General features: G+C 42.1%; 1 protein-coding gene and 1 non-coding gene across 2 annotated transcripts; both read right to left on the reverse strand.

Annotated features, from left to right (window-relative positions):
• Positions 1-18167: 18167 nt before the first annotated feature.
• TRNAG-UCC (transfer RNA glycine (anticodon UCC)) lies at positions 18168-18239 on the reverse strand. Its single transcript has one exon. It is a non-coding gene; the product is annotated as a tRNA-Gly (tRNA).
• A 29992-nt stretch (positions 18240-48231) lies between these two features.
• Zip99C (Zinc transporter Zip99C) lies at positions 48232-99943 on the reverse strand. The gene is made up of 8 exons (XM_070083825.1): positions 99875-99943; positions 95488-95647; positions 93339-93490; positions 70892-71063; positions 70078-70083; positions 67383-67400; positions 60944-61021; positions 48232-51327 (listed from the first exon to the last, which is right to left on the reverse strand). Exons 1-8 carry the CDS (start codon positions 99941-99943, stop codon positions 51155-51157), a joined length of 828 nt encoding a protein of 275 aa, XP_069939926.1. The 3' UTR covers positions 48232-51154.
• Between the last annotated feature and the right edge of the window lie 27557 nt (positions 99944-127500).

Genomic DNA, 127500 nt, shown 5'->3' on the forward strand with positions numbered 1-127500 from the left:
ATACATACACAAACATATATATTTTATTTAAACAGTACATGAAACAATAAATAACACATAAAACGATACGATAACTGATATCTATATAATACATAGACAGGTCGGGGAAAACTTATCTAACTTTGACAATACGAATAAGAACAAACTAATACTCAAGAGCCCAGTAAATTTAAAACTAAACTCACCTGCAATAATGACATTATACAGTGAACAACAACCATAATATAGGAAACACAGGAATTGCTGGGATGTTGCATCCGGAGGCTTGTAGACTACCACAATGACTAGGTTTTGGTTCTCGACCTTTACTGCTAAAACTTCCACTACATCATTTGAGGCATTAAGCAGTTCTGTGCAAACAAGTGACTCTGCACTGTACAGGGGATTACCAACAGACCCCTGGCAGTCTTCAAGCTGGCACTGGACAAGCACCTAAAGTCGGTTCCTGACCAGCCGGGCTGTGGCTCGTACGTTGGTTTACGTGCAGCCAGCAGCAACAGCCTGGTTGATCAGGCTCTGATCCACCAGGAGGCCTGGTCACAGACCGGGCCGCGGGGGCGTTGACCCCCGGAACTCTCTCCAGGTAAACTCTCCAGGTAAGCACAACGCTGTTCATGTGTGAATGTATGATAGGTGGCACCACCACACGTTTCAGTGGCTCATTACTTTGTAATTTGTTCATGATTGTAACCATGTATAGGAATGAGGCTGATTCATTACCTTTGTAACTTGCCATGATTGTGACCAGATCTACCTGGAGTTCATTACCTTTGTAACTAGTTCAGCTATCATAACTATGGGGTCTATTCCCTGGACCCATTATGTACCTCTGTAATCTTTTGACTACCGCCCACAGGATGGGTATGGGGTGCATAATAAACATTAAACAACACCACTCACAATCCCTCCTCCACTAGCATTACAAGCATCACTATAACTGTCATCACCAACACCACTACCAACAAAGTGTTCATTACACTTATCAACAGTATTGTATTCAACATTAATGTCAATGTGGTTAACCTCATCACACTCGGTACCACCACACTCATCACTATTACTAACAACATAGACACCACTGCCTTCAGTAATCAACACAACTACTGGATTCGTCATTACCGTAATTGAGGATACCACCACTACCGGGACTACATTTGCTGTCTTCCATATTTCCGGTAGTCGCCCTGTGTCGATAGATGTGTTGAAGATAGTTGTTAGTAGTACGTAAAGCGCCTCTGTTCCCTTTCTCAGGACCCATGCTGAGACGTTATCCGGCTTCATCGCCTTTGTGTGTGTGTACTCACCTAATTGTGGTTGCAGGGGTCGAGACTCAGCTCCTGGCCCCGCATTCAGCTCCTGTGTGTGTGTGTGTACTCACCTATTTGTGGTTGCAGGGGTCGAGTCCTAGCTCCTGGCCCTGTGTGTGTGCGTGTGTGTGTGTGTGTGTGTGTGTGTGTGTGTGTGTGTGTGTGTGTGTGTACTGTTGCGTATGGAGGGGCAAGAATGTTCCACTGTTTAAATCTTGCGGAACCAGTTCGTGTAAGGGCTTTGTCTAGGGGACAACTCCAATGGCAACAAAGGTTTAGTGCGGCAAATATAGCCTTCTTAACCTAAGAGGCTTTTCTTTGTTAACCTTCTTACTTTCTTTAGGATGACAAAAACTCAAGTAAAATCCTTGTCTTTAATAATAATAAAACTTAGATTGAATCTTCATATCTCTATGAACCATAATCTTAATAAGGAACATGAAATTACTTATCTTCCCTTTTACACATAAAGGGTAAAATTGTATATACAGACAAAGAGTTTTACTGGGAAGACATAATTCCCAATAGCAGAGTTAGGCAATCAATATAAGACATGAAATAACTGATACGTTGCTAACATAACTCATATTAATTGTGGAAAATTGCATTTATCTGAATGTATCATTATATACATAACAGTAAATGAACATAGATAATTATTATTTATCAGTTAGACAAGTAGGAATTTGGGACACAGTGTCTTCCATTGCAGACACTGCAAGGCTCCAGGCGGACATCAACCAAATCTTTCAGTGGGCTGCAGAAAACAATATGAAGTTCAACGATGAGAAATTTCAATTACTCAGCTATGGTAAACATGAGGAAATTAAATCTTCATCAGAGTACAAAACAAATTCTGGCCACAAAATAGAGCGAAACACCAACGTCAAAGACCTGGGAGTGATTATGTCGGAGGATCTCACCTTCAAGGACTATAACATTGTATCAATCGCATCTGCTAGAAAAATGACAGGATGGATAATGAGAACCTTCAAAACTAGGGAGGCCAAGCCCATGATGACACTCTTCAGGTCACTTGTTCTATCTAGGCTGGAATATTGCTGCACACTAACAGCACCTTTCAAGGCAGGTGAAATTGCCGACCTAGAAAATGTACAGAGAACCTTCACGGCGCGCATAACGGAGATAAAACACCTCAATTACTGGGAGCGCTTGAGGTTCCTAAACCTGTATTCCCTGGAACGCAGGAGGGAGAGATACATGATTATATACACCTGGAAAGTCCTAGAGGGACTAGTACCGAACTTTCACACGAAAATCACTCACTACGAAAGCAAAAGACTTGGCAGACGCTGCACCATCCCCCCAATGAAAAGCAGGGGTGTCACTAGCACGTTAAGAGACCATACAGTAAGTGTCAGGGGCCCGAGACTGTTCAACTGCCTCCCAGCATACATAAGGGGGATTACCAACAGACCCCTGGCAGTCTTCAAGCTGGCACTGGACAAGCACCTAAAGTCAGTTCCTGATCAGCCGGGCTGTGGCTCGTACGTTGGTTTGCGTGCAGACAGCAGCAACAGCCTGGTTGATCAGGCTCTGATCCACCAGGAGGCCTGGTCACAGACCGGGCCGCGGGGGCGTTGACCCCCGGAACTCTCTCCAGGTAAACTCCAGGTAGATATAATGATGGGGCTAGCTAGGCAGAGCATTAAGTAAGGCATTAATTACAATACCAAACACAACCTTACTTATTACTCTCACACCAAACACAACCTTACTTATTACTCTCACACCAAACACAACCTTACTTATTACTCTCACACCAAACACAACCTTACTTATTACTCTCACACCAAACACAACCTTACTTATTACTCTCACTTATTACTCTCACAAACACAACCTTACTTATTACTCTCACACCAAACACAACCTTACTTATTACTCTCACACCAAACACAACCTTACTTATTACTCTCACACCAAACACAACCTTACTTATTACTCTCACACCAAACACAACCTTACTTATTACTCTCACACCAAACACAACCTTACTTATTACTCTCACACCAAACACAACCTTACTTATTACTCTCACACCAAACACAACCTTACTTATTACTCTCACACCAAACACAACCTTACTTATTACTCTCACACCAAACACAACCTTACTTATTACTCTCACACCAAACACAACCTTACTTATTACTCTCACACCAAACACAACCTTACTTATTACTCTCACACCAAACACAACCTTACTTATTACTCTCACACCAAACACAACCTTACTTATTACTCTCACACCAAACACAACCTTACTTATTACTCTCACACCAAACACAACCTTACTTATTACTCTCACACCAAACACAACCTTACTTATTACTCTCACACCAAACACAACCTTACTTATTACTCTCACACCAAACACAACCTTACTTATTACTCTCACACCAAACACAACCTTACTTATTACTCTCACACCAAACACAACCTTACTTATTACTCTCACACCAAACACAACCTTACTTATTACTCTCACACCAAACACAACCTTACTTATTACTCTCACACCAAACACAACCTTACTTATTACTCTCACACCAAACACAACCTTACTTATTACTCTCACACCAAACACAACCTTACTTATTACTCTCACACCAAACACAACCTTACTTATTACTCTCACACCAAACACAACCTTACTTATTACTCTTCACACCAAACACAACCTTACTTATTACTCTCACACCAAACACAACCTTACTTATTACTCTCACACCAAACACAACCTTACTTATTACTCTCACACCAAACACAACCTTACTTATTACTCTCACACCAAACACAACCTTACTTATTACTCTCACACCAAACACAACCTTACTTATTACTCTCACACCAAACACAACCTTACTTATTACTCTCACACCAAACACAACCTTACTTATTACTCTACCTTTACTCTCACACCAAACACAACCTTACTTATTACTCTCACACCAAACACAACCCTACTTATACTTATTACTCTCACACCAAACACAACCTTACTTATTACTCTCACACCAAACACAACCTTACTTATTACTCTCACACCAAACACAACCTTACTTATTACTCTCACACCAAACACAACCTTACTTATTACTCTCACACCAAACACAACCTTACTTATTACTCTCACACCAAACACAACCTTACTTATTACTCTCACACCAAACACAACCTTACTTATTACTCTCACACCAAACACAACCTTACTTATTACTCTCACACCAAACACAACCTTACTTATTACTCTCACACCAAACACAACCTTACTTATTACTCTCACACCAAACACAACCTTACTTATTACTCTCACACCAAACACAACCTTACTTATTACTCTCACACCAAACACAACCTTACTTATTACTCTCACACCAAACACAACCTTACTTATTACTCTCACACCAAACACAACCTTACTTATTACTCTCACACCAAACACAACCTTACTTATTACTCTCACACCAAACACAACCTTACTTATTACTCTCACACCAAACACAACCTTACTTATTACTCTCACACCAAACACAACCTTACTTATTACTCTCACACCAAACACAACCTTACTTATTACTCTCACACCAAACACAACCTTACTTATTACTCTCACACATAACACAACCTTACTTATTACTCTCACACCAAACACAACCTTACTTATTACTCTCACACCAAACACAACCTTACTTATTACTCTCACACCAAACACAACCTCACACACCAAACACAACCTTACTTATTACTCTCACACCAAACACAACCTTACTTATTACTCTCACACCAAACACAACCTTACTTATTACTCTCACACCAAACACAACCTTACTTATTACTCTCACACCAAACACAACCTTACTTATTAATCTCACACCAAACACAACCTTACTTATTACTCTCACACCAAACAGAACTCTACTTATTACTCTCACACCAAACACAACCTTACTTATTACTCTCACACCAAACACAACCTTACTTATTACTCTCACACCAAACACAACCTTACTTATTACTCTCACACCAAACACAACCTTACTTATTACTCTCACACCAAACACAACCTTACTTATTACTCTCACACCAAACAAAACCTTACTTATTACTCTCACACCAAACACAACCTTACTTATTACTCTCACACCAAACACAACCTTACTTATTACTCTCACACCAAACACAACCTTACTTATTACTCTCACACCAAACACAACCTTACTTATTACTCTCACACCAAACACAACCTTACTTATTACTCTCACACCAAACACAACCTTACTTATTACTCTCACACCAAACACAACCTTACTTATTACTCTCACACCAAACACAACCTTACTTATTACTCTCACACCAAACACAACCTTACTTATTACTCTCACACCAAACACAACCTTACTTATTACTCTCACACCAAACACAACCTTACTTATTACTCTCACACCAAACACAACCTTACTTATTACTCTCACACCAAACACAACCTTACTTATTACTCTCACACCAAACACAACCTTACTTATTACTCTCACACCAAACACAACCTTACTTATTACTCTCACACCAAACACAACCTTACTTATTACTCTCACACCAAACACAACCTTACTTATTACTCTCACACCAAACACAACCTTACTTATTACTCTCACACCAAACACAACCTTACTTATTACTCTCACACCAAACACGGTATTATGGCTAAGTGACTAAATACTAGTTTGTGAGTTTAGCAATGTGAATGCTTTTGTTTTGGCACAGTACATAGTTTTAGTATCGGAGTATCATAGGATTCATTATTTTAAGATTGAGATTAATATTTCTGTTTATGGTCAAATGGGTGAGTGAGTGTAAGTGTGAACCACCAGGTGGTATTCGTGTAGTTAGTTGATGGGGTGTATCAGGGAGATAAGATGTTTTCTAATGGTAGTTTTGAAGGTGATGAATGTGTCTGCAGTTCTAGAGTTCTCAGGTAGGGTGTTCCAGATTTTAGGGCCTTTGACATAGTCGGACACGGGGAATGTCGTAGAGATGTTTGTGTCTGGTGTTATGCCTGTGGGTTCTGTCACAACTATCAAGAAAGTGTTTTAGGTCAAGGTTGATATTGGAGTTTAAGGTCCTGTAGATGTAGATTGCACAGTAGTACATGTGGATGTACTGAACTGGGAGTAAGTTTAGATCTATGAAGAGTGGGGAGGTGTGTTGCCAGGGATGGGATTTAGTGATTATTCTTACTGCAGCTTTTTGTTGGGTTATTATTGGCTTTAGGTGTGTTGCTGCAGTTGATCCCCAAGCACAAATAGCATAGGTGAGGTATGAATAAATAAGTGAGTGGTATAGTGTGAGAAGGGCATTTTGTGGCACGTAGTATCGTATCTTGGAGAGGATCCCAACCGTTTTGGATACTTTTTTGGTTATGTGTTGGATATGGGTGCTTAAATTCAGGTTGTTGTCAAGGTATAGGCCTAGGAATTTGCCCTCATTATGTCTGGTAATTAGAGTGTTGTTGATCTTAATGTTAATTTGTGCATCTCCTGCTCTGCTACCAAACATAATATAGTAGGTTTTGTCAGTGTTAAGCGTAAGTTTATTGGCTGTCATCCAAGTCGATATTTTGATCAGCTCCTCGTTAACAATGGTGTTGAGGGTGGCAAGATTAGGGTGAGAGATGACGTAAGTCGTGTAATCAGCAAAGAGAATGGGTTTCAGGTGTTGGGATTGAGTACACGTCCTTCAGTACTACTAGCCGCATGAATTAACCCGCATATTTTCAAAGATTCACGCACCACCCACGGACTCTCCACGGAGATTGGACCTCGTTGCCACGGCCCTAAAAGTAATAGTCCAGACTTATCCTTATTACATATCATACCCGTTGCCTCGCTAAAAGTGGTCACAATACGATCTACGGCAGACAAACTACCGGCATCTGTAAGCATGAGCGTTGTATCATCAACATAGCCAACAATATGGATGGGCTTACTGCACTGCTCATTACATGGATGCTGCTCACACCCAGCTGCCAGTGCCCTATAAAATGGTTCCTGATAAATAGCAAATAAAATCTGCGATAACGGGCACCCCTGGCGAATCCTATGATGTAAGGATACAGTCGTACCTAATTTCCCATTCACCTGGACGAGTAAACTCGCGTCAGTATACAATGACGTAACCCACTTAATAATCATTCGTGCAAAACCCAGCTGCTCCATTATGATTTTCAACACTAGATGATCAACGTTATCAAATGCAGCCTTCCAATCTAACGCCAAAATTCCTCCCCCCCTACCCATTTCACTTTGGTGGCCGCGAACAAAATCACCAAGTACCTTTTGGCTTAAAATGACATAAACACTGCTCAAAATCATCTTTCCTGTGAGTCACCCGTAAACCATTGACATTTATAGTTAAGCACTGAAATGTTGCTGGCTTTCGTCACACACATTCACTCGTAATACATTTAGACATTGAGCGACATCACTGTCTGTGCCACAAACATCGCCAAGCGGGAGGCTCGCCACCCTGGCATTGTCGTCAAAGCCATTAGCCGCAATCGCGGCCCATGACTTTTTCCCAGGTCGTTGTCCTGGTGTCAGTTCATCATCACTACTTGAATTCCCTGCCGCCCGCTTACGGGAGCTCCCGTCGACAACGGTGCGGGCGGCCACAGTCATGTGTGCATGGACGTCCATGCTAGTAATTATCACAGTGGGTCCGTCTGGAGTAGCAATCGTTGACGGTGGGCTACCAATGCTATTATCGGACGCCACTGGGGTGGATGGTGGCGCTGGACACTCCTCCACCACACCATACAATTCCGGAAATGATACAGGGAGGTCTAGCTCTACCTCACGAGGTGGAACAACATCAGTTGATGTCGCTGCGACACCGTCATCAGTAACGCTCGTCTCCATACAGGGCAATGTTACACACGGTGAATCAGGTGTAGTGACAGGTACATCGAGGGAAGGCTGTTGAGGCATTGGTGTCGGACGGACGCCCTCGCCTACCATGGACTTGGGGGCTTGTGTAGGAGCGTCTGATGACACACGCTGCTCACCCTGTTGACGGGAACGCCGACGATCACATTGATACGCCATGTGTCCATACACGTCACATAACCGACACGTCTTCCTTTGCCCCGGGTAATACATATATACCTGAGTACGGTAGACATCGAGGAGAACAAAAGACAGGATGGCAATTTTGATGGACATTTTTACTGAAAACGACCCGTCAGGTTTACCTTCAAATGGGCCATGGCTCCATACACCTGCATAAGTCTGGTGAATCATCCCAAATTTGGTGAAAACCTTACAGATTGCATGCTCATCAGCTTCGAAAGGGACGTTTCGAATCTTGACCCATGTGTAAGTGCGGGACACATCCCGAAGACACACTGCCACAGTTGAGTTCACCTGACAACGTAGATCTTGATAACGTTGAACAACATCCTCATACACTGTAGTAGTCGTAAACTTGACGAAAACCCGGGAAGCACCATTTACTGAAACACCATAGATGTCATCGTTGGAGATCTTATATGTGTCTTGCAGGATTTGGAGTAGGAGGACGTCAACATTATGATCCAACAAAGATCCCTGCAAAATCTCCACATATACAGTGTTAACTCGTCGGAGGCTTCCCTCCATCTTGTGGGGTAATGTTGATTTTCGCCACCAGAGGGCGAGTGTGGCATGCAAAGAGTACGTAACCTTTATTCGGCGAAGATACACACCCTCGTTGATAGGCTATCTCCCCAACCAGCGAACCAGGTACTAAGGGTCGAACGATGGGGCCCGATCGTCCGATCAGTACCCAGGTTCAGCCAATGAGAAGGTGGGTCTGGCAATCGTAGAGGTGTTGTGGTCACCACCCACCTGTCTACCCTTGTCATTTCCATACTAGAGCTGGTTGAGCACGGTTGTCCATTCTGTCTCCAGGCTGTGTCTTGGCCTTGACTAAACCGTGTTGTACACATACATTTCCAAATGTATATAGTGTACATATGTGTAAATATCCACATTGCTCTTGGTGAAGGAAAATATATTTCATAGTCATTCAGTTGTGTTTGTTCTGCTTCCCTTTACACCCAGGATAACAGGCCGTATTGTCCCTGAGTTGTAATATGGGTAGCCTGTCTGGGAGCTGGAGCTGGACTTAGAGCACAAGTTGCGCCTAGGGTGAAGCTGAAGCAGGAACATTGTATAGCTTGCTGTCTGGCATTGTGTTAACTTTGCCAATGCTTTACGAAGCTTTGTGTGTCAGCATTGCATTTTATCGTCAGCCATCTATTGTATGATCGTTGACAGCTTGCTATTAGCTTGTTCATGTTGTTCGCTTCGTCACGGTCATTCTTGCTGTTGTGTGAATAATTTGCAGTCGGCTTTGCTATTGTGTATCAGCCTTGCTATTGTATGTGCGTATTCTGCAGTCGTACTTGCTGAGCGTGTATTTAACGTGCCTTATGGGATACGAGTATTCTGCAGTTGTACTGTGCATAGTTAAGCGTGTATTGCAATTAGCGTGTTACGTTGGGGTATGCCGCCTAGATGAGTCAGACGTCTAGTGTCTGAATACACTTGTTCAAACTTGTCTAAAATGTCTCTACAGCGTTGTTGGCAAATTGCTCGTTCCATTGGCACTGATTACGAATGCACTCTCATAGCTGCACAGCTTCATACTCTTATAAGTATCAAACTTCGAGAAGAGGAGATGGCACATCAAACTCCTCCCTCAACGGGAGCCAGGAATAAAAACCCGATGTTCTCGCACGACGAAAATGATACATCAACTGAGCAAAATCGTCAGTCTCATGCGACAGGGTTGTCTGAAGGTGAATCTGCTGCGTTGGCACTTGAGTTGGCGAAAATCAATCTTGAGCAGACTAGGGAACAAAGGGCATATGCCAAGGAAGAATTTGATAGGGAAAAAGAAAGAAGGCAGTTTTCTCAAGTTGTAAATGACTTTCTTTTACAAAAAGCAGTAGAGCTTGTTCCCCGTTTCAATGAGGTAGAACCTGAAAAAATTTTCAAGACTTTCGAAAATCAGGCTCAGGCCTTGAGGTGGCCGGAACAGCATTCGGTATCTTTGGTGCATACAGCTTTTCTTGGTAAGGCACAGGAATTTACGTCAGTGTTAAATGGCACTGATTTTTGTAATTACCAAGTGGTGAAGACCACAGTTCTTGGAGCGTATCAATGTATTCCTGTTAAGTATAGGAAGTCATTTAAGTTAGGCAGATGACAGCTTGGTCAATCCCTGGTGGATTTTTTGAGACAGCAGACCAAAGCTTTTACCAGCTGGTATAAAGCAAGTGGTGTCGCCACCTTCGATGAGCTAGTGCAGCTCATCTTAGTAGATAACCTGCTGGAGTCTGTGGGACCAGAGGTTAGAATCTTCTTGCAGGATCATGTCTTAACCACTGCAGTGGAGGCAACCAGGTTGGTTGATACCTTCGAAACCAACCCCTCCCTGTCCGAGCGGTCCCATCTCTCTTTTCATCAGCCTGGCATGAGCACAGATCGTCAACATTGGAGGATGAAGTGCAAGCCGGAAGGAGAACATCTACGTCAGCCAACTAAGTCACCTGGTGAGCCACGCTGTTCAACTTATGGTCAACCTGGTGAGCGACAAACCACTCAACATGGTGAATCTCGGCAACAGTATCCAGAGCGACACCAGTTACAACGTCAGCAGGGAGCTAAGGTCAAGCCTGTCGTCTGTTTTTTTTTTTTTTTTTTTTTGCAATAAGGTAGGTCACATCCGCCCCAACTGTCCAAATAAACCCCAAACATTAGGGAAAAGCTATAATGTCCCTAGTAACATGACCCTGAAAGAAATAGAGAAAGGGATGGCCCTTAGTATTGTAGGAATTGTATTTCCTTTTAGGAAGTCTCAAAGAAAACTGAGGTCAGAACCTTTAGGGATACTGAAGCATACTGCTTGCTTATAAGAAAGGGAGTACTTCCCCTTTCTGAACACACTTCATTACAATCCTCTGTTCTGTTAGAAGCATTTAGAGGAACAATATGTTCTGTCCCCTTGCACAGAATTTATATACAATGCAGATATTACACTGGATATTTGACTATAGGTGTATCCAGAGGATTTCCTATGAAAGATGTCATGTTATTACTGGGTAATAACATTATCACTTCAAGTGTATGTCCTGAACCCATAATGATTAATTCTTCTCCGGTGTTGGCCATGACTTGGGCAACATCCCAAAGGTTGTCTGGCGAGAATGCTGACCTATTCTTGGACGACTCTGATCTCGGAAAAACCAATTTGTTTTACAAGGAAAACAGGCCAGGGCCTCTTAAATTTAGTGAACAGACCCAGATCAAGCCTTCCTGTTCCAGGGTTGCAGGATTGCCAAATGTCTCTGTTTCCATGCTTGAGGGACTCTCCTTTCGAGAGGAACAAGGAAAGGACCATTGAATTTTGCTTTTCAGGCAGCAATTGGTAAATCCTTTTCAGATCACCGGGTCAAATATAAACTTAAAAACTATTTGATCTGCACTGAGACTGGTAAGGAGATAAAGGGTTGGCAACAGTCAGACAGGTTAGTGGTTCCAACAAAGTTTAGACCTCAAATATTGAATATAGCTCCTAATACTTCATTAGGAGGTCACCTAGGAATTACTAAAACATTGCATAGAATCACTAAAGAATTCTATTGGCCAAAATTATGGCAGGATGTGAAGAATCATATCCAGTATTGCCGAGAATGTCAGCAAGTAGGGAAACCTGGACATTCCATTAAACCTGCACCTCTCCAGCCTATACCTGCTGATGGAGAACCTTTTGCAGAATTAATTATAGATTGTGTAGGTCCACTACCTAAGTCCAAGTCTGGGAATCAGTACTTATATACCATTATGGATAGAGTAACTAGATACCCAGAAGCAATTCATATGCGCAGAATTAATACTAATTCTCAAAGCCTTAACAAAATTCATCTCTTGTTTTGGCATTCCTAAATCTATTCAAAGTGATCAAGATACTAACTTCACTGCCAAAGCATTTAGGGAAGTATTAACTAGGTTACAGATAATCCACAACTTATCCACTGCCTATCATCCTCAGTCCCAAGGCGCCTTGGAAAGATTCCATCAGACGTTAAAAACTATTATGAGAACTTTTTATATGCATTTTCCTACAGACTGAGATGAATCACTACCTTTGTTGCTGTTTTCAATAAGGAAAACTGTGCAGGAGTCTACCGGGTATAGCCCTTTTGAACTGATCTTTGGGCACAATGTCGCCTGCATTCCAGGGAATACAGGTTTAGGAACCTCAAGCACTCCCAGTAATTGAGGTGTTTTATCTCCGTTATGCGTGCCGTGAAGGTTCTCTGTACATTTTCTAGGTCAGCAATTTCACCTGCCTTGAAAGGTGCTGTTAGTGTGCAGCAATATTCCAGCCTAGATAGAACAAGTGACTTGAAGAGTGTCATCATGGGCTTGGCCTCCCTAGTTTTGAAGGTTCTCATTATCCATCCTGCCATTTTTCTAGCAGATGCGATTGATACAATGTTATGGTCCTTGAAGGTGAGATCCTCCGACATGATCACTCCCAGGTCTTTGACGTTGGTGTTTCGCTCTATTTTGTGGCCAGAATTTGTTTTGTACTCTGATGAAGATTTAATTTCCTCGTGTTTACCATATCTGAGTAACTGAAATTTCTCATCGTTGAACTTCATATTGTTTTCTGCATCCCACTGAAAGATTTGGTTGATGTCCGCCTGGAGCCTTGCAGTGTCTGCAATGGAAGACACTGTCATGCAAATTCGGGTGTCATCTGCAAAGGAAGACACGGTGCTGTGGCTGACATCCTTGTCTATGTCGGATATGAGGATGAGGAACAAGATGGGAGCGAGTACTGTGCCTTGTGGAACAGAGCTTTTCACCGTAGCTGCCTCGGACTTTACTCTGTTGACGACTACTCTCTGTGTTCTGTTAGTGAGGAAATTATAGATCCATCGACCTACTTTTCCTGTTATTCCTTTAGCACGCATTTTGTGTGCTATTACGCCATGGTCACACTTGTCGAAGGCTTTTGCAAAGTCTGTATATATTACATCTGCATTTTTTTTGTCTTCTAGTGCATTTAGGACCTTGTCGTAGTGATCCAATAGTTGAGACAGACAGGAGCGACCTGTTCTAAACCCATGTTGCCCTGGGTTGTGTAACTGATGGGTTTGTAGATGGGTGATGATCTTGCTTCTTAGGACCCTTTCAAAGATTTTTATGATATGGGATGTTAGTGCTATCGGTCTGTAGTTCTTTACTGTTGCTTTACTGCCCCATTTGTGGAGTGGGGCTATGTCTGTTGTTTTTAGTAACTGTGGGACGACCCCCGTGTCCATGCTCCCTCTCCATAGGATGGAAAAGGCTCGTGATAGGGGCTTCTTGCAGTTCTTGATGAACACGGAGTTCCATGAGTCTGGCCCTGGGGCAGAGTGCATGGGCATGTCATTTATCGCCTGTTCGAAGTCATTTGGCGTCAGGATAACATCGGATAGGCTTGTGTTAATCAAATTTTGTGGCTCTCTCATAAAAAATTCATTTTGATCTTCGACTCTCAGTCTGGTTAGCGGCTTGCTAAAAACTGAGTCATACTGGGACTTGAGTAGCTCACTCATTTCCTTGCTGTCATCTGTGTAGGACCCATCTTGTTTAAGTAGGGGCCCAATACTGGACGTTGTTCTCGATTTTGATTTGGCATAGGAGAAGAAATACTTTGGGTTTCTTTCGATTTCATTTATGGCTTTTAGTTCTTCCCGCGATTCCTGACTCCTAAAGGATTCTTTTAGCTTAAGTTCGATGCTTGCTATTTCTCTGACCAGTGTCTCCCTACGCATTTCAGATATATTGACCTCTTTTAGCCGCTCTGTTATTCTTTTCCGTCGCCTGTAAAGGGAGCGCCTGTCTCTTTTTATTTTACATCTACTCCTCCTTTTTCTTAGAGGAATAAGCCTTGTGCAAACATCGAGTGCCACCGAGTTAATCTGTTCTAGGCATAAGTTGGGGTCTGTGTTGCTTAGTATATCTTCCCAGCTTATATCGGTTAGGACTTGGTTTACTTGGTCCCACTTTATGTTTTTGTTATTGAAGTTGAATTTGGTGAATGCTCCCTCGTGACTAGTCTCATTATGTCGGTCTGGGGCTCCACGCATACATGTCTGAACCTCAATTATGTTGTGATCTGAGTATATTGTTTTTGATATGGTGACATTTCTTATCAGATCATCATTGTTAGTGAAGATGAGGTCTAGTGTATTCTCCAGTCTAGTAGGCTCTATTATTTGCTGGTTTAAATTGAATTTTGTGCAGAGATTTAAAAGCTCGTGTGAGTGTGAGTTTTCATCAGAGCTGCCTCCTGGTGTTATTACTGCAACAATATTATTTGCTATATTCCTCCATTTTAGGTGCCTTAAGTTGAAATCCCCCAGGAGCAAGATGTTGGGTGCAGGAGCTGGAAGATTTTCCAGACAGTGGTCAATTTTTAACAGCTGTTCCTGGAATTGCTGGGATGTTGCATCCGGAGGCTTGTAGACTACCACAATGACTAGGTTTTGGTTCTCGACCTTTACTGCTAAAACTTCCACTACATCATTTGAGGCATTAAGCAGTTCTGTGCAAACAAGTGACTCTGCACTGTACAGGGGATTACCAACAGACCCCTGGCAGTCTTCAAGCTGGCACTGGACAAGCACCTAAAGTCGGTTCCTGACCAGCCGGGCTGTGGCTCGTACGTTGGTTTACGTGCAGCCAGCAGCAACAGCCTGGTTGATCAGGCTCTGATCCACCAGGAGGCCTGGTCACAGACCGGGCCGCGGGGGCGTTGACCCCCGGAACTCTCTCCAGGTAAACTCTCCAGGTAAGCACAACGCTGTTCATGTGTGAATGTATGATAGGTGGCACCACCACACGTTTCAGTGGCTCATTACTTTGTAATTTGTTCATGATTGTAACCATGTATAGGAGTGAGGCTGATTCATTACCTTTGTAACTTGCCATGATTGTGACCAGATCTACCTGGAGTTCATTACCTTTGTAACTAGTTCAGCTATCATAACTATGGGGTCTATTCCCTGGACCCATTATGTACCTCTGTAATCTTTTGACTACCGCCCACAGGATGGGTATGGGGTGCATAATAAACATTAAACAACACCACTCACAATCCCTCCTCCACTAGCATTACAAGCATCACTATAACTGTCATCACCAACACCACTACCAACAAAGTGTTCATTACACTTATCAACAGTATTGTATTCAACATTAATGTCAATGTGGTTAACCTCATCACACTCGGTACCACCACACTCATCACTATTACTAACATCATAGACACCACTGCCTTCAGTAATCAACACAACTACTGGATTCGTCATTACCGTAATTGAGGATACCACCACTACCGGGACTACATTTGCTGTCTTCCATATTTCCGGTAGTCGCCCTGTGTCGATAGATGTGTTGAAGATAGTTGTTAGTAGTACGTAAAGCGCCTCTGTTCCCTTTCTCAGGACCCATGCTGAGACGTTATCCGGCTTCATCGCCTTTGTGTGTGTGTACTCACCTAATTGTGGTTGCAGGGGTCGAGACTCAGCTCCTGGCCCCGCATTCAGCTCCTGTGTGTGTGTGTGTACTCACCTATTTGTGGTTGCAGGGGTCGAGTCCTAGCTCCTGGCCCTGTGTGTGTGTGTGTGTGTGTGTGTGTGTGTGTGTGTGTGTGTGTGTGTGTGTGTGTGTGTGTGTGTGTGCGTGTGTGTGTGTGTGTGTACTGTTGCGTATGGAGGGGCAAGAATGTTCCACTGTTTAAATCTTGCGGAACCAGTTCGTGTAAGGGCTTTGTCTAGGGGACAACTCCAATGGCAACAAAGGTTTAGTGCGGCAAATATAGCCTTCTTAACCTAAGAGGCTTTTCTTTGTTAACCTTCTTACTTTCTTTAGGATGACAAAAACTCAAGTAAAATCCTTGTCTTTAATAATAATAAAACTTAGATTGAATCTTCATATCTCTATGAACCATAATCTTAATAAGGAACATGAAATTACTTATCTTCCCTTTTACACATAAAGGGTAAAATTGTATATACAGACAAAGAGTTTTACTGGGAAGACATAATTCCCAATAGCAGAGTTAGGCAATCAATATAAGACATGAAATAACTGATACGTTGCTAACATAACTCATATTAATTGTGGAAAATTGCATTTATCTGAATGTATCATTATATACATAACAGTAAATGAACATAGATAATTATTATTTATCAGTTAGACAAGTAGGAATTTGGGACACCTAGGTCGCAAAAAATGTCTCCCTTCGATACCTACTACTGTCATATCCACAAGTTGCTCTGGACCTATTAATTAAATGAAATATACATCACTAGGAATGCTGGTAAATATATAAATTTGTGGACTGTATATTAAAATTAAAAAAGGATTATAGTATATACACACATTTATATAACAGAAAGAGAATATCTTAATCATAACACTCACCAATTTGACTGGAGATTAATGTGTCATGTACAGGACCCCCCCCCCTTTTTCCTACATTTATGAAAATTTTACTGGCCAGAAATTAAACATAAATTAGACAGCTTATCTGCGGTTCCTGGAGTTGTCCTGTCCTGTCGCCTGATATCTCAAGTTATGCAGGAATGCACATCCAACAATTTTGCCTCCTATTTGAGAGGTGTCAGCCCAATTTTATCCTCTAGAGCACGAAAATTCCTTCCCATTACACTAACGTTGTATCCAATTCAAATTAAAAATGGCGACTCTCCTTCTGCGCAGGTGCAGAAAATTCCCATTTTCTATGACAAATTTTATTAAATACAGTATGGCCATCTATTTACATATAACTACTGTATTTCTGGAAAATATATACAGTATTTTCCACATTAATGTCTTCGCAGACACATTAAATTCAGATTATCCATACAGGAAGTTTAATTGATATTAACGTGCAAAGGATCTGAATATGAAACAGAGAACTCTAGAAAACAGAGATCATTCTAAGTGTGAGAGTACAAGGCAGAGTACTACTCAGGAGTGAGTGGGTGAGCCTGTGTTAGCAACCAGAAACTCACATCAGGTTGGTCACGTGACAAATTATTATTATTATAATAAAAAGAAGCGCTAGACCACAAGGGCTATACAGCGTCACGTGACAAAAGCTTTGAATCCAGCCGGAAGCATAACTAGCGGCCGGTCTTTTAACTAGTGATTCCATCCTCTTTCATTATGAACTAGTTTTCTACTTTTCCTGGGCCTGGGTTCGATTCCCAGCCAGAGTAGAAGCATTGGACGTGTTTCTTTCCACCTGTTGTCTATGTTCCCCATCAGTAAAATGGGTACCTGGGTGTTAGTCGACTGGTGTGGGTCGCATCCTGGGACACTGACCTAATTTGCCCGACATGCGGAGCATAACAAGCGGCTTTCTATATAGTATTATGTCATTGTTGTCAGCTAGGACTGTATACCTTGTACATCTACTTATAGTAAATAAAGATATTATTATTATATTATTATATATTAATGCTAATATTTATAATAAAAATAAAGAGCAATATCCTAGTATCATGATACATGTGGCGTCAGATAATAATATAAAGCCGGAAATCTTGACTGTAGCTTCCAGTGAAGACGTCAGCTACATAATATTAAGTGAAATCTGATAACTGGAATATACTCAAATATAAACTGTCGTGCATGGGCATAAATCACAACAGTGCTCGCCTATATGTGGTTGCCGGCGTCGAGTCATAGCTCCTGGCCCTGCCCCTTCACTGGAAAACTAACGTGCGATGGCCGGGAATCGAACCCGGGTCAACTGCTTGGAAGGCAGCTATGCTCACCACTATACCACCATCGCTCTGGACATATCTACAACTTTTATGTTTTCAAATCACACCTCAATGTAAATCTAGATTCAAATTCAATTCAAAGTTTATTCTCTATAAGGATTACAATGTTGAATTTGCAGAATTTGGTTATTGTGTGGTTTACATGTAGTTAAATAATAATTACAGAGTGTACCACTAGAACGCCTAGCATGGCTAGGCATTTCGGGCAGACTTAGTTTAATTCTTTATTGTAAAATATTACAAATTATGAGGTAAGTTGGTATTATGGCTAAGTGACTAAATACTAGTTTGTGAGTTTAGCAATGTGAATGCTTTTGTTTTGGCACAGTACATAGTTTCAGTATTGGAGTATCATAAGATTCATTATTTTAAGATTGAGATTAATATTTCTGTTTATGGTCAAATGGGTGAGTGAGTGTAAGTGTGAACCACCAGGTGGTATTCGTGTAGTTAGTTGACGGGGTGTATCAGGGAGATAAGATGTTTTCTAATGGTAGTTTTGAAGGTGATGAATGTGTCTGCAGTTCTAGAGTTCTCAGGTAGGGTGTTTCAGATTTTAGGGCCTTTGACATACATTAAATTTTTGTAAAGGTTTAGTCGGACACGGGGAATGTCGTAGAGATGTTTGTGTCTGGTGTTATGCCTGTGGGTTCTGTCACAACTATAAAGAAAGCGTTTTAGGTCAAGGTTGATATTGGAATTTAAGGTCCTGTAGATGTAGATTGCACAGTAGTAAGTGTGGATGTACTGAACAGGGAGTAAGTTTAGATCTATGAAGAGTGGGGGGGGGGTGTTGCCAGGGATGGGATTTAGTGATTATTCTTACTGCAGCTTTTTGCTGGGTTATTATTGGCTTTAGGTGTGTTGCTGCAGTTGATCCCCAAGCACAAATAGCATAGGTGAGGTATGGATAAATAAGTGAGTGGTATAGTGTGAGTAGGGCATTTTGCGGCACGTAATATCGTATCTTGGAGAGGATCCCAACCGTTTTGGATACTTTTTTGGTTATGTGTTGGATATGGGTGCTGAAATTCAGGTTGTTGTCAAGGTATAGGCCTAGGAATTTGCCCTCGTTATGTCTGGTAATTAGAGTGTTGTCGATCTTAATATTAATTTGTGCATCTCCTGCTCTGCTACCAAACATAATATAGTAGGTTTTGTCAGTGTTAAGCGTAAGTTTATTGGCTGTCATCCAAGTCGATATTTTCATCAGCTCCTCATTAACAACGGTGTTGAGGGTGGCAAGATTAGGGTGAGAGATGACATAAGTCGTGTCGTCAGCAAAGAGAATGGGTTTCAGGTGTTGGGATACGTTTGGAAGGTCATTGATGTATAGGAGGAAGAGCAGGGGACCAAGGACACTTCCCTGCGGAACTCCAGTATCAAGTGGCCGTGTTGTTGATGCTGTGTCTTTAATGGTGACATACTGATACCTATTAGTAAGGTAAGATTTGAAATAAGCAAGCGCATGGCCTCTTATACCGTAATGGTCAAGTTTGTGGAGTAGGATGTCGTGGTCTACTGTGTCAAAAGCTTTTCTTAGGTCAATAAAAATTCCTAGTGGATATTCCTTATTTTCCAATGCTGTGTAAAGCAGATCTAGCATTTTTATGATTGCATCATTAGTGCTTTTATTTTTCCTGAATCCAAATTGGCAGGGGTTGAGTATGTTTTGTGCTGTTATAAATGAATATAGTCTCCTGTGCAGGAGTTTCTCAAAGATTTTGGATAGCAATGGTAAATTTGATATTGGCCTATAGTTGTTTAAGTCTGTAGGGTCACCACCTTTATGTATTGGTGTAACCCTTGCCATCTTGAGTAGTTTCGGGAAGGTGCTAGTTTCTAGTGACTTGTTAAAAAGTAATGAAATAGTATGTGAAAGGAAAGGATATGGGCCTCTCGCTTGTACAGTAATGGTGGGACATGAGACAGATTCCCTGAGTTATTTTTAAGTGATTTTATAATCTCGGTGACTTCCATGGGCTCGGTTGGTGCAAGATAGAAGGAATTTGGGAAATTCCCATCTAGGTAATCCCCGGCATGGGCATTGGTATGTGGGATTTTATTGGCGAGATTAGATCCTATGGTTGAGAAGTCGTTTATCTTGTTAGCTGTGTCAGTGGGATTTAGTGGTGTTTCATTAGGTTTAGTTAGGACAATATTCTTGTTTTTTTTTCAGTTTGTGGGTCCCTAGAATCTGAGAGAGTGTTTTCCAGGTCTTTTTTATATCTCCTCTAGTGTCTGTGAATCTACTGGAGTAGTATAGTTGTTTGGCTTTCTTTATTACTTTGGTGAGAACTGATGAATAGTGTTTAAGAATATCTTTGTGTATTAAGCCCTGTCTATATTGCTTTTCATATTGGTGTTTCTTGTCAATGGATTTCAGAATGGTGCTGGTTAGCCATGGGCAACCAAGCCGTTTGTTTGTGATCTGTTTCGTTTTTATAGGACAATGGCAAAGGTTGTGAATGGGCACAGGTCCGAAACAACCCGATTATTCTTTGACCCATGAGCACAAGTATCCTTGATAACAAAGAAGTTGGTGGCTAAATTAAAGTTGAAGGCCACAAAGAAAGTTAGTATGATGTTGGGAGGGGCTATAAGTCAGGTCCCACCCAAATCTTATGATGTGGTGGATGTCACAGTCAAATTAGGTGGACATCGCAGAGACATTACAGCCTTGGTGGTAGAGACATTACCCAGGGCAATTACAGCAAGAGGTCTTGCAGCAGCAGCTAAGCGATTGAAAGACCTTGACGTGAAGCTGGCAGACCAGGGAATTACCACTGACACAGTCAGAAATGTAGGTATCCTGGTGGGAGCCAATCATATAGATGACTTCCTGTCTACACGACGGACGTTTAAGGAAGGAATTGGTTTATACAGATCCCCAGTAGGATACATCATAGGCGGCAGGATTCCACCTGAATTCCCTGCCAAGCCAGATAGAGGAGAAGCTGTCCCCATGATAGCTGGGGGAGTAGTGATAATGAATACCAGTATACACTATGAACCGCCAGGGAAGCTGAACCAGGTAGGTAGTGACGAACACTCGGCCACCTTGGGAAAACACTTTTACAGGGTACATAAAGAGGGAGATAGATTGCCATTAAATCTAGGGAACCTCGTAACAGTGGGAGGAAAGGCTACCAAGGCATGTGGGCCACTGGGTGGGAAAGTACGGAGCCACTCAGTCAAGGCTAGACATACGAAAGATGTTAAAGTTAAAGGAAAGGGTGCTAAGACCACCGGAACCAACAAGTTTACACCCCCAGAGGTCCACGCAGGGGAAACTGGACGGTTGAAGTTAGACCGGAGTCTGCTCGACGAGAGTGGTTGGACAGCACTCGTGTCCAGGGTCCGCTGTGGGGGCTCGCAGGTGAACTTGATTTAGACTTAGCGCCTACCTTCGCCGGCGAGAGGATGTGGAAATTTATTTGGTCCCTAAAGTTCCACAGGACAGATATGGCATACGAAGGGATCCCAGCATAGCCGTAATGGAACGGCTGAGCTGGGTGGCCCTTAAACCCACCCAAACAAAAAGCGTTCTCCCCGAGTTGGCATGGTTGGTAAGCACTATTTAAGTTATAGATTTACCCTTCAGGGAAGGAGTAGGTAGTTTTACTGGTAGTACACTAATATTAGGATCATTGAGGCAACTGTAGATAATAATAATGTAGACCTAAGACCTTAACATAGGTAGTAATAGGCCGATAATGTAGGCAAACACTAGGTTAAGTTAGCTAGGGAGAACTGGCAGCCCTAGCTTGAATGACGAGGCGCGGGTCTCAAAGACACAATAGCGTCCTTCTTAAGACAGATACCAACTGGACAAGACATGCTGTGATCAGCAGACGGCGCCCTCCACGTGTCTTCACATTCGAGACCTGGGGAAATCTGGTAGAGGCACCTCGATGTACCGTAGATGACCTCCTCTGTCAGGCCCATATAGTAAGACAAGACCTCCACTTTATCTCATAGATTTCTGGCCAGTGTCTGGGGAAATTGTGAGTGAGTTGATCTGTGGGCCTGTGTTGGAGCTGGGAGTGCATGCCCAGTAAGTACCAGTGTCTCGTCAGTCTGGAAGCTAGTGTCCGTGTCTGCATAGTTATACTAGGGGATGCACACCCTCTTGGATATAGGAATTTCTGAGGTGCAGGCAGGTCACTAATAATGATTGAATATTGCAGGAATTAAGGCTCCCGGTTGCACGTGGTTTCTGAGGGGAAGTCCAAAGGGGCTAAGGCTAAGCTTAGGGAAGTTGAAGATCAGGATATATGCTGCAACACCAAGTAAGTTAGTCCTTTATACGTGCATGCAGGCGAGTTTCTTGCAACATCAATCATTTGTGAAAATCTGTCCTATAAGCCACTTGTGAGGCTGAGGTACCCACCTCAGAGCTCGGTGTCAACAGAGTTTGCCAGGGTAGGCGACTCACTTGGAGGCAGTCCACACAAATTTTCACACAGGGTAAGGTGCTAAATCCATAGGGGTCTTACCTAGAGAGAGTTCCGGGGGTCAATGCCCCTGTGGCCCGGTCTGTGACCAGGCCTCATGGTGGATCAGGGCCTGATCAACCAGGCTGTTACTGCTGGCTGCACGCAATCCAACGTACGAACCACAGCCCGGTTGGTCAGGTACCGACTTCAGGTGCTTCTCCAGTGCCTGCTTGAAGACAGCCAGGGGTCTATTGGTAATCCCCCTTATGTATGCTGGGAGGCAGTTGAACAGTCTTGGGCCCCTGACACTTATTGTATTGTCTCTTAATATGCTAGTGACACCCCTGCTTTTCATAGGGGGGATGTTGCATTGTCTGCAAGTTTGGTACTAGTCCCTCTAGGATTTTCCAGGTGTATATAATCATATCTCTCTCCCGCCTGCGTTCCAAGGAGTACAGGTTCAGGAACTTCAAGGGCTCCCAGTAATTGAGGTGTTTTATCTCAGTTATGCGCGCCGTGAAGGTTCTCTTTACATTTTCTTACAGCGCCTGAGAGGTATCCTGACTCCATCTAAGAGGAGGACAAGTCCAATTCCTTAGATAAAGAGCCCCTCACTAGCATCAAGGCACCTCCATTGAGGAAACAACTCACTCAACTATTGCACCTATTCATTCATGATTATGGGACCTCGCCTGGCACCTCTTAATTAAGACTGTGGCACCATTGTTCACTAGCAATCCTCGCTCTTCCCAACACCTATCCATTCAAAATTGTGGCACCCCAGCCAATACTCATCCAGAGATAAATGCAGGACCCTTACTAAAGCCTGAATACTGTATTGTATATCATTACTACACTTGAAAACAAGCGTTAAGCTCACATGGGTTATATAGCTGTAGTATACTAACATTTTGTGGAGGATTTATTATAATCATGGCGAAGCGCTAGACCCGTAGGATTATACAGAAAGAGGGGGAGAATGGGAGGCATTCAGGCTCAATTCAGGGAACTGGAACACAGATCCAATTCCCTAGATCAAGAGCCCCTCACCAGCATCAAGGAACCTCCCTTGAGGGGTTTTGTGGAGGAAAAAGCTTAAGAGGTTGCTACTGCATCCGTACAGATTATCATGATACACCTTATCTTGTATAGATCAAACACATGGTAATAGTTTTATGATGGAGGTAATTAAAAGCACTTTTAGCAGAGAATATTATATTTTTCATATGAAACATATTTACACAAGTTATAAACATGCTCATCCAGGAGATACAATATGTGGATAGTGAGAATTCTGACATTACAGAACTGGCAGCATAAACTGCTGCACGTTACTTGTACATATTCCCCCTTGATCCAATGAACTGGATGTCCTCCCTTGGACAAAACCCAACTGTCTCAAATTCCCCAGGTACTATATGATCCATATGGGTTGAGCATTCCTGATTACAATAATCGTCCCATATATACTCGAGTATATAATTTTATGCGCTAAACACACAAGGAGCATACAGCATTGTGGGTAGTGAAGTGGTGAGGCGCAAGAGGCAGGGGTTAGTGAATGTGGAGGTTGGTGCAAATGTAAAACTGGTATCATAGTTGGTGCAACAGATTAGTTTAACAAAAATCCATGACAAAGATCAGTGTGTATTGGTGCTGATATCAGATGAGAATTGTGGGTGCCCATCTTACAGACAGGACACCATTATTCATAACTTAATGGCCTTCTCCCATAATAATAATAATATCTTTATTTCTACAAGTACATGTACAAAGTATACAGGCCTAGCTGACATCAATGACACTAGCTTTCCAGCCATACCGGGGATTCAATCCTCGTACCTCAGTGTGAGAGATAAGTGCTCTAGCGTCAGTGTGCGATTGTTTACAAGCTGTTGCGGTTGGTTTCCACGTGTGCCTCCCATACGTTTTGGATTATTCCACTGTTTCAAGTGCTTGTAACCGCTAAATAAGCCACCATGAGCCCCACGAAAGCTTCTAGAGCCAGCCCTTTGGTAAAGGATGTGAGAAACACGATAAAATTCAAGAAAAAGTTTGTAGAAAAATACGAAAGTGGTGGTGGTAGAGGGTGGTAGTGATGGTAGTAGAGGGTGGTAATGATGGTGGTAGAGGGTGGTCCAGTGATTCTCAAGTTGGTCCTAGTGGCACTAAAAAACCAAGAAGGGAGGTAACCCCACCAAAGGATTTGGTACCTGAAGTCTTTATGGAAGGGGATTCTCCTTCCTAGCAGTAGTCAATCCTGAATCTCCCCTGCTGCTGGCACATCACTCATCAGTGCAGGGGTGGAGGGCAGCAGCAAGAAATTGAGGTAGAAAGGGCTGTGAGGAGTGCTAGAGGCATCACCATCAGAGTTTGTGCAGTAAATCAGTTGCTGTCAAAAAGTCGATGAGAGAGTGTGGGTTAAAGGAGGGTCCATCAGCAAGAAGGGAAGGTAAAGTAAGAACAGTAGAGCGGTGACGACGTTGGAGGTAAATTCTGCGTGCTCGTTGATAGAGTGGGCAGTCCAACAGAATATTGTTATCAAAAACTGGAACCTGACAATTCTCACAGAGTGAACAGGGGATGGCTCTCCATGAGATACCCATGAGTAAGACGAGTGTGGCCGATGCGAAGACGGGAAAGTGTAGTCTCCTAACCTCGACATTGATGACAAGAAGACCTATACCTGGTTAACAGAATGCAATTTGTTATGTAGCAGATCAGACCAACGTTGTTGCCAACGGGTGCAAAGGTGTGTAGCAATTACAGCAAAATAGTCTGTGCCTGGAACACCGTTATGTGAAACTTGGAGGTCATGTACTGTTGACCATGCAGCAGTGTCAGCCTGTTCATTGCCTTGTACATCAAAATGACTGGGAACCCAACAAAAAACAATATCTTTGTGCTAACTAGAGATATGGCGTAACTCAAGTTGGATACGAAGAACCAGGCGATGAAGTGTATAAAGTTCTCTTATAGCCTGTAAAGCAATAAGGGAGTCTGAAACAACCACAAATGGTGACACAGGTATAAGTGCCATACAGATAAGTGCTACGAGAATAGCATACAATTAAGCTGTAGAAATGCTAGCTCAGGATAATAAATGCCCTCGCACGACGCTGTCCGGAAACACTGCTGCGAATATGACACCGTCAGAAGACTTGGAACAATCAGTGTACACTGCAATGGCAGGAAAATGAGACTGGAAGTGATTGAGAAAAAGAGAGCAAAACGCCACCATAGTCAGAAGGGTTTTCGTGCATGACAGTGGGAAAGAACTGTCAGAACTTCTCAAAGGGGTAGGGAAAAGTGAGATGCTACATGAACATAGAAAGGTGATAACTGGAGAGAAGACAAGAATGAACGTAGGCAAAGAGAAAAAGGATGGAGTAAACAGGAGTGACGAACAAATAAAGAACTTCTACTAACATCTGTTACTATCCTGTATATGGAAGGATTGCAGAGATCATGAGAGCGATAATAGTGAAGGCAATGAGCATCACAGCGATCAGTCAAGGATGGAATCTTCGCCTCTGCATAGAGGCTCTCAACCGGTGAAGAGCGAAAAGCACAGAGGGATAAACGTAATCTCTGGTGATGTATGGGATTAAGGCTAGAAAGAGTTGCAGGAGGGGCCACTGAATATATCCGGTTGCCATAATCGAGTTTCGATAAAATTAGGGCTGAATGTAGTCCAGAGTTCTACGACCAGCCCCCATGAAAGATGAGCGAGGGTTTTAAGGAGGTTCAGTCGGCTATGACTAGTTGCCTTCAGAGAGGTAATGAGAGGTTTCCAGGATAACCGACGGTCAAACAGAAGGCCGAGAAACCTGACCGTATCACGTTCTGGGATATGTGAGCCATATAGGTACAATGGATGATCAGAGACGATAAAACGTCAAGTGAAAGTAATTTGGCAAGTTTTAGTACTAGAAAATTTAAACCTAGGAGTATTGGCCCAATTGGAAACACCGTTGACCGCATGCTGGAGAGAAACTGCAATGAGGTGAGTCACCACCTGTACTAGCTATAGCAAAGTCATCAACATAGAGTGATGACCAAATATTAGATGGAAGAATAGATGCCAGATTATTTATAGCAAGGAGAAAAATTGTTGTGCTCAGAACACATCCCTGGGGACACCTTCAGCTTGGACAAAGTCTGGGGAAAGCATATTATTAACCCGAATACGGAAATGTCTCTCAGGAAGTTCCTCGGGAAAGATGGTAGATTGCCTTGGAGGCCTAGAATGGACCTGGGTCAGGATGTTATACCTCCAAGTTGTGTCACATGCCTTCTCAAGGTCAAAATTGATGGTGATAACTGATTGGTTATGGGCAAAAGCATTAAGAACATACATATCCAAGCGTAGTAAGGGGTCAATGGTAGAACAGCCCTTATGAAAGCCATGTTGACTAGTGGAGAGACTATTGTCTCTCTCTAAATACCACATCAAACGTCTACTTACTAGATGTTCCATCACCTTGCAAACTGCACTGGTAAGAGCAATGGGATGATAGTGGGAAGCATCATGTCCCGTAGTACCTGGTTTATGGAAAGGGAGAACAATGGCAGATTTCCACAGCTGGGGAAGAACTCCTTGCGACCAAATAAGATTAAAGAGTCATAAGAGTACAGCAAGGGCTGGCTGATACAAATGCTGTAGCATACAAATATTAATGTCGTCAGGCCCAGCTGCAGATGATCAGCAAGCAGAATGTGTTGCCTCCAGTTCCAGAAGTGTAAAAGGCACATTATAAGATTTTTCTATGTTAGAAGAAAAGTTTAAGGGCTCTAACTCTCTGGCAGACTTGGAAGAGATACAGACAAAACGATTACCAATTTCGGTGGCAATGCCAAGAGGGTTTGCTATAGCAACACCTGCAACTTGAAGAACAGGAGACAGGTAGGGAGAGTATTTACCACTCAGTTTCTGTACTTCATTCCAGACTGAACTCATAGAGGAAGCCAAAGTGATGGTAGAAACATAATCCTACCAGCAAGTGTGTTTAACTTCACGGATTACACAGCAAGTGACCACTCTCTTCTGCTTAAAATGAAGGAGTTGCTCTGTGGTTCTATTGTCCGGTCTTTTCTGGGCAGAATGAGAAGAAAGTGTAGGAGTATAGTCGCGTAATGGTTATGGGTGTTTAGGTGTGGGACCAGAGTTGGTCCGAAGTGGGACAGGCGTGCGATCTGAAAATTGTCGCACCATAGAGGGAGAAGCCAGAAGCATGGTCAAAGTAGTGCAGAGGTCAGATGTATCAAAGGAGTCAGGCAGAACCCCGCTACCTGGAGTGGGTGACAAAATGGCACCAGCAGGAGGTACAGGGGCATTAGAATGTCTGAAGAGTGGTCAAATAACGAGGTAGGGACAGAACAAGATGCGGTAGCAGAAAGGGGCCAAGGGGGGAGCTGTTTCATGGGTTTGGGACTCCATAGTTATGTCACTTATTTTTTTTTTTAGAAAAAAAATTATAAAAATAAAGGGGGGGGGGAGAATGTGGAGGGATAGCTCCTAGGAGGAATAAAAGAGCCATAAATCCTCCTCTGCACCCAAGAGGACCCCAGCACTGCCAGTAATGCAGATGCAGCATACCCTACCCTTCATGCCAGTAAACCAGCAATCTGGGATAGCTACCTCACATCTACCGAGCCACCTCGGTGGATAAAAGACGGGGCAGCTGGATACCTGCCACAAAGCATACCTCCTTTGGTCACCCCCACCCCCCCAGAATCCAAAAGGCAGTTTCCAGAGATACACCTGTCACCTGAAAGACATCCAAAGCCATGCACCGGGAGACCGGAGAGGGAGTGGGACATCCCCAGGTGATCCAGATTCCACAGCAAACTACACCACCACCACGGACCTCAACGGAATGGGAGGATGGACCACAGTACCCTTCCCCCTACCTAGGAACTAGTGCCTGTGGGAAAAATCCCAAAGGCTGAAAATAGGAAGGTGAAAGGGGAGGTATGAGGAGAGGAGGAAAGGAAAATGGGAGGATGGGGAGGATAGGATAGAGAAGAGGGATGGGGAGGATGGGATAGGAAAGGGGGGATTGGGTGGTAATTAGGTTCGGTCTGAGGAAGGAGACCAAAAGGTCTAATTCCTCAGACCAAGAGCCTCTTCACTGCACCAAGGAGCCTCCCCCCCTTGAAGAGGCCAGTTTCCCCAAATCCCTTCATAAATGTTACTCTGCTCACACTCCAGCAGCACATCAAGTCATAAAAACCCTTTGTCTCTACTCATTCCTGTCTAACATGCTCATGTGATGAGCAACTGACAAAGCAGCTGAGTTTGCTTGTTCATTGCCCTGAACATTACTATGTCTGGGGACCCAGGAAAAACCAATGTCTGTGTTTACCAGAAATGCAGGAGAGCCAAACTTGTATACAAAGAACAATGGGATGAGGGGAGTCAAATTTCTGGATAGCCTGCAATGCAGTCTGGAAGTTTGAAACTACAGTACAAAGGACTAAGCAGACATCAACAACATGTATGTGACTGCAGACAGGATTGGTTTTAACTCTGCTGTGAAATCACTAGTGATTCTAGTACATGGTCTTGGATTTTCTCAGGAAAAACTGCTATATATCCAACACCACCAATTGTCAACGAGTTAACAATGCTATTGCCAGACACTGTAAGATGGGAGTATGGCCTGGAAAGCACTTGCCATTAACCTTCCACGTCTTTTCCAGACTGCAAACATAATAGTAGTGCAAGTGATAGTGGACATATTAAAAAGTATATGTGATGGTGGTGTAAGCTGATACTATCTACCAAATGTTTGTACAAGTACTGTACAGGGCCACATTAACCCCTCTCCACACACTTGCATATCAACAAGTAACACTAAGCAGAATTCAAGGTAAGAAAAAAATTGTTTTGGCTTTGTTGAAGGTCTCAGGAATATAATTACATTTCCCCCAATGTTCTTCAGGTTGCATAAACCATCTTTCACATAAAACGGTTCTCAGAATGTAACCACTGTGTTATGTGAGTCTACAAAGTCAAAGGTTGATCTACATGTGCCACTGGGTTATACTCAAGTATATACAGTACATATCCAGTCAATTCTGAAGTGCATTATTCATTTCACTTTAAAATACAGCAAAATACATGACAGTATATAGCAGTATACAAAATGCCTCGACAGATTTACAAAGAGGCAATTTTGTGTGTATAACACACAGTTGGATCTTGGAGGTGACAACCTATTGATGTATGCATTTTCCATGAACTAATTCACTCATTTAAATTCTTAATCTCTGCAAAATTTCATTAAATTGTCATCAGAATTGATTACAATTCTGATGACTAAGCTTGTGAAATTGCTAATTACAAAACTGGACTGACACTTTCAACAAATTGTCTAAACTTGTTCAGATACAGAACTATATTACGTCTTGACCTAACAATAAAAAATACCACTGTACAGTGGCCCATGATACTTCAAAGGTGCAAGTGAATAAAGATCATTTTTCACTGAAATATGGAAGTAGAGGCACCATAATAGTAACAGGTCTGGACACCAGGAACAATATGCAGAATCTTTTATTGGGACTAGTTTCACTTGCAGCTAAGCTTTATCATGTTATCATGATTTAACATAGCTCTACCATAAAAAAAATGTCCCAATAACATCTTATACTTCGTACTGTACCTTTACACCCATCAGGTAAATGATTATAATTCAGTTTAGTGTTCATGTTAATCCTTTCAGGGTCCAGAGGCCAAATTTCTAAGTGCGCACCAGGGTTCAAGAATTTAAAAAAAAAATTTTTGTTATTTTTTCTTATGAAATGGTAGAGAATCTTTTTCTGAAGGTAATAAAACAAAAAGTACGAAATTTGATGGAAAACTGACGAAAATATGCTCTTGCGAATTTTGACGTGTCAGCGATATTTACAAATTGGCGATTTTGCCGACTTTGACTCCCATTTTAGGCCAATTACATTTGTACATTATTCCAGTCGGCCAAATTCTTAGCTATTGCACTAGTATTACTTCTATTCTATCGATTGAGCACAAGAAATCACCAAGTCAACTGTTTAAACTACAAAATAAAGTGATCGGAAATTGGTAATTTAGCCAATTTAACACAAAGTTCAAAATATTCAAATTTCAAAACAGGGTCCAGAATAAACAATGTAGGTATTCCTGGCACTAAACTAACATTTCCTCTGTTCATTAGTTACGTTTTGAGGCTTTATAAATGAATTCCATTTTGATTTTTTATTCACATAATGAATTTATTCAAACCAAAAAAATAGAAGATTTACTGTTATGTAATATAGTAATAATTGTATAAATATCATCACCAAATTTGTGAATGTATATTAGACCCAGCAGCTGGCGTGCATTAGATGTGTGAGTTCGTTTGTTTACTCTTGAACATCGGCAAAAATTTAACATTTCCACTACTTTGAGCTCAGTTTCAAGCCATTTCCAGTATTAAAACCAATCAAAATCATCTCTATTTCTGTAATATGTCTTCCATTCTATCAAATGAGACCAAGAAATCGCAAATACAACTATAAAAAACATACGAAAAAACACTGCAAATTCACTGTTTTAATCGAAAATCATGGTCTCAGTTTTTTTCTCTCATTATACACTGTGTGCTGCAGGATTTGTTTTATGTGGTGCACACATACCACACAGATGCATTCTCTCATATCTAGGCCCAAATTTACCACTCACAGCTTATCAGAGTGAGCTGAGCTCATGGCATAGATCTACGGTTTGGACCCTGAACGTACAGCCGTAGATCTATGGCATGGACCCTGAAAGGGTTAAATTATTAAATGTGCCTCACATATTATAAGTGTCAAACACTGATCATCAATGAACAGGTACCGGGTAAATCCCAGACAGGAGGGCAAAATATGTAGATCCTTTCTACTCAGGGTTTTTCTGTCCCTGTGGGATTTACCTGTCCATTTATCACACAGTACACAAAAAGATCAACTGGAAATATTTTTTTTTAGTTTGCTTGTACCTTTGTTCAACGACGTTAGCAAAACCTCTAATGTTTTTCACTATCACATTGTGTATCTTTAACGAAGTTTTGATCATAATATATGCTCTTATAAATACTCCAGAACAATGTAGGTATTAAACATCCTCTAATTAAACTTTTTTAAAATTATCAACAAATATAAAATTACTTATGGATAATGGATTCAATTAAAATTTACTTATGAATATTGGATTCAGTTTTATATTTCACCAATTCATTTTTTTTAGTTTTCATAATTAAAAACCTGCAAAACAGATAATTTTGTTTCTCAGACTGGAAAGTATAAAAACAATCATGTTAATTTTATATACAAGAACACCTACAAAATACAATATACACAGTACTAAAATAAAATAACCAATGAAGATTACAATCAATAAAAATATCTTAAAATTACCTTCACATCATAAAAATGTTTGGAGCTTTACTGTAAGCAAGTTGTTACAATAATTTCATGGACATTAAACCTTACACTAATATCCAGTATACATAGCTAAAGTTATCCAAAAATATAAGTGTTTAATGCCTGTGAAGACTGCAAGCACGAATAAGAGCTAGTGAGTGAAAATGATGCCTTCTAAGCATGCAGATTCTTATCCTCGAGTGTCTTCATCTATAAACATAAATCTGTACAAAATACCGTAAAAAAATACTAAGCTAGACAAGACAGACTTGTACTGTATAGAAAATATAAAAAAAAAATTCACTTCTATATTGTATTGTTATAAACCTATAAGCTGCTACTGATTAGGTAGTTTTATATATTAAATTTGTTCTATAAGAAAAGATTAGTTAAAAAATGATGCACATGTACTAAGTATATATCAAAGTTAATTTATGATAATCGAGACACTTTAGTTCAATTACGTAAATCGTTTTACATCTACATAAAAATAGACCAACTATAGGAATGTTGACAAAGTTACGAGCTTTGGCTTGCATTGCTATGTACTACTTACAAATGAAGTGACCAAATATGAAATACAGGTACTGCACTTCTATCCATTAATGGAGAGCTCACAAAATGTAATATTAATAGCTTTCTAGAAAACCTTTCCACTGATATAATGTGTATTATTATATGACACTGATATATATATTGTGCATTTTTACAAGATTACATTCAGTGGCAGCTTTAAATAATTAATGTAGAATGTACAGTTGTACTTAATATGATCCTTAAGACTTGAAAGGACATTATAATGCCCTTAATGGTCTCGAGACAAAATTTTATACGTATTTGTAAATTATACTGCATATTCCAAGATTATAATGACAAGATCATCTGCTCCTTCTCTGATATATCAACACAAGTGGATTCACATTGAAAAGGTTATAAATATATTCCTCTAGGAAAGAATAAAAAGTCCCTGGAAGCACTTGAGGTTGGACATACCCATATGGTTCAAATAATAACACATCAAATACTGTACATATAAACCTCTTGTTCTTATTTTCACATAACAGAACTTCTTGCTTCTGTACAAACATCAAGTATAATTCTTTGTAATTTTTTAGTCTAAACAACATGCAACTAATTCTGTATTGTCATAGTAATGGTTTTACTAAACTGAATTTTTATTACTACAGAAATAATGCTGCATTGATAAAATGAAAAAAGAAATAATATAGAAAAAATTTAGTATTGGACATACTGTATATAATTATCTCATTTACAGGTTAAAAAAACATATCGAGTATTGTACTGACAAGTACTGTACATATTCACAATTTTGTCATCAACTACCAAGAGGACTGAGCAGGAATAATGTACGATCAGTCATTGCCAACTTTGTCACATCTTCAAATAAATGACAGTTTGTTCAACACTATAATAAATGAGCTTGCATGCTGCACTTAATCTAACAATGGCATGAATATTCTTTAAAGTATAAATCTTTATGTAGTAATGTACAGAATTTTATTTTGTGTGTATGATCAGGTTTATGTTCAACATGTGAATGTAACTTAGTAATCTAAGTAGATTAAGATAATACTTTTCTAATTAAAAACTCATGTTTTTCACTGATAAACCTCCACATCCACGAGTTTTTCTTTATACAAATAACTTAAATGATGGTGAAAGTATTTCTTTCTTTTTTGGATCACTCTGCCTTGGTGGGAGACAGCTGATGTGTTAAAAAAAAAAAATTCTTTCACTAGTAATGGTGATCAGAATGGCCAACGCTACTTTCCAGTTGTTACAGTAAAGAACTGAGGATTACACTGCGCAGAAGCCTACACTCCGTGACAAACATAAAACAGAAGACTCTGGCATGTTTGAAGCTACACTTAGTGTTCAATTACTGATATAATTGCTGAAGATTTTCAGAGAAAAACTAACCTTTGCCCTTGAGATCCTAATCTGACAAATTTTACTAGAAATATTTTAGTACTACTTCTGTGGACAATAGTTCCTGATAGGGCAATATATTTATACTTTGTCAGCCCAAAATGCTGGTCATATTAAGGGCTTTTCAAGAAAGACTGTATAACATATGCTTTTTGTTTATTTTTAAATAAATTACTAAATATTTTTTTAACACAGCTGTTTCCCACCAAGGCAGGGTGACCCAAAAGAAAGACCCCCCCCCAGTTTAGATAGTCACTCCAAACTGCCAATATCCCAAACTTCTCCTTTATTATTATTATTATTATTATTATTTAAACAGCCATTTTAAACCATCAAAAAATTAAAAGTAAACAAGCTGGTGTTTTATACCTTTTTTTTTACCTTAGGAAAATTTGGAAAGTTGTTCACAACACACAGGCTCACTTGTAGTGTTTCAGCTCAATAACCATGTGTTTTCAGTGTTGCAATCAAACAGTAAAGTAACCTTACATTTATAAATACACGCTGTTAGCAAATGTACTAACTACATATAAAGAAGAGTAAAGTATCTTCCTAGTGGAATCTTCAGAAAACAGTCTTGAAGGATGCAGTCTTTGGGAAGAACCAGCTTCAGTAAAGTACTGTTACATTAATACTTTTATTATGTTTAAATGTCAATTCATGTTTACACTGTAATGCATGACGTGAGTCATGTGTAGGAGAGAGGGAGATTACTTCCCGGTAAAAGTAGGTCTTAGACAGGGATGTGTAATGTCACCATGGTTGTTTAATATATTTATAGATGCGGTTGTACAAGAAGTAAATGCTAGGGTGTTGGAGAGAGGGAGATTATTATGGGAGTTGACTGATGATACTGTTCTTTTGGGAGAATTTAAAGAAAAGTTGCAAAGGTTAGTGGACAATGGGTTTATGAAGGATGAGAATAAAGTTAACCATAGAATTGATGAAGGAAAAAAAGTGGTGAGTGGTCAGCAGATGGGTTTTGAGGATATAACCATGTGGAGGAACAAAGGTGAACACGTTATCCATAGAGGCAAAGAAGGGAATGTATGAGAGTAGAGGGGCACCAACACTTTTATGTGGGTGTGAAGCTTGGGTTGCAAATGCTGCAGCAAGAAGGCAGCTGGAGGAAGTGGAGATGTCTTGTCTAAGGGCAATGTGTAGTGTAAATATTATGCAGAGAATTCTGAGTGTGGAAATTAGGTGTGGAGTTACTAAAAATATTAGTCAGAGAGCTGAAGAGGGGTTGTTGAGGTGGTTTGGTCATTTAGAGAGAATGGAACAAAGTAGAATGACTTGGAGTGTATAAATTTGTAGGGGAAGGAAGGCAGGGTAGGGGTCATCCTCAAAAAGGTTGGAGGGAGGTGTAAGGGAGGTTTTGTGGGCGAGGGGCTTGGACTTCCAGCAAGCATGTGTGAATGTATTAGATAGGAGTGAATGGAGAAGAATGGTTTTTGGGACCAGACGAGCTGTTGGAGTGTGAGCAGGGTAATATTTTATGAAGGGATTCAGGGAAACTGGTTAGCCAGATTTGAGTCCTGGAAATGGGAAGTACAATGCCTGCACTTTAAAGGAGGGGTTTAGGATATTGGCAGTTTGGATGGACTTCTAAACTGATCTGACAGCCTTGGTATAAATGATATGGTGTCAAATGTGAGATAACATACCTGACAAAATGAATATGACTGATAAATCATGTGAATGAGTCATGCAATGTTACAGCTGACATGTTACGGCTCAAGTTAAAGTATTTTTTTTTTTTTTGTTGACGAACCAGCCATATCCCACCCAGGCAGAGTGACCTAAAAAGTTTCTCTCTTTAAATTTAGTAATGTATACAGGAGAAGGGGTTACTAGCCTCTTGCTCCCAGCATTTTAGTCGCCTCTAAAAGGGTGTTTAACCTGTGTAAATTACCTTTCCAGAAGTCGTTATGTCATGTCTGGGATGTCTTGTATTAGGTATGTTACCTGTAGCTCCTATTCCTGTCAGTAAGGTGTACAGTATTAGTATTAGTATTACATTTTGTGCTTCTATGTACAAACTCACTTAACCCTTTCACTGTCGACAGCCCTCATCAAAAACTTGCTCTCAGTGTCGAAAAATATTAAAAAAAATATTTTTCTTACCAAAATCTTAAGAATATTTTTCTGATTGTTTTAAAAGAAAAAAAAAATTGCGATCACTAGTTACCAAGATATAGAGTCATGAAGCTGAGAGAAAGTGAACCGCTTACAGCAACACTGGCGACTGCCTCTCACTCGGTAATATAGCAGGGCCCTTCTTTACGGCGCTTCACTTTACAGCGTTCCACTAATGCGGACATTTCAAATTGTGACCAAAACTCGCTATACGGCTCCCCCACACCTGACTTTCTGATATGGTCACCGCACCCCACTCGGTTTGTTTACATTCTCCGTGAGCTCCATAAGCACCACATCTCTCCATTATGTCTGGAAACTCCAAAATTTCAAGTGTTTTTAACCCTTTCAGGGTCTAGAGGCCAAATTTCTCGCAAATTTTGATGTGTCAGCGATATTTACGCATTGGTGATTTTGCCGACTTTGACTCCCATTTTACACCAATTACAGTATTCCAGTCGACCAAATTCTTAGCTATTTCACTAGTATTACTTCTGTTCTATCGATTGAGCACAAGAAATCACCAAGTCAACTGTTTCAACAACAAAATAAAGTGACCGGAAATTGGTAATTTGGCCAATTTAATGCAAAGTTCAAAATATTCTGGACCCTATTTCAAAATAGGGTCCAGAATAAACAATGCAGACATTCCTGGCACTAAACTAACATTTCCTCTGTTCATTAGTTATGTTTTGAGGCTTTACAAATGAATTTCATTTTTATTTTTTGTTCACATAATGAATTTTTATTCAAACCAAAAAATAGAAGATTTACTGTTATGCAATACTGTAATAATTGTATAAATAATATCACCACATTTGTGAATGTATATTAGACCCACCAGCAGGCGTGTATTAGACGTGTGAGGTCATTTGTTTATTCTTGAACATCGGCAAAAATTTAACATTTCTGCTACTTTGAGCTCAGTTTCAAGCCATTTCCAGTACTAAAACCAATCAAAATCATCTCTATTTCTGTATTATATCTTTCATTCTATCAAATGAGACCAAGAAATTGCAAATACAACTATAAAAAACATACAAAAAGAAACCACTGCAGTCATTGTTTTAATCGAAAATTACGTTCTCAGTTTTTTTTCTCTTATTATGCACCATGTGCTGCAGGATTTGTTTTATGTGGTGCACACATACCACACAGATGTATTCTCTCATATCTAGGCCCAAATTTACTGCTCACAGCTTATCAGAGTGAGCTGAGCTCATGGCATAGATCTACAGATTGGACCCTGAACGTAAAGCCGTAGATCTACGGCATGGACCCTGAAAGGGTTAAAAGTTATTTAACATTTTATATATATATATATCCTCTGATAATTATACTTATGTATACCTGTACCTAAATAAACTTACACACTGTGCTGGCATGCAGGTACACATTAAAATCACTTAAGAGTCTGCTATGTCTAGAGATGCCATATTAGTAATGAAAATAATAATACTCAATAATAATCACTAAGTGTCATAAAATGTCGTATATTACGTTAATATACACATTTTCGTTAATCCATCTATGATATTTTTTCAAAATTACACGGTAAACACGATACGTAACATATGAACATGATAAATACACCCCACAGTAGAATAAATAAACATAAATATGAGATGTGGTAGCCAGACAACTTGTACAAGTGATGGCAAGAGTAATGCTTTCTCTAGTCCAACATAAGAGAAAATGTGTTACTGGGGGTAACTGTAGAAAATTAATCCTTTTGTATGCCTTCACTCAGAGCATCATTTCTTCTAAAAATGGTGTTACATGAGAATGAGAGTGTTCCTCTATTTATTCTACCATATCAACATAGAGACAACTTGTACATAATGTAACTTGTATGCAAACCAGACGTGTTTACATAACTCCATGCCTGTCCTTTCTCATGTACTCATTCTCTCTTTCTCTCTCTCATTTATTAGTTTTATCTCGTTTACTCACCTCTGACCTTACATTAAGACTACAAATATTTTAAGGTAAGTAATGAGCGAACTGTACATGCATTTTATCGCTCTGGGACGCTTAAATGTTATAGAATATTATGTGAGAGTGGGGTGGCCTGGTATGGTAGCCTGGCTGGTTACTATACATACCACACCTGATTTCTTACAATAAATACTACTCATCTCACCCTACATTAAGACTACAAATATTTTAAGGTAAGTAATGAGTGTACGTACTATATGTGTATTTTACTTTTTTTTTATTGTTTTTTAATGCCCAGTTCTAGTGCTAACTTATTATATGTTAGTGTAAACCTGTTATCTGGTATTGCTATGCATTTATAAGTGGAAAAAAAGGGTGTTCCACTTTGTGCGATTTCCGCTTTATGGCGGTAGCCTGGAACCTAACCTGCCATATAGGTGGGGCCCTACTGTATTATTTTTACTTTTATTCTATACAGTGGACCCCTGCCGAAATTATCGTAAGGCGAATTAATTTTCCCCATAAGAAATAATGGAAATCAAATTAATCCGTGCAAGACACCCCAAAGTATGAAAAAAAAAAAAATTTTACCACATGAAATATTAATTTTAATAAACACAAACTGAAGAAGACATGCACAATTACTACTCTACTAAGAATAAAATACATGACACTTGCCTTTATTGAAGATCTGGGGATGATTGATGGGATGGGAGGAGGGGAGTGTGTGGAAGTTATTGTTTAGAAGGGGAATCCCCTTCCATTAGGACTTGAGGTATCAAATCCTTTCCCGGAGTTACTTCCCTTCTTTTAATGCCACTAGGACCAGCTTGAGAGTCACTGGACCTCTGTCGCACAATAAATCTGTCCATAGAGGTCTGTACCTCCCATTCCTTCAAGACTTTCCTAAAATGGGCCATAACAGTGTCATTGTAATAGTCACCAGCACGGCTTGCAATAGCCGTTTCAGGGTGATTTTCATCCGCAAAGGTTTGCAGTTCAACCCATCTTCTATCACTTGTAATCTCTGTTTCGAAAATAAACTTGCACCTTTTCCAAGAACAGCTTCCTTGACTGCTGTTTTGTTGGCCACGATAGTAGCGATGGTTGATTGGGGTTTGGTATACAACCTGGCCAGCTCCGAGACATGCACTCCACTTTCGTACTTAGCAATTCTCTCTCTTCATTTTCATAGTAATTTTCACTCTTTTTCCTGCAGGGTTGGCGCTAGAAGCTTTCTTGGGGCCCATGGTGACTTATCTTGCAGCTACAATCACTAAAAACACTGCGATAATATGAAATGTACCGAATGTATGCGTGGATTCCACCGCACTGGCTGGCTTGTAAACACTGGCACGCATGGGGCAGCTGAGGCCACGCGTGGGATGCGTCCTGGACGAATCGCATGAGGCGAGGCAAAATTTTTGCGTTAAAATGTATTGTATGGCGGATTTAACGTAATGCGATTAATTACATTAACTTGGTCAAATGTATACCATTTTGCAAGCTTGATATAAATTGGTTTTCCCACCAAGGAACACAGCTGTTTACACACAAATATCACATAACTTTTTCGCAAGTTACAAGCGTACTTGCATTCATACATTTTAATAACCTAAACTAGAAACTAAAAAATATATTTACAGTATATGTAATTTATCTTCCAAGAAAGAGTTATGTTTGCTTAAATTAAAATTATTATACTTAATCTCTAACAAAAGTGATACAACAATCTGTGGTTCATTACAGCACTTGGAGCTTGTTAAATCATGTAAACACAAAATTCGGCATGTCTTCTGCACAAAAAAATAAAATTGCAAATTATTAATTTAAGGAGTATATTACTGGATATTAAAATTACTGCAGTATTATATTTTGAGTTTTAAGTAGTAATATAGAGTACAAGAGTTACAAGAGTAAAAGGTAGGTACAGTGTACACTGTCTTCTGGCAGAGAATTTTGCTAAGCAGTTCAACAACTCCAGCTGTATGACCCATACAGGTTTAGTGTATGTTTTAAAACATAATGATGATAATCATAAAACTGATACAAAATTTCTAATAAAACTGTGCACTAGGTGAGTTGCTAGTCACAAAGTACATTCTTCAATTGAGTGACACAAAATAATTAATGCTAGTGGCAAGTCATACTGTATTATTACTAAGATAATTTTAACTTCATTTGCACAGCTTCAATCAACTGCATGATGAAAACAATAATTTTCCTCCTAATCTCTATCACATGACATGCTTTAAAAAACTTGTCATTTCTGTTCATACACTGTATCTGTTGAGATTATGACTGAGGTGTAAATAAATGAAGACAGCAGGCCATAGAACACATTATACACTGTAAGTGCTGCCAGGAAAATAATTAGTTTTAGTTTTACAATATACAATAATGTTTTTTTTTAGTTCAAGATTTTCATGACACAGAAGGGTAATGAAGCATGTCCGTTTATCAGTATCATGACATATATATATATATCTATTCATATACTGAACTTAGAAAAGTATACAGTTCTATAATTTAACATGCACAAATATCAGTGCTGATATACAGTGGTCCCTTAACCCTTTCAGAGTTGCCAGGCCCTCTCTGAGACTTGTTCTCAGGGTCGCCAAACTTTCAGAAAAAAAAAAAAAAAATTTCTTATGAAAAGATAGAGAATCTTTTCCAGATCATAATGACACCAAAAGTATGAAATTTGATGGAAAACTTACGGAATTATGCTCTCGCAAAGTTAGCAGTCTCGACGATGTTTACGCATCAGTGATTTTTGCCCGCTTTGAGCCCTATTTTCGGCCAATTCCAATGTACTAGTCGACAAAAATCATAACTATTTCGCTAGAACTCCATTTTTTCTATCGAATGAGTACAAGAAACCACACATTTACCGATTTCAACTATTCAATAAAGTTGTCAGAATTTAGCAATTTTGCAAATTTCACACAAATTTCAAAAGATGCCAATTTCCAAATAGGGTCCAGAATAAACAAGAAAGACATTCCTGGAACTAAAATAACATTTCCTCTGTTCATTAGTCACGTCCCCACGCCCCTCTTACATTCTTTTGCTTTCCACTTTGAATTTTTATTCTCACAAAAAATAGAAGAGTTACTGCATTAGTGTAGAAATGGTATAAATAATATCAGCGCACTTGTGAAAGAATATTAGACTCACCAGTTGACGTGTATTGCATGCGTAGCACAATTTGTTTAGTTTTGAACTTTGGCAAAAATCAAAGATTTCTGCTACTTTGAGCTCAATTTCAAGGTACTTTTCATTGTAAAACCAATCAAAATCATCTCAATTTCTGTAACATGTCTTCCATTCTATAAAATGAGACTAGGTAAACTAGAATACCATCATAAATACCATACGAAAATACAGTGCAAAGTCGCTGTTTTAAACCAAAAACACTGTCAAAGTTTTTTTTTTTCTCATTACGCACTGTGTGTTGCAGGATTTTTTTATACTGCGCACACTGACCACATAGACCCATTCTTTCATATGTAGGCCTACCAGCTTTCTCTCACTAGATTTGAGGGCGCTAGAATTTAGGAGTACTAGTATGTCAAAAACCCTGGTGTGTAAGCCGTACTAGTACGTCCGAAACCCTGAAAGGGTTAAGTTACAATAATTCTGAGTTACAATTTACTCTCACAAAAGAATTTAGTTTCGAGTTGCCAATGAAAAATCTGAGATATAATATATGTGTATGACGGTTGCGCAGGCACGGATAGGCCTCAGTCCAGAAACAAGACAAGGTGATGGCAATGTCTTAAATGGAGCAATGGTGGAGGGAGTATTGGAGGTGACTGGGAAGGAGGAAGGGTCGAAGGAAGGAAGGCAGAGGAGGGAGGGAAAGAAATCGTCCCTGTTCCAGACATGGGGGTGGGAGACTGTGGCAAGAGTAAATATTAAATCATGCCTTCTTTGGCCTGTCCTGCCTACCTACCTTGCTCTGTATGCCCCAGTCTTTCCCTGCCTACTTTGGTCTGCTTGCCTGTCTTTAATGGAGTGATTAGTGGAGGATGTGTAGGAGGAGAGTGGGAGGGAGAGAGAGGAGTGTGTAGGAGCAAGGGAGGCAGAGGTGAGAGTAAGACTGGTACAGTGTACAGTACGTGTACTAGATGCATACATGTAGGCAGTGGGAGACTATAACAAGTGAAAATATAAAGTCAACAATTCATTACCAATCTGTCTGCCTGCCTGCCTGTCTGCCTGCCTGCCTGCCTGCCTGCCTGCCTGCCTGCCTGCCTGCCTGCCTGCCTGCCTGCCTGCCTGCCTGCCTGCCTGCCTGCCTGCCTGCCTGCCTGCCTGCCTGCCTGCCTGCTGTGGCCTGTCCTGATATGCCTGCTCTTCCCTATCTCCTTTAGCAATGCCTCTGGATATTTCAAGCTGGAGCCTGTGTTTGTTTGCCACTCAGGAAACCTCAGTGTGTTTAAACAACCAAAAGTGTCTAAGGTCTGGTTGGGAGTTCTGGCATATTTTGGGGTTTGAGTTACAACAGTATTGACATACGATACAACTTCTGGAATGAATTAATATCCTAACTTGAGGTACCACCATATAGTAAAATTACTGAAAAATATTTTCATGGTAATTTCTAATGGTATTTACATAAGAAGAACTGTATACTATGAGAGAAAGAGAAGTCAAAAACATCTGATTATTCCTATTATCATTAAAACAGATGGTAACTAGAACTCAATCTACAGAAGGCTTCCTATGTCAGTAAACATACTTAAAAATTATTTTTCTTCAATTAATTTAAATATGTATATTAAAACTGTAAATACTGTTTGACCATATCACAGCTACCATATCACCTTCATCTGGATGTTTTGTTCAAATAAATCAAAGATTAAAATTAACATTAAAATAAAAAGGTTAGCGGACAAGTTTGGAATGGTGTGTAAAGAAAGAAAGTTGAAAGTGAACATAGATAAGAGTAAGGTGATGAGGGTATCAAACGAGTTAAGTAAAGAAAAATTACATATCACATTGGGGAAAGGGAGTATGGAAAAAGTGAATGTGTTCAAATACAGTGGACCCCCGCATAACGATTACCTCCGAATGCGACCAATTATGTAAGTGTATTTATGTAAGTGCGTTTGTACGTGTATGTTTGGGGGTCTGAAATGGACTAATCTACTTCACAATATTTCTTATGGGAACAAATTCGGTCAGTACTGGCACCTGAACATACTTCTGGAGTGAAAAAATATCGTTAACCGGGGGGTCCACTGTATTTGGGAGTAGATTTGTCAGAAGATGGGTTTATGAAGGATGAGGTTAACCATAGAACTGATGAAGGAATAAAGGCAAGTGATGCACTGAGGTGTCTGTGGAGACAGAAAATGTTATCCATGAAGGCAAAGAAGGGAATGTATGAGAGAATAGAGGTACCAACACTGTTATATGGGTGTGAAGCATGGGTTGTCAATGCTTCAGTGAGGAGGAGGCTGTGGAGATGTTGTGTCTAAGGACAATGTGTGGTGTAAATATTATGCAGAGACTTTGTAGTGTGGAAATTAGGAAGAGGGGTGGAGTTACAAAAAGTATTATTCAGTGGGTTGAAGAGGGACTATTGAGGTGGTTTGGTCATTTAGAGAGGATGGAGCAAAATACAATGACTAGGAGGGTGTATAAATCTGTAGTGGAGAGGAGGAGCAGGGGTATTCCTAAGAAAGGATGGAGGGAGAGGGGGGGCTAAAAGGGGTTTGTGTGCAAGGGGCCTGGACATGAAGCAGGCATGTGTGAGCATGTTAGACAGGAGTGAATGGAGATGAATGGTTTTTGGGACCTGATGAGCTGTTGGAGTATGAGCAGGGTATTATTTAGTGAAGGGATTCAGGGAAACCGGTTATTTTTATATAGCCAGGCTTGAGTACTGGAAATGGGAAGTACAATGCCTGCACTTTACAGGAGGGGTTTGGGATATTGGCAGTTTGGAGGGGTATGTTATATATCTTTAAAAATGCTTCTAAACTACTGTATCTGGGTTGCCTCTGCAGAGACAGTGATTATGTGTGAGTGAGGTGGAAGTGTTGATTGATAAGAACATAAGAACATAAGAACGAAGGAACACTGCAGAAGGCCTACTGGCCCATGCGAGGCAGGTCCAAGTCCCTACCGGCTTAAGCCAATGCACCCAACCTAGTCAGGTCAGGTCACATTGACTTAAGGGAGGAACACGGCAACCGACCTGTTAGCACAAGCTATCAGGTCTAACTCACACCCACCCACATCTACTCATGTATTTATCCAACCTATTTTTAAAGCTACACAACGTTCTGGCCTCTATAACGGTACTTGGGAGTTTGTTCCACTCATCCACAACTCTATTACCAAACCAGTACTTTCCTATATCCCTCCTGAATCTGAATTTTTCCAACTTAAAACCATTGCTGCGAGTCCTGTCTAGGCTAGATATTTTCAGCACACTATTTACATCCCCTTTATTTATTCCTGTCTTCCACTTATAAACCTCAATCATATCCCCCCTAATTCTACGTCTTTCTAGAGAGTGCAGTTTCAGGGCCCTTAGTCTATCCTCATAGGGAAGGTTTCTGATACATGGGATCATCTTTGTCATCCTCCTTTGTACATTTTCCAGAGAATTTATATCCATTCTGTAATACGGTGACCAAAACTGTGCAGCATAATCTAAATGAGGCCTAACCAAGGATGTATAGAGTTGAAGAACAACCTGAGGACTCCTATTATTTATGCTTCTTGATATGAAGCCAAGGATTCTATTAGCTTTATTGCGAACACTTATGCACTGTTGTCTTGGTTTCAGATTACTGCTAACCAGAACTCCTAAATCTTTTTCGCAATCCGTAATATTAAGATCTACATTATTTAGTTTATATGTGGCATGGTTATTGTCCTGTCCAACATTTAGAACTTTGCATTTGTCTATATTAAACTGCATCTGCCACTTCTCCGACCACTGCATCAGTCTATTCAAATCTTCCTGGAGTGCTCGAATGTCCTCGTCAGAATGAATTCGACGGCCTATTTTGGTGTCATCGGCAAACTTGCCGATGTCGCTCTTTATGCCCTCATCTATGTCGTTTATGTAGATTGTGAACAGCAGGGGGCCCAACACTGACCCCTGTGGAACACCGCTCGTGACGCTTCCCCACTCTGATTTCTCCCCATTTATGCAAACTCTCTGCTGCCTATTTGTCAACCATGCCTCTATCCAGGAAAAAATTTCTCCTCCTATTCCATGTGCTTTAATTTTCCTCAATAGTCTCTGATGTGGGACCCTGTCAAAAGCCTTACTGAAGTCCATATACACAATATCATATTCATTACCATGATCTACCTCCTCAAATACCTTAGTGAAAAAAGTTAATAAATTCGTAAGGCAGGAACGCCCCTTTGTAAAACCATGCTGAGATTCGTTGATTAATTTATGCTTTTCAAGGTGGCTACGAACTGCCTCGGCAATTATTGATTCCATAAATTTTCCCACTATGGAGGTTAGGCTTATTGGTCTATAGTTCGAAGCTAAGGACCTGTCACCTGTTTTGAAAATAGGTATCACATTTGCCATTTTCCACTTATCTGGCACCATGCCAGTTTGTAGTGATATGTTGAAAAGATTAGCCAAAGGTGTGCTAAGCTCCTCTTTACATTCCTTTAGAACCCTTGCATACAGTTCATCAGGGCCTGGGGATTTGTTAGGTTTTAATTTATCTATTTGCCTAAGGACCATGTCACTTGTGACCCTAATAGTGCACAGTTTATTATCGTCCTGTTCTACATAATTTATCATTACTGGAATATCGCTGGTATCCTCCTGTGTAAAAACTGAGAGGAAGTATGTGTTAAAAATTCTACACATTTCCTTATCACTGTCAGTGAGCTGACCCGAGGAACTTTTGAGTGGGCCTATCTTGTCCCTGATCTTACTTCTGTATACCTGAAAGAATCCTTTTGGAGATGAACAAGGAGGCTTTAGGAAAGGTAGGGGGTGTGTGGACCAGGTGTTTACAGTGAAACATATAAGTGAACAGTATTTAGATAAGGCTAAAGAGGTCTTTGTGGCATTTATGGATTTGGAAAAGGCGTATGACAGGGTGGATAGGGGGGCAATGTGGCAGATGTTGCAGGTGTATGGTGTAGGAGGTAGGTTACTGAAAGCAGTGAAGAGTTTTTACGAGGATAGTGAGGCTCAAGTTAGAGTATGTAGGAAAGAGGGAAATTATTTCCCAGTAAAAGTAGGCCTTAGACAAGGATGTGTGATGTCACCGTGGTTGTTTAATATATTTATAGATGGGGTTGTAAGAGAAGTAAATGCGAGGGTCTTGGCAAGAGGCGTGGAGTTAAAAGATAAAGAATCACACATAAAGTGGGAGTTGTCACAGTTGCTCTTTGCTGATGACACTGTGCTCTTGGGAGATTCTGAAGAGAAGTTGCAGAGATTGGTGGATGAATTTGGTAGGGTGTGCAAAAGAAGAAAATTGAAAGTGAATACAGGAAAGAGTAAGGTTATGAGGATAACAAAAAGATTAGGTGATGAAAGATTGGATATCAGATTGGAGGGAGAGAGTATGGAGGAGGTGAATGTATTCAGATATTTGGGAGTGGACGTGTCAGCGGATGGGTCTATGAAAGATGAGGTGAATCATAGAATTGATGAGGGGAAAAGGGTGAGTGGTGCACTTAGGAGTCTGTGGAGACAAAGAACTTTGTCCTTGGAGGCAAAGAGGGGAATGTATGAGAGTATAGTTTTACCAACGCTCTTATATGGGTGTGAAGCATGGGTGATGAATGTTGCAGCGAGGAGAAGGCTGGAGGCAGTGGAGATGTCATGTCTGAGAGCAATGTGTGGTGTGAATATAATGCAGAGAATTCGTAGTTTGGAAGTTAGGAGGAGGTGCGGGATTACCAAAACTGTTGTCCAGAGGGCTGAGGAAGGGTTGTTGAGGTGGTTCGGACATGTGGAGAGAATGGAGCGAAACAGAATAACTTCAAGAGTGTATCAGTCTGTAGTGGAAGGAAGGCGGGGTAGGGGTCGGCCTAGGAAAGGTTGGAGGGAGGGGGTAAAGGAGGTTTTGTGTGCGAGGGGCTTGGACTTCCAGCAGGCATGCGTGAGCGTGTTTGATAGGAGTGAATGGAGACAAATGGTTTTTAATACTTGACGTGCTGTTGGAGTGTGAGCAAAGTAACATTTATGAAGGGGTTCAGGGAAACCGGCAGGCCGGACTTGAGTCCTGGAGATGGGAAGTACAGTGCCTGCACTCTGAAGGAGGGGTGTTAATGTTGCAGTTTAAAAACTGTAGTGTAAAGCACCCTTCTGGCAAGACAGTGATGGAGTGAATGATGGTGAAAGTTTTTCTTTTTCGGGCCACCCTGCCTTGGTGGGAATCGGCCAGTGTGATAAAATATATATATATATATATATGTATATATATATAATATATATATATATATATATATATATATATATATATGTATATAATATATATATATATATATATATATATATATATATATATATATATATATATATATATATATATATATATATATATATATATATATATATATATATATATATATGTATGTCGTGCCTAATAGGCAGAACTGGCGATCTTGGCTTAAATAGCAACGCTCATCTTGCCATATAGGACAAGCGAAAATTTGTGTATGCAATAATTTCGCCAAAATCATTCTGAACCTAACGAAAAAAATATATTTCACTGTGTTTGTTTAGTATTAAATTATTGTAAACAAATCTAAAATATATTTAGTTGGGTTAGGCTAAAATAAATTGCTCTTGTTATAATAAGGTTAGGTAAGTTTTCTAAGATTCTTTTGGTGCAAAATTAAAATTTTTTACATTAACATTAATGAAAAAAATATATCTTTAAACGTATAAGAGAAAATTTTAGAAAGGACTTAATTTTAAATGAGTTCTTGCTAATTGACCAGTTTTACATATTCGGCACGACATATACATATATATATACATATATATATGCATGCATGTATATATATACATATATATATATATACATATATATATATATATATATATATATATATATATATATATATATATATATATAAATTAAAGAGATTTTTGCTATGTAGGGTAAGATGGAAAGCTTTATGGAGAAACATCACCCTGACAAGGTTGTTGCAAGCCATGTTGGCAACATGTACAGTGACAAAGTCTTGGGCCATTTTAGGGAAGTGTTAAAGAGACGCCAGAAACAGAGCTCTCGCCACAGTTATTTTGCGAGACAGGACTCCAGTGACTCTCAAGGTGGTCCTAGTGGCATTAAGAAACAGAGAAGAGAAGCAACCCCAGAAAAGCAATTGGTACCTGAGGTGTTGCTGGAAGGAGATTCCCCTTCCAAACTGTAAACAATCCAATCTCTCTCCTCCTCCAGTCTCCCATACACTAAGAAGAATCTCTAATAAAGGTAAGTGTTATGCTGTTAATGTTTCATTCATCATTTCCCATTGTATTGCTTATGTACTACATCTATATTTCATGTAAAAAATTTTTTTGTTTTAATACTTCTGGGAGTCAGGAACGGATTAATTGTATTTACATTATTTCTTATGGGGAAAATTGATTCGAAAATCGTAGATTTCGATAATAGTAGCAACTCCATGAACTAATTAACTATGAAAAACGTGGGACCACTGTATATATATATAATAGATAGTAGGCTGGTAGACAGCAACCACCCAGGGAGGTATTACCGTCCTGCCAAGTGAGTGTAAAACGGAAGCCTGTAATTGTTTTACACAATGGTAGGATTGCTGGCGTCTTTTTATTCTATCTCATACACATGCAAGATTTCAGGTACATCTTGCTACTTCTACTTACACTTAAGTCACACTACACATACATGTACAAGCATATATATACACACCCCTCTGGGTTTATTTCTATTTTCTTTCTAGTTCTTGTTCTTGTTTATTTCTTACCTCCATGGGGAAGTGTAACAGAATTCTTCCTCCGTAAGCCATGCGTGTTGTAAGAGGCGACTAAAATGCCGGGAGCAAGGGGCTAGTAACCTCTTCTCCTGTATATATTACTAAATTTAAAAAGAGAAACTTTCGTTTTTCTTTTTGGGCCACCCTGCCTCGGTGGGATACGGCCGGTTTGTTGAAAGAAAAAGATACATATATATATATAATGTGTTTGCTAATACATGTATAGCTGGGCAGTGGGCACACAATATTGTGGTTGATACAGTATACAGCATTTATATTTGTACCCTAACTAATCTCATATAAACTAAATAAGCTGCAATGAAAATAAAAGACAAACCATGCATTATCTGCTGACAACATTAAGTATATGTCTCGGATACTAGTAAAGCATTATATTTTCCAGCTCTACCTGAAGGTAATGAAAAATGATCACAAAACAACTCTCACCTCTCAAAGTCGAGGTAAGAAGAGTCATATCCTGTGTGCAGAAGGGCAAGCATAAACTCGAAACTTGTAACAAAAAATGGATAACTACCAGTACAACAAAGCAAATGTAGCTCAGAATAAAAAATGTTTTAATATCTTATTCTAAACAAGTGCAAACACTGAAGGTAACACTTAATAAAATTAACACGCACTCTTGACCACCCCACAAGAACTCAGAGATATAATAACTGAATCTTCTAGACAAGAAAGACAACTTAAAACAAACTGAGGGTGAAAATGTACTCACTGATGAGAAATTGAGATAATCTAATTTTTAACATGAAAATGAGAAACAAAAGCATATCAATCAGATATAAGTGAATTATACACCACATTTCTTCAGTGTTAGGGTGGCAAGGCAGTGGAATGAACTAGATGAGGAATTATTGGAGACTAACTCCATTCACAGTGTGAAGAATAGGTATCACTGAGTTTGGAACCAACAGAGTCAGTTTGCAGTATGACTGTGTTAGGAAGTAACAGACAGTTTGTGGTAAGAGGTGAGCCAGTACTATTTTCCAGAAACAGAGAAAGCATATGTTTCTCTATTTCTGGAAAATGCATTCCAAGAGTTAAAAATATTAAACATGAAGAAATATAGAAAACAATGGAAATGCCCTCACTGGAAGACAAGAGTAAAAGTGGAAATATTACAATATCAGAAAAGGGCTCGATTCAAGGAATTGGACCTATCCTCCCATTCCTTGAATCAAAGCTGATTACTTAAAATTCCTTGTTGCCATAAGACCCCTACGGATTTAGTGCTTACTCATGATATGTCATGAATGTACATAAAATATATGAGAAAACAGAGACTTCAATGAACAGGAAGAGCATATTGCCCATAATTACAATTTACAAAAAATGTAGTGCAGAAAGGCAACTAGACATAATGTCTTCTCGCAAACAGTGACAGAGATCTGAAATGGGATCCAAGAGGAGGTAGCGAGTGTTACATCTACAGGAAATTAAAGTTCTTGACATTATGTAAATCTGACACAATGTGAAGGTTATGGCATTTTATTTATAAAAACTTTTGCACACCAGGGACTTTATTAGACAAATTAAGAGCGTTCCTGGCAAATGAAATAAAATTCAATAACCCACCCACACACTGTCTTATTTACATACTGTCTGTATATTCTGTCATTGTGTTACCATTTTATGACAAACTCACTACTAATGAGACTGGGACATGAGAAGCACAGCTTTGCTCCTGTAGCTACAAAAGAGATGCTCACAAATAGGTAATCTCTCATATACACACTCAGATATAAACACACACACACAATTATAAAAATTAAATAATATTTATGCATTAAAATCAACAAATGGATTGCCACATCTTATTTCTATTGTGTAACCACCAGTAGGTGGTTTAACGAACATAGAAAATTGTACACACATACTAATTCAATTTTCACATAAAACCACAAAGTCATTATTACAGAGTATACACAAGGCATGGAATATATGTTTCTTTTCACAGAATGCATGGAATTCATCAGATTGTAGGAAGCACAGCCCTGACCCAAGATATAAGTAAGAATGACATAGCCTTAACACATGAGAGCTACAGATGCCATGGTGAGGGTGCCAAACAAAAGACAGAGAAGCTGTGCACATGATTGAGCAGGACGATCTTCTTGCAGCAGCTCCGGTAGAACTGTCACCAATGCTATGTTGAGGAAGCCTCCTGCTGTGAATGACAAAATGTAGACCTGCACCCCACCTGCAAAAATAAAATATTTACATTACACTACATACTAAGGTATTATTAAAGTTCAAAATGAAAATATGTGATGGTAGACCTACATCCCATCCCAGCCTTTCTGAGGAGGCAGGTAAAGTGAATGATGGTCAATGTTTTGTACTTGGCATATAATATCTACAAGGAAAACAGCTGACCAGTTTAAACCACACAATCATCTCACTCAATTAGAAGTCTCTCAAAATTAGAATTAAAATTTTAGTTTCCTAATAATCTCTGCAATTCAAAAATTTCTGCAAGAGGGATCATTTAAATTGGTGATTGGTAGTGCAAGGTGCTGGCTAAGTTCCTCCCACCTAGACATCCCAGGTCCCTCCTGGATCTAACTTATAATACTAGGTCCCTCTTATAATACTCTAGGTCCTGCTGGGTGACACAGGATTTACCATCTCTAAAGATGTGTTGGTTGTCATGCATAAACCCAGTCCTTTATAGGTGCTCCACCACTCTTCTCCATAACTTTACATACTATATATGTCAGTGACATTGGTATGTAGTTTAATGCTACCTGTCTGCCTGCCATCTTAAAAATTAGAGCTACATTTGCTGTCTTCCACATCTCCAGTAATTCCCCTGAGTTGATAGACTTGTTGAAGATTATTGCTAGAGAGACACACGGTACCTCTGCTCCCTCAGGACCCAAGGAGTGATTATCTGGTCCCACTGCCTTCAAGGTATCTAGCTCATATAATATCTTCTTCATCTTCTCCCCAGTTGTACGTCCGGTATCAAACGCTTGCTGGTGCACTCTACCACTTTGGTTTGCTAATAGTCTTCCTGTCTCCTCTGAGAATATCTCCCTAAATCTCTTGCTGAACTCCTCACAGACTTCCTGGTGAGCTTCCCTCCTCCCTTCTTCAGCCTGATTACCTGGTCCTTTACTGTTGTCTTCCTCCTGATGTGGCTATATAACAATATTGGGTCAGGTTTGGCTTTCGATGCTATGTCATTCTCAAAATGCTGCTGGGCCTCCCTCCTTATCCATGCAAATTTGTTTCTGGCTCTCTGGCTCAACTCCTTGTTTTATGATTTCTTTGCCTTTAATATTCTGTTCATGCTTTGGCACAGTTAACTTTGGCCTCTTTACACCTCTGGGTAAACCATGGTCTTACTCTGTTCTTCCTATTGTTTCAATTTCTCCTCTGCCTCTCTGCACTTTCTTGCTACATACTGCATCATCTCATCTCCTCTTCCTTTAGTTCCTCTTTGCACTGTTAATGCACACAAACTGAAGAAGACATGCACAGTTTGTAGTATGTACTCTACTAACAATAGAATACATGACACTTACCTTTAATGAAGATCTGGTGATGATTGATGGGATGGGAGGTGGGGAGAGTGTCGACGTTGTTAATGCTTAGAAGGGGAATCCCCTTCCATTAGGACTTGAGATAGCAAGTCCTTTTCCGGGGTTACTTCCCTTCTTCTTTTAATGCCACTAGGACCAGCTTGAGAGTCACTGGACTTCTTTCGCACAACATATCTGTCCATAGAGGCCTGTACCTCTCGTTCCTGTATGACTTTCCTAAAGTGGTTCACAACAGTGTCATTGCAAGCCAACACGGCTTGCAGTAGCTGTGTGAGGGTGATTTTCATCAAAAAAGCTTTGCACTTCAAGCCACTTTGCACACATTTCCTTAATCTTTGAAGTAGGCAACTTCTTCAATTTCTCTATCCCCTCCTCCGAAGCAGTTTCCTCAGGTCTGGCCTCTTGCTGTTGAAGATGATCTAGCAGCTCATCAGTGGTTAGATCGTCATTGTCCTCCTCCACCAACTCTTCCACATCCTCCCCACTAACCTCCAACCCCAAGGACTTCCCCAATGCCACAATGGATTCGTCAACTGGCATAGGATTCCCAGGGTTAGCCTCAAACCCTTCAAAATCCCTTTTGTCTACACATTCTGGCCACAGTTTTTTCCAGGCAGAGTTCAAGGTCCTCTTAGTCACTCCCTCCCAAGCCTTACCTATAAGGTTTACACAATTGAGGATATTAAAGTGATCCTTCCAAAACTCCTTTAGAGTCAATAGAGTGTCTGTGGTCACTTCAAAGCACCTTTCAAACATAGCTTTTGTGTACAGTTTCTTGAAGTTGGAAATGACCTGCTGGTCCATGGGCTGCAGGAGAGGAGTGGTATTAGGAGGCAAAAACTTGACCTTAATGAAGCTCATGTCCCCAGAAAGTCGCTCTGCCAAGTCTGTAGGATGACCAGGGGCATTGTCTAATACCAGGAGGCACTTAAGGTCTAATTTCTTTTCAATTAGGTAATTTTTCACATTGGGGGCAAATGCATGGTGTAACCAGTCATAGAAAAAGTCCCTAGTGACCCATGCCTTACTGTTTGCCCTCCACAGCACACACAAATTAGCCTTGAGGATATTCTTTTGCCTGAACGCTCTGGGAGTTTCTGAGTGATACACCAATAAAGGCTTCACTTTGCAATCACCACTAGCATTGGCACACATCAGAAGAGTAAGCCTGTCTTTCATAGGCTTATGTCCTGGGAGTGCCTTTTCCTCCTGAGTAATGTAGGTCCTGCTTGGCAATTTCTTCCAAAACAGGCCTGTTTCGTCACAATTAAACACTTGTTCAGGTTTCAAGTCTTCACTGTCTATGTAATCCTTGAATTCCTTCACAAATTTTTCAGCTGCTTTTTGGTCTGAACTGGCAGCCTCACCATGCCTAATCACACTATGTATGCCACTACGATTCTTAAATCTTTCAAACCAACCTTTGCTGGCCTTAAATTCACTCACATCACCACTAGTTGCAGGCAATTTCTTTACCAAATCATCATGCAACTGCCTTGCCTTTTCACTAATGATCGCTTGAGAGATGCTATCTCCTGCTATCTGTTTTTTATTTATCCACACCAATAACGGTCTCTCAACATTTTCTAACACTTGCGGTCGCTGTTTCGCTGCACTTTTGCAAGAACATCTTCCTTGATTGCCGTTTTCCTGGTCACTATAGTAGAGATGGTTGATTGGGGTTTACTATACAACTTGGCCAGCTCCGACACATGCACTCCACTTTTGTACTTTGCAATTATCTCTTTCTTCATTTCAATAGTCATTAGCACCCTTGGTCTCGAAGGGTTGGCACTAGAAGCTTTCTTGGGGCCCATGGTGACTTATTTTGCAGAAACAAGCACCAAAAACACTGTGATAATATAGAATGTACCGAATGTATCCTTAGATGCGAGCACACTCGCTGGCTTGTAAACACTGGCACACACGGGGCAGTTCAGGCCACACGTGGACATGTCTCGGACGAATCGCATATACCGGGTTTTGTAACGGGAACCGAGGCAAATTTTTTGCGATATAGTGCATCACATACCAGATTTATCGGATAGCGATGGCATCGCGAACCGGGGGTCCACTGTATTTTTCTCTCCATATACTCCTCCCTCCTTGCATCACTTCTACTTTGTAAAAACTTCTTATTACTCTCTTTACATCATCATTCCACCAACTGCTCTTCTTCCCTCTAGCACCCACTTTCCTATAACTACAAACTTCTACTGAACACTCTAACACTAAATTCTTAAACTTACCCCATACATCTTCCACCCCATTGCCTATACTCACACTAGCCCATCTGTCCTCCAACAGTTGTTTATATCTTACCCTAACTGCCTCCTCCTCTAGTTTATAAACCTTCACCTCTCTCTTACCTAATGCTTCCATTTTCCTTGTACCCCATCTACCTTTTACTCTCACTGTAGCTACAACTAAAACGTGATCTGATATATCTGTGGCCCCTCTATAAACATGTACATCCTGAAGTCTACCCAACAGTCTTTTATCTACCAATATGTATTCCAACAAACTACTGTCTAAAACGAAATACGAAAGTGTTTAACCTTGAACTGTTTCTGATGCATACTGTTGTACATCAGGACCTCAAACATTGTCTGACATACACTGTAGGATTTTTCCTGCCTTCAAATATGCTACCTGCCACCATCTTAGGCCTAAGCTCAATTATTTATGTCTCTCACCTACCTGTGATGCCAAAGAAAAAAAAGCTGGCCACATGGTAAGTCCCAGGGAAGTGTGAGTAACACAGCCTCAGTAGCAATGTTGAAACAATGGTAGTGCGACACCACAGCTTGACTCAAAATGAAATCCAGCAAATATTACATACTGGAGTCATCAGTGACAGAGGGGTGGCATATTTAAGAGGAATTCTCCAGTATAGAATGAACTGAAAATGTTAAGTGACAACGGGAATGTAAACTGTGCCAATGACAGATCTAGGTGCATTAAGTCACAGGAAAAAAAAATTCTTTGCTTATCAAAGTGAAAATGAAGTGAGCAGTTTGAGTGGTGACAGAGGGCAGGATTAAAATTACAAGGCAAATCCTGTTGATTCAAGTTACAGTGGGGCCCAATATTCCCCTATCAAGCATAAACTTGTCCATCATCATACAAGTGCATATGCACTTGCATTATTTCATGGAGATACTACTGGTGATGTGGGAGAAGGTACTGAGTGTGGGTGTGAGTGATTCTGCTGAAAATTATTTTAGTTGTTTTAGTTGTATTACTAACGCATGTTTTGTTACAAATACCACATGTGGCATTACAAGGAGTCCTGACACAAGCTACTGCACCATACACACAGGTGGCACCAGAAGCCATGATACCACCAAGTACAAAACCACCAGAAAGCAGAGTGTGCATCAGGGAAAATGAATAATTTGTTCCCAATGTTTCTCAATTTTATGATAACAGTGGAATTCAGCCTAATGACCCAAAAACAGACTTATGAATGTCACTATTATTCAAACAAGTGACTATTACCAGTAAAAAATTGACAATACATGTGTTTCGTGATGAATGGTTTGAAAAACCGACAAATTGAAGATTGAGACACTTATACAGCATATGGGAATCTTTATTCAGGAAACGTTTCGCCACACAGTGGCTTCATCAGTCCAATACAAAGAGGAAGGCGTAAGGAGAGGAGCAGTATGAGGTAATCAGTCCCTCAGCCTGGAGTCGATGTGTTCAGTCCATCAATCTTGTAGAATGTACAGCATAGGGCCGTAGACGTGGCTTATATACTGTAGTGAGGAGAGGTGAAGCAGGAGGAGGCGGGGTCATAGTGGTACCATCCACTAGTCGAAGTAGGTCTTCGTCCAAGGGTTGAACAAGGTCAAGGTTCAACACTTGTTCAACCTTTGGACGAAGACCTACTTCGACTAGTGGATGGTACCACTATGACCCCGCCTCCTCCTGCTTCACCTCTCCTCACTACAGTATACAGTGGACCCCCGCATAACGATTACCTCCGAATGTGACCAATTATGTAAGTATTTTTTTTTTATTATCACACTGGCCGATTCCCACCAAGGCAGGGTGGCCCGAAAAAGAAAAACTTTCACCATCATTCACTCCATCACTGTCTTGCCAGAAGGGTGCTTTACACTACAGTTTTTAAACTGCAACATTAACACCCCTCCTTCAGAGTGCAGGCACTGTACTTCCCATCTCCAGGACTCAAGTCCGGTCTGCGGGTTTCCCTGAATCCCTTCATAAATGTTACTTTGCTCACACTCCAACAGCACGTCAAGTATTAAAAACCATTTGTCTCCATTCACTCCTATCAAACACGCTCATGCATGCCTCCTGGAAGTCCAAGCCCCTCGCACACAAAACCTCCTTTACCCCCTCCCTCCAACCTTTCCTAGGCCGACCCCTACCCCGCCTTCCTTCCACTACAGACTGATACACTCTTGAAGTCATTCTGTTTCGCTCCATTCTCTCAACATGTCCGAACCACCTCAACAACCCTTCCTCAGCCCTCTGGACAACAGTTTTGGTAATCCCGCACCTCCTCCTAACTTCCAAACTACGAATTCTCTGCATTATATTCACACCACACATTGCCCTCAGACATGACATCTCCACTGCCTCCAGCCTTCTCCTCGCTGCAACATTCATCACCCACGCTTCACACCCATATAAGAGCGTTGGTAAAACTATACTCTCATACATTCCCCTCTTTGCCTCCAAGGACAAAGTTCTTTGTCTCCACAGACTCCTAAGTGCACCACTCACTCTTTTTCCCTCATCAATTCTATGATTCACCTCATCTTTCATAGACCCATCCGCTGACACGTCCACTCCCAAATATCTGAATACGTTCACCTCCTCCATACTCTCTCCCTCCAATCTGATATTCAATCTTTCATCACCTAATCTTTTTGTTATCCTCATAACCTTACTCTTTCCTGTATTCACCTTTAATTTTCTTCTTTTGCACACCCTACCAAATTCATCCACCAATCTCTGCAACTTCTCTTCAGAATCTCCCAAGAGCACAGTGTCATCAGCAAAGAGCAGCTGTGACAACTCCCACTTTGTGTGTGATTCTTTATCTTTTAACTCCACGCCTCTTGCCAAGACCCTCGCATTTACTTCTCTTACAACCCCATCTATAAATATATTAAACAACCACGGTGACATCACACATCCTTGTCTAAGGCCTACTTTTACTGGGAAAAAATTTCCCTCTTTCCTACATACTCTAACTTGAGCCTCACTATCCTCGTAAAAACTCTTCACTGCTTTCAGTAACCTACCTCCTACACCATACACTTGCAACATCTGCCACATTGCCCCCCTATCCACCCTGTCATACGCCTTTTCCAAATCCATAAATGCCACAAAGACCTCTTTAGCCTTATCTAAATACTGTTCACTTATATGTTTCACTGTAAACACCTGGTCCACACACCCCCTACCTTTCCTAAAGCCTCCTTGTTCATCTGCTATCCTATTCTCCGTCTTACTCTTAATTCTTTCAATTATAACTCTACCATACACTTTACCAGGTACACTCAACAGACTTATCCCCCTATAATTTTTGCACTCTCTTTTATCCCCTTTGCCTTTATACAAAGGAACTATGCATGCTCTCTGCCAATCCCTAGGTACCTTACCCTCTTCCATTATGTAAGTGTATTTATGTAAGTGCGTTTGTACGTGTATGTTTGGGGGTCTGAAATGGACTAATCTACTTCACAATATTTCTTATGGGAACAAATTCGGTCAGTACTAGCACCTGAACATACTTCTGGAGTGAAAAAATATCGTTAACCGGGGGTCCACTGTATAAGCCACGTCTATGGCCCTATGCTGTACATTCTACAAGATTGATGGACTGAACACATCGACTCCAGGCTGAGGGACTGATTACCTCATACTGCTCCTCTCCTTACGCCTTCCTCTTTGTATTGGACTGATGAAGCCACTGTGTGGCGAAACGTTTCCTGAACAAAGATTCCCATATGCTGTATAAGTGTCTCAATCTTCAATACATGTGTTTCAGTGAACTCTCGGCTTCAACAGTGTGAAGGTATAATACTGCAGAGATGTTCCTATTATTTGTAAATTAAAACTACCATAAAAACATGAATTTTTATTTTTATCCAGTTTTCTTTTTCATTTACATTCTATTTAACCCTTTGAGGGTTTCGGTCGTACTAGTACGGCTTACGCACCAGGGTTTTTGACGTACTAGTACTCCTAAATTCTAGCGCCCTCAAATCTAGTGGGAGAAAGCTGGTAGGCCTACATATGAAAGAATGGGTCTATGTGGTCAGTGTGCACAGTATAAAAAAAATCCTGCAGGACACAGTGCATAATGAGAAAAAAAAAAACTTCGACCGTGTTTTTGGAATAAAACAGTGACTTTGCACTGTATTTTCTTATGGTATTTATTATTGTATTCTAGTTTTCTTGGTCTCATTTTGTAGAATGGAAGACATATTACAAAAATTGAGATGATTTTGACTGGTCTTACAATGAAAAGTACCTTGAAATTGAGCTCAAAGTAGCAGAAATGTTCGATTTTTACCAAAGTTCAAAAGTAAACAAATCATGTCAAGCGTCCAATACACGTCAACTGGTGAGTTTAATATTCTTTCACAAGTGCGCTGATATTATTTATACCATTTCTACACTAATGCAGTAGTCTGCATAACAGTAAATCTTCTATTTTTTGTAAGAATAAAAATTGAAAGTGGAAAGCCAAAGAAATATAAGAGGGGCCTGGGGATGTGACTAACGAACAGAGGAAATGTTATTTTAGTGCCAGGAATGTCTTTCTTGTTTATTCTGGACCCTATTTGGAAATTGGCATCTTTTGAAATTTGTGTGAAATTGGCAAAATTGCCAAATTCTAACCACTGTACTGGATAGTTTTAATCAGTAAATGGGTGGTTTCTTGTACTCATTCAATAGAAAAAATGGAGTTCTAGAGAAATAGTTATGATTTTTGTTGACTAGTACACAGGAATTGGCTGAAAATAGGGCTCAAAGTGGGCAAAATCGCCGATGCGTAAACATCGTCGAGACCACTAACTTCGCGAGAGCATAATTCCGTAAGTTTTCCATCAAATTTCATACTTTTGGTGTCATTATGATCAGGAAAAGATTCTTTCTTTTCATAAGAAAAAATAATTTTTTTTTTTTTGAAATTTGGCCGACCCTGAGAACAAGTCTCGGAGAGGGCCTGTCGACCCTCAAAGGGTTAAAATGCTATACAATCCTGCACAACAAAATATTTTATTTTGATTTTTTTTTAAATATTATTTCATAAAACTGGCACCTACATAAGCCAAAAATAATATAAAAAATACAGGTGTTTCTTGACTTACAATGGTTCGATTTACAATATTTCAAATTTACCATGGTGCAAAAGCATGAAGGTGGAAAGTCCATAACTTGTAATCGTTTATTTACTTTTCAATACTGGTATTCAGTTAATTACAAAAATTATGTTTATTTACTTATTCAGTGAGAGTAGTATTTATTTACTAATTTATTTAGTGTATCATATTCACATTCGACTTACGATATTTTTGACTTATGATGGATACGTCGGAACGTGACCCCATCACAAGTCGTGGAATGCCTGTACTTCTAATTAAGATACATCAGCATTTAGTGCTTGAAGTTTATCAAACAAATCAGTCCCCAGATATTCCAAAGGAAATAATTTACTGTACTTAATGAAACACCTTGAAGTATGTCTAGCATCATAAGAAACTAGCATACGTAGTGTTGGACACTAATAAATTGGAAAAACAATCATAATTTGATGTCTACATATACATTGTAAAACCAGTACCGGACATGAGTCCTGGAGGTGAAAAGTGCCTGCACTCTAAAGGAGAGGTTTGGGATATTTAGTGTTTAGAGGGACATCTAAACTGCTGTATCTATGTGCTTCTGGCAAGACAGCGATAGTGTAAATAATGGTGAAAGTGTTTCTTTCTCAGGTCACCCAACCTCGGTGGGAGACGACCAGAGTGTTAGAACAAAAGTACCGCAATGTGCATTTATGCCGTTGTTGCTGATAAGTGATATTTTTTTTTCTGTAGTAATCCACAACATAAAATACAGTACCATAGAATGACTTATCCTCATGACTAACTAACTACCATCTACAGCAGAAAGATAGGCAGACCCACCCATGATTATTTTCTCCTCAAAACTTTTACTTTTGATCAGGACAAGAGGAGTGGTAATTAAATGGTGCACTGTTTAGTACGAACTCACCCAAGACATTGGAGGTGCCGATGAACAGTGTAAACAATGCACCCATTAAACCAATACCAGCTGTGTACATCGGGAGGGCTCAACATGGCCGACACGGCAGGTTGTGTAGCGGGCTAGCTGCGGGATTTTCAAGGATAGCTCCTGGTCAAAGAGGCTGACCAGGTCCCTACTTAACAGAACTCAGTGTGAATGCTTTGAGAAGATACCAGAGCAGCGAACGGACATCCCAGTGCATCGTTTCAGCGTAAATAGTTGAAGTGTTGTGCAGTTTCAGAGGATTTGGTGTTGTCGAGTCAGGACCAGTCAGCGCCTCCCCCCCTCTCCGCTGGGGGGGAGGGGGAGGGCGTGTGTAGTAAACAGTGACCCTCTCATAACGCCTCACCCCTGCGCGTCTCCCCCGCCTCACCCACCCAACTCCCAGCGCCACCCCATCTGTAGAGGGTACTTCTCCCCTAACCCACGATGTCAGCGATGGCACTGCAGGGAGTGCCGGGCTCACAGGAACTTCCACTACAGGGACAGCATCGTGGAGTTCGACCGCGAGGCAGCTGTCAGGTGTGCCACAGGCAGTGTGTACTCAGTTCCTCAAGCTTCAACATCCGTGCACACGAGGGCCTGGGATCTTCAATCAACTTGGCGTCCACCAGGACGCTGACATGTCCCTAGGGCAGCTCTCCATCGGGCTGCTAACGGAGTCACTGGCTTCTTGGACCTCTTGGGGAGGGTCGATGGTGCTCGTGCAAGCAGCAGATCCCGGGGCAACTTGCTGCTGTTTGCAATGGCTGTCTGCCGAGGAGAGACAGGCACCTAGCAACATCTGTTGTTGGGGCAATGGATGAATTCCCTGCTATGTTTGTTAACTGCTCATTACTCTGTAATTTGTCTATGATTGTAATCATGTGATAACGTGTTTATCATTCATTACCTTTGAAACTTGTCATGATTTTGACCAGCTCTACCTGGAGCTCATTACCTTTGTAAATTCTCATGATTAATGTGTTTATGATTCATTACCTTTGCAATTATTCATGAGTGTGACCAGCTCTACCTGGAGCTCATTACCTTTGTAACTTGGTCATGATTATGACCAGATCTAGTTCATTACCTTTGTAACTTGCTCAGCTATCAAAACTTTGGAGTCCAGTCCCTGGACCAATTATGTACCTCTGTAATCTTTTGACTACCGCCCACAGGATGGGTATGGGGTGCATAATAAACATATTAAACTAACTATTACATACCTTTATTGAAGACTCTTGTTGGCGTATGGAAGAAGGTGAGGAGGGGAGAGAGATGAGAGGTTACTGTGTGGAAGGGGAATCCTCCTCCGTAAGGACTTCTGGTATTTAAGTCCTATCAAAAGCCATACCAAAGCCCTTCACAACACTATCTCCCAATAGCTGTTTTTCGTTGATCCACACCAACAACAACAACTCCACATCCTTGATTGTTTGTGATCTCTGTTTCGTTAGCATATATACCCCTTTCACAACATCAGCTTCCTTGATTTCTGCTTTCTTTGTCAGGGTGGAACTGATTACCGATGTCAACTTCTCATACATCCTGGCGAATTTGGCCACACGTACGCCACTTTCATATTTTGCTACAAGTTCTTTCTTGAATTCTATCATGTTTCTCACCTTTATCAAAGGGCTTGCATTCTGAACTTTCTTTGACCCCATGGTGGCTTATTTCACAATCGCAATCAATAAACAAGCACAAAAATAAAGGTAGTAGGTTGGTAGACAGCAACCGCCCAGGGAGGTACTACCGTCCTGCCAAGTGAGTGTAAAACTGAAGCCTGTAATTGTTTTACACGATGGTAGGATTGCTGGTGTCTTTTTTTTTTCTGTCTCATACACATGCAAGATTTCAGGTATGTCTTGCTACTTCTACTTACACTTAGGTCACACTACACATACATGTACAAGCATATATATACACACCCCTTTGGGTTTTCTTCTATTTTCTTTCTAGTTCTTGTTCTTGTTTATTTCCTCTTACCTCCATGGGGAAGTGGAACAGAATTCTTCCTCCGTAAGCCATGCGTGTTGTAAGAGGCGACTAAAATGCCGGGAGCAAGGGGCTAGTAACCCCTTCTCCTGTATATATTACTAAATGTAAAAGGAGAAACTTTCGTTTTTCCTTTTGGGCCACCCCGCCTCGGTGGGATACGGCCGGTGTGTTGAAAGAAAGAAAGATAGGAGTGAATGGAGACAAATGGTTTTTAATACTTGACGTGCTGTTGGAGTGTGAGCAAAGTAACATTTATGAAGGGATTCAGGGAAACCGGCAGGCCGGACTCGAGTCCTGGAGATGGGAAGTACAGTGCCTGCACTCTGAAGGAGGGGTGTTAATGTTGCAGTTTAAAAACTGTAGTGTAAAGCACCCTTCTGGCAAGACAGTGATGGAGTGAATGATGGTGAAAGTTTTTCTTTTTCGGGCCACCCTGCCTTGGTGGGAATCGGCCGGTGTGATAATAAAAAATATATATATATATATATATATATATATATATATATATATATATATATATATATATATATATATATATATATATATACATACACACACACACAGTGGAACCTCCACTAATGAGTTTAATTCGTTCCGTGACCTTGCTTGCATCTGGATTTTCTTGTTTGTAGTCAATTTTCCTCACTTAAATTAACTGAAATGGAATTACATACAAGCATATATATACACACCTCTCTGGGTTTTCTTCTATTTTCTTTCTAGTTCTTGTTCTTGTTTATTTCCTCTTATTTCCATGGGGAAGTGGAACAGAATTCTTCCTCCGTAAGCCATGCGTGTTGTAAGAGGCAACTAAAATGCTGGCAGCAAGGGGCTAGTAACCTCTTCTCCCGTATATATTACTAAATGTAAAAGGAGAAGCTTTCGTTTTTCCTTTTGGGCCACCCCGCCTCGGTGGGATACGGCCGGTGTGTTGAAAGAAAGAAAGAATAATAATTTACTACACGTACATGTACATAGGATACAGACATAGCTGACATCAGTGACATACTACTATATAGAAAGCTGCTTGTTATGCAGAGTATTTCAAGCAAATTAGGTCAGTGTCCCAGGATAACACCCACACCAGTCGACTAACACCCAGGTACCCATTTACTGATGGGTGAACATAGACAACAGATGTAAAGAAATGCCCAGTGTTTCTACCCTGGCTGGGAATCGAATATTTACCAAAAATCATATATGGCTAACCCAAGCCAGGTACTAGAAATAAGCCACATTGTCTGACTTTTTTGGGTTATCCTAGGTTCTCTACACATATGCTGCTATGTGTGGTAATCTACATAGAGAAAACAGCTTTTTTGTTTCAGGTTTATGGTGCAGTACAAGTGTATATCACAGTTAGCCCTGTGCTACACTCCGTTTTCTCTAATATAAGCCCCATGACAGGGTCAGGAGAATGGTACTTGTATCTCGTATCCTCTTCATACCTCCATTGAACTGCTTGGTATTATGCCAAATATTATTAATTCTGGAATATTTAACATATTTTATGTTATTTATATTGTTTATTATGTCATATTAGATCAATTGTGATAGGCAATAAGCTGTAGTGTTGATATAAGCATAATAATAAAACATTCTCCTGCATCACGAGACTGAGCTCGTAACAACTGACAGTGGCTTCAAAGTCACCTTATCTTTAATGGACAATGTACTGTGTATACAGTGGACCCCCGCATAACGATTACCTCCGAATGCGACCAATTATGTAAGTGTATTTATGTAAGTGCGTTTGTACGTGTATGTTTGGGGGTCTGAAATGGACTAATCTACTTCACAATATTCCTTATGGGAACAAATTCGGTCAGTACTGGCACCTGAACATACTTCTGGAGTGAAAAAATATCGTTAACCGGGGGTCCACTGTACTAGTGTGTGACAGAGGTAAAAGATTTAAGATACTCAGTGTGATAATAAAAAAATAAATATATAAATTAACCCTTTGACTGTCGCAACCCCCAATCCTGAGGTGTCTCCTGGTGTCGCAAAATTTAAAAAAAAAAAAAAATTATTTTTTCTTATGAAATGATAGAGAATCTTTTCCCGATTGTAATGACACCAAAAAAACGAAATTTGATGGAAAACTGACGGAATTATGCTCTCGCGAAGTTAGCGACCTCGGCGCTATTTACAAATCGGCGATTTCGCCCACTTTGAGCCCTATTTTCGGCTAATTCCATTGTTCCAGTCGCCCAAACTCATAGCTATTTCTTTAGAACTCCATTTTTTCTATCGATTGAGTACAAGAAACTGCCCATTTACCGATTTCAACTACCTAATAATGTGGTCAGAAATTTGCAATTTGGCCAATTTCACGAAAACTAAAAAATATGACAATTTCAAAATAAGGTCCAGAATGAACAATGCAGACATTCCTGGCTCTAAAATAACATTTTCTTTGTTCATCAGTCATGTCTCCAGGCCCCTCTGATATTACTCTTGCTTTCTATTTTGAATTTTTATTCAAACAAAAAATAGAAGACTTACTATTATGCAGACTACTGCAATACTGTAATAATTGTATAAATAACATCAACCCATTCATGACTGCATATTAGAATGGCTAGTTGGACATTTATTGGACAATGGCATCATTTGTTTACTTTTGAACATTGGCAAAAATCAAACATTTCCCCTACTTTGAGCTCCATTTCTAGGTTCTTTTTATAGTAAAATCAATCAAAATCACCTCTATTTCTATAATATGTTTTCCATTCTATCAAATGAGACCAAGAAAACGAGAATACAACCATAAATACTATACGAAAATAGACCACAAAGTCGGCATTTTAATTAAAAAAAACGGTCGGAGTTTTTTTTTTCTCATTATGCACTGCGTGCTCCAGGATTTTTTTTATATGGTGCACACTGACCACACAGACCCATTCTCTCACATGTGGGCCTACCAGCTTTCTCCTGCTTGATTTGAAGCCGCTAGAATTTATGAGTATATATACGTCAAACACGGTACCTCGTAAGACGTATATATACGGCCGCGACAGTCAAAGGGTTAATAGTATAATTATCAGAGTATATATAAAATATGAAATAACTTTTAAAAAACATTTGAAATTTTGGAGTTTCCAGACAAAATGGAGAGACTTAGTGCTTACTGAGCTCACGAAGAATGTAAACAAACAAGGTGGGGCGCGGTGACCGTATTAGAAAGTCAGGTGGGGGGAGCCGTATAGCGAGTTTTGGTCATAATTTGAAATGACCGTATTAGCGGAACGCCGTAAAGCGGGGCCCTGCTGTATTGTAAAAATGGTATAAATAATATCAGTGCACTAGTGAGAGAATATTAGACTCCCCAGTTGACGTGTATTGGACGTGTGGTGTGATTTGTTTACTCCTGAACATTGGTAAAAATCGAACATTTCCGCTACTTTGAGCTCAGTTTCAAGGTCGTTTTCATCATCAAAGTAATAAAAATCATCTCTATTTCTTTAATATGTTTTCCATTTTATCACCTAAGACCATGAAAACGCAAATACATCGATAAATACTATACGAAATTTTTTTTTTTAGCAAGTCTGCCGTCTCCCACCGAGGCAGGGTGACCCAAAAGGAAAGAAAATCCCCAAAAAGAAAATGCTTTCATCATCATTCAACACTTTCACCTCACTCACACATAATCACTGTTTTTGCAGAGGTGCTCAGAACACAACAGTTTAGAAGCATATACGTGTAAAGATACACAACATATCCCTCCAAACTAGTATCTCAAACCCCTCCTTTAGAGTGCAGGCATTGTACTTCTCATTTCCAGGACTCAAGTCCGGCTATATAAAAATAACCGGTTTATTTGAATCCCTTCACTAAATATTACCCTGCTCACACTCCAACAGATCGTCAGGTCCCAAATACCATTCGTCTCCATTCACTCCTATCGAACACGCTCATGCACGCCTGCTGGAAGTCCAAGCCCCTCGCCCACAAAACCTCCCTTACCCCTTCCTTCCAACCTTTTCGAGGACGACCCCTACCCCGCCTTCCTTCCCCTACAGATTTATATGCTCTCCATGTCATTCTACTTTGATCCATTCTCTCTAAATGACCAAACCACCTCAACAACCCCTCTTCAGCCCTCTGACTAATACTTTTATTAACTCCACACCTTCTCCTAATTTCCACACTCCGAATTTTCTGCATAATATTTACACCACACATTGCCCTTAGACAGGACATCTCCACTGCCTCCAACCGCCTCCTCGCTGCTGCATTCACAACCCAAGCTTCACACCCATATAAGAGTGTTGGTACTACTATACTTTCATACATTCCCTTCTTTGCCTCCATAGATAACGTTTTTTGTCTCCACATATACCTCAATGCACCACTCACCTTTTTTCCCTCATCAATTCTATGATTAACCTCATCCTTCATAAATCCATCCGCCGACACGTCAACTCCCAAGTATCTGAAAACATTCACTTCTTCCATACTCCTCCTCCCCAATTTGATATCCAATTTTTCTTTATCTAAATCATTTGATACCCTCATCACCTTACTCTTTTCTATGTTCACTTTCAACTTTCTACCTTTACACACACTCCCAAACTCATCCACTAACCTTTGCAATTTTTCTTTAGAATCTCCCATTTTATTTTTTTTTTTTTTTTTTTTTATTATCACACTGGCCGATTCCCACCAAGGCAGGGTGGCCCGAAAAAGAAAAACTTTCACCATCATTCACTCCATCACTGTCTTGCCAGAAGGGTGCTTTACACTACAGTTTTTAAACTGCAACATTAACACCCCTCCTTCAGAGTGCAGGCACTGTACTTCCCATCTCCAGGACTCAAGTCCGGCCTGCCGGTTTCCCTGAATCCCTTCATAAATGTTACTTTGCTCACACTCCAACAGCACGTCAAGTATTAAAAACCATTTGTCTCCATTCACTCCTATCAAACACGCTCACGCATGCCTGCTGGAAGTCCAAGCCCCTCGCACACAAAACCTCCTTTACCCCCTCCCTCCAACCTTTCCTAGGCCGACCCCTACCCCGCCTTCCTTCCACTACAGACTGATACACTCTTGAAGTCATTCTGTTTCGCTCCATTCTCTCTACATGTCCGAACCACCTCAACAACCCTTCCTCAGCCCTCTGGACAACAGTTTTGGTAATCCCGCACCTCCTCCTAACTTCCAAACTACGAATTCTCTGCATTATATTCACACCACACATTGCCCTCAGACATGACATCTCCACTGCCTCCAGCCTTCTCCTCGCTGCAACATTCATCACCCATGCTTCACACCCATATAAGAGCGTTGGTAAAACTATACTCTCATACATTCCCCTCTTTGCCTCCAAGGACAAAGTTCTTTGTCTCCACAGACTCCTAAGTGCACCACTCACCCTTTTCCCCTCATCAATTCTATGATTCACCTCATCTTTCATAGACCCATCCGCTGACACGTCCACTCCCAAATATCTGAATACATTCACCTCCTCCATACTCTCTCCCTCCAATCTGATATCCAATCTTTCATCACCTAATCTTTTTGTTATCCTCATAACCTTACTCTTTCCTGTATTCACTTTTAATTTTCTTCTTTTGCACACCCTACCAAATTCATCCACCAATCTCTGCAACTTCTCTTCAGAATCTCCCAAGAGCACAGTGTCATCAGCAAAGAGCAACTGTGACAACTCCCACTTTATGTGTGATTCTTTATCTTTTAACTCCACGCCTCTTGCCAAGACCCTCGCATTTACTTCTCTTACAACCCCATCTATAAATATATTAAACAACCACGGTGACATCACACATCCTTGTCTAAGGCCTACTTTTACTGGGAAATAATTTCCCTCTTTCCTACATACTCTAACTTGAGCCTCACTATCCTCGTAAAAACTCTTCACTGCTTTCAGTAACCTACCTCCTACACCATACACTTGCAACATCTGCCACATTGCCCCCCTATCCACCCTGTCATACGCCTTTTCCAAATCCATAAATGCCACAAAGACCTCTTTAGCCTTATCTAAATACTGTTCACTTATATGTTTCACTGTAAACACCTGGTCCACACACCCCCTACCTTTCCTAAAGCCTCCTTGTTCATCTGCTATCCTATTCTCCGTCTTACTCTTAATTCTTTCAATAATAACTCTACCATACACTTTACCAGGTATACTCAACAGACTTATCCCCCTATAATTTTTGCACTCTCTTTTATCCCCTTTGCCTTTATACAAAGGAACTATGCATGCTCTCTGCCAATCCCTAGGTACCTTACCCTCTTCCATACATTTATTAAATAATTGCACCAACCACTCCAAAACTATATCCCCACCTGCTTTTAACATTTCTATCTTTATCCCATCAATCCCGGCTGCCTTACCCCCTTTCATTTTACCTACTGCCTCACGAACTTCCCCCACACTCACAACTGGCTCTTCCTCACTCCTACAAGATGTTATTCCTCCTTGCCCTATACACGAAATCACAGCTTCCCTATCTTCATCAACATTTAACAATTCCTCAAAATATTCCCTCCATCTTCCCAATACCTCTAACTCTCCATTTAATAACTCTCCTCTCCTATTTTTAACTGACAAATCCATTTGTTCTCTAGGCTTTCTTAACTTGTTAATCTCACTCCAAAACTTTTTCTTATTTTCAACAAAATTTGTTGATAACATCTCACCCACTCTCTCATTTGCTCTCTTTTTACATTGCTTCACCACTCTCTTAACCTCTCTCTTTTTCTCCATATACTCTTCCCTCCTTGCATCACTTCTACTTTGTAAAAACTTCTCATATGCTAACTTTTTCTCCCTTACTACTCTCTTTACATCATCATTCCACCAATCGCTCCTCTTCCCTCCTGCACCCACTTTCCTGTAACCACAAACTTCTTTGCTCATCTGCAATCCTACATTCTGTCTTACCTCTAATTCTTTCAGTTATAACCCTACTGTACACTTTTCCTGGTATACTCAGTAAACTTATTCCTCTATAATTTTTACAATCTCTTTTGTCCCCCTTCCCTTTATATAAAGGGACTATACATGCTCTCTGCCAATCCCTAGGTACCTTCCCCTCTTTCATACATTTATTAAACAAAAATACCAAGCACTCCAACACTATATCCTCCCCTGCTTTTAACATTTCTGTCATGATCCCGTCGTTCCAGCTGCTTTAACCCCTTTCATTCTATGTAATGCCTCACGCACCTCCCCCACACTCACATCCTGTTCTTCTTCACTCCTAAAAGATGGTATACCTCCCTGGCCAGTGCATGAAATTACCGCTTCCCTTTCTTCGTCGACATTTAAAAGTTCCTTAAAATATTCTCGCCATCTACCCAAAACCTCCATCTCCCCATCTACTAACTCCCCTACTCTGTTTTTAACTGACAAATCCATTCATTCTCTAGGCTTCCTTAACTTGTTTAACTCACTCCAAATTTTTTTCTTATTTTCATTAAAATTTCTTGACAGTGCCTCTCCCACTCTATCATTTGCTCTCCTTTTGCACTCTCACCACTCTCTTTACCTTTCTTTTACTCTCCATATACTCTACTCTTCTTATAACACTTCTGCTTTGTAAAAACCTCTCATAAGCTACCTTTTTCTCTCTTAGCACACCCTTTACTTCATCATTCCACCAATCACTCATCCTGTCAAGTGAGTGTGAAACGGAAACGTGTAATTGTTTTACATGATGGAAGGATTGCTGGTGTCTTTTTTTCTATCTCATAAACATGCAAGATAACAGGTATATCTTGCTACTTCTACTTACTCTTCGGTGACACTACACCAAACTTTTGACCTAAAAATAAAAACTCGCATTTTTCTTTTCAGGTCACTCTGCCTTGGTGGGATACGGCTGGTTCACTGAAAATAATAATAATAATAATAATAATAATAATAATAATAATAATAATAATAATAATAACCTGATTTAAGTAGAATTGCAAAATCCCCAACTTCATGTGGTATTTCATGTATGAGGATTGCACCGGTGGTGAGTATACCAGTTTTGTAAGAGACCATGAAGGCTCCGGCTACGGCCAACCCATGAGTGAAGTTGTCAATCCCATTGGCTATTAGATTCAGGTAACCACACACCTGTAGGAGAAAACAGATTTTGTGAAGAACACTTAAGTCATACACCACTGCTAGCTGATGAATTTAGTACAGCAGTGGTTGCCTCAGTCATACACCTCACAGATTACCACAACCTCATCAAAAACTTGTACTGAGGAATGGAAAATTATGATGACGTTTCTGTCCATCCTGGACCATTGTAAATGCCAAACTGACTTGTTACTTGTTACTTGTTACAGGCTCTGGTGGTTAACACTCCCGCTTCACACGGCGAGGGCCTGGGTTCGATTCCCAGCCAGAGTAGAAACATTGGGCGTGTTTCTTTCCACCTGTTGTCTATGTTCCCCATCAGTAAAATGGGTACCTGGGTGTTAGTCGACTGGTGTGGGTCGCATCCTGGGACACTGACCTAATTTGCCCGAGATGCTCAGCATAACAAGTGGCTTTCTATGTAGTAGTATGTCATTGTTGTCAGCTAGGACTGTATACCATGTACATGTACTTGTAGTAAATAAAGATTATTATTATTATTATTATAAGGTGCAGGACAAACCGAAACTCTGTCATAAGTTCCTCTCCTCAGTGCTTGTTTTTGGTGAATTGTTCCAACCATTGTAAAATAAAATAAGATTTGTTTGGAATTTTAACCCAAAGGATTAACCCCTACAGAATAACCCAAGAAAGTCAGTGCATCATCGAGGACTGTCTGTCTTATTTCCACTGAAGTCGTTTAATCTCATCCCAGTGGCGTTGCTAGGGTTGGTGTCACCCGGGGCAGCATCTTTGGTGTCACCCCCATGAAATCCAGGGGCGGGGGGATGGGATGAGTAAACCTTAGTTACATAAGAACATAAGAAAGGAGGAACACTGCAATAGGCCTGTTGGCCCATACTACGCAGGTCCTTCACAAATCCAACCCACTAACAGAATAAACGCTACCCAAGCAATAAGCTTTGACAATTCTATTTACTCATGTGCAACTCCCACTCAAATCCAACCCCTCTCACTCATGTATTTATCCAACCTAAATTTGAAACAACCCAAGGTTTAGCTTTGATAACCCTACTAAGCAGACAATTCCACTCATCAACTACCCTATTTCCTTTCTAAATTTAAACTTATCTAATTTGAATCCATTATTGTGGGTTCTCTCTTGGAGGGATATCCTCAAAACCTTATTTATATCCCCTTTGTTAATTCCCATCTTCTACTTATACAACCCAGGATTCCAAATGGCCTGTTATCCCGGGTGTAATGGGAGCAAAATAAACACAGCAGAAAAAGTTTAGACTTATATTATCCTTCACCAATTTAGAACAGCAATATGTACACTATGTACAGTGATAAGTATAGTGCACTCCACGGTAAGCAAGGCAGAAATAGAAGCCACAAGATAGCAGACCGTGCTTCAACCAGCTCTAGAATGGGAATGACAAGGGCAGACAGGAGAGTGGTACCCACATAACCTCTGCGATTGCCAAAACCATCTTCTTATTGGCTAGAACCTGGTCACTAGTTGAACGACGGGGCCCCATCATCAACTCTTAGCAACCTGGTTCGCTGGTTGGGGGAGATAGCCTGTAAATGAGGGTGTGTACATGCGCCGAATAAAGGTTACGTACTCTTTGCATGCCACACCCCCACCCCGAGAAGGCTCAGGATTAGGCTGCCACCTCCCAGTGGTAACCGTGCCGCCATGGCACAAAATAATGGGACCGCCTTTCCTCTCCACCATCCAACTCTTAGATAGAGCTCAGCTTTTCTCGTGACCAAAAGCCAAACCCTAAACTCAGAGTGAGACAGCAGTCAGACAGGCTAGCATAGGTCCAAGATACAGGCGGACGGTAGCCCGCATCCCCTCACTAAAAAAAAAAAACCCACACCAGGGGATAAAAAAAAAGAGAGTGAAAAGGGGTTACCACAAATATAACATCCTAACCTAAATAAATAAAAATATTAGACTCTAGATAAAGAGTCTGCCAACATATTTTCTTTGCCGGCAATATATTTAATGGAAATATTATAGGGCTGCAGCCTTAGCGTCCAGCGCATAAGCCTTGTGTTGTGGTTCTTCATGGCTTGGAGATATACTAGAGGATTGTGATCACTGTAGACTGTGACCACCTGCGATGTCTGGCCCACATAAACATCGAAATGCTCCAAAGCCAGTACCAGCGCGAGGGCTTCTTTTTCAATGGTAGAGTAAGCCCTCTGATGTGGCTGGAACTTGGCTGAAAAGTATGCTACAGGCTGCAACTCCTTGTTCCCGATTTGTAATAGTACTGCCCCAACCCCAGACTCACAAGCATCAACCTGTAATGAAAAAGGTTTGGAGAAGTCTGGAGACAAGAGAATGGGTGCAGTACACAATAATCTTTTTGCTTTATTAAAAGCAGTGTTACAGTCTGAGGTCCAATTAAAGGGAACTTTGTGACTGGTAAGAGAGGTAAGAGGGGCTACAATATCTGAGAAATTCTTACAGAATCTTCTGTAAAATCCTATCATGCCTAGGAAACGTTGAAGAGATTTCCTATCATGAGGAACTGGATAATCTTTAATAGCAAGAACTTTAGCAAGTTTAGGTGCAACTTTACCACTACCTACTTCATGGCCTAGAAAAGTGACAGTGGCCTGGCCAAAGGAAGATTTAGATAAATTAACTGTTAAATGGGAACTCTTAAAGGTCTCAAAAAGAGCCTTAAGTCTAAGTAGGTGTTGATCCCAAGTATCAGACACCACAACAATATCATCTAGGTACGCTGCCGTGCCTTCAAGTCCTTTAATAGCCTGATGGATAAGTTTCTGGAATGAAGAGGGGGAATTTTTCATTCCGAAGGGGGTAACTGTGTATTGATAATGACCTCCTGGAATTACGAAGGCAGAGATTTCCTTCGCCTTATCCGTCAAAGGTACCTGATAGTAGCCTTTAAGGAGATCTAACTTGGACACAAAAGTAGCCTTACCCACAAAGTCAATTACGTCATCCAGACGAGGAAGAGGGTAAGCATCTGTAATTGTGACCTCATTCACCTTACGGTAGTCTGTACACATACGAAACCCTCCATCAGCCTTCTTCACAAGGATGCACGGTGAAGCCCATGGACTAGATGACTCCTCCACTAAACCATGCTTTAACAAAAATTCTACTTCCTGCTGAAGTAGCCTTTGCTTTTCAGGATTAGCTCTGTAGGGGGAGAGTTTAATTGGTTTAGAGTTTCCCACATCTACATCATGATAACCTAACGTACATTTTTTCGGCACATCCGAAAAAATATTAGGATATGACTGTAGAAGCTCAGTTAAATTTGTTGCTTGCGTTTCAGATAGTCCCTCCATTAAAGGGCTAGGATCCTTGAGGAGGACAGAATTTGAAAGTTTAATATTAATTTCAGAGATAGAGTGCAAAGAATCAGAGTCGTCCTCAGAGGTAGAGGACAGAGTCATTACTGGGACTTTATCTGGTGTATGGAAAATATTTTAATTGATTAATGTGGTAAGTTTTAGTTTTTGAGGTCTTATCAATGGGAGCTACCACATAATTTACATCAGATAATCTACTTACAATCTGCATAGGTCCCGTAAATCTAGCTTTCAAGGTGTGGCCAGGTATAGGTTCCTGCACCAACACCTTGTCTCCTGGATGGAAGGAGCGGAATTGTGCACTTCTGTCATACCTCTGTTTCATCTTACTTTGAGCTGTCTTTAGGTTAGCCTTGGCTAACTGACGTGCCACCTGCAACCTTGAAGACGGGTTGTAGAGTGTTGAGCTAACGTCTTCTCCCATCCATCCTTCTTTGAGCACCCGAAGAGGACCTCGTACATTGTGCCCAAAGATCAGCTCAAACGGACTATACCCTGTAGACTCTTGCACCGTCTCTCGTACTGAGAACAGCAACAAAGGTAGTGATTCATCCCAGTCTGTAGGAAAGTGCATGCAAAAAGTTCTCATCATTGTTTTTAATGTCTGATGGAATCTTTCCAAGGCGCCTTGGGACTGAGGATGATAGGCAGTGGATAAGTTGTGGATTATCCCTAACCTAGTTAATACTTCCCTAAATGCTTTGGCAGTGAAGTTAGTACCTTGATCACTTTGAATAGTTTTAGGAATGCCAAAACAAGAAATGAATTTTGTTAAAGCTTTGAGAATAGCTTTAGTATTAATACTACGCATGGGAATTGCTTCAGGATATCTGGTTACTTTATCCATAATCGTAAATAAATATTGATTTCCAGACTTTGACCTAGGTAGTGGACCTACACAATCTATAATTAAATCTGCAAAAGGTTCTCCATCAGCAGGTATAGGTTGGAGAGGTGCAGGTTTAATGGAATGTCCAGGTTTCCCTACTTGCTGACATTCTCGGCAACACCTAATATGATTCTTCACATCTTTCTTTAATTTTGGCCAATAAAATTCTTTTGTGATTCTATACAAGGTTTTTGTAATTCCTAAGTGACCTCCTAATGAAGTATTATGAGCTATATTTAATATTTGAGGTCTAAACTTGGTTGGAACCACTAACCTGTCATACAATTGCCGGCCCTCTATCTCCTTACCAGTCTCAGTGCAGATCAAATAATCGTTTTTAACTTCATACTTGACCGGATGACCCAAAGAGGATTTACCCATGGCTGCCTCAAAAGCGAATTTTAAAGAAGGGTCCTTTCGTTGTTCCTCCCGGAAGGACAGTCCCTCGGGCATGGAAACAGAGACATCTGGCAATCCTGCAACCTGGGAATAGGAAGGCTTGATCGGGGTCTGTTCACTTGATTTACGAGGCTCCGGCCGGTGTGCCTCATAAAACAACGTGGCTATTCCGAGATCGGAGTCGTCCAAGGATAGGTCAACATTCTCTCCAGACAACCCTTGGGATGTTGCCCGAGTTATGGCCAACACCGGAGAAGAATTACTCATTATAGGTTCAGGACACGCACTAACAGTAGTAATGTTATTACCCAGTAATAACATGGCATCTTTCATGGGGAATCCTTTTGAGACACCTACAGTCAAGTACCCAGTGTAATATTTGCACTGTACATAAATTTTATGCAAAGGAACAGAATATATAGCTCCTCCAAATGCTTCCAATAAAACAGAGGAATTCAAGGAAGTGTTCTCTGAAAGGGGTAATATTCCTTCTCTTACAAGTGAGCAATATGCTCCAGTATCTCTAAAGGTCTTTACTTCAGTTGTTTCTGAGTTTTCCTGAAGGGAAATAAGACTCTTGCAATAATAAGGGGCCATACCTTTTTCTACTTCTCTAGGGGACATGTTACTAGGGATATTAGAGATTTTCCCAATGGGTTGGGGTTTATGGGGGCAGTTGGGACGGATGTGACCTACTTTGTTACAGAGGAAGCAGACGACAGGCTTGCCCTTTACTCCCTGCTGACGTTGCAAATGGTGTCGTTCTGGCTGGTGTCTCTCTGGATACTGTTGTCGAGATGCACCATGAGTAGTTTGCCTCTCCGCAGGTGGACCATAAGTTGAGAAGCGTGGCTCACCAGGTGACTTAGTTGGCTGACGTAGACGTTCTCCCTCCGGCTGGCACTTCATTCTCCAAGGTTGACGATCTCTGCTCATGCCAGGCTGTTGAAAAGAGAGACGGGACCGCTCGGACAAGGAGCGGTTAGTTTCGAAGGTATCAGCCAACCTGGCTGCCTCCAATGCAGTGGTTAAGTCACGATCCTGCAGAAAGACTCGAACCTCTGGTCCCACAGACTCCAGCAGGTTATCAATCAGAATAAGCTGTACCAGCTCCTCAAAGGTAGAGACACCACTTGCTTTATACCAGCTGGTAAAAGCTTTGGTTTGCTGTCTCACAAAGTCCACTAGGGATTGACCAAGCTGCCGCCTGCTTAATTTAAAAAGCTTACGGTATTTGGCTGGGATACATGTATATGCTCCCAACACTGTGGTCTTCACTACTTGATAATCAGAAAATTCAGCGTCATTTAATACTGACGTAAATTCCTGTGCCTTACCCAATAATGCTGTATGAACCAACGATGCCCAATGCTGTTCCGGCCACCTCAAGGCTCGAGCCTGATTTTCGTAGCTTTCGAAAAATTGTTCTGGTTCGGCCTCATTGAAGCGGGGAACAAGCTGTACTACTCTCTGTAAACTAAAATTATTTACAGAATGCGAAAACTGCCTCCTTTCTCTTTCCCTATCAAGTTCTTCCCTTGCGAATGCTCTCTGTTCCCTAGTTTGCTCAAGATTGATTTTTGCCAGCTCAAGTGCCAACGACGCTGATTCACCTTGAGACAACCCAGCTGCACTATACTGACCATTTTGCTCCGTAGGTGTATCATCTTCCTCCTGCGAGAACATAGTAGTTTTTGCCCTAGCTCCCGTAGAGAGAGGAGTCTGATGTGCCATCTCTTCTTCTATAAGTTTGTCAGCAATCAGTGAACGCAGTTGCGCAGCTGTGAGAGTGCGTTTGTATTTAATGCCAATGGAACGAGCAATTTGCCAACAACGCTGTAGGGACAATTTAGGTAGGTTATGCAAAGTATATGCCGACACCAGACGTCTGACTCGTCTAGGTGGCATAAGTTATTCGCTATGCACAGTACGATTGCAGAATACCCCAACGTAACACGTTAATTTGCAGAACACGCTTAGCTATGCACAGTACGATTGCAGAATACGCATACAAGCAAAGCTGACTGCAAAATTCTCCACACCGAACAGGCTAGTAACAACTGACACAAAATTTGTAAAGCAATGCCAGACAGCTACACTGTTCTAGAAGATTGACCGTAGCGAAGCGAGCACACCGAACAAGCTAGTAGCGAGCTGTTGAACGATCACACAATAGCAAGGCTGACCATAAAGTAACTGACACGCAAAATTTGTAAAGCGTAGGCAAAGCTAATGCAATGCCAGACAGCAAGCTGCACAATGTTCCTGCTACGAGCTTCACCCTAAGCTCAACCGTTTCTCTAAGTCCAGCTCCAGCTCTCGGACAGGCTACCCATATTACAACCCAGGATTCCAAATGGCCTGTTATCCCGGGTGTAATGGGAGCAAAATAAACACAGCAGAAAAAGTTTAGACTTATATTATCCTTCACCAATTTAGAACAGCAATATGTACACTATGTACAGTGATAAGTATAGTGCACTCCACGGTAAGCAAGGCAGAAATAGAAGCCACAAGATAGCAGACCGTGCTTCAACCAGCTCTAGAATGGGAATGACAAGGGCAGACAGGAGAGTGGTACCCACATAACCTCTGCGATTGCCAAAACCATCTTCTTATTGGCTAGAACCTGGTCACTAGTTGAACGACGGGGCCCCATCATCAACTCTTAGCAACCTGGTTCGCTGGTTGGGGGAGATAGCCTGTAAATGAGGGTGTGTACATGCGCCGAATAAAGGTTACGTACTCTTTGCATGCCACAGTTTGGGTTAGTTTTCGAATCCCTAGCAACTACAATTTTGTAGTCATGTTTAGCTTTTCTTATTCACTTTATAACATCCCTCTTATTTTTTTTTTTTATTATCACACTGGCCGATTCCCACCAAGGCAGGGTGGCCCGAAAAAGAAAAACTTTCACCACCATTCACTCCATCACTGTCTTGCCAGAAGGGTGCTTTACACTACAGCTTTTAAACTGCAACATTAACACCCCTCCTTCAGAGTGCAGGCACTGTACTTCCCATCTCCAGGACTCAAGTCCAGCCTGCCAGTTTCCCTGAACCCCTTCATAAATGTTACTTTGCTCACACTCCAACAGCACATCAAGTATTAAAAACCATTTGTCTCCATTCACTCCTATCAAACACGCTCACGCATGCCTGCTGGAAGTCCAAGCCCCTCGCACACAAAACCTCTTTTACCCCCTCCCTCCAACCTTTCCTAGGCCGACCCCTACCCCGCCTTCCTTCCACTACAGACTGATACACTCTTGAAGTCACTCTGTTTCGCTCCATTCTCTCTACATGTCTGAACCACCTCAACAACCCTTCCTCAGCCCTCTGGGCAACAGTTTTGGTAATCCCGCACCTCCTCCTAACTTCCAAACTACGAATTCTCTGCATTATATTCATACCACACATTGCCCTTAGACATGACATCTCCACTGCCTCCAGCCTTCTCCTCGCTGCAACATCCCTCTTAATGTCAATATATTGATTCATAAGATGACTCTCACCTCTTTTGATGCCTGCCCAGTGACTAATGTTTAGCAATGAGAATGTTTAAGGGCCATAAACTTTATTAATGATAAAATAGATAATTGCAGTAATATTGAGGAAACAAACTCAAATACCACTTCAAGTACAGGCAACATATTCTACATTTATTCATCTTCAACAATGCAAAAAAAAAAAAAACTTGAAAAATAGAGAAAAACATTGCAATATCAGAGAAACACTAGTTCTGATTTGACCTTGAGTACAGGTAACATCTCAATGATCTTACATTTCCTTGCCTTCAATCCTGCAAAATCATCTATCACATCATCAAAATAAATTATTTTCCCTATACATGTATAGGCCTATTTGTACTCAGCAATTATATAAGAAGCTATGTAGAAATGAAGGATTTTTCTCTTATGTTGCTGCAGCACTGTTTTGGGCATAGTGTCACCTTTAGAGGTTCTATAGTGTCACCCATAGATGGTGTCACCCGGGGCAGCCCTCCCCCCTTATGATGCCACTGTCTCGTCTCTCAGGACATGACCCACACCAGTCAACTAACACCCAGGTACCTACTTACTGCTAGGTGAACAGAGGCAGCAGGTGTAAGGAAACATGCCCAACGTTATCACCTATGCCAGAGACTGAACCACGGACACACTGTGTGAGGAGACTCTTTTATGCTAACCACCGTGCTAAAAGAAGCATAAATGATGAGCTTATGTGCAAAAAAATAAAAGAAGCAATAGTTGGTGTAGCAAGTCAGTTTCGGTTAAGAAATCATGGATAAAATCAGCATTACATTTGGGATGCTTTGGAGCTCAGTCGGAGAGAGTGCATTGAAGGAGAGGTCAGAAATGAAGGGTCTACCCGCTCATTGATAAACAGGACAATCAATCAAAAGTTCTTTGATGAATGGTAGGGTGAAGGCTACGTAGGCAAAAGGAAACAGAATGGAAAAAATATTTTGGAGTTATGGTTAGTAAAAATTTTTTAAGCCAAGACAACAGTGAATAACTGTTCACTATGACAATAATACTAATACGTATCTTTATTTACTGCAAGGATATGTACATGGTATACAGGCCTACCTGACATCAATGACATACTACTATATAGAAAGCTGCTTGTTATGCAGAGCATGTCAGGTAAATTAGGTCAGTTTTGTCCCAGGATGCGACCCACACCAGTCAACTAACTCCCAGGTACCCATTTTACTGATGGGTGAACACAGACAACAGGTGTAAAGAAACATGCCCAATGTTTCTACCTTCACTGGGAATCGAACCCAGACCCTCGATAATAGAATTCCTGGCTTCATAACAAGAAGGCCTCATTTAGATAATGCTGCTTGGTTTGGGCTTCCAAATTTGCCAGATGGACACAAAAATGCTGGAAAATACACAGAACAGTATGATGAAGTTATTCCCATGTATCAAAAAACTTTCCTATGAAGATAGACTGAAGGGACTGAATTTGCACTCTGGTAAGGCTTAGAATTAGGGGGAAATATGACTGAAATGTACAAATGGAAAACAGGAATAAAGGGATATAAATAATGTGCTAAAAATATTTAACCAGGACAACATTCAACTCACAGAAAAGAATTCAAGTTTTAATGAGTGCAACAAGCTCTCAGGTAGCACCACTGAAGTGAAAACTTTGGGTAGTTTTAAAAAATGTTGGAAGGGAACATGAGTGGTGTGGCCGAATGTGAATTAGACCTGATTAGCATGGGCCAGCAGACCTACTCTGGTGTTCCCTGTTCCTATAGTCTTAAATGTTCAACAGATAGGGTAAAGGCAATTTAAGTGAATATTCAACAAAGTCTGGATTTGTTGGTAGTATGAGGGGAATATAAAATATTAAATTATTCTCTTTTAATCATTCTGGAGATATTTAAAAGGAATATTACAGAGAGGTACCTATAGAAAAAACATTCTTGAAATACATTTTCAACTGAGACCTCAGCACATCTTTTGGTACTAGCCAAGTGTGATGTAGTTCAGCGATGCTGGCCAGTCCGCTGTATAATGACTACAGAAATGTTTTAATATTATAAATTAAAACAAGGAAACTTTCTCAAGAAATAATGTAACAATGTACAACAACAACAAACATGGCTGACTCCCCCTCCAACTCCACTCCCTTCAAAGGATTCACCCATGATAACTCAGGTATAATTATTCCTGACAATATCAGGGACTACATCGTCGCTCTAGAAAGCGAAATCAAAGATATTAAAGCAACACTTGCGCGACAAGAATCCAAGATAACCAACCTCGAGAACAAGATCCAAAACCTTGAAGAGAAGATTACATCGGGAAGTGTTGACACAGAAAATACTGTAAAAGCAGCTATAGCCAGTCACACTGAGCAAATAACAACAATAAATATGAAGGTTGAAGAAGCAATCAAGGACTGGAATCAGAACATGCACACTCGATTGAATGAATACCTTGATTTCCAAGACGACAAAACTGAGCAAGATAAGTTGTCTGATGCAGTTATAATAAACAGTCCACACATTCCTAGTGAAATAACCCAAGAACAGTGCAAAGAAACTGGTATCAGGATAATACAGGACCACGTAAAAGTTATCGTGCAAAACAATGAAATCAAAGAAACACATTTGCTAGGAAAACAAGGTAGTAAACACAGTACAGTGGACCCCCGGTTAACGATTTTAATCCGTGCAAGAGGGGTAATTGTTATGCGAAATTATCGTTATGCGAATGAATTTTCCCCATAAGAAATAATGGAAATAAAATTAATCCGTGCAAGACACCCAAAAGTATGAAAAAAAAAATTTTACCACATGAAATATACATTTTCCCACACACAAAGAGAAGGATACATGCACAATAGTAGAGTAGTACATGCACAGTATATATTGTGCATGTACTAGTCTACTAAATGAAGAATAAATGACACTTACCTTTATTGAAGATGCAGCAATGACTGATGAGACACTGTGTCCTGGGAGTGCCTTTTCCTCCTGAGTACTGTAGGTCCTGTTTGGCATTTTCTTCCAGAACAGGCCTTATCACACTGTGTATGCCACTACGATTCTTAAATCTCTCAAACCAACCTTTGCTGGCTTTAAATTCACCAATATGAGCACTAGTTCCAGGCATTTTTCCCTGTTCACCTGGGTGTTAGTCGACTTGTGTGGGTTGCATCCTGGGAGATAAGATTAAGGACCCCAATGGAAATAAGTTAGACAGTCTTCGATGACACTGACTTTTTTGGGTTATCCTGGGTGGCAAATCCTCTGGGGTTAATTGTTTCTTGGTATTCTCAATAAGCCACACCAACAACGGTGCTACAGCAGCAGCAGCAGCTGACAGTGCAGCAGCAGCAGCAGCTGACAGTGCAGCAGCAGCAGCAGCTGTACCACCAATAGTAGCGATGGTTGATTGGGGTTTATTATACAACCTGGCCAGCTCGGAGACATGCACTCCACTTTCATACTTATCAATGATCTTTTTCTTCATCTCTATTGTAATTCTCACCCTTATTGCTGTAGGGTTGGCACTAGAAGCTTTCTTGGGGCCCATGGTCACTTATTTTCCAGAAAAAGCACCGAAAACACTGTAATAATACGAAATATTCCGATTGTATGCTTGGATGTTACCGCGGAGGCTGGCTGGTAAACAATGCCACCGGCGGAACATGTGAGCGCGTCTCGGAAGAAAATCGGTAAGCGGGTTTTTAAGCGGTATGTGAGGCAAAATTTTTGCAATTAAAGTAAGCGGTATGTGAAATAATCGCTATGTGATGCCATCGTTATGCGGGGGTCCACTGTATTATGATCCGACTTTATTCATATGATAAAAGAAAGGACTTAATTAAATCAGCAATTACAATGAAAAATGGAGTGTTCATCAACGAGTGTCTAACGAGAAAACGTCAAAACCTTCTGTTCAGGTTGAGAAAACTTAAACAGGAAAACAAAATACATCAATGCTTCACTCGAGATGGGAAAATACTAGTTAGAAAAACTTCAACAGGACAACAATACCATCTCAAATGAACATGATTTCTCTACCTTCCTTAGAAAAGCTGACATTTCTGTAACAGATTAGATAAGTGTCCTTAACACATATATACGTGTGGTGCATATAGTGTACATTACTATTACATTATTGTGCATTATTATTTTTTTTCTTTTACTAGCTAATACCAGCTACCTCAAATACTTTTTACTTTTTAATTGCTATTAATTGCTCATAATTTTGTGTTGCAAGTCAAATCTTACTCCAAATTAATGTTATTCATGGTTGCTACCTGTCCATTTAATTCTGTTTACCACTACTTTTTTTTAGTCCCTTTTATATTGTGTGTGCAATTAGTGTATATTCCAATTACATTATTGTGCGAGTCCCAAAACTATCTTTTGCTAGCTAGTACCAGCTACCTCATATTTCTCTACTTTTTATAGTGCAATTAATTGCTCAACTTATTATACATTAGAAATCAGATCTTACTCCCAAATCAATATTACAGTGGAACCTCAAAAATCAAACATATCACACATCGAACGTTTCGAAAATAGGACCATTTTTTCGGACAAACTGTGTCCCTATTATCGAACGCGTCCCTATTTTCGGACCACCAGGTACGGGACCTGTCTGCCGCCCGCTCTGTCCGCGTCACGCGCAGGCGCCGTGAGCAGTCTAGCTTTGTTTATGCTTGAGTGAACACTAACCTGCACTCTCATTCATGCATTTTACGATTATTTTGTTGTGTTTAGTGCATGTGGGACTGTGAAATAAGCTGCCATGGGCCCAAAGAAACTTGCTAGTAGTACCCCTGTGGTAAAGAAAGTGAGAAACACCATAGATGTGAAGAAGGAAATAATACAGAAGTATGAGAGTGGTGTGAGACTTGTTGAGCTTGCCAGGATGTATGGGAAAAACAAGTCGACCATCAGCTCTATCCTGTCAAAGAAAGAACAAATCAAGGAAGCTGATGTTGTGAAAGGTGTTAATATAGGGAGTGGATGAGGTGCCTTCTTCAAAGATTAAGGAGATTTGTGCCAAGTGGAATGATGTCCAAATGTTTGTGCAGAAGTACCACCCTGAGCAAGCTGAAACAAGCCATCTTTGCAACAAGTTCAGTGACAGAACCATGTCCCATTTTAGGGAAATGTTAAAGAGGCACCAGAAACAGAGGACTGTGGACAGTTATTTTGTGAGACAGGGGTCCAGTGACTCTCAAGCTGGTCCTAGTGGCATTAAAAGACAGAGAAGGGAAGTAACCCCAAAGAGGGCTTTACTTGAAGTCCTCATGGAGGGGCATTCTCCTTCCAAACACTAACCCCAACTCCCTCTCTCCTCCTCCCTATCTTCCAGATGCCATCACCAATCTTCAATAAAGGTAAGTAAAAATGTTATATGTATTACTATACATAATTAAAAACTATAGTATTTGTTGTATGCAAAACTGTAATTAATCTCTATAAAATGTATTTTTTGTGTGAATATTTTTGGGTTTCTGGAACGGATTAATTGTATTTCCATTATTTCTTATGGGAAATGTTGCTTCGAATTTCAGACTTTTCGAATTTAGAACTAGCTCCTGGAACGGATTAAGTTCGATTTTTGAGGTTCCACTGTATATCATAGTGACTATCTGTCCATTGAACTTTGTTTACCATTACTTAATTTAGTCCCTTATATATTTTCTCCTTTATTTTAGCTTTATATAACTACCTTAGTTCACATATTCACAATTGTTAAAATAATCAAAGTGCTATTCTCAGGGGCTAAAGTGTAATAAGTTCACTATTTTGCCATTATATTCCCAAGCTCATTTATTTATTTTTTTTTTCTCTCCTCTTGTCCATATAGTCACATTTATTAAAATACTCCAGGTGCTATTGACTACCTCAGGTGCTACTGATTTTGCTTTTAATACATTCTTTTATTATTATATTCATTAGCTCCTTTATTTTAGCTGTAAATATCTACTGTAGTTCATAAACTCACTTGTTAAAATAATTAAGGTGCCATTAGATGCATAAGTGTATAACTGAATTATCTATTCTGTAATAATCCCTTTTTCTTTCAAATTTTTACAAGTTTTAGACTAATCACAGAGTCTTAGTCATAAGTCTAGTTGTAGATTCAATACGTATAAATCTTATATAATTTTACTCAGAAAATCTAGTTTGTAAAATTACTCTCACCCTATGATTACAGGCATAGATCCTGATGGAAACTTTTTACAAAATGAATTACACGAATCAACCAGTAACTGTAATTACTACACAGCAGACCAAGCAAAGACATTACTCAGTGCAAACAATAACATAACCATCTTTAACTACAATGTCAGATCTTTGAGCAAACATTATGACCACCTCACAGCATTACTCAGTTCCCTTCATTCCAATATATCAATCATCACACTCACACAAACCTGGCTTAAGCCTGATATTACAGATTTCTATACCATTCATGGCTACATGGCCAAACACAACTGTAGAACAGACCAGCAAGGGGGAGAAACAGCTATATATTACTCAAATCAACTCTAATGTATCAATAAATCTTGCACAAGGGACGAACATGGAGAATATATCATAGCCAAATTTAAATCAAAAGACCTGCAAAACCCCCTCACAGTTATAAACATATTCATAGCACCAGTCAAACATTTATCGCTTTAGTGAAAAACTAGGAAACATGATTGCTGATGCACACATGAATAAAGACCACCTACTACCAACAGGAGATTTCAACATAAACATACTACACATATGCAACAGTTAGGTATCTTTATTTCGAAACGTTTCGCCTACACAGTAGGCTTCTTCAGTCGAGTACAGAAAAGTTGATAGAAGCAGAAGAGACTTGAAGACGATGTAATCAGTCCATCACCCTTAAAGTTTTGAGGTGGTCAGTCCCTCAGTCTGGAGAAGAGCATTGTTCCATAGTCTGAAACAATATGGAGTTGAAGTATGTATGTATAATGTTCGCCAAGACCGTAGTCCTGGCACGGGTCTCAATCTTGCGATGACCCGTCTCTGGCTCCCGAGGGAGAAAGGTTTCTACAATGATGCGACGTATGCTGCTCAAGCACTCTTCTGGTCAGTTCAACTGGTGCATCTCATAAGCGACAACACCATATGTACTCCTAACTGTGGACACTAGCGAGGAGGAGGATATGTCGTTATCACAGGTAACAGCTTGTCTGGTTCGTTGACTCCATGGTACACTAGTGTGGCCGCAGTCATCTCTGGGTCCTCTTCGGGAGGGAATATCACTCCTAGTTGCCTGCGGAGTGTCTCAGTAACTTCGCACTCCAGAAGATAGTGTGTTAGGGGCCGCTGGACAACGTGCTGACAGTACTGGCACATCTCCTCCTCAGCCTTGTCTACCATCATCTTGGCTGTGGGAAAGCCCAAACGAAGCCGATGGATGGCGGTACACTGCGCTCTGGACCAGCTTCTATCATATGGAGGGGGTTCTCCCTGAGTCGCTGCTCGGTACCACTGTTGAGATGGGGTATCACCTAAGACCTCCCCCATAAGTTTCATGGCTCTGGCAGCCACCAGTTTGGTCTGTCGTAGGCTGATTGGGACAGTAATCCCAACATGTGGATAGTCTGTTGCTGCCTTGGCTGCATCATCTGCCGCCTCATTTCCCCGGATGCCAGCATGGCTGGGGATCCAGTTCAATGTCGATCTGTTACCCTGAACTTCTAAGGCTGTCATTATGCTCAGGATCGATGTGATGAGGTGAACATTGTCCTGTGGTTGAGGATGGGAGAGGGCATTGATTGCAGAGGTGGAATCAACATGTATGACAGGTCGGAGTCGATGTCGTAGGGCATGTGACAATGCCTGCTGAATCGCCACCAGCTCAGCTTGAAGGATCGTGCAGTGGTCAGGGAGTCGCCAGCCTTGTGTGTGACCATTGTGGTACAGTCCAGCTGCTGCTCTCTTCCTGTCAGGGTCGACAGAACCATCTGTGAAATACACTGCACATGTGCCTCCCTCTGCCAGTGCCATGCTTGTCTCAGCATGATTGCTGAGGGTGTCTTGACTGCAGAGACGCTTAGAGATGGGTAGCTGCATGATGCAAACATCGGCTGGATCTGGGCGCCAGGGAGGTGGTGGATGGTACCCAGCAACAGGAAGGTCACAACTCTTCTCAAGGAGTAGTTGTATAGGCAGCAGCTTCCGCCCAGCAGCACAAAACGAACGAATCCAGGAGTAGTCCGTGAAGAGTGTGGGATCTTGTGTCATGGTTGTCAATATCCGTCTCCTTAGTGGGGTACCTTGCTGCCGGTGCAGAATCGTGGCCACTTTGCAGGCGTTTATGTATCTTACTCTGTCAGCCAAGGAAGGAAGCCGGGCCTCAGATCTGAGACATACTGTGTTGGTCCAGATGGGGGCCCCAAGCATAGTTCTTATCGCCTGGTTTTGTACGACCTCCACCCTTTGCCTGCTCTGCGGGAAGAGATGAGCTAACGCCGGTGCACCGTAGTCAATGAGCGAGCGTATAGCTTGTATATAGTACAAGCGAAGTACATCTTTGCTTGCCCCTGCACGGTGCCTCGTCATGGCTCTCATGGCGTTGAGTCTGAGTAGAGCACGTGACCTGACATACTCGGCCTGTTTCTGAAAGGTCAGCTTTTTATCAATGTAGATTCCCAAGTACAGGTAGGAGCCTGTCCACTCAAGTTCTATATCCTGAATACGTAATCTATTCACAGGATCTGGTCCCTTGAACATCATTGCAAGAGATTTCTCGGCCGAGATCTTGAGGCCTAGTTCCTTGCAAGACTGCGTAATTAGGTCCAAAGCTCTCTGAGCCTGTCGTTCTAAATTGCCTTTCCCATTCACTACGAGTGCAAGATCATCAGCATAGCTGAGGAGCTGTGTACCACTATGAAAGGGAAGGCTCACAAGTTCCTGCATAAGGATGTTAAACAGGGTAGGACTGAGCACACCTCCTTGTGGCGTACCGTTTTCCAGGGTTTTAAAGGAAGAGTAGTGTCCCTGAAAGCTGACACAGGCCTGCCTGCCCCTAAGGTAGGACTCTATCCAGGCCAGGAGGCGTCCTTTGATTCCCTTCCGAGCTAGTATTGCCAGAATTGCTGTGGGGCTGGCTAGCTCAAATGCCTTCTCAAGGTCGAGGTAGACGACGATACTAGGTTTTTTGTTACTATCAGCAATCTGGCTTAGTAGAGTGGTTATGCACTCTGCTGTACCCACTCCTTTGGTGAAGCCAAATATGTGATGATGAGAGGGTCCAAGTTTCCATAGGAGGCGGTTTAACACCATCCTCTCAGCAGTCTTGGCTAAGCAGCTGGTCAGCGATATGGGTCTCATACTGCCTGGGTCCTTGGGCTTTGGAATTGGTACGATGGTAGCTTTCTTCCAAGCTGCTGGGAGTGTCCTGGCCCTCCACGACTTGTTAATGACGTCTAGTATGGCCTCCCATCCACTCTGCCCAGCCCGTGCAATCATGGAGTACGTAACACCATCGATGCCCGGGGCAGTGTCACCTGTGTTCTTAATGGCACGTCGGAGTTCCAAGTCCGTGAGGTCTTCATCAGTCACATCTTCCGACTCACATGCAGCTTGTATCGTTAGCTGGCGCTGTGGCAGAAGATCCGTCTGTATATTCCGGATGTCCTGTGGGAGCTGAGTGGAGGCTCCCCTGGAAGTGAAAAGCTCCACTAGTTTCTCAGCTTCCTGGGATGGGTTCGGGTGTGCTGGTGGCCTCGGCTTGCTCTTGCCAGTTGCTATGTTGAGCTTGCCCCATATCTCAGATAAGGTGGTGTGATGCCCGAATGTTGAGCACCACTCCAGCCATTTCTCAGTTTTTACTCTGAGAGAGACTCTGCGGGCATGCTGCACAATGGCTCTCAGAGTATTCCTGTTCTCTGCCGTAGGGTTACGCCTGTATAGCTTCCTAAAAGAGTTGATGCGGTGGTTCTGCTCCCGCACCTCGTCGTTGTAGAACCACCAGTCTCTTTTGTGAGTGCGTCCTGCGGACTTCTTTGGAATTGCGCACTCTGCTGCCTGGATGAGAACAGTGATTAGCTCCTGTTCAGCCGTATCACAGTCTTCAGATAGAGAGTATGTGGACCACCAGTCATGAAGATAATCCTGGAACACCTTCCAGTTGGCCCTCTTTACGTCCCATCTAGGAGGCAGCACAACTGTGGGAGGCCTGTTGATGTTGAAGGTGGTGATCACTGCAAAGTGGTCACTGACAAGGTGAGGATGAGTTTCCCATGTGGCTCCTGCTGCGAGTTGTCTTGACCCGAAGGTAAGGTCGAGGCAGCCACCCAACAGGTGTGTGGGGTCTCCATTGTTTAGCAACTTTACCTCTGGAATATCGTGTAGGAGCATTGCTATGTGTCTGCCAGCAGCATTGGTTGCTGAGTGAGAGTGCAGCATTGGGTGATGTGCGTTGAAATCTCCACCCACAATAATACACTCAGTGCGTGCTAGTGCGAGGAGCTCTGCAATGTCGAGGGTGTGTCTTGGGTTCTTGTAGATGTTATAGATGGTAATGGGCGCCCCAGGTATGTGCACAAGGATGGCCTGTACCTCGACATCCTCCCCACAGTCCACAGGGTTGGCTATAACCTCGTGAGGTATTGTATTGGATACAAATACAGCTGTGCCTCTGCAGTGAATGCCCGGGTCCATGTGCCGAAAATACCCAGCAAAACCGGGTAGTCTTGGGCACATAGTCGGGACAGTCAGAGTTTCTTGTAGCAAGACGATGTCAACCCGATCCCGAATTACTGCCTCCAGCAAGAGGTGCTGTTTGCCCCTCAGGCCCTGAATGTTCCATTGTAGGACCTTGAGGGTGTGATTTGGTACCGAGGTTATTCCATCGCTGTTGTTTCCTGAGCTGGAGACTGAGTCCTGCCCGCTCTGAGAACCTGCAAATTCATGGCATCCACTGTCTCCTCTTCGGTCAGAAAGCACACTCTCAGGAGCGTACTGACCATCTGCCGGAATGCGCTCTGTTGTTCCGTGGAGTTGATTGTGTTGCAAATAAGATCCGTGAACACCTTGATGAGTGCTACGAGATCCTCCCTGGTGAGGGCCTGCTTTGGAGTTGGGTTCGAAACAGTGGATATTATCTGGGCTGTTGTGGTCTGTAGGGACTGCTGAGGGTTGGATTTCTTTATTGTATGCACCGTGGTCTGTTGCTGTATACCAGGTTGGGTAGCCGGGATCTGCTGGTGAGGTGCCAGTTGAGTCTGCAAAGCGCCTGTGCCGGGTAAGGAGTGCCTGCGTTGTCGTGCTATGGCCGGTGGGGGCTCGTTTAGTGCCGCCTGCTGATCGCATTGACCAGATGCACCCTGTTGACGCCTCCTGTTCCTCTTGTTTCTGTTTCTTCGTTGAGGTAGGGGTGCAGGAGGTTCTTGACCTTGACGCCTGGTTGAGGCTTCGAGGGTTGGGAATTCCTGGGCATTGACTTGGGTTAGCTGCTGAGAGATCTGCGGTATGGCAGGGTTCTCTGCACCCATCGTCTGCTGAGAGTGATGATCCGTCGTAGCCTGTTGCCGAGTTTTTGGCGTCTTCCAGACTTCTTGAATTCTGGCGAGCCTCTCGGGGCATCGAGGATTCCAGGCATGGTGTTTCTGCCTGCAGTTCGGGCATTGTGGAGTGGGTGGCGATGCATTTTTCAGCTTGGTGATGCATTCCTCGGTAGGGTGGTGCTGGCTGCAGACACCGCAGATTACTCTGTTCGGACAGAGTGCACCCAGGTGTCCATAACGCTGACACTTGAAACAGCGAACTGGTTCTGCTGTGAAGGTCCTGACATCGTACCTGCCCCAAGAACCGAGGTCCAGCTGGGATGGCAGTGGTCCTACATGCTGAATGAGGACCTGTCGGGTTGGTGCATTGCCTGCCGTCTTTGCCTTGAGACGTTGAGCTGACACCACACTGGGGTGAGCTGCTACTGCCTCGATGGGCATCATCAGCGGGTATCGCATCACTACACCCTTGGTGATCTTCTGCCGAGAGTCCAGTTCCTCCAGGGTGAATGAGCGATCTGTCTCCATGACTCTCTTCAAGGTGGTATACATTTCCTTGTTGAGAGGAGTCAATATTGGTTCTCCCCTCAAGTTGAACCATATCTTGAACTTCAGGTTGTGTCGTGATTCCAGGTATGAAACAACCCCATAGTGGGTTCTGTGGTCCCCGTAAGACTTCACCTTGAATTTGCCAGGTCGGTTGAGCTGGTTTGCCTGCTCCTTGGACGGACGGTGCTTCTTCTTCTTGTCCACAGTGTTCCATCCCTCTTGGTTTTCGGGGGGTGGGGTGTTTATTTCCGCACCTGTTTCTATTGTCGCTGGCTCCATGGTTGGGACTGTCAGTTCTGCTACAATGTGAGCAGGATCTTCCTCTTCCTCTTCCTCTCGCAACTTCTTCGCTAGAATTTCGCCCCACATTTCCAAATCTGAGTCCTCTTTGAAAAATTAATTCATAGACGGATCTATTCCTACCTCGTTTCACACAACATATTAAACCCTTGTCAGTTTGGATTCAGGAATAAAGCACAAATGATGCTATCATACACATGCTAGAACTAATATGTACCGCACTTGAAAAGAAAGAAGTCCCGCTAGGCATTTTCATTGATTTACGTAAAGCTTTCGATACAGTCGACCATGAACTGCTGTACTCCAAATTAATGCACTATGGTATCAGAGGCCACTCCCTCAACTACCTAAAATCATACCTTAGTAACAGAACTCAATATGTGTATGCAAATGATGCAAACTCTTCCACCCAATCAATCACAGTAGGAGTCCCATAAGGAAGCGTCCTTGGACCACTCCTCTTTCTTATCTACATCAATGATCTACCGAATGCATCACAGTCACTCAAACCCATATTATTTGCAGATGACACTACATATGTCTTTTCCCACCCAAACACAGTCACACTAGCAAACACAGTCAATGCTGAATTACAGAAAATATCTGCCTGGATGATGACTAACAAACTTACCCTGAACATTGATAAAACCTATTTCATTCAGTTTGGAAACAAAGCTGCAAATGATCTAATTAACATAACGCTAAATGGATCATCAGTCACAAGACTCACAGAGGGAAAATTCCTAGGTATCCACCTTGACAGTAGCCTTAAGTTTCGGACACACATACAACAAATCACCAAGAAAATCTCCAAGACCGTGGGCATACTATCAAAGATAAGGTACTACGTTCCACAATCAGCTCTCCTGGCACTGTACCATTCACTCATATACCCTTACCTTACATATGGAATTTGTGCATGGGGATCAACATCATCAAATCACCTAAAACCTCTAATAACCCAGCAAAAGGCAGCAGTAAGAATGATAACAAATTCCCACTCCCGCCAGCATACTCCACCAATTTTCAAAAGTCTGACTCTGCTAACCATTAAGAACATCCATACTTATTCATGTACCTACTACATACACAGAACAATACAGGCAAACCTAAACCCTCCATTCAAACTTCTCCTCACCAACCTAAACAGGACACATGACCACAACACAAGACACAGATCTCTTTTTGATATACCTCGTGTCCATATCACACTATGTAAAAACTCTATGCACATAAAGGGCCCCAAAATATGGAATTCATTACCAGAATATATTAAAGTAACCCAGTCTGAAAATCAATTTAAGACTCTTCTCAAAAGCCACTTAATCACCCTAGACTAAATGCTAAATACTCAGTACACACTTACTCACCTATGTACTCCCACATCATAACTGAAACAATCACACTGAACCTTTTATCTATTTTTGACAGGAATATAATTGAATCATTGTTTTCACACAAAGCATTTTCGAATATAAAAATATCTTTGTCTTATACAAATTTTGATTCATTTATAATTAATATTCTACTGTACAACTATGAAATAATTACTATCCTACTGTACAAATATGATATACTCCTTAGTGTTAAGTAGTCAGTAAGCCAATAGTGTTAAGTTGGTCCATAATGCCTAGGCATAATAGAGGCTCTCTTTGCATTGCAACCCACTATTGTAAATACAAAATCTCAATGTACTGTTTGCAAAGACAAAATAAATAAATAACAAAATAGGTAATCATTAGGTACCCTACTTAGGATACCTAATTAATACCCTACCTCCTTCGTGTTTTGTGGGTTGCCCTTGGTATTGTTGTTGGTTGGGCCAGCTGAGCCGTGTGTAGCCATCATCTCCACAATGATAAACAAGAAGATCCCTGCCAGGACACACAAACCCACCTGAGTGAAGGCTTCATGGGTACCTGCTCCACCTGTGCAACATATTTCCAGGTAATAAAAATTCCTTATTAGAATAATAAATTAACTGGATATTTTAGCCCTTAAACGGTCCAAACCCCGAATATCTTGAAAAAAAAAATAGTTTTTTTATAGAAAAAAAGAGCACTTTTTTAAGTATTTTAGAATAAAAACAAAATTAGGGTCAGTACTTACCGAGATATGAGGCCGAGAAGTTGGCACTGGATGCTCATGTGACAGCAACATCGAGTCCTGCCGTTTGCAGAAGTGTTGCCCATATACCTTTTTTTCTATTTTTCATATTAATCCATGTAATTTTTATGTTCTGATAATTACAATTTGTAGTAGTTGTCATTTTATAACCAATCTTTGTTCTGACACTAGTATTAGGTACTGAAATTGTACTCAAATTGTCACAAACACATTGACAGGTGGACATTTACACTTGCCTTAGCCATTTACTATTGTCTTGGAATATATACAAAGTATTTATATGTCCCAGCAATGTTTTGGATATGTGGAAGTATATAATAACAATGAGGAGGAGGAGGAGGAGGAGAAAGACGAAGAGGAGAAGCAGGAGGAAGAGGAAGAGGAGGAAGAGGAAGAAGAAGAGGAAGAAGAAGAGGAAGAAGAGGAAATATAAACACAAATGCAGTATAATGTGATCCTTTATTGACTACGTTTCGCCTACACAGTGGGTTTTTTCAAGTCACAAACAGTTCTGTTTGTGACTTGAAAAAGCCCACTGTGTGGGCGAAACGTAGTCAATAAAGGATCACATTATACTGCATTTGTGTTTATATTGCCATTGTGTCGGTATTTTATACCATTTATTCCCATCCAGGAAGAAGAGGAGGAGGAGGAGGAGGAGGAGGAGGAGGAGGAGGAGGAGGAGGAGGAGGAGGAGGAGGAGAAGGAGAAGGAGAAGGAGAAGGAGAAGGAGGAGAAGAAGAAGGAGAAGGAGGAGAAGGAGAAGGAGAAGGAGGAGAAGGAGAAGAAGAAGAAGAAGAAGAAGAAAAAAAAAAGGAGGATAATATGTAATAATAATAATAGGTAATAAGTTCCCTTGAAGCATGAAAAACAAAGTCCACCCCTGACAGTGACATGATGAGATAACAACTGATAAGAGCTGACGTTTGATGAACATACATGAGTGTGGGGGAGGGTGCAGCTGATAAGAAAAGATTAGAGATGATATTTGATGAGCATCACCCTTGCTTTGTTTTCGCTGGTACACAAACATGTCTGTCTATTTGTCTGTCACGTTCCCTGTCTATCTGTCTATCCATGTAGCTCTCTGTCCAGAGAAAGCCACAAGACTGCGTCATCACGTTTACTCACATCTTCAAGCAGAGTATAGCACTTTGTCTGGATTTTTTGGGTTATCCTAGGTAATTTACACTATGTATACTTGTATTTGTGTACCTGTGAGACAGATAGACAGACAGATAGAAAGAGAGAGACAGATAGAAAGAGATACAGAGACAGAGATGCAGACAGAGACAGAGGTAGACAGAGATAGAGATAGACAGAGATACATAGAGATAGACAGACCCTAAATTTGGGGTTAACATCACTTTCCTCTTAAAAGAGGAGTGTTAATATGACATTACATCAATGAATCCTTGGTGTTTGCCGCACTATGTGCCGCACTGTTTGCTGGCGCTCCCACAAGGTATTAAGTGGTCCCAGATTTTTTTAGTAACGTGCACACTGAGTGTTAGGACCCATTCTATGCTGACAAGGCATCTCAGGCCAATCGTGCCAAATTTGAAGGCAGGAAAAATAAAACGTATATATACTTTGTGACGCTACACATAAGAACGTATACATACTGTATACGTTTGGACCGTTTAAGGGTTAATTTTTCTTAAAAATTATGTTTTTATATAATGTACATTATTAAGGCAGATGTACACGAGTGGTAAAGGTTGAATGTTGAGCGTGAGTATGACCTGAGACACTGTGCCTACTGCTGTGCTGTATTCTTATGTTAGAGGCTATGTACCTTCGAGGGCCATGCTCCAGGCTTCAGGCAGTAGATGTAGGAACACATCACCCAGCAGACCACCAACAGCAAAACTCAGCAACAGCTGCAACAAGTTCCGTCCACCTGCAAAACGAGAAACAACAAATAAGATTCCGTGTAATGTAATAAATATACAAAGCTAATATGCCTGTATTTTAAATACTGTACCAAAAACACTTGGTCATCTCGCTAGTATACCTGAAGGGTGTTCCGGGGTCAACGCCCCTGTGGCCTAGCCCATGACCAGGCCTTGAGGTGGCTCAGGGCCTGATTAACCAGGTTGTTACTGCTGACCACATGTAATCTAATGTATGAACCACAGCCTGACTGGTCAGGTACTGACTAGGTGCCTGTCCAGCTCGTGGTAGATATGGAATTGACATGCCTTTGTTTACATTCTCATGCATGTTTGCTTACACTGCTGTGATTGGCCAGGATCATTATATAACTCAACAGTGAGTTTTAACTGGCTCTGTGTAATTTTTTTTATAATTTTCCTAAATTCATCATGTGTAAATATAAATATAATAATTGCATATTAAAATGTGATGCTGATTTGACCCTTCAAGAAATTTTGTGTGAAGGAGGGTGCACAGCGGCCGCAGAGTGATACAGGGGAAAGAGGACGCCATAATGAATTAATTTGTGAGCACAGCTTGTGGTGAAATCGTCTAGTAATCCACAACTCCAGCGTCATCTAGGCCATAACTGGGTGTTTCAGCCCGAATTTGTAATGGAAACCCGTGTTAATGTCCCCTGCTGAAGAACTGGGACGTGAAATTTGCAGGAACTCCAGAATTACGTGTGGATGGTGGAAAATAAGGAGACTATGCCATCACTCACACAGGGAAGTATGCCACTGTCCTTTCATTTGGATTTCTTGCTGGCCACTGCAGGTTTCTACATGTTAGGTAGGTGTTGTGGTGTGATCCAACTACAGTAATTAAATGGTAAATGGTAATATGAACTTCTTTTCTAATAACACTATTGCATTAAATGTATTGTACAATAATTACATTCTGTGTACCCAGCAAGCCAAATAATATACAGATCACACTATTTTATAATTTATCATTATTGGTATTAAAGTTTAATACTATTATTTTTTTTATTATCACACTGGCCAATTCCCACCAAGGCAGGGTGGCCCAAAAAAGAAAAACTTTCACCATCATTCACTCCATCACTGCTACTAGGTTCTCCCCCTCCCTGCTCCATGAGCTTTATCAAACCTCGTCTTAAAACTATGTATGGTTCCTGTCTCCACTACGTCACTTTCTAGGCTATTCCACTTCCTGACAACTCTATGACTGAAGAAATACTTCCTAACATCTTTTTGACTCATCGGAGCCTTCAACTTCCAATTGTGACCCCTTGTTTCTTTGTCCCATCTCTGGAACATATTGTCTTTGTCCACCTTGTCTATTCCTCGCAGTATTTTATTTGTCGTTATCATGTCTTCCCTAACCCTCCTGTCCGCCAGTGTCGTCAGTCCGATTTCCCTTAACCTTTCTTCGTAAGACATTTCCCTTGCTCTGGGACTAGTTTTGTTCAAAACCTTTGCACTTTCTCTAATTTCTTGACGTGCTTGACCAGGTGTGGGTTCCAAACTGGTGCTGCATACTCCAGTATGAGCCTGACGTACATGGTGTACAGAGTCTTGAACGATTCCTTACTGAGGTATCGGAGCGCTATTCTTAGGTTTGTCAGGCACCCATATGCTGCAGCAGTTATCTGGTTGAAGTGAGCCTTACGAAATGTGCTCGGTATTATACACACCGCAAGATCCTTTTCCTAGAGCGAGGTTTGCAGTCTTTGGCCACCTAGCCTATACTCTGTCTGCGGTCTTCTTTGCCCTTCCCCGATCTTCATGACTTTGCATTTGGCAGGGTTAAATTCAAGGAGCCAGTTGCTGGACCAGGCTTGTAGCCTGTCCAGGTCTCTTTGTAGTCCTGCCTGATCCTCGACCGATTTAATTCTCCTCATTAACTTCACATCATCTGCAAACAAGGACACTTCTGAATCTATCCCTTCCTTTATATCATTCACATATACCAAAAACAGCACAGGTCCTAGGACTGACCCCTGTGTGTGTGTGTGTACTCACCTAATTGTGGTTGCAGGGGTCGAGACTCAGCTCCTGGGCCCGCCTCTTCACTGATCACTACTAGGTCCTCTCTCTGCTCCTTGAGCTTTGTCATACCTCTTCTTAAAGCTATGTATGGTTCCTGCCTCCACTACATCACTTGCTAGGCTATTCCACTTCCTGACGACTCTATGACTGAAGAAATACTTCCTAACATCCCTGTGACTCGTCTGAGTCTTCAGCATCCAATTGTGACCCCTTGTTTCTGTGTCCCCTCTCTGGAACAACCTGTCTCTGTCCACCTTATCTATTCCACGCAGTATTTTGTATGTCGTTATCATGTCTCCCCTGACCCTCCTGTCCTCCAGTGTCGTCAGTCCGATTTCCCTCAACCTTTCTTCGTAGGACATACCCCTGAGCTCCGGAACTAGCCTTGTTGCAAACCTTTGCACTTTCTCTAATTTCTTGACGTGTTTGACCAGGTGTGGGTTCCAAACTGGTGCTGCATACTCCAGTATGGGCCTGATGTACACAGTGTACAGTGTCTTGAACGATTCCTTACTAAGGTATCGGAACGCTATTCTCAGGTTTGCCAGGCGCCCATATGCTGCAGCAGTTATCTGGTTGATGTGTGCCTCCGGAGACATGCTCGGTGTTATGGTCACCCCAAGATCTTTCTCCTTGAGCGAGGTTTGCAGTCTTTGGCCACCTAGTCTATACTCTGTCTGCGGTCTTCTTTGCCCTTCTCCGATCTTCATGACTTTGCATTTGGCAGGGTTGAATTCAAGAAGCCAGTTGCTGGACCACGTGTCCAGCCTGTCCAGGTCTCTTTGAAGTCCTGCCTGGTCCTCATCTGATTTAATTCTCCTCATTAACTTCACATCATCTGCGAACAGGGACACCTCTGAGTCTATCCCTTCCATCATGTCATTCACATATACCAGAAATAGCACTGGTCCTAGGACCGACCCCTGTGGGACCCCGCTCGTCACAGGTGCCCACTGTGATACCTCATCCCGTACCATGACTCGTTGTTGCCTCCCTGTCAGGTATTCTCTGATCCATTGCAGTGCCCTTCCTGTTATACGCGCCTGATCCTCTAGTTTCTGCACTAATCTCTTGTGAGGAACTGTGTCGAAGGCCTTCTTGCAGTCCAAGAAAATGCAATCAACCCACCCCTCTCTCTCGTGTCTTACTTCTGTAACTTTGTCATAAAACTCCAGAAGGTTTGTGACACAGGATTTGCCTTCCATGAATCCGTGCTGGTTGTCGTTTATAATCTTGTTCCGTTCCAGGTGCTCCACCACTCTCCTCCTGATAATCTTCTCCATGACTTTGCATACTATACACGTCAGTGACACTGGTCTGTAATTTAGTGCCTCTTTTCTGTCTCCTTTTTTTAAAAATGGGAACTACATTTGCGGTCTTCCATACCTCAGGTAGTTGCCCAGTTTCAAGGGATGTGTTGAAGATTGTGGTTAATGGCACACACAGTATATCTGCTCCCTCCCTGAGGACCCACTGGGAGATGTTGTCCGGTCCCATTGCCTTTGAGGTATCAAGGTCACTTAGCAGCTTCTCCACCTCCTCCTCAGTTGTGTGCATGTCACCTAGCACTTGTTGGTGTATTCCCTGTTGGTGTCACCCTCTGTCCTGTCTTCCATCTATGACTTCTTGACACAATAGAGAACAGAGCAAGATGATTCATCTCTCATCTGGACCTGACCTGGACAGAACTGTCATTTCAACACTGGAGGGATGAGGGTGGCCCTATTGTTATGCACAAGGCCAATGTTGTCAAGGTACCACATTTGGCTCCATTTCAAAAACAGTGAGAAGATAGCTGCTACACAACAAACAACAACTACATTTTAGTTGTACCCTTCTCAAGAACATTACCTTATCTGAAATAATTCATTCCTAGAATGACTCGAGTCTGAAACATGTTATTACAGCATAAAGACAACGATGAAATAGTTTACCAACTGAAATCGCTGGCCAACAGATGGCTCCAACTAAATCCTATTCCCTATTTGTATGTCTCGTAATAAAATAAGGGCTTTCAAATGAGCTAAGGAAGGTAACAGCTCTTAGCTTGCGAATAAAGGATGGAACTCTTAACATAATTCTGTAAAAAAACATTGTGTAAATAAGAAGAGAGAAGAGAGAAGAGAGAAGAGAGAAGAGAGAGAGAGAGAGAGAGAGAGAGAGAGAGAGAGAGAGAGAGAGAGAGAGAGAGAGAGAGAGACAAAACAGCTGGTTACTGACTCAGTTTCTCACTTTGCCAATGTTGCTGCTGCTGCAGCTAGTGAAGTCTCCTCGTTCCTGAACACCACCTTGATCACACATAATACCAAAGCTTAACACACTGCTTTCTACTCTTCCTCTTTTGTTTCTTGCTCTTCCTATGCCTTGTACTTGTGAGGGGTTGCTGTATAGACTGTGAGGAGTCAAAACTATGTCATAACTAATGATGTAGCAGTGTGGAGTGGCTTGCACAGGAGTGAAGAGTGGCTTGCAAAGGAGTGGTTTGTACGGGAGTAAGGAGTGCTTTGCTAAGTACACGATAGTCGAACTGTTGAATTAATTATGTAGAGTTAAGCAATGATAATGATTATTTCAAATTAATGTTTAAACAAGCGCAATAATTTTAAAGTCCGTACTATGAACAGCATTTAGGGCAAATTTAGATTACAGCCAATATTACATAGTTTTCTAATGAGTCTAGTACAAGGTATGGGAGAGGAATGCATACTCGAGGGTTTAGTCCCTCATCTTCACGCTAATATAACAACATACAGGAGTGAAAGATATGGAAGCAAGTGCAAAATACACCTAGTGATAAGCAGGGGTGCCACGGGCCACAACAAGCGAACAAGCAGGGGTGCCACGGGCCACAACAAGCGAACAAGCAGGGGTGCCACGGGCCACAACAAGCGAACAAGCAGGGGTGCCACGGGCCACAACAAGCGAACAAGCAGGGGTGCCACGGGCCACAACAAGCGAACAAGCAGGGGTGCCACGGGCCACAACAAGCGAACAAGCAGGGGTGCCACGGGCCACAACAAGCGAACAAGCAGGGGTGCCACGGGCCACAACAAGCGAACAAGCAGGGGTGTCACGGGACACAACAAGCGAACAAGCAGGGGTGCCACGGGACACAACAAGCGAACAAGCAGGGGTGCCACGGGCCACAACAAGCGAACAAGCAGGGGTGCCACGGGCCACAACAAGCGAACAAGCAGGGGTGCCACGGGCCACAACAAGCGAACAAGCAGGGGTGCCACGGGCCACAACAAGCGAACAAGCAGGGGTGCCACGGGCCACAACAAGCGAACAAGCAGGGGTGCCACGGGCCACAACAAGCGAACAAGCAGGGGTGCCACGGGCCACAACAAGCGAACAAGCAGGGGTGCCACGGGCCACAACAAGCGAACAAGCAGGGGTGCCACGGGCCACAACAAGCGAACAAGCAGGGGTGCCACGGGACACAACAAGCGAACAAGCAGGGGTGCCACGGGACACAACAAGCGAACAAGCAGGGGTGCCACGGGACACAACAAGCGAACAAGCAGAGGTGCCACGGGCCACAACAAGGGTGCCACGGGACACAACAAGCGAACAAGCAGGGGTGCCACGGGACACAACAAGCGAACAAGCAGAGGTGCCACGGGCCACAACAAGCGAACAAGCAGAGGTGCCACGGGCCACAACAAGCGAACAAGCAGGGGTGCCACGGGCCACAACAAGCGAACAAGCAGGGGTGCCACGGGCCACAACAAGCGAACAAGCAGAGGTGCCACGGGCCACAAGCGAACAAGCAGGGGTGCCACGGGCCACAACAAGCGAACAAGCAGAGGTGCCACGGGCCACAACAAGCGAACAAGCAGGGGTGCCACGGGCCACAACAAGCGAACAAGCAGAGGTGCCACGGGCCACAACAAGCGAACAAGCAGGGGTGCCACGGGCCACAACAAGCGAACAAGCAGAGGTGCCACGGGCCACAACAAGCGAACAAGCAGGGGTGCCACGGGCCACAACAAGCGAACAAGCAGGGGTGCCACGGGACACAACAAGCGAACAAGCAGAGGTGCCACGGGCCACAAGCGAACAAGCAGGGGTGCCACGGGCCACAACAAGCGAACAAGCAGAGGTGCCACGGGCCACAACAAGCGAACAAGCAGGGGTGCCACGGGCCACAACAAGCGAACAAGCAGAGGTGCCACGGGCCACAACAAGCGAACAAGCAGAGGTGCCACGAACAAGCAGGGGTGCCACGGGCCACAACAAGCGAACAAGCAGGGGTGCCACGGGCCACAACAAGCGAACAAGCAGGGGTGCCACGGGCCACAACAAGCGAACAAGCAGGGGTGCCACGGGCCACAACAAGCGAACAAGCAGGGGTGCCACGGGCCACAACAACCGAACACTTTCAACGCCAGTGGTCCTACACTATTTAACCTCTTACCAGCAGATATCAGAATATTGCCAAAAAAAGTGTACATATATCTGAAAAGAAATTGGATCACTACCTCTGTCAAGTGCCAGATAAACCAGGCTGTGATAGTAGGTATACTGCCCTGCGATCTGTCAACAGTAACAGTCATAGGTATATCATAGGCATATACAAGGTTCAGGTGTTGGGATGTATGGGCCAGGTGTTTGGGTGTACCGAGTGGGTGTCTGGATGTAAGAGGCAGTTGTTTTGATATAGAGTACTGGAGCTCAGATGTAAGGGATGAGTGTTTGCTGATTTGCAGGCGTTTCTACCCTTTCCCTAGCTATATAACTCACCCACAACCAGAGAACATGTAAAGTAAAAGGACACAAGTGCAACTAATGTGACATTTATTGTGGCAACGTTTCGCTCTCCAGGAGCTTTATCAAGCCTGATAAAGCTCCTGGAGAGCGAAACGTTGCCACAATAAATGTCACATTAGTTGCACTTGTGTCCTTTTACTTTACATATTGTCGGTAATTCTACCAATTTTATTACAACCAGAGAACACAGGGAGACAGAGGACTCATCCTTGTTATAGGCCACGCCGCGGGGGGTGGGCTACAGTACATCCACCCCTCACCAGGAGGTATCGTTATATTAATGGTATACAATACCGACAAGTAGAAGAGTAAAACACGTGCAACAGTTGGGTATTATCAAAACGATTTTGAGTCACCTCTGAAGAAGCCTGCTGAGCAGACGAAACGTTTCGAAAAAAAGATGCCCTACTACTGTACACGCATTTAACTGCGCAACATGTTGTCACGGTAGTGACTAGCAATACGTGAGAGACCTCCCATAGTCTACAGATCAAGTTGAAAGAACACCAGTGTGCCTGCAGGACTCACAACATGAATAACACCTGCGTGATATATATAGGAACACGACCATATACCTGATGTCTTGGAAGGATGCCCATCTGGTCATAAATGGATAAAAGACGATGCAGATGTCTAGCTGCTGAACTAATCTCTACAATCCAAAAGAATCAAGAAACTTTCAATTTAGTCAAGTCTTTAGAATAATTCATCCTATATACGGTAGAACCTCTGTTCGAACATACCGGACCTCGCACAAACCCGAGTCCGAACATTTTTTTTCAGAAAAAAATTACCCGGTCTTTGAACGTTTTTCTGTAGTCCGAAAGCGCTTATATGTTTAAAATTCAGTTGTAAAAAAAATTTACAGAAAAGTTCTGTTTCAAAAGTGTGTTTTGAAGTGACCTCTGATACTGACCTAACCCTCAGACTTTTGGAAGAGTCAGCTCAACATCCTCCAGTGTGTGAGGTTGATAATTAAAGCCTGGGAAATACTACTCCGGACATCGAACTTTTCGCAGTTCGAACAGCCCCTAGGAACCAATTAAGTTCAAACACCGAGGTAAACCCTGTATTTTTCACATTTGCCACAGATACTTTTCATAATATTCTGACAGGTGTTGTAGGACCAGCGAACCTTATCATATATTAACTTATAAACTTGAGGTGTCATACCATCTGGTAAGATGAACTTTCATAACTTTTTTTTAAAACACCTGTTCCATACATCTAAACACTCATCTCTTACACCTAAACATCCGTCCCTTACATCTAAAAGCCTGTCCCTTACATCTAAAAGCCTGTCCCTTACATCTAAAAGCCTGTCCCTTACATCTAAAAGCCTGTCCCTTACATCTAAAAGTCTGTCCCCTACATCTAAATGTCCGTCCCTTACATCTAAAAGCCTGACCCTTACATCTAAAAGCCTGTCCCTTACCTCTAAAATCCTGTCCCTTACATCTAAAAGCCTGACCCTTACATCTAAAAGCCTGACCCTTACATCTAAAAGCCTGTCCCTTACATCTAAAAGCCTGACCCTTACATCTAAAAGCCTGTCCCTTACATCTAAAAGCCTGTCCCTTACATCTAAAAGCTTTCCCTTACATCTAAAAGCCTGTCCCCTACATCTAAACGCCTGTCCCATACATCTAAACGCCTGTCCCTTACATTTAAACGCCTGTCCCTTACATCTAAACGCCTGTCTCTTACATATAAACGCCTGCCCTTTATATCTAAACACCCGTTCTTTACCCACACACGCTTCCCTTACATCCATACACCCGTTCTTTACACACACACGCTTCCCTTACATCCATACACACGTTCTTTACACACACACGCTTCCCTTACATCCATACACACGTTCTTTACACACACACGCTTCCCTTACATCCATACACACGTTCTTTACACACACACGCTTCCCTTACATCCATACACACGTTCTTTACACACACACGCTTCCCTTACATCCATACACACGTTCTTTACCCACACACGCTTCCCTTACATCCATACACCCGTTCTTTACACACACACGCTTCCCTTACATCCATACACACGTTCTTTACCCACACACGCTTCCCTTACATCCATACACACGTTCTTTACACACACACGCTTCCCTTACATCCATACACACGTTCTTTACCCACACACGCTTCCCTTACATCCATACACCCTGTTCTTTACACACACACGCTTCCCTTACATCCATACACACGTTCTTTACACACACACGCTTCCCTTACATCCATACACACGTTCTTTACACACACACGCTTCCCTTACATCCATACACACGTTCTTTACCCACACACGCTTCCCTTACATCCATACACACGTTCTTTACACACACACGCTTCCCTTACATCCATACACACGTTCTTTACACACACACGCTTCCCTTACATCCATACACACGTTCTTTACACACACACGCTTCCCTTACATCCATACACACGTTCTTTACCCACACACGCTTCCCTTACATCCATACACACGTTCTTTACACACACACGCTTCCCTTACATCCATACACACGTTCTTTACACACACACGCTTCCCTTACATCCATACACACGTTCTTTACACACACACGCTTCCCTTACATCCATACACACGTTCTTTACACACACACGCTTCCCTTACATCCATACACACGTTCTTTACCCACACACGCTTCCCTTACATCCATACACACGTTCTTTACACACACACGCTTCCCTTACATCCATACACACGTTCTTTACACACACACACACACACACACACACACACACACACACACGCTTCGTTAACATCCCTACACATGTTCTTTACATCCAAACTTCCTTTACATCTAAATATACGTTCCTTGCATCCAAACACTTATTCTTACATTCAATTAAACGCCCGTCCCTTACATTCAAATACCCGTTCCTCACATTCTAAGTCAGTGATTCACAGACTATCCCCAGTGCACTGTGTACAATTTGCATGTTGCCTGTGTACCACTTGTGTACTGTCTGTATATACAAGTTAGACTAACGTAATGTAACTTAATGTAACGTAGCCTAAACAACGTAAACTCTGTAAACTAATGTAACCTAACGTAAGTGAAGCAGTGAGAAAGTTCAAAACGTATAGAACCGAGAGGAGAACAAGTTGTTCTAATATACATCACCTATTGTACTGCCATAGTGAATATGATAATGGTATATAATACCGACAAGTGCAAGTTAGGTATCTTTATAAAGCTTCTTCAGTCGAGTACAGAGGACGCAGCAGAAGTAGTAGAGATGTAAAGACGATGTAATCAGTCCATCAACCTTGAAAGGTGATTGAATGATTACATCGTCTTTACATCTCTAGTGCCTCTGATGCCTCCTCTGTACTCAACTGCAGAAGCCTTTTGTTAGGTGAAATGTTCGGGAATAAATTTACCTAAATGTGGGTCTTACTTTATCTACTGTAATGCCAAATTAATTTTATGCTTATGGAGCTATGTCTACCCTACACTGTGGTGTTTTGCACCATCTGCCGTGTTTCCCTCTCTTGGACCGTAACACTGAGGCAGAACACACAGCATCTGTACCTACCTCAAAGGTACACTTATTGTCCAAGCAAAACTCATTGAATTGTAACCAAACAGCCCGATACACCACCACCACGTCAAGTTTTGTTTCTTCTGTAAAAATGCATACTTGAGAAAACTCTTTGAGATTAACACTTCAGGTTGACCCAGACTTTCTGTATCTTCTGCTATTCCATTGTAAAATGCACGTACATAAGTTGCAAGGGACTTGGGCATGGTGAACTGCAAAACATTGTAAATCTGAAGGATGGACGCACGAGATACCTGTGATTGGTTTCAAGGTATCTACTATTTAAGGCTAGGCTTCCTTGTTAATAGCTAGGTCCAAAGGGCAGTTATTAGTAACGACCGTCAGGCGTACATAGCCATCGCAGTCCATTTGATCTGGCAGAAAACTGTGAAGAGACAACAAACAAAAACAGAGGAGACGGGGACTGGACTAAAATAGGTGGTGCAGGCGCCACATACTTGTTGCTACTTCGTGGAACAAGGAAACCTCTATGTGTTATGAACAGAGATATGAAGTCTGTAACAGCGTAGCTTTCAGCAGACTGTCTGAATTTGAGAGAAGACAATGGAGGAAACGACAGAGTTAATAAGCACTATAATCTTTACGAAAGAAGCTAAGGTATCAGGATGAAAACGTGTAAAGCGTCTGTCTATTACTGCATTTGCTTTCGACCACTGTTTGCCGGCCAAAGGTGGAGGTCAGACCTAGTGTAATCAGGGCGCTCGGAATGAGGGCCTCAGGCCGGGGTTGGCCCTGAGACGAGCCGAATTGTACTTTTGAAAAAAAAAAAACTTGCCCCATTGCTAACAGGCCTGAAAACTCCATCTATACATCGCTGATAGTAGCTAACCTCTACACCACATTTGTACAGGAAAACTGGAGCATCCAGTTAAAGAGGCAACTGTACCATGATTGCATGACGATAATCATTTATTCCCAGCTATGGAGATGAAACACCAGAAAGCAGTGAGCCGCTCACCGTAGGAAAAACACCACTACCAGAACGCCATTCCTGGGGAGTATCTATAAAAACAAGTGAGCCACCTAGCTGTGGGGGTGGGAAGTGCGGGAATAAGTTTATTTATGCACAGGTATACATAAGTACAATTACCATACGTAGTATAAATTACCTAGGATAACCCCCCAAAAAAGTCAGTGACTTATTTCCATTGTGGTCCTTGTGATAGCTTATTATTTAAACCTTAAGAGTTGAAACAGCTAAGTCGCTCAACTGTGTGAAAATCAGTTGCTAGTAGTCTCAGACACCGCTGAGAGAACGTTGTGACTGAGGACCAGCATTGGAATTATTATTACATTCATGACGATGCGCTAAACTAGCAGGGGTCAAACAGCACCTGGGGAATGGAGATTAATCATATTGGATTAAAGAAAACAAGGATGGTTGCTCCAATTGTTTGGATCATGATCCCTTCACCGGCCTCAAGGTATCATTTTCTCACTTGAAAAGACTAACAAGGAGAACGCAGATGTACAAGGCAGACAAGCTCAAGTGAAGCACTTCCTACAGGTTAAGCAATTTCTGCAACAAAATTAGATTAATCGGTATTTTTTGGCTACCTATTCTACACACTAACCCGTCACACAGGATGGGTTATACCGGTATACATGAGGTAATAAAATGTACCAGCAAGAGCTGGGAGACTTCAGCAGGATGATGATATTATCAATTGCATTATGGGTTCAGATGATTGAGAAGCAACGAGTTACTTCTACACGAGGACTACCATCTCTCAGGATGTTACTTCTACACGAGGACTACCATCTCTCAGGATGTTACTTCTACACGAGGACTACCATCTCTCAGGATGTTACTTCTACACGAGGACTACCATCTCTCAGGATGTTACTTCTACACGAGGACTACCATCTCTCAGGATGTTACTTCTACACGAGGACTACCATCTCTCAGGATGTTACTTCTACACGAGGACTACCATCTCTCAGGATGTTACTTCTACACGAGGACTACCATCTCTCAGGATGTTACTTCTACACGAGGACTACCATCTCTCAGGATGTTACTTCTACACGAGGACTACCATCTCTCAGGATGTTACTTCTACACGAGGACTACCATCTCTCAGGATGTTACTTCTACACGAGGACTACCATCTCTCAGGACGTCCCACACCGCGATAAAAAGGTTAATAATAATTCATATAGTGAAATTTGTTAATATAACTCTGGAGCCCAACAAGAGTGAAACATACGCATATTAAAATATGGGTCATACAACACTGGTATGGTGATGTGTAAGTATAGAGGCCAGTGGAGTTGGGAATTAGCATAAATGCACAATTAATGCCAAAGTTGGTGTAATTGGTTAGTTTCTGATACAAAGGCAGCTGTATGACCTCTATGGGTTTAACGTTTCCCATCAAATAAAGTAACATGAACGCAGACTGAGTCTGCGTTCATGTTAAGAGTTTGTGTATAAGGACGAGAACGAGCGGGTCAGGTTGCTGTCTAGGCTCAAAGTGAATTGTGAATGTTCTCTAACATATAAGATAGTCTATTAAGTTATGATAATAATAATAATCCGAGGAAGGGATCCCCTGTGGAAGATTGGCAAGTTCTGAATAGCGGACTGAAATATTGAATCCGCGCATTCATTGCCCTGAATATCACCAGTGTGTCCAGCCAGACTCACAGGAACCAACACACACAAAAAAAAGTGATTTCTAGGAGTGCGACGCAATAGTTGTTGTCTACGAAATACACTGGGATGTGATGAGTCAAATTCTCGATGGCCTTTAATACACTCTAAAGTCTGAAACAACAACGAAGAAGTGAACACAGCTGCTATGTGGCGATTACTGTATACATAACTCGGCTGTGAAAGTGCTGGCCGACTCTTAGACTATTTAATATCCGGAAAAACAGCCTCAGACCGTACTCCATCTGGTGAGTTGGCAAGTGTGTGTGCACTGCAGCAGCACGAGACTCACTGCGAGTGCTCCAGGAAGTGCGAGTTCGTTGTAGACATAGTGAGTCTTCGGGTATGGAAGGCAGGAGGAAGAAACCTAAATTGTTGAAACTTTTTAAAGAGGGAGAAAAAAGTGTGACGAGGTGAGTTTTTTTTTTTTTTTTTTTTGCCCGAGCTTGAACGCGGCGCTAAAAAGACCGCAATAAATGGAGTTAACGATTAACAGATCGAAAGACACAAATGTAGTATAAAGCGATCCTTTACTGACATTTCGCCCACACAGTAGGCTGTGTGGGGGAAATGTCGTTAATAAGGGATTGCATCATACTGCAGTTGTATATCTTATTTCTATCTGTATTTTATGTCATTTCTCTGCGATTAAAGAAATGTAAAGATCACGGAAGTGAACAAAAGAATAAATAATAACAATGGAACAATCTATAAATAACCCGCACGAAGGAGACAAGCTTATGACGACGATTTGGTGCAACTTGGACCATTAACTAGCGACAGAGAAACACCCAAGGAAGGCAGCCAGAATATATAATGCTTCAAGTGGGACCGAAACGTCATCGTAAGTTTGTCTCTCATGTGCGAGTTATTTGGCTAAGTGAACACAATAACAAAGACAATGACCTCATATCAATCCTACAAAGAATGAGAATAAACCATACAGATATAAAATAAACTGTGGGGTGATAGGATGTTGTGTGAGGTTTATCGTGTTTGATTTGGCAACGGAAAATTTGAAACCGCTTAAAAGAGCCCATTGGGCAGTAGAACCCACAGTATACTGTAGAGTGTTTGTGAGCCGACAATGTGCCTGCAACAGCGTTAACATACAAGGATAACTAAATACTAGTGGAAAAATAATGTGAGGGACCTGGGAGTGGTAATGTCTGAGGAACTCACTTTCAAGGATCACAACAGTGCCACGATCATAACTGCAAAGAAAATGATAGGATGGATAATGAGAACGTTCAAAATAAGATATGCCAAGCCAATGATCATCCTTTTCAAATCACTTGCTATCTCTAGGCTGGAATACTGATGTACATTAACATCTCCGTTCAAAGCAGGTGAAATTGCAAATCTAGAGAGTGTACAGAGAACCTTTGCTGCACATATAAGTTCCATCAAACACTTGAACTACTGGGAACGTTTGGAAGCACTCGATTTGTGCTCACTGGAACGCAGGTGAGAGATATCGCAATCTACACTTGGAAAACCCTAGAAGGAATGGTCCCGAATCAGCACACAGAAATCACTCCCTACGAAAGTAAAAGACTGGGCAATCGGTACAAAATACCCCCAATGAAAAGTAGGGGCGTCACTGCTACACTAAGAGAAAACGCCCAAAACTGTTCAACAGCCTCCATCCAGCCATAAGGGAATTACCATTAGACCCCTGGCTGTCTTCAAGAGGAAGCTGGACAGATGCTTAAAGTCGGGTGCCGGATCAGCCGGGCTGTGGTTCGTACGTTGGACTACGTGCGGCAAGCAGTAACTGCCTGGCTGATCAGGCCCTGATCCACCCGGAGGCCTGGTCGTGGTTGCCAGGTAGACATGGCAACCACCTCTCACCCTATCTGGTATACAACCTAGGGATGGATCTAAACCACCTGTTTAGACAAGAACACTAATTCACCTGTCGTTCAGCAAGAACTCCAACTGCCGCTCCTGGATCCTGAGTCAGCCTCCAGTAGTACTTCGGCCATCAGAGCGCGCCAGATAGTCGCGCGATGTTTCACGAAGGGTCATCTGGCGCGACCTAAGATAATCCACTTTCCATCAAGTGAAGTGAGCCAACCGTCACACACTAATAACGTAAACTATGTTACAACAGATTCAATAATAATAATTCATTTTCTTCTGTCTCGTAGTTGCATTTCACATAACGGGAAACAGCCCCACTAATGAGGGCGAAAAACTCTTTAGTTTTAATTTTCAATCCGAGGAAGGAAACGGGTCCAGTTCCTCGGATCAAGAGAATCCCCTTAAAGGGAACAATTATATAAGGAAGTCACTTGGAAGGGGAGGTGGCAGCTGCTGAGGAAGTTTTTTCGAGTGACAACACAGACAGCAAAATAGGAGGTAAGGAGGTAAGGGGCCATTATGTTGGAGATGGGCTAAGACTTGATCCAAGACACGCTATTTCTCTCAAGTAGTAAACACTGTGTATCCAACACACACATGACACCAAGAAGAACATACGGGAGGGTCTTCAGCACAAGACAACGAAGCGCAGATTACATCTTTGAAGAAATGCCTTGATGCCAGTGAAGGGCTCTTGACTCAGGGAATTGGACTTACCCTCCCATTCCTGGTTTATACGTTATTTGGGTTTAAAGCGTCTGCCTACACGAGGCTGCACAGAACCTGTTAACCACTAGTCAATTTTAACTCAAATAGAGAAAAGTCAGCTCTCTGTATATTTACACACGAGACACACACCTCTAAGTTTATATATATCCTTACCCTCCCCTTTCCTTGGATCAAACATAATTACTTTCCATTCCCTAGAAATATACGATTCCTAGTTAGTGCTTCCCCATAATAATATTGTAGTATTGGGTAGATGATGTAGCTTTATGATGGCATAATTAGTAATACATGAAATGACTAATATCTTCATGATGTAAGTAAAGGTGCCGTTGTTAAGACACACTGTGACTTCTGAAAGTTTGTGTTTTTGTTCTACCAGTCACTGCTCGAGATGCAGTGCTACAATGAAATACACGGGTGGCACAAAGTAAAGGACCACTGGCGTTAGTGTGGTTGCATATAGAACACACAGAAGGGGATATACGCCAATTACAGGAATAACCACACAACAGGGGATATACGCCAATTACAGGAATAACCACACAACAGGGGATATACGCCAATTACAGGAATAACCACACAACAGGGGATATACGCCAATTACAGGAATAACCACACAACAGGGGATATACGCCAATTACAGGAATAACCACACAACAGGGGATATACCCCATTTGCAGGAATAACCACACAACAGGGGATATACCCCATTTGCAGGAATAACCACACAGCAGGGGATATACCCCATTTGCAGGAATAACCACACAACAGGGGATATACCCCATTTGCAGGAATAACCACACAGCAGGGGATATACCCCATTTGCAGGAATAACCACACAGCAGGGGATATACCCCATTTGCAGGAATGAACAAAATCAAAGCTGTTGTGTGAACTGCAGTAAATATAGAGTTGGTGTGAATGAGAATTAGTGACCAGTTAAACAAACAATAAGTTACTAGCAGTCAAGTCAGTTTTGCAACTCTGCTGGGATATTTTGAGGGATAAATGAACACCTTCTCTTTTACAATGAACAGGTCTTTGAGTGAGCTGCCTTCACAGGTCCTCCGCACAATATTAACCAGCTGTAGCAGAGACGGAGAGCCGACAGACAGTCCTTCAGAGTGAATTAAAGTTGGTTCATTGTGAGGGCATCAGTTTGCTCGGCATTTGAATGCGAACAAAGCGCGCCTCGTCACAGTTTATGAATTATGATACTAGAGCATGTTGGGTGCAACAACGTCAGGGAAAATTCATTATCGTCTAACTCACCCAATGCATTACTTGGTCGGACATTTTTTTTTTCCAGGTCTCACAGAAAAAGAGATTCTAAAATACGTGATGGTCCGGCGAACAACTCTATTAAGTTATCTTACGTTAATTTATATAGGGTGCTATATAAAATATTTGTAAATATTTAAACATGTGTATTAGACCCGAATAAAAACGTAGTACACAGGAGGAGAGAGAAAGGTGGAATGGAGGCTCAGGAGGAACACCGGGTACGTCAGTCAGTCAGAGGGGCGGTAGGTCGTAAGAGAGCGAGCATAAAGAGGTCACCTCTTACATAACTTCCACCATTAGGTAACTATCGTAGGTATTTCTTCTTGAATGCATCTTTATCCGTATATTTTTACGTTACCGTCCAAAGCATGTATGTGTATCCATATGCTCTTGTGTTTTCCTCCACAACACAGGTATAAGTCGCATAATAAATTAACCATGTCGGCGGTCACACACTTTAAAAGTCAGGGAGATGTGCCAGGATTCATCAACAGAACTAAACATCTCATCCTCCTAATAAAACATCGGTATTTTACTGTTTCTTGACAGTTTATTTGTCAGAGAAGACACTGACTACAGCCCTCTGTCAGTGACACTACGAGCCATCGAAGGAGATCATCATTCCGCAATCACAACAATGTGTCAGTCCTCTCGGGGAACCAGTGATGTGTACAACACATCCTGGATACTGCAAAACATTTGGGAGAGTCACAACTCTCAATATAAGAAACTAGTTTACAATACCATTAAATGTGAAGTGAGACGTAAAATAAATGCTTCAGCAGTTGCTGGTGCTGCCATTAGTATTGGTGGTGAGTGGGGGTGGCATTGCCTGGGATTGAGAGGCCAGAAATGTTGAGCAAGTTAGTAAGCAGCCAGTCGGCCAGCCAACCAGCCAGCTAGCCAGTCAGCTAGGTGGTCAGTGCAAACATTGCTGCCACCACCACCTGCCTTCCTCGCTCTGTGACACGTAATTTCTACTGTCGTGCCCCGACCACTGTAAAACACCATCTCTCTGTCGTCTATGTCTGTAGTGTAACCCGTCATTCCACTCTTCCCAAACACAAACACCAATCAATCTACATACCTGTCACTACACATCTGTCACCACGCCGTCACATCCCTCCGGGCTGTCGTCCACGCGTGTAGTGTCACCCATTACCCACCCACTCATTCATACACACACACAATCCTACATACCTGTCCCTACACATATGGCACTACATCTTTACACTTGTTCCTCGTCTTTAATACACCCAAACGAGGTGATGGCATGGTGCTGGCAGCAAATACCTGTGTATAGTGAACATATGTAGCTAACACTTCTAAGCCAACACATGCAGCCAACACTTGAGTGAACAATGTGTAGTGACTGTCTTTACGGTGAATACTTCTGTGACGAACACGTGTAGCAAATACCTGTGACTGAACAAGTGTAGCGATGTGTGTAGCGAACTGAACACTTATAAGTGATCGTGTAGCAAACACCTGTATATTGAAATAAACACTTAAGAATGAATACCTAGTAGTGAACACCTGTGTATAGACGTGAATATTTGTGACTGAACTGATGTGACTGAACTTTTATGTGCGGGTTATTTGTGTATTTGTAGCAAACACCTGTAGAGCAACATACGTGCAGTGAACGAACGAGTCGGAACACCTATAAGCGCGGGAGTGTTTATACTCTAATCTGTCAAAGAGAAGGGCATGTGTGTGTCATTCTGTTTACTTTGAACACCTATAGAGCAACAGCAGGAAAAACAACAGCAGCAGGGACAGTGTAGGGATAAAAGCTGTGAAGAGAGAGAATATAATATTAAAGGTACAATCCAGGGAGCAACGCCAGTATAAGTGTTACTGGGGTGAGAGTAACAACATTGGCCACTGAAGTTGCTTTCGACGTCTCACCAAAAAGAAGCAACTGCTGCAGAAGATAGAGCAAGTAACACCAGAAGAAGGTACTAGGTAACTACCACTAGTATCAACGTATCCTCAGGTGGCCACCACGACCACCAACAACTAGCACCAACACCAGGAAGACCACTACTACTACCAACAATCATGGTGAAGGCAGTGTACCACGGCCACGGGGTAAGTACAGTGATGTGGTGTATCTGGCGTCACCAATACGCGAGTCTGTCCACCACTCTTATGAAACACTTCTTACTGAAGGTCTCTCGATGTCTTCTACGAATACTTTTTTCTCAATAATGTTTACAAAATACTCGAGTTGTTGGTGTGGTTCTTCAAGCAAGTTTGCTCAACGAACACACATGTTTGCTTGCAGATTCAAAACAAGTCCACAAATCCGAAATGAAAACTTTACTGTCTCATTGCCTACAATGTCCTGACCTGACTCGGTTTTCTCTCATGTCATCACTACACTTTCTTGCTTCTACCACAGAACGTCACTATAAATTAGGCTCAACACTAGCAGAGTTCATGCTCCCTCCCTCACGAGTTGTTCCTCACTCTCCCGCCAAGCTGTTAAAAATGTTGGTCGAAACACTAGTTGTGTTTCCTGACCCAACGAACTATACTCGGGTTTGGTAGTGAGCTTTGACACACAACATAAGCAGTGTGAAACAAACCATACCACGGGTGGGGTTTGAACCCACGGCCAGAGAGTCTCAAAACTCCAGACCGTCGCGTTACCCACTGGACCAGCTAGCTTCAATAAGAGTCATCCAACTAGGTATATTTCTACACCATAGGAAGGTTAGCACAGGCACCACTGACCACAAATGCAAGTTTTTACAGACGAATCTCCCGCTAGCATGGCTGTGACGAACTCTAGCTCAAGTCCCCTCAAAGCCGTCAACATGGTGTAGAAATATACCTAGTTGGATGAATCTTATTAAAGCTAGCTGACCCAGTGGCTAACGCGACGGTCTGGAGTTTTGAGACTCTCTGACCGCGGGTTCAAACCCCACCCGTGGTATGGTTTGTTTGCAATCGTGTCATTACGATTTCGTGAGTCAAGTTAAGCAGTGTGAATATAAGAAGAGTGAACATTACTTTTTGTAGCTCAGAAAGAGATAAAGTTTCTTCAGCTCATTTTTTTACCTCAGCAACTCCTTGGATTTAGGAAAAAATCCCAAATCTTCTCCCTCACCAGTGATGACACACTCCTACAGTCTTCCTAGTGACTTATATGATCTACAGCAGGTGCCAGAGGTAGCCTTTAGTCTCAGCTTACTGGTGACCTTTCTGTGTCATGGGACAATACCCTACCCCCCCCTTGGCTCGCACCCCCCCTCCACCTCCCTCACCCAAGTGACACACCTATGACATACCTATGACCGGTTTCCAGGGTTTTATTCTCGCAGACCGGCCTGGGGCCATTCCCTCCCTCCCTCCCTCCTGTCGCTTATTCTCAAGCGACAGGAGGAAGGGAGGGAATAGTGTTTTAAAGGACCTTCTATAACCATGGAGGGAGATGGTATAAAATACCAACTGGACTTAAAAAACAAAGACGCAAATGTAGTATAATGCGATCCTGTATTAATAACATTTCGCCCACACAGTGGGCTTTGTGATTTGCTGCTGCCCACTTTGTGGGCGAAACGTTCTTAAGAATGCATTATACTGCATTTATTTTTCCACCTTGTATAATCAAGCGTCAACTGGCGGTGGTCAGCGGGCACAAATACTGCTTCTCACATTAGAAGTTAAGCAATCACTGTAATCTACCTCTTCCTCAGACTGCTACTAGGTAATAAAGATATTTAGCAATATTGAAATGATGTGCTGTTACCACAGCTGGACCTTTGGTCCGAGGTGGTCGAGGTCTTGTGTTTTCTGAGTAATGGAATTTTATAGACAAGCTGACATGGCGGGAGAAGTTGAAGCTGGAAGACATCAGTTAAGAAGAAGTGCCTGACTTACTGGCAGTCTATCACTTCCAAGTTATAACACCCAGACTGAGATAAGATAAGATAAGATTTCGTTCGGATTTTTAACCCCGGAGGGTTAGCCACCCAGGATAACCCAAGAAAGTCAGTGCGTCATCGAGGACTGTCTAACTTATTTCCATTGGGGTCCTTAATCTTGTCCCCCAGGATGCGACCCACACCAGTCGACTAACACCCAGGTACCTATTTGCTGCTAGGTGAACAGGACAACAGGTGTAAGGAAACGTGTCGAAATGTTTCCACCCGCCGGGAATCGAACCCGGGCCCTCCGTGTGTGAAGCGGGAGCTTTAGCCACCAGGCCACCGGGCCACTACTACTTACCTGGCTGCTTACAAGTGGTGAGGAGGAAACACGCGATCTTACCTGAGTTTCTCAAGTGATGGTCACTCACCACTAAGCATCTCACTCACTCTCTACCTACAAGATAAATTACCCTTTAAACAAAGCCAAACGTCTAATTAACTAAGGGATGAACATGGAAGTGAGCAGCAAATACAGATCAATGTACCTACCTAAAGGGTATTCCGGGGATCAACGCCCCCGCAGCCCGGTCCATAACCAGGCCTCCCGGTGGATCAGGGTCTGATCAACCAGGCTGTTACTGATGGCCGCACGTAGTCCAACGTACGAACCACAGCCCAGCTGATCCGGTACTGACTTTAGTTATCTGTCCAGCTCCCTCTTGAAGACAGCCAGGAGGTCTATTGGCAATTCCCCTTATGACTGGTGAGAGGCTGTTGAACAGTCTTGGGCCCCTGACACTTATTGTGTTTTCTCTTAGTGTACTAATGGCGCCCCTACTTTTCATTGGGGATATGTTGCATCACCTGCCAAGTCTTTTGCTTTCGTAGGGACTGATTTCTGTGTGCAGATGGACCAGTCCCTCTAGGATTTTCCGGGTGTAGATTATCTCTCTCTCGCTTGCGCTCCAGTGAGGGCAAGTCAAGTGCTTCCAAGCGTTCCCAGTAGTTAAGGTGTTTGATGGAACTTATATGTGCAGTGAAGGTTCTCTGTACATTCTCTAGATCTGCAATTTCACCTGCCTTGAATGGATATGTTAGTTTACAGCAGTATTCCAGCCTAGAGAGAACAAGTGATTTAAAAAGGATCATCATTAGCTTGACATCTCTTTGTCTTGAATGTTCTCATTATCCATCCTACCAGTTTCCTCGCAGATGTGATAGTGGCACTGTTGTGATCCTTGAAGGTGAGATCCTCAGATACTACCACTCCCAGGTCCTTCACATTATTTTTCCCCTCTACTGTGTGATTGACCTGCTGTCAATCAATGGCACGATCTGACACAACAATTGTCACCATTTTTTTTTTTTACGATTACTTGCTTATGTGTGGTCGACAACAAATTAGGTAATGTGACACTGTAGTTTTTGTCCTGATCCTCTCTATTATGTGGTACCATAATAGAGGTCACTGATACCCCCGACTGGGCAGGGCACCTCTACCTTCCGGCAAAGCTATACACGCTAGCATTCACCGACTCCTTCAGTTACCCATTTCAGCTCTTTGCCAAATCCCATTTCCACACTGATGACTGCCCTCTAACATAAACTTATGTAAAACATGAGAGACCGACTGGAACATCAGTTACCAAATTAGGGCTATATCTGTCAGGGTTAGAGAATGCTAAGTTGAATGATCACCTGAGAAAACATGACGTAAGTATTGCACTCGGTGCAACAATAACTTAACACTTAATAATGACTTAAATATCCTGGATGTGATATCTGACTATCACAAATTTAGAAGAATGAAACTAAAGAAACAGTCTGAACAAAGTAGCCCCCCATGTCGTCTGACTACTGGACAAGGTAGTGCGCTGCCACGCACGTTTATCGGTAAACAAACTTGTGACACTCTTGTCTATTCCTATTACCAGTCTAAGTCACCTTTATAACGAAAAGGCTGTCCAAAGTTACTTCTCGGTTCTCCACGTATTTGTTGATCATTCTTACACTCAAGTAAGCTTATGATTTCCTTGCCACCAGAGTGATGAAGTGCGTGTACTCACTGTTATGTACCCAACCAATGTTTTCAAGGTCTCCTTTCCCCCCATACATTGGTCGACTTTATAATTAATAATGTAGTACTATGACCAAGCTCGCAGCGCTGTACCACCTTTATGGGTTTGGTGCTTAGTTATGATAATAATATGACCAAACTTTGGACTGAGTGATGGTTGCAGCTCTATGCAAATCCTGGTACAAATTATCATAATGAATCCTCAAGAACTCTCCTGCAAACAACAACAAAGCTGATCCTGGTTAACAACTCTTGTCGCTTGTAAAGAAATATAAGAAAAAACTCTCTCTCTCTCCTCCCCATCTTTCCTCTCTCGAATGTCATACTGTGTGTTAGAAACCAGTACTGTCCTCTTGTGTCAGTAAGTGCTGGTACAATGTGTCTCTCAACCTTTGATCTTAACTAAGAAAAATCTGACACTAGGAGTCAGTCGGGAAAACTAAAGGGGATTGAAAGCGCCTACTCTGATTTTCCCACGTTATATCATTTCTAAGCGCACTAAGCTCATAACAGCACATGTTTATAAGCGCACATAGGCTCACATAAGCGCACGTTTATAAGGGTAATTTTTTGTAATTAGAAGAGATTAGTTACAATGTTGGACATAAGATACTTGCTCATCAGGTAATGTATGACGTTCTCTTAGGTTAATTATGCTTCATTAATATTAATTTAAGGTGAAGTGGAGTACGAGAGTGGAGAGTATCAAGGGAAGAGCAAACATACAAGGCGCCATCTTGCTGCCACAACTCTCAAGTGTCCTCACTCTACCCCACACGTTACTTCTCCCACGTTCACAAAATATTTTTAAATTGGCATATTTTTTTTCTTGGGAGAGTTTTGTGTGACCGGCCGACAGGGGCGACCTTGCCGGTTCGGGGGAGGGGGAGGGGAGGGGGGGGAGGGGAGGGGAGGGGGAGAGGGAGGGAGTGGGGGGCGCACTGTTAACTCTAATTCCAAACATGTTACTGCTAAGCTATCCGCATGTTTGTGCTGCGTGCCGCCCCTGATTCTCTGGGGGGGGGGGGGGGGGGACAGGGGGAGGGGGTCAGAGGAAGGGACGGAGGAAAGGTGGGGAAAAAGGTTAAGAAAGGTAAGGAAACGAGATAAAATAAATTGAATACTTTATTTCTACACAATATTTTTTTTTTCAAAACTGGATGCTACTTAATAGTCTAGGTGAGCAGTTGCAGTGGAGGGGAGGAATGTAAAGGTAGGAAAGAGAGAAAGAAAGGGAAAGAAGAATGATTCTAGACTTCACCTTACGAAAGCAAAGTAAATGCGATAGTAATTATAGACACGGTAAATTATAGGGGAAAAATAAACACGATATTATAAGACAAGGAAACTGAGGCGCCTCTTCAAGCAAGTAAACAATATACATGTCTTAGTGCATGTGGAAAATACTGTACATATTTTCCAGAAATACAGTAGTTATATGTAAATAGATGGCCATACTGTATTTAATAAAATTTATGTTATAAAAAAATGGGAAACTCTGCGCCTGCGCAGAAAAGACTCACCATGTTTGAATTGAGTCCACACAAACGTTAGTGAATAATCTGAAGAATTTTCGTGCTCTAGAGGTTAAAATTGGGCTGACACCTCTCAAATAGGAGCCGAAATTGTTGGATGTGCATTCCTGCATAACTTGAGATATCAGGCGACTGGACAAGACAGCTCCAGGAACCTCAGATAAGTTTGTTTATGTTTGTAACTCTGGCCAGTGTTATTTTCATTGATAGACAGTGAAGTGTTCTGAGTATGATGCACCCTAATCTCCAGTCAAATTGGTGAGTGATATTAAGATATATTCTCCTTCTGTTATGTAAATGTGTGCATATATAATCACTTATTAATTTTAATAGTCCACAAATTTATATATTTACCAGAATTCCTGGTGATACATATTTAATTTGTAATTAATAGGTCTAGAGCAAATTGTGGATATGGCAGTTGTAGGTATCGAAGGGGGACATTTTTGCGACCGGGGGCTCTGGTGGCCTGGTGGTTAACGCTCTCGCTTCACACGGTGAGGGCCTGGGTTCGATTCCCAGCCAGAGTAGAAACATTGGACGTGTTTCTTTCCACCTGTTGTATATGTTCCCCATCAGTAAAATGGGTACCTGGGTGTTAGTCGACTGGTGTGGGTCGCATCCTGGGACACTGACCTAAGGAGGCCTGGTCACAGACCGGGCCGCGGGGGCGTTGACCCCCGGAACTCTCTCCAGATAAACTCCAGGTGTCCCAATGACTCACGACTATGTAACTTTGATAAATAATAATTATCTTTGTTATCATTTACTGTTATGTACATAATGAGTTACATTCAGATAAATGCAATTTTCCACAGTGCATGTGTCTTCCATTACTGTTTGTGAATCTCGGCAGGAGAGATGTAAACAAACTCGAGTAACTTGCTAAGATGATGTCTTCAAGACATATTAAAATGAACACAAAGAAACAATATAGTGACATAAGCTGGTGTGAGTATTAGTAATCAATATAGCACCTTTTAGTGAGAACTCTTACCAGTGTGTGTGCGCGCGCGCGCTCACTTAGTTGTGGTTGCAGGGGTAGAGTCACAACTCCTGGCCCCGCCTCTTCGCTGGCCGCTACTAGGTCACTCTTCCCACTCCATGAGCTTTATCATACCTCTTCTTAAACCTATGTATGGATCCTGCCTCCACTACATCACCTCCCAGACTATTCCACTTCCCGACAACTCTGTGAATGAAGAAATATTTCCTAACATCCCTGTGATTCATCTGAGTCTTCAACTTCCAACTGTGACCCACTGTTGCTGTGTCTCATCTCTGGTACATCCTGTAGCTGTCCACCTTGTCGATTCCTCTCAGTATTTTATACGTCGTTATCATATCCTCCCCCCCTTCTCTCTCTCTCTGTCCTAAAGTGTCGTCAGGTCGATTTCTCTTAACCTCTCCTCGTAGGTCATGCCCCTTAACTCCGGGACCAGTCTATTTGCAAACCTTTGCACTTTCTCTAGTTTCTTTACATGCTTGGCTAGGTATGGGTTCCAAACTGGTGCCGCATACTCCAATATGGGCCTGCACGATTCCTTATTAAGATGTCGGAATGCTGTTCTTAAGTTTGCTAGGCGCCCGTAAGCTGCCGCAGGTATTTGGTTGATGTGCGCCTCAGGAGAAGTGCTCGGTGTTATACTCACCCCAAGGTCTTTTTCCTTGTGTGTGTGCGTGTGTACTCACCTAGTTGTACTCACCTAGTTGTGGTTGCAGGGGTCGATTCATAGCTCCTGGCCCTGCCTCTTCATTGGCCACTATTGGGTCACTCTCCTTGCACCAGGAGCTTTATCATACCTCTTCTTAAAGCTATGAATGGATCCTGCCTCCACTACATCGCTTCCCAAACTATTCCACTTCCTGACTACTGTGACTGAAGAAATACTTCCTAACATCTCTGTGATTCTTTTGAGTCTTCAGCTTCCAACTGTGTCCCCTTGTTGCTGTGTCCCATCTCTGGAACATTCTGCCTCTGTCCACCTTGTCAATTCCTCTCAGTATTTTATATGTCGTTATCATGTCCTCTCTATCGCTCCTGTCCTCCAGTGTCGTCAGGTAGATTTCCTTTAACCTCTCCTCGTAGGACGTGTACAATCTACAATCCTGTCTTACACAGCAACCACTTGGGATCTTAATACTTGGGAATTCTTCTATTGCCTAACCCTTGGGCACGACCTACTACCAAATTGGGCAAATGTGATACCACCTACTACTGCTGCACCTCTGTCATGTGTGGGGTTCGAAACGTGGATTGGGTAAGAACACTCACGTAGGCTGGTTAGTACGTATAATTACAACGGAAAATATGGGAAGCACAGGCCCGCCCTGCCTCTCTGCTCTCTATCTTAAAACTGACTTCCCTGTGAAGCCTAGGGGTGAGCGGCGTTCAATAACATGCTATAGTCAGCAGCAACATGAATAACAGTCAGTGATTCACGCAGACGGTTGGTAGTGAGTCATACTACTGGTAACTAGTAACTGGTACTACTGGGAACCCGGCAGGTCAGAGGTGACCGTCTCTGCCACCTCCACCCTGTGTACTCCAGCCTGCAAGCCAGTTGCAGCCGCTTTTCAAGCTTCCTGGCTTAGTTCGTGCTAATTGCTTCAATCTCCGAGGGGTTGACCCGGATTTTGCGATTAAGCCAGCCTGTAAGCCAGTCTGTGGGAGTGAGTGCCAGTCAGCCTGCCTCAGCCTATCACCCACTGATACTACTGAGACCTCATCATCTGCCTACAGTATATAAGTCACTTCTTCGCACATATGCTGTATTCTTTTCAAGATTGATGGATTGATTACATCGACTAGCTGAGGGACGGGACTAGTCTTGTTTCCTCATTGCAAACCTTTGCACTTTCTCTAGTTTCCTTTGCACTTTCTCTAGTGCTTGGCTAGGTGTGGGTTCCAAACTGGTGCCGCATACTCCAATATGGGCCTAACGTACAGGGTGTACAGGGTCCTGAACGATTCCTTATTAAGATGTCGGAATGCTGTTCTGAAGTTTGCTAGGCGCCCATATGCTGCAGTTATTTGGGTGATGTGTGCCTCAGGAGATGTGCTCGGTGTTATACTTAACCCAAGATCCTTTTCCTTGAGTGAGGTTTGTATTTTCTGGACCCCTAGACTGTACTCCGTCTATGGTCTTCTTTGTCCTTCCCCAATCTTCATGACTTTGCACTTGGTGGGGTTGAACTCCAGGAGCCAGTTTCTGGGCCAGGCCTGCAGTCTGTCCAGATACCTCTGTAGTTCTGCCTGGTCCTCGTTCGATTGAATTCTTCTCATCAACTTCACATCATCTGTAAACAGGGACACCTCGGAATCTATTCCTTCCGTCATGTCATTCACAAATACCAGGAACAGTACCGGTCTAGGACTGACCCCTGTGGAACCCCATTTGTCACAGGCGACCACTCTGACACCTCGCCACGTATCATGACACGCTGTTGTGTTCTTGACAGGTATTCCCTCATCCATTGTAGTGCCTTCCCTGTTATCCCTGGCTGGTCCTCCAGCTTTTGCACTAATCTCTTGTGCGGGACTGTGTCAAATGCCTTCTTACAGTCCAAGAAAATACAATATACCCCCCCCCCTCTCTCTCTCTCTTGTCTTACTGCCGTCACCCTGTCATAGAACCCCAATATGTTTATGACGCAGGATTTCCCATCCCTGAAATCGTGCTGGCTGTCGCTATTAAGCTCATTCATTTCTAGGTGCTCCACCACTCTTCTCCTGATAATCCTCTCCATGACCTTGCCTACTATACATGTCAGTGACACTGGTCAATAGTTTAGAGCTTTGTGTCTGTCTCCTTTTTCGAAAATTGGGACTACATTTGCTGTCTTCCATACCTCAGGTAGTCGCCCTGTTTTGATAGATGTGATGAAAATTGTTGTTAGTGGCACACATAGCTCCTCTGCTCCCTCTCTCAGGACCCTTGGAGAGATGTTATCCAGGTATCTAGCTCACTTAGCAGCCTCTTTACTTCCTACTTGATGGTGTACTCCACCTCTGAGCCTTTCTGGAGTCCCTTCTGTGCTAGCCTGGCACTGTTGCCTCTTGACTTCTTCCTGTGTGTGTGTGTGTGTGTGTGTGTACTCACCTATTTGTACTCACCTATTTGTGGTTGCAGGGGTCGAGTCTTAGCTCCTGGCCCCGCCTCTTCACCGGTTGCTACTGGGCCCTCTCTCTCCCCGCTCCATGAGCTTTATCAAACCTCGTCTTAAAACTGTGTATGGTTCCTGCCTCCACTACGTCATTTTCTAGGCTATTCCACTGCCTTACAACTCTATGACTGAAGAAATACTTCCTAATATCTCTCTGACTCATTTGTGTCTTCAACTTCCAATTGTGGCCTCTTGTTTCTGTGTCCCCTCCCTGGAACATCCTGTCTTTGTCCACCTTGTCTATTCCACGCAGTATTTTATATGTCGTTATCATGTCTCCCCTGACCCTCCTGTCCTCCAGTGTCGTCAGGCCGATTTCCCTTAATCTTTCTTCATAGGACATTCCCCTTAGCTCTGGAACTAACCTTGTCGCAAACCTTTGTACTTTCTCTAGTTTCTTGACGTGCTTTATCAAGTGCGGGTTCCAAACAGGTGCTGCATACTCCAGTATGGGCCTGACATACACGGTGTACAGTGTCTTGAACGATTCCTTACTAAGGTATCGGAATGCTGTTCTCAGGTTTGCCAGGCGCCCATATGCTGCAGCAGTTATCTGATTGATGTGTGCTTCCGGAGACATGCTCGGTGTTATACTCACCCCAAGATCTTTCTCCTTGAGTGAGGTTTGCAGTCTTTGGCCACCTAGCCTATACTCTGTCTGTGGTCTTCTGTGCCCTTCCCCTATCTTCATGACTTTGCATTTGGCAGGATTAAATTCGAGAAGCCATTTGCTGGACCAGGTGTCCAGTCTGTCCAGGTCTCTTTGAAGTCCTGCCTGGTCCTCATCAGATTTAATTCTCCTCATTAACTTCACATCATCTGCAAACAGGGACACTTCTGAGTCTAACCCTTCCATCATGTCGTTCACATATACCAAAAATAGCACTGGTCCTAGGACCGACCCCTGTGGGACCCCGCTCGTCACAGGTGCCCACTGTGATACATCATTACGTACCATGACTCGTTGTTGCCTCCCTGTCAGGTATTCTCTGATCCATTGCAGTGCCCTTCCTGTTATATGCGCCTGATGCTCTAGCTTCTGCACTAATCTCTTGTGAGGAACTGTGTCAAAGGCCTTCTTGCAGTCCAAGAAGATGCAATCAACCCACCCCTCTCTCTCGTGTCTTACTTCTGTTATTTTATCATAAAACTCCAGAAGGTTTGTGACACAGGATTTGCCTTCCATGAATCCGTGCTGGTTGGCATTTATACTCTTGTTCCGTTCCAGGTGCTCCACCACTCTCCTCCTGATAATCTTCTCCATAACTTTGCATACTATACACGTCAATGACACAGGTCTATAGTTTAGTGCCTCTTTTCTGTCTCCTTTTTTAAAAATGGGAACTACATTTGCCGTCTTCCATACCTCAGGTAGTTGCCCAGTTTCCAGGGACGTGTTGAAGATTGTGGTAAGTGGCACGCACAACATATCTGCTCCCTCTCTAAGGACCCACGGGGAGATGTCCGGTCCCATTGCCTTTGAGGTATCGATGTCCCTTAGCAGTTTCTTCACCTCCTCCTCATCTGTATGTATGTCGTCCAACACTTGTTGGTGTATTCCTTGCTGGTGTCCCCATCTGGTCTGTCCCCCCAGAGTCCTTCCTGTCTCTACTGTAAATACTTCCTTAAATCTCGTGTTGAGCTCCTCACATACCTCTTGATCGTTTCTTGTGAGTTCTCCACCTTCTTTCCTCAGCCTTATCACCTGGTCCTTGACTGTTGTCTTCCTCCTAATGTGGCTATACAGCAGTTTCGGGTCAGATTTGACTTTCGATGCTATGTCGTTTTCATACTGTCGCTGGGCCTCCCTCCTTATCTGTGCATACTCGTTTCTGGCTCTTCTACTAATCTCCTTGTTTTCCTGGGTCCTATGCCTCCTGTACCTTTTCCATTCTCTGTTGCACTTAGTTTTTGCCTCCCTACACCTTCGGGTAAACCAAGGACTCGTTTTGGTCTTCCTATTATTTCTGTTTCCCTTGGGAACAAACCTTTCCTCTGCCTCCTTGCACTTTGTTGCCACATATTCCATCATCTCGTTTACTGATTTTCCTACCATTTCTCTGTCCCACTGAACCTCCTGCAGGAAGTTTCTCATACCTGTGTAGTCCCCCCTTTTATAGTTTGGCCTGTCCCCTTCAGTTCCTGTTACCTTCTCCACTTGTAACTCTACTATATAATCAAAACTCAGAACCACGTGATCGCTAGCTCCAAGGGGCCTCTCGTAAGTGATGTCCTCAATGTCTGAACTGCTCAGGGTGAACACAAGATCCAGTCTTGCTGGCTCATCCTCCCCTCTCTCTCTGGTTGTGTCCCTGACATGTTGATGCATGAGGTTTTCAAGTACCACATCCATCATCTTGGCTCTCCATGTTTCGGGACCCCCATGTGGCTCCAGGTTTTCCCAGTCGATCTCCCTGTGGTTGAAATCGCCCATTACCAGTAACTTTGCTCTGCTCGAGTGAGCTCTTCTTGCCACCTCAGCCAGTGTGTCCACCATCACCCTGTTGTTTACTTCGTACTCCTCTCTTGGCCTCCTGCAGTTCTGTGGTGGGTTATACATCACTCCAATGATATCCCATTGGGAAGATTGTGTCTGTTATTGTCTCAGCGAGTTTTGTTTCTGTGACTGCTATGATGTCTGGGGATTTTTTACTGATTCTTTCGTTCCACTCATGTTTATTCCATCCGCGTTTGTGTACCAAACTTTCAGTTTCTTTTCTATCACTGTGGTCATGCAAGAATATTGGGGTTGGGGGAGCGAGAGCCTTGGTGGGGGCCTATATGGGGCTGTGGTGTAGGTGGGGTTTGTGATGATGGGGGTGGGGTCAGAATGCCCATAAGGGACAGCTGTTGGGGTGAGGTTTGTGATATGGGGATTGGTGGCAAAGGGAACGGTGAGTGGGTTGTAGTATAGGTTGCTCAGTTGCGTTGGGAATGTCGCGGTTGGAGTCTTTTGGTGGGAGATTCTGTGGGGTGTGTTTGCCCTTCCTCCTGTGTCTGGGTCCTGCTCATCTTCGTCATTGCCTCTCGTTCCTCCTTGCGTCTCTGTACCCTCTCTTTCAGTGTATTCCTTTCTTCTTGTGTTCTGTCGTGGTCGAGGTATACTCTCTGGTACCCCTGTTTGTCCCTCAGTCTTGCTTTCTCTTGCAGAATCCTGGTTCGAACTGATTCTTCCTTGAAAATTACTTTGACAGGCCATATCCTTCCACTCGCAAACCACCCAGTTCTCTGAAAATTTGTCACCTGGGTCATATCGCCCTCACCTATTGTTTTCATGATGCCTTC

This window comes from Cherax quadricarinatus, chromosome 10, assembly GCF_038502225.1.
Source record: "Cherax quadricarinatus isolate ZL_2023a chromosome 10, ASM3850222v1, whole genome shotgun sequence".
NCBI classification, from domain to species: domain Eukaryota; kingdom Metazoa; phylum Arthropoda; class Malacostraca; order Decapoda; family Parastacidae; genus Cherax; species Cherax quadricarinatus.

Coding starts and splice junctions, on each gene's coding strand:
- Zip99C (XM_070083825.1), bottom strand. CDS start 99,943: ATGTGTGATCAAGGTGGTGTTCAGGAACGAGGAGACTTCACTAGCTGC. Junction 93,491..95,487: donor CTGGAGCATGGCCCTCGAAG/GTACATAGCCTC, acceptor TATGTTGCACAG/GTGGAGCAGGTACCCATGAA. Junction 71,064..93,338: donor ACCCACAAAACACGAAGGAG/GTAGGGTATTAA, acceptor TTTCTCCTACAG/GTGTGTGGTTACCTGAATCT.